The sequence below is a fragment of the Lynx canadensis genome, chromosome D2, assembly GCF_007474595.2.
Source record: "Lynx canadensis isolate LIC74 chromosome D2, mLynCan4.pri.v2, whole genome shotgun sequence".
In the NCBI taxonomy this organism is placed as follows: Eukaryota; Metazoa; Chordata; class Mammalia; order Carnivora; family Felidae; genus Lynx; species Lynx canadensis.
The window spans coordinates 47998023-48139908 of record NC_044313.2 but is presented as its reverse complement, the minus strand read 5'-3'; the positions used below and the strand labels follow the sequence as shown (position 1 = coordinate 48139908).

Sequence of the window (141886 nt, the reverse complement as noted above, 5' to 3'; positions counted from 1 at the left end):
CAAAGCCTTCCTCCAGCCCCTGCTGACTTGGGAACATAACTCTGTCAGTGATTTAATTCAATCCAGATGGAGGGCTCCACTTGGCTCTTCAAGCATGCCTTTCGGGAGTGCTGAGATTTGCAGATAAACCTTGCGATGTCAGAGAAGAACAAGAAAACAGGAGGGTGACAGCATATGATGGTTGGGGGTGGGGGAGTCATTTAGGGATGAGTTTGAACCTGAAGGAGGAGACTCCTGCACAGCTGTCAGGCCTGTGGCCAGGCTTTGGGCCTTGGGCCACCAGCCCAGAATCTTCGAGGCAGAGATTCGTGTGCTCCACCCATTCACAAATTCCCCAAACACTTTTGAATGCCCTGTGGCAGGCACTGGGGTGGGAGCTCAGGGTGCAGCGTTGAATCAGACACAAACCTCTGCCTTGAGGGATCCATGGTCTAGCAAATGAGACGGTAAGATGGGCAGACATATGGGTAACCAAATATTTATGATCCAGTGGGATCAGAAATAAACATTATGGTAGAGTCAGGGACAGTACAGGAAAAGAGAGAGTCATAGTCTCGAAGGAATTGACATGGCGCTGGGTTATGGAATATGAACAGGCACATGCCAAGGCAAGAAGCTGGGAGGCACACCCCAGGCAGAGAAAAGAGCAGGTGCAAAGGCATAGTGGCCTGCATGGATGGTGAATCATAGAGGCAGGGTGAGGAAGAACTCTTGCTTGGAACAGCCCCATATAGCTCAGAGGACCGGGTGTCATGAAATATGGCCTCCATTCCTGGTCCTTCCTAGTGTTATCACCTAAGGAAAGTCACCTCCTCTTCAGAACCTCAGTTTCTTCACCTTTTTAATGACGAGGGTAGTTTTGAATTTAAAAAAAAAAAACAGTATGAAAAGAATATATTACATTGTGTTCTTAAAAAAAAAAAAAAAAAAGAGATGTTACATACATGTGTGTGATAAAAAACAAGTCTCTTGGTCCAGTCCTCCCTCCCTCTGACTTACCTCCCCAAGGCAAACTCTTTTAATCATTTATGTTTTTGTTTATTTAGGTGGTTAGCCTCTAAAAATCTAAATCAAATGTTTATGGATCTGTTTCTTGATTTCCCAACTTTAGGTAGTCTAATGACTTCATGGTGTGATAAAAAAGAATTTGGTTCACAGAAACTCCCTCCTTTGTCCTTCTTCTCTGTTCGTTCTATCTATCTATCTATCTATCTATTCATCTCTCATCTATTTATCTATCATCATCATCTAATTCTGTCTTCTAGTGGTTACATTTGAACATTGAAACATTGTACCTATACTTCTATTTCTTGTTTTCTCAACTTTATTCAGTAGCTCAACAACTCGGAGAATTTGACTATTAACTCCTCTGGTTTTTATTTCGTTGTCCCCCACAACTCCAGTCTTCCATGGACTCTACATGTATTTTTTTATATTGTCAAGATGATTAACACTGGTATCTGTCTTTAATCATCACTAAGTTTCTATGCATCGTCTACAAGTTGTTTTAAAAAATCAAAAATAGCATTTATATTGTTATGACTGTATTAATATCATTTATTATGGAATCAAAAGTATGCTATAATTACATTGCCTCTATTGTTTTTCTTGCCTTTTTTCCCTGGAGTTGATAATTGCCTTTCTTCCTTGCATTGCCTTTTTTTTTTTTTTTTTTTTTTTTAGTGTTTATGTATTTATTTTGAGAGAGAGAGGGAGAGAGCGTGAGTGGGGGAGGAGCAGAGATGGAGAGAGGGAGAGAAAGAATCCCAGGCAGGTGCCACACTGTCCGCGCAGAGCCAGACGTGAGGCGCGATCCCACAAACCACAAGATCATGACCCGAGTTGAAATCAAGAGTCAGATACTTAACCCACTGAGCCACCCAGGTGCCCCCTTCCTTGCATTGTCTTATTTTTTCCTATCCCTAAGTTCTAGTATCACAAGAATAATATAAAATCTATGGAATTTCTAGATTGTAAGCTCCACCAGGCAGGCATTTTTATCTGTTTTGGTCAGTGCTGTGTGTCCTCAATCTGCTATCTTGAACCTGAAATCAGAATGATTTTTATCTACCTCCCAAAACTATTTAAAAGTTCAGTTGTACCGGGGCACCTGGGTGGCTCAGTTGGTTGAGCGTCTGACTTTGGCTCATATCACGATCTCATTGTTTCCAAGTTCGAGCCCCGCATCGGGCTCTGTGCTGACAGCTCAGAGCCTGGAGCCTGTTTCAGATTCTGTGTGTCTCCCTCTTTCTCTGCCCCTCCCCCACTCATTCTCTGTCTCTCTCTCTCTCTCTCTCAAAAATAAACACAACATTGGGGCGCCTGGGTGGCGCAGTCGGTTAAGTGTCCGACATCAGCCAGGTCACGATCTCGCGGTCCGGGAGTTCGAGCCCCGCGTCAGGCTCTGGGCTGATGGTTCAGAGCCTGGAGCCTGTTTCCGATTCTGTGTCTCCCTCTCTCTCTGCCCCTCACCCGTTCATGCTCTGTCTCTCTCTGTCCCAAAAATAAATAAACGTTGAAAAAAAAAATTAAAAAAAAATAAATACAACATTAAAAAAATTTTTTTTAATTCAGTTGTACCAAAACAACTTTTGTTTTTTTTAAACTTGATTTTTTTCTTTAAGTGTAAGCAATCTCTACACCCAACACGCGGCTCAAACTCATGACCCGGAAATCAAGATTCTCACGCTCTTCTGACTGAGCCAGCCAGGCGCCCCAATAAACTTACTATGTTTTAATTTTATTTTTTAAATTTTATTATTTTTTTTTGTAGGCTCCACACCCAACATGGGGCTCAAACTCACACCCCCAAGATCAAGCATTGCACGCTCTTTTGACTGAGCCACCCAGGGGCCCCTTCAAAACAACTTAATAAATGTCAAGTACTATAAACGTAAAATGACTTTCATTATTTCTACTTAATTTCCTTATTTTTACTCAAATGTAGTAATCCTCTCCATCACCTCCCAGGCTAATGGTGATTCAACATCTGTGTGCAGTAATGAGAAGCTCACTTTCTATATTTGGGCATCTCTGATTCCGAGAACATCTTTCCTCTGTCCAGTTTAAAAGGATCTCTCCATAATTTCTTGCCACTCTTCTTTCCACGCGCTCTTCTTTCCAAGGTCTCTGACTGTCAGGCAGCCTGTTGCTTCCTGGGTCAGCTGTTCAGAAATAGGATCGCTGTATCATGACCTTCTTTGGGCTTATCTCTAAGAAAGCATTTTACTACAACTCCTCCCTTCCTTCCACCCACCATGCAGGTTCCCAACCTTCAGCATCTAACCACGCGGCCCAAAGGGCGGTGTCTCCAACTGCCCACAGGCTCAAGGCCCATTTCAACATTTACAGTAAACATGTGACTGAGCCGAAGTCAAACACTTAATGGACTGAGCCACCCAGTTGCCCCCTTAAAATTTGTATTTGATCATTTTATTAAATGATGAGTGATTCCCGGGGCACCTGGATGGCTCAGTTAAGCATCCGACTTAAGCATCAGGTCATGACCTCACAGCTCGTGGGTTCGAGCCCTGCATCGGGCTGTGCTGACACCTGTTTCAGATTCTGTGTCCCCCCCCCCCCCCCCCCCCCCCCACTTCCCTGCTTGTGCTCTGTCTCTCTCTCTCAAAAATAAATAAGCATTAAGAAATGGTTTTTTTTTTTTTTTTTAAATGATGAGTGATTCCCATGTAAAGGCTCCAGGAACATTTTTGAGAAAACCGAAGTGCAGGTCAGATAATATTTTAATGGGTTTCTTGGAAATATTAAGTTAGGAACCTCATATAGTCTTCTAGATTGGGAATGTGGGGGTGGGTTTGCTTATAGGCCCTTGAAATCCAAAAGCCAGGAGCGACCGGGCTAAATAAATGGGTGGAGAATGGGAATCCTGGCGGTCTCCGACTTCCGGGGCAATGCCCTTAGGTCCTCTCCGAGCAGTTACCTTCGCTGTTCTGGAGGCCAGCCCAGGGCAGGGGCGAGTGAGGCAAGGCAGCCTCGATTGTTGAGATGGTGAACTGGGAAGGGACCGGGGGCCAGCATGCTGGGGCTTTGGCTACAGAATGGGCTCGTCTTGTGCAGGACTGGAATGAGCCTGGTCTTTTCCTCTCTTGGAAGATGTCCTCCAGGAGGTCCTGTGCCTGTACTTCTCCCCAAGAATGAAGGGAGGGGATAAGTTTTGTTATACTAAGATAGGCACAGCAGAGCATCTAGGAAGTGACAAAAGAGAAGATATAAAGTGGAGTTATTTGCCAGAGCTCTGAGACGCCCCAGCCCTGGGGGTGGGGGTGGGCAGTGTTAGAGATCTGGGAGGCCTTCCTGGGGAAGGAGGAGTCAGTTGAAGCCTGTGTGTCCAGGTGAGAGTTAAGGGGAGGTATAGAAGTGGCAAAGTGCATGATGTCCACAGGGACTACGGAGGCAAGAGTCGGGTCTGGCCTGAGGGTAGGTTAATTTGGGGAATGCTACGTTTAACAAAGTCACGCAGTCTTCTTTACCACAGAGCTTTTAACATGGTGGTATGACCTGTGAATCTCCAGGTTTCAAATATTCCATGTTCCCCCAGTCGTGGACCCTTTATTTAGAAACTGCTGCGGAAACTAGGGAGAAAACACGAAGAGGCTTGACGGGCTAAGATCACGACAAGCCTGACTGAGGTGCTCGGTCTTTCCTGTGTACGAGGAAGGTGGGCTGAATACTAAACATGCAGATTCCCGGGCCCCATCTCTTGATGAAAGCTGGGGAGCAGGGCCCAGGAGTCTACGTCTAACAAGCTGATGCCCACGTGAGGCTTCTAGTGACCACACTTGGAGAACTGGGAGTACAGATGAGACAGTATCAATGCTCAGAGGGCCTGGAAACTACAGCTCAGACGGCAGTCACGGATTCAAGCCTCTGTCGGGGTAAAGGGCTGAGAGCTGAGAGCCTGCGGTCACTCCACCTCCCCTGCTTTAAGGGATGGGGGTGGGGAGAGCTGAGCTGCCTACCTTCCGTAGAGCAGAGGAGGTCCCAGCAAAGCCACTCGTCTCCCCCCTGGTGTCTGTGATCAGGTACTGCAGGTCAGGGCTCACAGACCCAGAGAGCACCCGCAGCAGCCCCCGGAAAAGTAAGCGGACAAGGCTCCCCTCAAACCTTGCTTCTTCCAGGAAGCCTCTCCTGACTTCCTCCTCCTTTCTACGCTCCTGCAGTGCTCATTTCTGAAACGCACGATCTCCCTTGGCTACACCTCTTCCTGATGTCTCTACAACGGTCGTTTTCAAGCTTATGCAAACACTGATAGCTTTGTCTCATGAAGCGGGGAGCCTTAGGGATACTGTCGACAGCTGAAGGTCTATGGACTGCGGTTAGAGGTACAAAGACAGCAACCGAGGGACAAATACCAGCGATATAGCTGGCCAGGGAGATGGGGGAGGGGAGTCAGAAATCTCCCATCCATTAGGACTCAACTTCAATAAAGTAGATTAATTAAGAGACAGCAGAGGGGCGCCTGGGTGACTCAATCAGTTGAGCCTCAAACTCTTGGTTTCGGCTCAGGTCACGACCTCCCAATTTGTGGGTTTCAGCCCCACAGGGGGCTTGCTCTGACAGCACAGAACCTGCTTGGGATTCTCTCTCCCTCTCTCTCTGCCCCTCCTCCACTCATGTGCACACATTCTCTCTCTCTCTCTCTCTCTCTCTCTCAAAATAAATAAACATGAAAAAAAATTTTTTTAAAGAGACAGCAGAAAGGCTACCTATTGTCAGGCTCATTTATATGACATTGTGGAAAAGGCAAACTCATGGGACATACATTAGCTCAGTGGTTATCAGGGCAGATTGGGGGATGAACTGAAGAGAGTAAATGCTTTGCAGTCAGGCTTGGAGGCAGGAGGAGGGGTGGATTAGAGAAGGCTCCAGAAAGCACCCTACCTCCATAGACCACATGACAGTAGTGGAGAAAGATCAGCCTGCTCAGCCAGCACACAGAACCCTCCCAACCCTGCCCTGGCCACTGACTAATGTCTTAGGGACGTGACAGGCCCAGAAAGTACACTGCCAAAGATTCCTTGAGCAGTGGGTCATAGGATCTCGGGGGGAAAATGAACTTAACAGTAAAAGCAGCTGACTTGATTAGAGCTTCCCATGTGCCAGGTGTGGTGTGCTACAGGCTTTACATATATTATCTCATTTAACCTTCACCACAGTCTATGGAGTTATTATGCCCCCACGTAACAGAGGAGTGGACTGGAGTCCAGAGACGTTAGGTGATCTGCACAAAGTGACACAGTTAGTAAGACAGAACGGGATTTGAAATCAGGAACCTCTGGCTTCAGAGCCCTAGGCCTCAACCACTACTGCTCTTTACTGCCACACAGGCCACCTCCCATCACTGCAGTGACAGGGGAGTCTCTTCCCCCGCCTTCCTGCAGGGCACCTATCCTGCCTTGGTTTGCACACATCTATTGGCGGGTACTCACTATTTTCCCAGGAAGATCATGCCTAAATGAACTTAAAGTTGACTTCTGAGTACATCCACCCACACTCAGTCACCCCTTTGGGGCCTGAGATAGTTGTTGGTGCTGCCCGTCAAACATTTCCACCTGCTCTTGGGCACTGGGTAGGATTGTACTTCCTGGCCTCCTGAAATTAGGTATTCCCACATGACTTCCTCTAACCAAGGAAATGTGAACAGACACTTTAAAAGCCAGTGTAAAGTTCACCACATTCCTATGCTGCAGGGTTTGGGGGGCTCATGTCTGTCTGGAGGAAAACCCACTTGGCTTGGACCCCCCTCCAAGTGACCAGGACGAGCAGAGCCCCCCCCCCCTCAAAACTGCCCTGATCTGTGCTGGGTGCAAGAAATAAGTCTTAGCTGGGTAAGCCTGAGATTTGGGGATTGTTCGTTACAGCAGCAATGCCTCGCCTATCCTGGCTGACTGGGTCCCACAGAGCAAGTCAATCTGCTCGGGGCCAGCAACAACCCAGCCTCCCCCAAGTCTTGGCTAAGTTATGTAGCCCCAGTTTTTTCAGCTGAGCCTCCCATGACTTGGTGAGCGGACTTCTTACCTACCTGCTCTTTTCCTCTGGACACATCACGATGTGAGAACTGGGCACAATAGTCCAGGAGCAATTGGCAAAGCCTGTTGCCTCCTCCCTCGTCCTCAGTGCCCTCCCCTAGTGATGCAGCCAATGGTTCCACTGGGCCTTCATCAGGTAGATAAGGTAGTCCCAGCCGCCGATTCTGTTCCCACCTGCCTGGTCCTAATTCTTTGGGCCCTGGATAAAGAGAAGGCTCAGGATTTAGAATTAGACTGACCTGGCTTTTAATCTGGACTTTTCTACTAACTTAACTGGGTTACTGTGGGCAAGTTACTTAACCTCTCTGAGCCTTTTTCTCAAACGAAGGACAGAAATAACAAGACCGACCTTGACATAGTTTTAAGTATCAGGTAAAGTACCCAGAATCCCCCTGGTGTCCAGTGGGTCTGTGCAGATACTATTTCCCTTCCTTTCCCCCTCACCTCCTTCTCCTTCAGGCTCCCAAGATGGGGAAAGGGGAAAGCATTTCTGGAATGAGGCCCCGGGTGATTCCTATACCACTGCTGTGCCCTAAACCAAGTCTTAGACCAGCCAGGGCCCCCCACCCACCCTCCCTTTTCCAGGTCGCAGCTGTCTGCCCCCCCCCCCAGTCCCCATTCCAGGGGGCTGCCCCATGGGGCTGGGAAAGAAGGAAGTGGACTCTAGGCTGCAGATGTTCAGAGCTCAGAGAAGGCTGCTGAGCTAATCCCGAGGCTGCTGGCAAGGCTGGGCCAGAGCCTCAGAAGTAGGCTTCCAAGAGGCCCTCTCCTGCCTGCCGGCTGCCTGTGGCTCGGCTCAAATTTCCGAGGCCCCCAGCTCAGGAACAGCTGCGTGGCTTCCCCTCCCTGCCTCCGTTTTCTCTTCTCTCTTCCCCCGACATGAGTCAAATGGACAGCGGAGCAGCGCTAGCCAGGGGTCTGGATGGAATCCAGACGTCTCCCAGCCACTCGACCCAGTTCTCTGAAGCCTTAAGGAGCTCAGACCCACGAGGTTTTGGGGGCCTTTCAACTGGGGGACACATTTCCTGCTGCTCTTCGTTTGGCGGAAAACCTCGGGCCCAGCTTTGATGCTCGGATTTTTGTCTGCCCCTCTGCTCCCTGGCTGGGTGGGCTTTTCAAGATAAACTCTAGCCAGTGTGGTGGAGCGGAACTAGGCTTGGAACTGGGGCCTCTTAGTTCAACAGCAACCCCACCTCTAAGCCTCCCCAGCTTCCTCCTCCCCCCAAGTCTCTGCTTGCCTCTTCCAACTGCCTCCTGGGGTGCTGGCCTTTTGACCTCTCTTCCCCATCATCACCCCATCATCACCACCCCCAGCAGAGGGGTGTGCATGTGGGTGCACGTGCTCGTGTGTGTGCTCACTACCATTTTCTGGATGCTTGTTACATGAAAAGCTCGCTTTATTTTATCCTCCGTCATCTCACTTTTTCTCTCTGACAAATACGGAAATGGAGAAGAGAGGGTGAGAATCTTGACTTATTCATGGAAATAGGAAATGACAAAGCCAGGGTTTGATCCCAGTTTTGATGTTCTGATGACCTCTGAGCCCACTATGCCCTTTCTCCAGCCAACCATGGGGCCTGGTAAGGACCAGGTCAGTCACCTGCCCGGGAGCATGCAGGGCAGCTGCGTGATTTATCCCCATCCGGATACTGAGCCCACATCAGCCACAGATGTGTGTATGCCCTTTCAGGGTTGAGTCTGAGGAGATCCTGATTGAGCTAGTGGGGGGGGGGGGGGCCACCATCCCAGTGTGCCAGGATGGAGCGTGTGATGGGGTGGCAGAATCTGTCGTTCTCGGCCAGGTCCCCAGTCCCTGGCACAGGACTGTCCTTTTTTGTGCTGGGAGTGATTCCAAATGAACATAAGGGGACTTTTCATGAGTGACCTCATCCACCGAAGCTGGTGTCCACCAAAGAAACTGGGTTCTGAGCCAGGCGGGGGAACGCCTGCCGTCACGGGTTTGTCAAAGGACTGCGTGGAGGGGTCCACCAGGTGTCTCCTAAGCTGTTTTCAAGGGTAATTTTGACTCTATGCAATCTCTGCCTGTAATTACAAACTAAGCCCAAATATGAAGAGCTGTCCTTTCCTCCCAGGGAACTTGTCTCTAATGGTGGGATCCCAGGACAGGGGAGAAGTCCTAAGAGGGACTGGAGACCTGGGGTCTTTAGAGAACCGGGTCCCCAGAGCTCCCTGTTGCTTCTCCCCATCTAGGTTTTTGGTGTGGGGCAATGCGGGAGCGTTGGACAGAGAATGGGATCTGGGCTCCAACGTGGCTCTGCAGAGGGACCCTGAGCAGGTCACTTATCGTCCATCTGGGCCCCAGCTTCCCCATTGGACAGACAAGGCTGTTGGACGAGTAATCCTGCTGAGATGCTGGGGCCCCTGGGGGCTCCTTCTGGGATGGGCAGGGCCCTGAACCCAGGCCTAGGGGGGCAGCACTGACTCTAAGACCGCTGTGTCTTCCCTGAGGCTCCCAGAAGCCTGTGCCCACTAACTGGTGCTTGCTTCTGGTTCGGGGCCGGCTGCTAGACCTGCTTCCAGCGACGGTGTCATCACTTCATTTTCCAGGTGAGAAAAACACCTGTGTTGCCTCTGGGGCCTTCCCCTTCCCAACACCTCCATCCTCCCTCTGTCCCTCTGTTGTGATGTCTCCATGTCCTGTGTCTCGTGTCCTAGCCAGGACTGCCCTTCTGCAGAGCCTCAGGTCCAGGTGCCTGCAGGACCCCCCATAACCAACTAGGCACCCCCATTTCCTCAAAGAACTGCCCTCTGCCCTCTCCCTCTGTTTCAAAGTCTACATTTTGGCTTGAAATAGTCATGACCCCAATTATCCTTCAATACCAACCGGGTCACCTTGAAAAAGTCACCTCAACTCTGAGCCTCAGCTTTGACGTCTTGAGATAGGGGCTCTAATAATAATAGTAATTCCAGCAGTGACCTCGTGTTGGGTGCTTATCATGAACTAGGCTGAAAATCAAGTCTTTACATACAACTCAACACCAAAAACACAAAACAGTTTGAGGGCACCTTCGGTTAAGCACCCAACTCTTGATTTTGGCTTAGGTCATGATGTGAGATCGAACCCCAATTTGGGCTCTGTGCTGACAGCATGGAGCCTGCTTGGGATTCTCTCTCTCCCTCTCTTTCTGCCCCTTCCCGCCTCACAATAAATACACATTAAGAAAAAATCTGATTAAAAAACGATCAGAGGACCTGCATAGACATTTTTCCAAAGAAGACACAGAGATGACCAGCAGACACATGAAAGGATACTCAACATCACTCATCATCAGGGAAATGTAAATCAATTGACCACAATGAGATGTCACCTCACACCTGTCAGAAGGGCCAGACTCAAAGCAACAAGAAATAACAAGTGTCGGTGAGCATGTGGAGAAAAAGGAACCCTTGTCCACTGCTGGTGGGGTACAGCCAGTATGGAAAACAGTAGGGAGGTTCCTCCAAAAATTAAAAATGAAAAAAAATTAAAAATAGAATTACTATATTATCCACCACTGGGTATTTACCCATTGAATATAAAAATACTAATTTAAAAAGATACATGCACCCCTATGTTTATCACAACATTATTTACAAGAGCCAAGATACGGAAGTAACCCAACTATCCATCCGTAAAAGAATGGATAAAGAAGTTGTGTGTGTTGGGGCGCCTGGGTGGCGCAGTCGGTTAAGCGTCTGACTTCAGCCAGGTCACGATCTCGCGGTCCGGGAGTTCGAGCCCCGCGTCGGGCTCTGGGCTGATGGCTCAGAGCCTGGAGCCTGTTTCCGATTCTGTGTCTCCCTCTCTCTCTGCCCCTCCCCCGTTCATGCTCTGTTTCTCTCTGTCCCAAAAATAAATAAACGTTGAAAAAAAAAATTAAAAAAAAAAAAAAAAAGAAGTTGTGTGTGTATATACACACACACGTGCGCGCGCACACACACACACACACACATACCGTAATATTACTCAGCCGTAAAAAATAATGAGTCCTTGCCACTTGCATCAATGTGGATGGAGCTAGAGGGTATTATGCTAAGTGAAGTAAGTCAGAGTGCAAGCAGCAAAAGCCAAAAGCCCCTCCATCATCAATCAACCCTTGGAGTGAGCAGAGTCCCAACCAGAATCCTCCCCATAAAGTGTTAGTCCTCTCATGGGGACTATGATTGCGAAGGAACACATCACCTGCTTGCCGGGGCAGCGGCTGGGCAGTGCGTCCTGGAGAGTCTGACTTGCTCTGGCCTTTATTCAGATCCCATGGCCCCGGGGCTGAGGGACAAGGATATGGGAAGAGAAGGAAAGTGGGAAGGAGGAAAAGGGTGAGAACAAGCTCCCGTGGGAGCCTCTGAAGCTCCATCACATACTGTGATGTATGAAGCCTATTGTGCCTGAGCCTCCACCAAAGCCCTCCTGAACACCATCAACTGGACAGGGCTTGACCTGTTTAGGTGGGGAAACTGAGTCCCAGGGATCAACAGTGGCTTGCCCAATCTGCAGCCGCACCAGGGATCAAACCCAGATCTTGTGATTCCCAGTTTGGGCTCGCTCTGCCTTCTTGACATCAGCGTGGCGCCTGAGTGCAGGCTTGGAGGGGATGTTCTGCCTCCCCTGTGGGCCCATTCTACAGTTGGGGAAGGAGATGAGTGGGTCGGTCTCCTTCCATCAAATGGGCAGGGGACGGAAGAGCGAGGGCTGGAGCTGGGGCCCTTGTTCCAGCTGCCCCCTACGGCCCCTGTAAGCCTATTCTGCCCTAGCAGCTTCCCTCTCCATCCTTAAAATGGAAACTTTATCTCCCTGGCAGGTGGTTGTGGAACCCAATGAGACCAACCATACCTACGGAAGGGAGTTGCAGGCTGTGACGCCGAGGGGAGACAGGCATGCTGCCTCCTCTGGCTCAACGTGGCCCTAGGGAAGGTGAGGTCAGGCTGTCCTGTGCTGCTGGAGGAAGGACTGACCCAAGTGCGTGTTTACCTCACCCATCTCTGCGGTTGGCTTCAGGCCCCTTTGGCCAGTAACACACTTAAACCAAACCCTGGCTCCTGGCCGCGGCCCCCAGCTTCAGGAAAGAACTACACGCAACGTGCCTTAATCTGCCCACCTCCCTGGACTTGGGCTAAATTAAGTGCATCCCAGGCAGTAGTTCCGTCCCTAGAAACTGAACACGCTCTTCTTCCCTCCCCCCTCCCCCCACGCACAGCTGTCCCTTCCATCAGGCCAGGTGGCTGCCAAGTTGACAGGCCTCCCAGCCCCGGCCCCGGAGGCTGTCCTCTGGCCCCTGGCTGTCCCTGGGTGGTGAGTGGGGGGACAGCAAGAGGAAGGGAGCTACCCCCATACCCTCACCGCAGCCCAAGCCCAGGTGGAATGTTGAGGCTCAGCCCCGCCCACCCGCCTTCCCCTCTTCCTTCCACACATACTTTTCCAGCTCCTTCTGAACACCAGGGCAGGCTCCTCCAGGCACGTGAAAGACAAAACGGATCCCTGCCCTCACGGAGCTTATGTTCCCCTGAGGGGGACCAAGAGGGAGCACACTGGCTATAAAGTAAGCAGCATTAGAAGGTGCGAGTGTTACGCCGACAAAAGAAAAAAAGGAGACATCCGTGAAGGGGCCAGGATTGCGGTGAGGCAGAGGGGGCAAGCACTGCAGGCTGAATGAGGGAGGTCTGGACAGGCTTCCCAGGGAGGAAAACAGCTGAGGAGGCCTCCGGACCCCCCCCCCCCGCCCCAAGCCCCCACAGGCAGGGTTAAGGTTGGAGATGGCCGGCATCTGGTGGTAGTTCTGACTTTTTGCAGGGGTGGGAGGGACATAGAGTTGTTGACATGGCTATTCTGGGTCAAGCTAGGGGAACAGCTTCTCCGTGTCCTGGGCAGGGAGGAGGCTCTCCTGCGGGTGTAAGAGCCCCTGGAGCTCAGGTGGGCCCAGAGGGAGACCCGCGGTCGGGATGAGGCCAGCGTGAAGCCCCCGCCCGTGCCAAGCATTTGGGCCTTATTTAAAACAAAAGAAGCCCCTGTGGACACACGCTGACACAGGTCTTCGCTGGGCACGCCGAGCCACGTGGCGGGGGGGGGCAGGGCAGCCACAACACAGGTGCTGCGAGAGGCATGGTGTTTGTCCCAGACCTGCCCTCCCCTCCTACATGCGCTCCTACACACTGTACCGCACCGGCTCACACACATGGCACAGCACACACCCATCCACACGATGAGAACACGCCCACCACACACATACCCACGCGTACCGCACCACCAGACTCCGAAGGACCCCCTGTGCACACTCACACAGACAAATGCCACACAGCAGAGACCCACAGCACATATACACACGCCGTATACCCACACACAATACGCCACAGACCCATCACACACACACACACACACACGCACACACGCACAGGTCTACACAAACACACGCATAACCGCACATCACAGACCCACCTCGTATATCCACCCACTGCCACAAAGACACAGGCCACCCCCGGCCCCTCAAAACACTTTGTCGTACATAAAGCACAGGCCGAGAGCATCTAGACTAGCTGTCCAAAACTTTCTCTGTCACTTGCGGAGCCGGGCGGGTTCTGACCTCCTGACTGGCCCCGATTAGGTATCCATCGGGCACCCACTGTCTCTCTGTTCCAAGGCAGCACACAGGGAGAAGGTCAGAATTTTCTATGTGTCACTTCATAAAATGCCCACTCATGAGGGACCTTTTCTTTCATCACGTGGGGCTCTCTGGGACAAGGGGAAGGTCCTCCGGCATAAATACCAGAAATCAGGTTTCACTCCTAGCCTGTTGGCTACTGGGTACATGTGTGTGTCACTGGGTAAGATACCGTCCTCCTCTAAACCTTAGTTTCTCCACCTGCAAAATGGGAATGGAATCTGCTTCTGCCAAACTTCTCCGCCGGGGTGAAATTCCGTGTGAAGTTGCTTTGCAACTTGAAGAAATACCAGTACAAAATAGGATTGCCAGTAATTTGGGCAAATTGTACAGGCTTTGTTGCCTAACCAAGGCAGGAGGCTTGGGGGGGGTGGGGGGGGGAACCTATCTTCTTTTCTTCTGTCTCCCCTGCTGCTTCTAGGGGGAGGCTCACTGGAGCCACAGAGAAATTGAGATGGTTTGCAACGCGGGCCATCTCTTCTCATCTCGGCACCCGGCAGGAAGTGATTCTTGCCAGCAGTCATTCTCCCATGGGCTGTGCAGGGCAGAGAGGTTGGGGATGGCGAGGACGCCAAGGCAGGGCAGAGAGCCCAGCTGAGGAGGAGAGACAGAGAGCTACAGCATCACCAAGGCGCGGCCTGCCCACCCTGCTCGGGGCTGACACCAGCACTCTGCAGAAAGCACTGGAAGGACGCCGGCGCTGGAAGAGAGCTTCTTAGTGCAAGGTTGCAGTTGCTCTGAGCGGTCTCGGGGCTGGGGGTCCTAGGCAAGAAGGTGACTAGATCCCTGTGGCACAATGTAAAAACATGCAGGAAGCTCTTAAAGCTTCCTGGAAAATGGGGACTCTGTCCTTGTCAAAAGCCACAAAAGGTTGTAATAGTCTGGGTGGGGGGCCCAGGTTGGCAGCTCTGAGCCAGCACTGCTTTGTTTGGGTCTCTCTCCTGTAACAATCCTAATGGTACCCTCTGGAGAGAGGGCAGCAGTCCTGGGGCTTTGGGGACCAGGCTCACTCATTCTAGTTTCTCTGTCTTGTTGAGGTCCTGCCCTCATCTTCTGATGTGTCTGCATTCTGGTCCAGGAGATTGTGGGGCAGCCCGTAGCCTCTGCCCCAAAGGGTGGGGAAAGGAGCCCTCTCGCTGGCCATTCTGTTTGTCACCCCTCCCCCCACGTCTCTCTTCCCCTTTCTGCTATGAACTTGGGGAGGCTCATCCTTGTAGACTGAGTCTTCCTGGCTCCTCTGCCTCTGGTTTCTGATCAGCTTGACCAAAAGGAGGCCCAGGGGCGGTTTCTGGAGGACAAGAGGAGCAAGTCCCAGGGGTATTCCTCCCTGGCTCCTCTCCTTCCTCACAAACATGTCTCCATTGGCAGATGTGACCTCCATGATGGCAGTTCCCTCAGGAGACCCCTCCTCCATGGCTCCGGCTCTCAAGGGGTCCAGAACACAGTTTCCTCTTCTGATCCCAGCAGCCTGGGGGTAGTAAACGCTTCCCACTGTGGCTAGTCTCTGGAGCCTCTCCATTTCCTGCCTGTTTCCCTCCCCCACCCACATCTCTGTCAGTAATCTATTATAGCATCTTCACGGGTGTCACCCGAGGTGACTCTGTGTCCTATAGAGACCCTACTGGATACAGCCCTTAAGGGAGAGTGATGTATAAACAGCTGGTCCAGATGGAGTGTTACTGACTCTTGGTGTCTAAGCTCTGGATCATCAGCAGCAATCCCTCTCCTTCTTCTCTCCCTATAGATTCTGCTTCTCCTACTGTCTCTCTTTCTAGATGTGCCGTGTGACACCAAGTGTTGGTCTGAACACCTTCTATTAAATCAAAAATGGCTATCTCAGCGCCTGAATGAATTGGCTGAGAACCTGAGGCGACGAGACTGCCTTTCTCAGCCTCGGTCAAAAGTGTAGGGACCCCAGAGTCAGCTGTCAACATCCTTCTTAATGCAAGAGTCATGTCATGATGGCCAGCCGAGTTCTGCTTGTGTACTTCCAGAGACGGGGAGCTCGGTACTTCTCGACGCAGTCCACTCTATGTACAAATGGCGTGCCGTAATAACAAGCTCGAAGCAAAATCTGTCTCCCTCAAATTTCTGCCCACAGGACACAGCCGTGACCTTCCCACAAGTCTGCGCCATCTTCCACACAGCACAGCAGCCTTTCAAAGACTTTAGTAAAAACCGTGTCCTCCTGAACCTTCTTTTCTCCAGGCACTTCGTGTCTAATCCACCCTCCATGCGGATCTTGATTTTGCGCACCAGCACAATTCACAAGGGTTTTGGTCACTAAGCCCCACATCTGACCAGTGAAGGCTACACCTTACCCTGTGACTCCCAGGTGGAGAAAAACATACTCCATGGCCAGCAAAACACAGCAAATTCCCCTCCTTTGAAGGCCCGCTCTGAACATTTCTGTCACCTGACTCTATCCTCAACCTCAACCAGATTCCAAGACACTCTCCCATAATCTTGGACACACAGTAGGTGCTCAAGAAACGTTACTTCCCTTTCACCTTACGTGATCTCAATACCTACGTGTCATCGTTAATTCAAAGAAATAACATGCTTCCAGTACATTCTAGTTATTTTTTTAAAATATATTAAGGCTTCACCAAAAGAAAAAAAATTAAAAAGATATGTTCCCTACCAACGGAGAGCTTAAAATAAGACATAAATAAGCAAATGAACAATAAGATACTATAATAAGTGTTACATAGTCCCTCCTTCCAAATTTTTGAAAATTATTCTACATAATTAATTTCCCACAACATTGTGGAGAGAGGCAGTGTTTCAGTCCTCCGAGAGGTAACCAAAAACGGAACAAGCATTTGTATAAAAAAAAGGATCACTAGGTTGTAGATATAATATATATTATAATATATCTTGAAGTATACCATGATTATTTTTCCTAATTTGTACATATAAAAAATTTCCTTGGAGTCAATAATTTCTTCTTTATTGATTTACCATATTTTATGCATACTTAGAAATTTTCATCCCCAGAAGCCCATGGAATGACACTTTTAAAGTGTTGAAAGTAGGGGCGCCTGGGTGGCTCAGTCGGTTAAGCATCCGACTTCGGCTCAGGTCATGATCTCGCGGTCCGTGGGTTCGAGCCCCGCGTCGGGCTCTGTGCTGACAGCTCAGAGCCTGGAGCCTGTTTCAGATTCTGTGTCTCCCTCTCTCTCTGATCCTCCCCCATTCATGTTCTGTCTCTCTCTGTCTCAAAAATAAATAAACGTTAAAAAAAAAATGTAAAGTGTTGAAAGTAAAAAAAAAAAAAATCTGCCAACACAGAATTATACCCATTGAAATACACTTCAAAAATCAAAGTGTGAGGTTGTAGGAAAATGATGACAATGACATCATTTTTAAATCTCCCCTAATCGTCACAGGTAAACAGAGCAACCAGATAGCAAAACCAAAAACTCACGGACAACACAGCGAAAATAGATGATAAAACTCGAGCAAAGACAAAACCAAAAAATTCTGGCAAGACTGATCAAGAAGAGATCAAAATTACCAATATTGGGAATAAAAAGAAGATAGCAGTTAAACCCTACAGATATTAAAAAGATAATAAAGGGGGCACCTGGGTGGCTCAGTCGGTTGACCTTCCAACTCTCGATTACGGCTCAGGTGGTGATCTCAGGGTCGTGGGATTAAGTCCTGTGTCAGGCTTTGCACTGAGTGTAGGACACAATTAAGATCCTCTCTCTCTCCCTCTGCCCCTCTCCCATACTGACATGCTCACTCTCACTTGCTCTCTCTCTCAAAAAAAAAAGGGGGGGGCGCCTGGGTGGCTCAGTTGGTTGAGCATCCCACTTTGGCTTGGGTCATGATCTCACGGTTCGTGAGTTCGAGCCTTGCATCAGGCTCTGTGCTGTCAGCTGGGAATCTGGAGCCTGCTTCGGAGGCTGTGTCTCCCTCTCTTTGCCCCTCCCCCACTTGCACTCTACCTCTCTCTCTCTCTCAAAATTAAATTAAATAAACATTAAACATTTTTAAAAAGATAATAAAGGAATATTATAAACAACTTGATGTCAACAAACTTGACAACGTAGATGAAATGAATTTCCTTGAAAGACACAAATTACCAAATCCGAATTGTCTTATATCCATTCAAGAAATCAAACCAAAGAGAATCTACAACTGAGTTGTTTGAATGAATAAGAATATTTATCAAGGTTGTGGGCTACAAAATGAGAATATAAAAATGGCTTGCATTTCCATTCACCAGTCACAAACAGAAAAGATGTATTTTTAGAAGATGCCATTCATAGTTGAAATAAGAGATAGAAGGTACCTAGAAACAAATTTTGGGAAAGATGTATAAGTGGAAAAATTGTAAGTCTTTAGGAAAGATAGGAAGGCAAGTAAAGGAGGCATAGACCATAGGCATAGATTGTAACATTCAGTATCTTAAAGATGCCAATCTCTCCTCCAACTGATTTAGAGGTATAATATTATGATTCCGATATAAATCCTAACGGGTTTTCCTATGAAATTTGATAAACCGTCTCAAATCTATTTGCAAGAGCCAAAAGCCAAGACACTCTTGAAGAACAAGATGGGCACATTATTTCACCAGACATCTAGAATTACTAGAAAGCTATAGCAATTAACACAGTGTGGCTCTGTTGCAAAGATAGACAAATTAACAATGACACAAAATAAAGAGGCCAGACACAGACCTTCGTTTGTTCGGAAATCGCCTTCATGACCAGACTGCACTTGCAGATCTATGAGGAAATAATGGACTAGTCAATAAGTAGTCTCAGGACAAATTTTTATCCAAAGTGGGGAATAATGGAGTCCGAGCTCTACTTCACAGCAAGGGGAGAAATCAGTTTTAGGAAGTTGGAATACTTAAATGTGAAAAAGCAAAACTGTAACAATCTTAGAAAAGTATCTTCAGGACCTCGGTGTAGAGAATGATTTTTTTAACTCAGAAAGTGAGATAAATATAGGAAAATGCTGATAAATACAACCACTGTGTTTGTTTTCTATTGCTGCACAATAAATTCAGCAGAGCTTAAAAGCACGCCCATTTGTTGGCTCACAGATGAGTTGCCCAGAAACCCACGCACGGCATGGCTGGGTTCCCTGCTCAGGGTTTCACAGGCCGAAAGCAAGAAATGGACTGGGCTGTGGTCTCTGGGTCCTATGGCACTCTGGGTCCTCTTCCAAGCTCATGGAGTTGTGGCAGATTTAGCTCCTTGAGGTTGTAAGACTGAGGTCCTTGGGTCCTCGGTGGCTGTCCATCAAGATCTATTAGTTTCCTGGAGGCAACCTGCATTGCCATGGAGCCCCTCCATCTTCAAAGCCAGCAAAGGTACATCAAATCTCTCATGCTTTGAATCTCTGACCTTTTCCGTTTCTGATCTCTAGACTCAGGCTTGAAGGGACCATGTGACTTGGTCAGGCCCAACTGGATAACATCCCACTTGGTTAACTCATACTCAGCTGAGTAGTAATCACAGCCATATCTGCAAAATTCCTTTTGCCACAGACTAGAACATGATCCCCAATGATACCTATCATATTCCATAACTCCAGTGGGGGGACATTATACCCGGGTGATGGGCATGGCGGTCATCTTAGAAGTCTGCCTGCTACAACTGCATTACCATTAATAACTTCTCTCCTGCAAAAGACATTTGTAAGAAGGTGGAAAGGCAAGCTACAGAGCGGGATAAACATTTTCCAATATACAGAGGTGATAAAAGAGTTGTATCTCAAATATATTTTTAAACTCCTACAGATTAATAAGACAAAACAGAGAAACAGAAATAAGCATTTCAGAGAAGGAATGCAAAAGAACAAATGTAAGAAAACATGCTCATTATTGATTGGGGAGAAATGAATGAAAAAACCCAGTAATACACCATTTTGCCCCCACCAAATCAGCAAAACTGTAGAAAAGCTGATAGCATCAAGTACTTGCAGTGAATTTGGAGTAATGGGAACTTACACACACTTCCAGTGTGAGTTCCCATCGCTGCGGTCTCTTGGGATAATGAATTGTAACTAACCGTAAAGTTGAAAATGCACATGGTCTACAACCCAACAATTCCACCCCCTGGGTCATACTTGACAGAAATATATGTGCATGGATGTCCAAAGCAGTAAAAGCCTGGGAACAATAGGAAACAATTCAAATGCCATCCACAGCAGAATGTATAAAGAAATGATAATATATTCATATAATGGATGACTTCAGAGGCAACTATATGGTTCCATTTCTTAAAACTGGTGGGGACAATGCAGGAGTTGGTTCCAGTCTTCCTTCAAGAAGTCTTTCCGACTCCACTGTCCCTTCCCCTGAACAGAAGTCAGAGGAGGGCAGGTGCTTAGCGATCTGGAGCCTAGCCCACGGTGTCACAAACACGGGCACCAGGGAAGAGGACATCTGTCAGACTTTCCAAGGGCTTCTCTTGATGCCCTCCTCCTTTCCTTCCCAGTGCCCATCTGTAATAGTCTCTTCATCTTTCAAGATCCTTGGAGACCATCCTAGTCCACGCACCTGATGAGAAACCTGAAGCTCAGAAAGGTCAAAGGGTGTGCTTGAGGCACACAGGCACAGGGAGGCGGCCCTGACTCCCTGCGGTCCGTGTCCTCCTTATTGGCAGCATCCAGGGCTAGGTCATATCTCTGTTCATAGCATCCTTGAAGATAGTCCATTATAACCAGTAGGTGCTCAGCAAATGCCTCCTCCTCCCTCCAGGTCCTTAGCTAACTTTGAACGAGAGCTTTGCAAAACTATTAATTTGATGCTGCTACACAGGAAATGACCAGCAGATGACAGCATTTACCTTTCCCGGCTCCTCACTCTTCCCCCAATTGCAAGCACAAGGGGAGAAAAGTTGGCTTTTCCGTTCTCCAGACTCTGCGTCAGGGCGTCCAGAGTGCCCATTGCTCCCATTTGAGGCTCTCTTCTACTCCTTTGCTGAAATCAACATATATCTGCAGAAGCTCCAGTTTTAGCTGCAGAAGGAGAGCACAAGGGGTATGCAACCACAACACGAACGCTTTTACTCTCTACGGAGCCTTATGAAATGCTGCGATACAGTGGGCGGGGAAGGCGGCTTACTCAAGGTTCCCATTTTCATTCGGGGAAACTGAGGCTCAGAGAGGCAAGCCAATGGGCTCAAACTCACACAGCAAGGTCAAATTTCCTGATTCCTACTCCAGCGCACCATGTTCATTTTACCACATCCGTTCTCAAAGGCAAAACCTTCCCTGAAGGCATTTTTCAGCTCATATATACAGACAGGAGATCTGAAAGTTAAAAAAATCATCCAAAACGCTATAACAGAAAAGGTGTGGGGGCTCAGAGGAGCAAACCTTACCCTTTTCAGGGTGGGGGCGTGTGAAGAACTGTGAGGTCAGGGAAGAGCTCCTGGAAAGAGAGGAGCTCTTACTCTTGAAAGCAGTCAAGACGAACAAAAGGAAAGGAGCTGTGGTGCAAGTTGTAGATCAGGATGGCAAATGTGTGGCCTGGGTCTGCTACTCTCCTTGTTCTTCCACACCCTCCAGCACCCATGCCCATGGCAGACATCATTAATCAATTGCGGGACTCCCCCCTGAGCTCAGTGCCTGCCCAGAATCCATTTTAGCACAGGGCTCCAGGCATCCGCTACCAACCCACAGCAGACGGAAGGCAGATGAAGCCTCTTTGTGCCTCCCCATCCTGCTCTGTGGCCTCCCTGCTTGCCCACTGTCCTTTACTGCGCACTTAACTGGGTGCCTGGAGCTGTGCGGAGTCCTTTACACAAGCCTTCCATTTAATCCACTTGACCACAAAGTCCCAGTTTTACAAATAGGCAAAACTGAGGTATAGAGGTGCTAAAAACCTCCAGGTGGCAGCACCAGGATGCAACCCCGAGCCTGTGTGTCTCCAAAGCTCATGTTCTGAAAGTGACAGAGAGTTGTGATAAGCCACTGGGGGGTGGGGGGAGGGGGTTGCAGGGGGCTGTAATTGAGGCCCTTGATGGGAAGGTAGTGACAAGACTAACTGGTCTGGAGTGGACACTGAGTCCCACAAAACACAGGGCATCGGAGATGCTTTGTTTGTTCATGCATTCCTGGGACATGTATTTATTAAGCACCTACTATATGCCAGATACCTTCTATGCTGGGAGCAGAGCGGTTAACAAATGTAACAAGACACCTCACCCTCAGTTGGGGAAGTCCAACAAATGAGTGAATCGGCCTTACTATTTGTCAGGTGCTGTGGGGAAAAATAAAGGGTGGAGAGGGCCATAAAGAGCTATAAGGGCTTTCCAGTCTGGGAGATAAGGGATGGCCTGGGGGCCTGAACTGTTTGGAGCCACTGAGGCAAATCAAAATAAAGCCTTAAAGATAAGATGGGTCCTGATGCTCTCTAGGCAAATAATGGTGGTGAAGAGTAAGCGTGGGGAGGAGAGATGAGGGCCTTCCAGCAACATGTGGAGCTCCTAAGGCCTTCTTCACTCTACCAAAGGTGATGTGGCTGGGGGAAGGGCAGTCTTATTCAGAACACACAGGCTCCTGGGCCCCCTTCTGGCTCTGGTAGATGTGGGATGGAGACAGGGTTCCATTCATGCGTCATACATTTGAGCACCTAATGGAATCGATTTCATTCTTCGGACATCTCTGACCACTGCCAACATCCGGCCCTTTCGATGAGGTTGGAGCAGGGCGAGAGATGAATTTTCAGCCTCTGGGCCCTTACTCTCAGCAGGGCCATGAGTGGGAACTTAGTGTGCCATGAACAGTAGAAAGTATGGAAACTGGCGTCTGTCACTCCCAACAAGTAGCTTGGTGTTTAGTTGGTGGAGGAAAATGACTGGCCTTGAGTCTGTGTAGTAACCCAGGAAGCCTGATGTTCAGAGCACAATGCCCCCTGTGTGCCCAAGCTGACAGATTAGCTAGGGGTTGGGGGAAATGACTATGCAAATAAAAAAAAAGAAGGCCTTGCCCTTCTGGAGTCTTCAGGTCTCCCTTGGGTGCATGACCAATACAGAAGGGAATGGAGAAGGAGGAAGAAATGTCACCCTCCATAACTAGGACAGGGTTTTGGAAGTCTCTTGGTTGATTCTTGCATGCCACCTTGCCCCACCTCCCCAGGAGAGTTAGTTCAGTGCTTTATGGAGGCTTTCTTGTGGCTGTGCGGAACCATGAGTGGTGTTCTTCACTTAGGGTCTGTGAACGTTCTAGAAGTATCCGCCCCCCACCCCCACCCCACCAAGCAGGGTGGATTAGTACACATATATGCACACGCATGAACATATGTATCCACACGTATGTGTTTCCAACTTTCTTCAAATGCCGCTGGTTATCAACTTACTACTTTTCAGCTCCAAATTCACCCAAGAATATGTGCTGTGTGATAACGGGCAGAATCCCCATAAGCATCTTTCCTTTACAGTGAGCCTTCTCTGTAGAGGGTACTGGGAGAACTCTGCAGGAGAAGGGGCTTCTGCTGCTGGTTTTGGCAAGTGTAGGACATCCTATGGTGCCCTTCCCCGGCTACGTGCCCAGGAGGTCCCCCAGAGACCTTAGAGTCCTGTCCAGCCTGGTGATCACCTTCCCATGACCCTCCCGACACTGACACTGTGTGTTCAGTGCTGCCCATCTAACACTGCTGCCTGACTCCTTCTACATGTCCGCAGCCCCACCTTCCAGGTTGTGACTCACCTGTGCTCCCTCAGATTGCTTCATCCTTATCTGGCAACCAAAGAGCAGTTGCGGCCAATGCACCGGGAAATTTCTCCGCCGTCCCAGGGGCTGCCATGAATCTTTCTCCAATAAGGCCTGATCCACAGTTTGGAGAGGTGGACCCCTTCCGAGGTTGTCCTTCCTTGGGAAGCCTTCCTCAACTGTAGGGAGAGTAGCCCTGTAAGGCTCTCTTTACATCCTATAATTACTCTTTCACCATCCCGTAATATTCTTTATATTACACGTCCATTGCTTAAACCCCTATGTGGTTTCTGTCTCCTGACTGGACCCAGACTGATACAGCACTGGTGGCTCCCAAAAGATCCACCACACCTAGTCCCAGGTAAAACAAAAATATAGAACTCTTAGCTCATTGTTGAGCACAGAGAAAATAATAAATCTAAGTGGTTATGTTACCAAAGTACGTTAGAGATGGACATCAGTTCCCCTGTTACCAAAGTGCTGGCAGCTCTGGGGACTCTCAGGCATTTCCTCCTGCCTGCTTGACTTGAGCAACATTCTCTCCCGGGGTGGCAGTAAAGTAAGAAATTAGAGCAATCATTTATAGACCACACACTTCATATTAAATGGTGTGTTAAGAGTTTGATATGTACAGCGGTGCACCTGGGTGGCTCAGTTGGTTAAGCATCCAACTTCGCCTCAGGTCATGGTCTCACGGTTGGTGAGTTCGAGCCTCTGTGCTGATAGCTCAGAGCATAGAGCCTGCTTTGGATTCTGTGTCTCCCTCTCTCTCTGCCCCTCCCCTGCTTGCTCTCTCTCTCTCTCTCAAAAATAAATAAATATTAAAAAATTAAAAAAAAGAGTTTTATATGTATTATTTGTCCCATTTGGAGACAGAAAAAGATTAAGGACTAAAGAAGTTAGAAAGTTGCCCAAGGTTTCATAGCTGGCTCAGGAAGAGCTGGAATTTGAACCCCAGTATATCCTATTCCAAAGCCCAAACTCTTAACCACCATGATGCATTTCTTCATAGCAAACATCTACTGCTGTGTCAAGCTCTGTGGCAGATGATTCACAGTAGTTACATAATGTGTCTCCGTAACAACCGTGTTTGGCAAGCAGTGTTTTCGTTCCTACCTTACAGATGACGAGACATTTCTTACCCACGGCCACTCAGCTATTGAGCATGGAGGCAGAATTTGAAATTGGCCCTCTGACTCCAGAGCTACACTTTCAACATCTACGGTTCCCTGGCTCCCATAACAGAAGTGAACACTGGAATCTAGATCTGGAGACCGAGGTGGGTGAAGCATTGGAAAGCAATTGGCCCCTAACTTCCCATATGGTGCCCATTTGTTTCCAACCATGCCGTGTGTGATAAAAGATAGAAAGCTGGTGAGGGAAGAGGGTAGAGAGCTAGATGGGCCTCTCTCCCCATGTCATCGCCCCACTATACCTGATCCTAACCCCAACCCTACATGAGAGGGATAATCTGCAGGCACTTCTATAAGATGGTTTGGAGAGACCTATGTTGGTCTCCAACCCTTGTCCAGGGGGGGGATTCCCTGACACTCAACATGGCAGGCACATCCCCCAGAGAACCTTGCCAACACCCGTGCTCTGATTCCATTTCACCAACTATGCCAATGTGAATAATTAGTCCCCTTTGTACAGTCTCACGCTTGTTTATCAACCTAGCTCTAAGACCTAGCAGCAGAGGGAGATGTGACCTATTATAAGGGGACGGAAATATGACCTATTATAAGATCCAGAGTATTTGCAAGTTGCTAAAAAAAAAAATGCAACTATTCCATAATTCCAGATACATGAGACCAATTAGCGCATCCACTTCTACAAATGGTCCTCATGGAGAGGCCACTGTGGGCATGAGAAGCAATGTGCTCAACAGCATCCCTACAACAGACAACGGATCAATGTTCAAAGCCATATTTTGCATAATGTCCCTCAGTAGAGGTTGAGGGCCATTGACCCAAACACAATCCACTAAAAGTCGGTCGTCAAGAAGCCAAGAGAGGCAGTCAACCACACAAGTCTGATGCTCTGGCTGAATTGGTGATATATTTAAGAACATGTGTCTAGAGACTGAATAAAATACATATTTTGTAGGCACTCATCCACAAACAGCATTTCTTTTAACCAAGCTTTTTAAAAAAGTACATTGTGGCCATGAGGTTGAGATTCTACTTGGAATGTTGGTACTTTCCATTGCCATTTAAGACATGAGCCACATGCCTTCATAATAAATGGAGCTGGAACTTCGATTCAAACCTCTTATGAAAACTCAAGTGCCAGCAAGAACGTGTTCCTCGAGCAAAGGCCAACACACATCCCCTCCAAAGTGTGTTGTCAAGGGAGTCCCTGCTGGCAGAGCCACGAGCTGCTTTAGGAGAAACTGAGAGTTCCCTAACAATGCAACAAGTGAGTAACTGAGGCCCCGCAGTTCCACATCATAACGTGTGTTGGCAATAAAACTCAGCCTGGAGAAACTGTACAGGAGATGGGTAACCATACACCCTATTTGGCGACACATATAAAAACCTGCAGCACATTTCGTTTTGAACAACAGACCCTGCTAGTTAAACTGGTTGTGAAATGCACTCCCAAGGTAACTAAACAAGGTAATTTACTATTAATAATTCTTTTCTATAAATCCCCTAAGGTTGGAGGGTATCTATTCAAATGATTGTTTCAGATCCAAAATCAGTAGCCCTTGTATTTGGAGGTAATAAGATAGCAGTATCGATTGCCTATTAAGACCATTCTGAGTTCATGATGTCAAAAGCAGATAATTTGCATCCCAGAGAACTCCTGGCTTTCTGTTGTCAAGTACAGAGCAGGATGGCACAGTACTACCACATTTAACAACCTGTATGGCATGGATGCTGACCCTTCGGAACCCACACTGGCAGGCGGGCTGCACCGAGCTAGGTAGGAAAACATACCTCTAACCCATCCAAAAGTGGTATCAGGTGGTTAACGGTAAAGTTAAAAGTTAAAGAAGCCATCTTTGATCCAGCTTTGTTTTACCCACCTGGCAATTACAAATAGCATAGTCTGTATTTTCCCCTATATATCATGTCAAAGGCTGGAAAAGGATCAGCAAAAGTCGCGAACCATTTAATATAACTTTTGGCAGATTTTGCCACCACACCCTACAAATTATAGCAGATGACTGTGCTCACAGGCTGTGAGCTGGGCAAGTGGGCCAGGCTTGAAGATTATTAAGCAAAAGCCAAGCATATGGATCTTACTTACACATGTGGAGTAGGGCGACCAGCTCATCCTGGCTTGCCAGACACCTTCCAGTTTTAGTAAGGAATGTCCCATGTCCTGGGAAACCCCTTGGTCCCTGGCAAACCAGGACGGTTGCTCACCCTCTTCAGAGGCCTTCCTCCCAGGATGGTGATCCTAGGCTGGACATTCGCATTTAGGGATGAGGCACACAATGGTAAATGGAATCTACATGGCTGTAGGGCTTGTTGACCAATGGTGTTCACTGGAGGGTGTTTAAGCATCAATCAGCTTTTGCATTGAGGGAATCAGCAAATATCAGCCACTGGAGGACATTTGTCTGGGTGGCTCATTTTCTCCCCAGGGGAATCCTTCAGTTCCCTGTTTGCGGATTGCCTCCTTCTTGGAGACTAGGGTCCCAGCATTCAATATGCAGATTTTTGTTGGATCCTTGTTTAGCCCCATACTCTACTTCCTCCTCACAAATTCATTGTGCCTTACATGTCCCATTCTGCAGTCCCCACAGTTCAATTTATATGACAAATGAGTCCCCTTTCTCCATAGGTGGGGGGAACCTCTGCTGAAGGGGGCAGGGAAAATGAGTAGGGTTTCTGCCTATGTCCCTGTTCCCATACTCATTGCAGCCTCATACTCTAGCTTACATCTGTAAGGCTAAGCCTGGCTGAGATTCTGGGGGTGGGTGGGGAGAATCAGCTGACTTCTTGATTTCTCCCTCTAGTGCACCCAAGTTAAAGCATCCTCCATTCTATCGAATCAGTTACCACTCCTCCATATAATTTCTGTCTTCAAAAAGTGTGTTGAAATTTTGTCTACCATTTTCTTCTCTCTTGTTCCTTTTGTTTTTGCAGGTTTCCTCTATTGCCGTGGTGTTGGGATTTGGGGAGGGAGAGGAAATAAACTTGTGTTGCCAATCAACCACATTTCACTGGACATCCATTGCCCTAGTCTCTTTCTGCAACACCTAATGGATGGATCATGACCCTTCTGGAACTATCTTCCATGTCTGTTATCTTTTCTCCATTCTATTTATTAATCCCTTTCTGTTTTCAGGGAAAATTGCTTTGTCCAATCTGCTAGTTCATTCGTTCTTCAGCTGCATATGTTCTACTACTTAGCTCATCCACTTGGCGTGGTTTTCTTTGTTTAATTATAAATATATTTTTGGAGATGCCTGGGTGGTTCAGTCAGTTAAACGTCCAACTTTGGCTCAGGTCATGATCTCACAGTTCATGGGTTCGAGCCCCATGTTGGACTCTGTGCCGAAAGCTCAGAGCCTGGAGCCTGCTTCAGATCCTGTGTCTCCCTCTCTCTCTCTGCCCCTCCCCCACTCACGTTGTCTCTCTCTCTCTCTCTCCTTCTCAAAAATAAATAAACATTAAAAAAATTTTTTTAAATAAATATATTTTTCATTTCCAACATCTCTAATTGGTTCTTTTTCATCTTCTCTTATTTGAGAAAATTAGTTATACTTACTTCAAAGCTCAGTACCAGTTGTCCTATTTGCTTTTTTTAATCTTTGACTCTGGAGGCAGGAAGAATTGTATGGCTGTATGGCTGTAAAGCTGTATGGCTTTGCAGGGAGTTACTTAATCACTTACACCTTAGCTTACCCCTTTGTAAAATGGGATAAAAATAGTCTTACCCTAAAAGATTTCTGGTAGGGTTAAAGTTTTTACATTTTTTTCAATGTTTATTTATTTTTGAGAGAGAGAGAGAGACAGAGCGCGAGAGGGGAAGGGCCAGGGAGAGAGGGAGACCCAGAATCCGAAGCAGGCTCCAGGCTCTGAGCTGTCACCAAAGAGCCCTAGGCGGGCTCGAACTCACCGACTGTGAGATCATGACCTGAGCCGAAGTCAGACGCTTCACTGACTGAACCATCCAGGTGTCCCTAAAGTTTAAATACATGTAATACGGGGCACTGTGGCTGGCTTAGTCGGTTAAGCATCTGACTCTTGATTTCGGCTCAGGTCATGATCTCACGGTTCATGAGTTTGAGCCCCACGTCAGGCTCTGTCCTGATGGTGCAGAGCCTGCTTGGGATTCTCTCTCTCCCTCTCTCTCTCTGTTCCCCCCTCCCAAAACAAGTAAGCTTAAAATTTTTTTAAAATAAATATATTCAGTATGTTTAGAATAGTGCCTGGCATATAAATGCTCAGTAAACATTAGCAATGATTATGTTTCTTCAGTTATAAATCTTCCTTTCATGGTGTTGGTGCTTCTCAAAGGGTATTTAATTTTTTGGTAGTGAACTCATGTTTGGCCATGAGATTTCCTGCAAAAAAGATCTGTTTGCGTAACTTACTGTGATGAAGGGGTGAAAGCCACTTTGCAAATGTGTGCACCACACATTCAGAATGTGCAGGATGGGCAGGATGGATCCTTGGGTGGATGCTCTCATACTTGGTCTTTGGAGCTTAGCTGCTACCCTTTCTTCCTTGGCTTTGCCATCCATCTGGGCCTTGTCTTATCTTCACTCCTTCATACCTAGAGACAGATACTCCTGTCATGGCCATCTTGTCTCCAAGGTTGGATTTAAGGAGATGTTGAGGAGTCCACTCATCTAGCTGCTCCCGAGGGGGTGCTTATCTCACCTGCCAATCAATAGCCCGTTAGCTCCTTCTTGTCCCAGGCCTCCCCCACCTCAGGCATGGAGTGTCCTTGTCGCTGCTCCTGCTTCTGTAATATATAGTACAGTATACACATTCCAGAATATGAGGTGTAATGTACAGTACAGGATACACACTCCAGAATATAAGCACCGTTTGCTCATGTGCTCGGCTGAAATGTTATATCTCATCCTGTCTACTTTCAGTCTCTCAGAAATTCCTCAGTGCTTCTGCTCCTCTGAACATTCCTTGTCCTCTTTTTTAAAAATACCAATTTTTGTCCTTTCCTCTCATTTTTGGAGTTTGGGGCTGCGGAGAGAGACGAGAGCAGGTGTTCAGTCCACTAGGGTGAAAGAGGAGGTCAGAGAGCTTCTAGAAAAGATGACAGTTAAGCAGAGTCTTGGAGGATGAGTAGGAGCAACCAAGGTGAAAAGTGGAGAGAAGGCTCCTGCAGGCTGAGGGGACAGCATGAGCAAAGGTATGGGGACATGACAGGGTAGGACGGGGAGGATGGATTGTAAGCAAGTTGACATTTTGAGAGAGGCAAGACTTGCATGCATTGCAAAAGGAGAGGCGGGGCATGGGCTGATGGGGCAGGGTAAGAGCTTAACCTCATCCTGGAGAGCTCACGATGGGCCTAAAAGAGTGACACAGTCACATGTGCATCTTATACCGCCCTGGAGGACAGATCTGAGGAGAATGAGACTGGGGCCAGTAAGAGCAGTTAGAAAGGCCCTGCAAGAGTCCAGGTGAGAAACCACAAGGGCCTGGAAACTTACAACAGCGGTGCTTAAGGGGCGGAGAGTATGGGTCAGACGCAAAAAAATGCAGAGAAATCTATCTATAGGGAGGCTTTTCTGATAGTGTGTTTTCTTCCGTAGAATAGAAAGGGATGCCAATCTTCTTCTAGTATGGTCATATGGTTGTGTAGAATTTGCACAAGTAAGCTACTTGAGTTGCAAACAATTAATACTGCTGGTAGAGCAATGTTGTAGGGGTGAGGGGCAGGCTGCCCAAAAGGTACCCCAATGGAATATAGATTATTTTGAGCTGAAGCTACTTGGGAAGCAGCAGGTGCAAGACACTTAGACCCTCCTCCGTCCCCCGGAGAGCAGGAAACAAATCTCCCATACAAAAGGTACCCTCCCTGTGCTAAGAAGTAAAAAGACATCCTTATCACCAGATAGGAACTTTAAAGCCAAGAAGGCTATAGAAACAAACCTTGTTACTTCTTTATTTTTATTTTATTTTTTTTAGTAGGCTCCACGCCCAATGTGGTGCTTGAACTCACAACACTGTGATCAAGAGTCATATGCTCTACTGACTGAGCCAGCCAGGTGTCCTGGGCCAGGAGATTTCTAGGCATTTTAAGTTTTCTTGTGCAATGTCTAATCTTAAATATTTCTTGAATCGATACCGTATTTTCCAGCTTGTCATGGATGTTCTTACTGTAGTGGTAAATTGAGTTTTGTATCATCTGATGTAGTTCATATAAAAGTCATCCTAGGGGCACTTGGGTGGCTCAGTTGGTTGAGCGTCTGACTTCGGCTCAGGTCATGATCTCTTGGTTTGTGGATTGAAGCCCCACATCGGGCTCTGTGCTGTCAGTGAAGAGCCTGCTTTGGATCCTCTGTCTCCCTCTCTCTCTGCCCCTCCCCCACTTGCGCTCTTTCTTTCAAAAATGAATAAACATTAAGAAAAAAAAAGTCATGCTAAAATTTTGTCTTTCTTGGTGCACGCATCTAGAATTTACAGACTCCATCAGTATAAAACACATGGCATAAGTTGAGATGTGACACAGTGAGGTGCAGAAAGCATTTAATTCACACACTGCACTCCTACAGTTTGTGCCTTATTACACAGAATTCTAGTAAAATATATATTTTTTTAAATTTTTTTTTCAACGTTTTTTATTTATTTTGGGACAGAGAGAGACAGAGCATGAACGGGGGAGGGGCAGAGAGAGAGGGAGACACAGAATCGGAAACAGGCTCCAGGCTCCGAGCCATCAGCCCAGAGCCTGACGCGGGGCTCGAACTCACGGACCGCGAGATCGTGACCTGGCTGAAGTCGGACGCTTAACCGACTGCGCCACCCAGGCGCCCCTAAAATATATTTCTTGAAACCGTTTTTAAAAAAGATGTATTTATATCTGTTTGTATATTACAATTTTCTATGTTGCCTTATTGAGTATATTCCCTATAAGAGAGAGCTTCCATTTTAAACAGGCGTGGAGTAGAATAGACTTACAGGCTTAAAACTCCATACGTACAATGGTTGGAAGAGTTTTCCATAGACTAGTTTCTGGTTCCGAAGATGTCAAATCTTGTTTCTGCATATTTCTGAAAACAGGTGTTACAGGACATGTTTGTTATTGAGCCACCTCTGGTTCTGCTGGCTGAATCAGAGCCACGTCCATAGAAACCATTTTCTACATGGGAAGATTAGCAATAATGTTGAGTACACACAGAAGTGATTGCACACGGCATAAACATTTCCTACTAAGCCCTAACTAAGTGTATCTCCAGCTCACTTTATTTTTTTATTTTTTTATTTTTATTTTTTTTAGCTAAATCCCAAAAATGCCTATGGCCCCTCCAACACGAGAGGGTTTTGGAGAACTCAGGGTAGAACGAGCCAGATGTCTTAACTGTTTGTACTTAAAATAGCTTACTTTTGCAAACTCTACAAGAACATTGGACCACAGAAAAGTTTGCTAAGCCTCTCCCATGAGGAGCCCACAGACGTGAGGGACACTACTGTGGTATCTCACCAGAGATACAGAACCCAAGAAGAAAAGCAGGTTGAGGGGAGAAGATGGTTCATTTTTTGACATTATAGATTTGAATTTTTTGAGGGATATCCTGGGAAGGGTGTCTTGTAAGTAGTTGTTTATTCATACATTTTTAATTCTAGTATCACCTCTCTGTTTAACCAAAGAAAATTCAAACAATTCAAAGAGAAGTAGGAAAGGAGAAAGTGTAATTCACATGATATTCAAAATATTAAGCCACCTGCATGGCCCGTTTGCTGACCAATTAGAGAGTTGGAAAAGGTGCTGTAGGCCCCCTCTGATAAGCATTGCCCCTTTAGTTGCTAGGTCAGGGGAATGTCAGGGGTGGGAGCCCTGTGAGGTCTCAAGGCAACAGCTATTTACCAAGCAGGATGGAAGAATTTCAATTTTTTTACAATTTACAGCATTTTATTAATGTGTTTTAGGTGAATATCAGCCCTGAGTGTGTGTGTGTGTGTGTGTGTGTGTGTGTGTGTGTGTGTAACCAAAACAAGGGGCAGAAATAAGTCCAAATATTTCTGTAATCATTATTCATATAAACTAAACTCGCCAATTAAAAGCAGATACTCAGAGGGCACCTGGGTAGCTCAGTCAGTTAAGCATCTGACTCCTGATTTCAGCTTAGGTCATGATCTCGCTGTTAGTGAGTTGAACCCTGGGTTAGGCTCTGCACTGACAATGTGGGGCCTGCTTGGGATTCTCTGTCTCCCTCTCTCTCTCCTCCCCTCCCTCTCTCTCTCCCCAAAACAAATAAACTTAAACAAGAGCAGATACTCAGATGGATTTTTTTTTAAGATTGGTACAAAAAATTGTATGTCATTTCCAGGAGACGAACCTAAAGAAGAGTAAAGCCTGAAAAAAGAGAGGAAAAACATACGAGACAAATACTATCTTAGATAGCAATACTGATATCAGGCATCATAATTTTTCAAGGAGAAAAGCAATAAAAGAAGATAAGTCATCAAAAGATAAAGCGATTATGAACTTACGTGAACCTAATAATTTGTTCTCAAAATTATAGTGCAAAATGAGACCAAATTATAGAGAACATTGGTAAAGTACAATAAAAGTAGAAAACATTAAATCGACTCTCTCAGAAATCAGCAGATTGAATGGAAAAAAGCCTGGGGTATAAACAAGCTAAATAAATAACTAGATTAGCAAACTGGATGGAGAAATACTAGAATCTTGTGCCTTTACAAAAACTGGGACATTAAAAAAAAAAAAAAGTCTGTCTATCAGGTCACAAAGAAGTCTCAACAAATTCTAAAAAGAGCACATTTTCTCATCTCCAAGCATTAAAATTAGAAACCTACGACAAAATGTTTTCTTAAAAAGCCATGACTGTGAAACAAAAATGGAAACACACTTTTAAATAATCCGTGAATTAGGGATAAAATCCTAATGGAAAAAAAAAAACCCACCAAAATATTTATAACTGAGAGATAACAAAAGCATGGCATATTAAAAACTTGCGATATGTAGTTAAAGCAGGATGTAGAGGGAGATTTATAGTCTTATATATATTTATTACAAAGCAACAACAGAAAGATTTGGAAAATAAACGGCCCTAAAGTTCAACTCTAGAAACCAGAGAAAGAGCACTAGGGCAAATCCAAAGAAAGAAGGAACAAACCCACAAAGATAAAAGCAGAAATGAAAGCAATAGATACTGGGGGGGGGGGGAGAATAAACATGATTTTGAAAATTAAAAGTCGATTGAAAAGTCTGGCTAGACAGATCAGAAGAAGCCGTTCTGCATCCCATCCTCTACACTGGCTGCTCATCCACCCAGAACGATGCTTTTTACAAGCCTGTATTTTGTGAGGTATTTACGATTTGTTTCCCCACATGAGAAGAGATGGGAGTCTAGAGCAAGAGAATTTCCTTTTGTCCCTCTCTGTGGCACCCAGCATAGGGCTGTCACATTGGCCATACTCAATCATTGTCGAATGACTCAATGTAAGAACGATCCGAAGAGTCTCCTACTATTATTCGGGGCTGTGCAGCCCCGGACTTATCATAAGGCACTTACTCTCCCTTACCTCATTTGATGCTTGTTAGCAGCTCCTTTCAGCGATGAAGCAGTGATTACAAGTTTTCATAGATCATTTTGAAGATTTTCTAGGCGAGAAAACCAAGGCTCAAAGAACATGTAACTTCAAGTGACAGAACCCAGGTGCTTGCACACCAAACCTAGAGTCGTTTCCCCCACCCGAGTGTTCCCACCGAGTCGGAGCTCCACACACGTTTGTTGAAAATAAACGGTTGAGTCACAGTAAGGGGAGCACAGTGGTAGCTATTCACCATCCTGGCTTTGAAGAGCTCAGTTCCGATGCCAGAAAGTGTGTGCTACGTGCAGAAGGAATTCCAACCCTGATTTGTTTATTTTTTTTTTTTTAAGGTAGTATTTAAAGAGGCAGTCGCTCATCTATGAAAAAAGTGAGCCATTCGAAGAAGCTTGCCTTTGAGGCCGCCGGGACGCGCGGCGCCGGGGCAGGGTGCCCAGGCAGAGGCCTGGTGGGCGCCAGGTGACTTTCCCCGACAAAACCCCCGTCCCAGAGCGCGCCGGGCGACGGAAGCTTCCTCGGAACCCCGCGGGCTCGGTGGGAGCTTCACCCCGACGCCCGTTCCTGTGTCGCCGCGGGCGCCCCCACCGCAGTAATTCCCAACCTTGGCAGAGTCTCCAGGTGCCACTGACCTCGGCCTCTCTTCTGCTGGGGGTGGGGGCGGGGCATTTCCTCCGTGTCGCACTGGAGCCTTTGGCCAGGGTTTCAGGCTCACCCGGCCACTCATCTCTAAAAAATGCAGTCCAGCTCCGAAAAAGGGCCGCGCCTTGCTGGGAGGGGTGTTGCAGAGGCCGTGGAAAATGACTGGGTCCCCGGGGTTCGGAGTCTGGAGGCAGCAGGCTGCCGGAGGGCGCGGCTGCCGCAAGGCACCCGCACCCCTGCCCCCTGCAGAGCCGAGGCCAGAGTCTCCCCTTTGGCCTACTGCGCCCAGTCTTTCCCACTCCGTGCGCTCTGAAAAATGGAAACAGGACCAGCAGCGCTGTTTGCAATAGCCCCAAACCTGCAGCAACCTAAATGTCCTTCCCTAAGGAGCTAGGTGACACGCACGATGGCGCGCACCATGCAATCCTTAGGACGAATCAAGTAGATCAAGGTACGCTTGCGGGGAAAGACCCTGCAAGATGCAATGAGTAAAACACATTGAAAAAAAAATTACTGCAATTATCATTTTAAACAGTACATCTAGGTGAATATATTCACCTGGAGTAGAAGTAGAGTGTTGCAGAGAGAAGGATCTGGAAGGGCACGCCTAAAAGTCTTGGGAGCGTAAAGAATTTCAGTTTCTAAAAACTGCTTTTAAATGACCATTTGTTCATTTATTACCTGTGTAACATTTTTTTCAAAAATAAACTTTAAAAAAATTTTTTAAGAATTTTAACTATTCTTTTTAAGAATGGTTTTTACATTGGGGCACCTGGGTGGCCCAATCGGTTAAACGTCTGACGTGGGCTCAGGTCATGTTCTCACAGTTGGTGAGCTCGAGCTCTCCCCCAACCCCCAAGCATACTTCGGATTCTGAGTCCCCCTCTTTCTCTCTGTCTGTCCCCTGCTCGTGCTCTGTCTCAAAAATAAACATTAAAAAAAAATAGTTTTCTATTTACAGAAAAAAATGAGAAGTTAATACTTGGTTTCTTCTATTATTAGCATCTTCTATTAGTATGGTGCTTTTGCTACAATGAATGAGCCAATACTGATGCCTTATTAACTGACGTCCATACTTTATTCAGATTTCCTTAGTTCTTACCTAATGTCCTTTTACCAGGATCCCATCCAGGATACCACACTACATTATTTTCCTATCTCCGTAGGCTTTCTTGGCTGTAACAACGTGTTTGCAGACTTTCCTTGGTTTTGATGACCTTGACAATTTAGAGGAGTATTGGCCAAGTAGTTTGTAGAACATCCCTCAACCAGGGTTTGGCTGGTGTTTTTCCCATACACTGGGAATATGTATTCTTGGGAGGAAGACCACAATCGGCACCTACTCTCACCGCTGATTTCTCTCTCTTGACGTTGACCTTGATCACCTGGCTAAGGTAGTTTGCTGGATTTCTCCACTGTACAGCCACTCGCCCTACCCCCACCATTTCCATACGGTTGCGTGGCCATTTTAGCGTGCAAAGTGTTCTTTACCTTAAGGAGAGTCGCTAACAACGGTACACAGGCTAGAGGGGGCTTGGGGAACGCCCGCCCCGAGATCGCGGCGCAGGGCGTGCCCGGCGGAGAGCGAGACCGTCGGAGAAGGAGGGCGGAGTTGCTACTTCTCGCCGACCTCCGAGAGCCCGCGGGATCCCCTGCCGGTTAAAGAGAGCCGGCAAGCCGGAGTGTTTCTTCCCCGGCCTCAGGAGGCAGCTCTCAGCTCTTCAGCCCTCTGGGCTAGGACCTAGGGGCGGGGCCGCACATCGGCCCCGCCCCCAGCCCCGCCCCGCCCCCAGTGCGAGCGGCTCCGCTCCGGGGCGCGCTGGGGCCCAGCCGAGTTTTCCGCCCGCCGGGCTCCTCCTCCCGCCCCGCCCTGGGTGTTGCGGAGCCCAAGTGCCTGAAGTGCCCCGAGTGCCCAGAAAGCCAGAGTGGGACAGAGCGCCAGGCCGACCAAGGCGCCGCGGCCGGACGCCCGCGGAGAGAGACGCCGCTCCCTGCGGCCCCCTTTGTCCCTCGAGGCCCCCACCCCTGTGGTCAGTGGCCAGGTAAGTGAGGGCTGCCCGACCCGCGGCGGGGCGGCGGCAGAGACCGGGCGGCTGCAGTGCGTGGTGGCCCGCCCGGTGAGGCCCGGGACTACCCCGCGCTCGCTCTCGCCCCCGCCCTGCGGCTTCCTGGTTGCAAGGCATGGTGGTGGGGGGATGATGGTGTCGGGCTGTCGGTTCCGGACGGGCTGCGTCGGCCTGGCTGTCAGTAGATGGCTGCCCTCCCTGTGGGGTGGGAGGTGCCTAGGCCGGGCCCCCGTAGCCAGGACCACGTGATTGTGTTGCTCGGCGGGGGTCTGGGGCTCTGCAGGTTCGGGGTCGGCGTGAGAAGACTGGGTGAACTTGCGACCGGGTGAATCTGTGACCAGAGGGCGACTGGCTGGTATGGGGATGGCCTATGGCCCGGGCCCCTCTGACCTAGCTGAGTTCTCGAGAGTGTATGTGCCCTTCCCGGAAAGGCTTGTGCTAAGGAGAGCTAGTAGGGGAGGCTGGCTTCAGGAACTTTCCTTCTGAACCCGGGAGGACGCAAATCCTGGGAGCTGCCGCTGTTGGAGAGTGTTTGTAAGGCACTTTGAGAGAATGCGGAACCGTCCGGGGTACTGTGTTCACCAGTGTGTTTACCTTCTCTGCCTTTCCCCTCGAGCACAGTTTCAGGGAGGGGTTCTTGAACTTTTCTCTCCCCCTGGGCCCTACCCAACCCTTTGAAGGCTTAAATAGGCAGGAACCAAGTCTATTGGCTTAAAGGACAGTTGTGAAGTTCCCCTTCCGAGGAGGGGAGTTAAGCTAGCCAATTCTAGCCCAAGACGGTTACAGTTGGCCCCGGGAGCATTTATGTCCCCCCCTCCCCTCTCCCCATCAGTGACCTTGCTATGGAGATTGGGTGTTTTAAGACACTCTGGGTATCCTAGGTAGCCAGACCCTCTGCTCTCTCTCCTGAGCCCCTGCTTTGCTCCTGGCTGCCCTGACCTAGGCATGGACTGGCACTGTGGGGGTGAGCCTCTTCCCTGCTCGCGCAACAAGGAACAAAACTTGCAGGGGAGGGCAGGGCTGAGTCCAGGAGCTGGACCGGCAGGGTGTGTTCTCTTGCTCACTCCTAAATGGCTCTCATTATGTTCCTTCATTCCTTCCTTGCTAAAGTCAATTGTTGGGGATTCCAGGAGGATTGACAGTGCTCCTTCCCTCAAAGGCACTCTCTGTGCTTCTAGGTGGTCCCTGACAAGACCGGCCAAGTGAGGTGCCAGGGAAATTTGTTGCTTTGGCATTGGGTGCTCAGTCCCTGGGGTCCCGCATCCCTCCCGAATCTCGTCTCTTACTAGTCTCCGTGCCTTGGTTTCCTCATCGTTTAAGTGAAGGTAATAATAGTACCTACCTTACAGGGTCACTGAGAATTCAGTGAGTTATTATGTTACAACCATACTACCCAGGCGTTGACCTGAACTGGTGACTGGTCACCATACTCCTGTGCTCCAGGTGGATAGCACCCACAGTAGATAAAGCTTACAGCAGGGCCTGGTTCATAAGTCATAATCTGTGTCAGCCATAATAATAATACAATAATAATAGCTGTTGTTTCGTTCGTGCAGCTGAAGGTTCAGATTGAACTGCCCTTCTGCCAGTTCCTTTGTTTCAGTTCATGTCGTTCTGTCCTCCTGGAATGCTCTCCTTCCCCATTTCTGCCCATTATTCACCACCCTCCCGAGAGCCATCCGGGTGCCTCCTCCTAGCAGAAAGGGACACGACATCCCCTGAGCCCACAAAGCCCTCCTCCTCCACTCGTTTGGCACCACTGTTCAGTACTCACCTTGCTTGGTATTTGTATGACCACGTGTCTTGTTTCTGCCCTGTCCTCCCTCTTTGGAGGGTAGGGTCTGTTTCTTATTCATCTCTGGTCTCACAATACCCAGGATGGGCCTTGCCTAATGTATGTGCTCAGCAGATGTTAGCTGCTTGAAAGAGGCAGGCCAGAGAAGCAAGGTTTTCTTTGATATTAGACCTTGAAGGCTGGGTTTGGATCGGTTTAAAAAAAAAAAAAAAAAAAAAAAAGGAGAATGAAATAGAAATTAGAGGTGAGAGTAGGAGATGGCTGAGAGTCCTCTTTGATTCCCTTATGTAGCCAGGGCAAGGGTGACAGAGCCCATCCTGGATTGCTGTACCTAGAAGGCCAAGATCGATTAGTGATGCCTTGGTCTTGTGATTCAGGGGAGGATGGGTACTTCCTGGTGACAGCAGTAAGAATCTAGCCAGAATAGGTTAGTGTGGGTTCTTGGCAATTTGCTGTTCACTGCAGAACAGGGGGGGTGGGGTGGGGGGGGTAAGGGGGAGGCGGGTGGGCGGGGAAGCCAGTGTAGGCAGGAGGTAAATGTAGAAACAAAATCTGTGCTGAGTGCTGGATGTTCAGAGGACCCAGAGCCTTTCTGGAACTCCCCCTCCTTCCTCTTGCATTCACCTCCTTCTCTCTCTCCTTAGCTTCTGTCTTTCCCCCTTAAGCCTGAGCAGCTCCGGGCACTTGGTCCCATGGGGAGCACTCAGGGAGGAGTCTGTGTGCGGGTGTGCTACACAATCACAACCAGGCAAGCCGACAGGTTTCCCCGGATTTTTCTCTACAGCACCTTCTTGATGCTATTGTCTCCTGGAGCATTGGGAGTTTGAATGATCCTAGATAGGAAAGTCCTTACGGGAAATGAAAAAACTGAAGTTTCTTTGTTGGAAATTTGCATTGTTAAAGGGAGTTGTTGAAACTCAGTGGAACTTTCTAATAACTACCGGAACCGTACCACCGTAGGCCTACTGACTCTGGCCCCTTTGCCCCACAAAATAACCGTCTGATGTCACCCGGTGGCTCGTATTTGGGAGGATCCTAACAGTACAGCCTGAACAGTGACTCAGATACACTGATGGGAGAAAGTAACGGGGTGAGGGCAAAAAAGGAGTCGACAGACAGAGTTCTCATCCGTTGTGGGTCACTTAGGACAAGCCATGGAGCCACACAGGGTCCCAGTGTTCTGAATGGTAAAAATGCCTACCTCAGATGGTTGATTGCAGGAACTGTTTGCAAAGGGAGTTTAAGATCAGTTAGGATGTAGTGATGACAATGTTGATACCCCTGAGGGTGTTACTGCAAGGAAACTTGAAACGAGATTGGAGTGTACAGGTGGTTGAGTCCTGCTTCTGTGATCCCTTAGTGTCTGGTCTTCCATGGGCTTGTGCTCCTGAAAGTGCCACGCCTTAGCAGAAAAGAAGGGAAGAATTGCTCCTGAAATTGAGAGGAAAGTCCCGTGGAGCCAGCCTTTGACACCTACAGCCTGGGGAGAGGCTGGCCAGGAGGACAGTGAGATGAGAGGAATCTGAGTGAAGGTGGAGAGGAGAAACCCAGAGGAGGGTAGCAGGGTGGAGGGAGCATGTGGCAGGTTAAGCCCTCGAGTGGCATCTCTGGTGGGGTGGGGGGGGGGGCGGGAGAGGTTGTTTTTGTGGGGGGGCTGGTGATAGCAGATGTGAGCGTGCTGTGTCCACCTAAAAGGTCATGGCTATTTTTAGGAAGTGGGTGACAAGGCGTGTTTCTGTTGAACTCAACATTAGTGAGCACCCACTGTCTGCCTAGCCTTGTGCTGTGTGCATAAAAGCAAAGGCCACCCCGCCCACCCTAGGTTGTCCCCCTGGATTCCCCTGAGACCTGGAACACTGGGTGAGAACCAGGTCTGGAGAGTGGGCATGATCATGAGTTCAGTCTTGGACATGTAGCGTTTGAGGTGCCTCTGAGGTACCAAGTAGGCAGGTGTGTGGGGGGCTTTGGAGGGGTCTGGGCTAGAGGGACATTTTTTTGTCCGGATGGTGTCTGATTTAAGGCATGATGAGATTGAGGAACTCACCTTGAAAGCTGAGTAAAGGAAGATGAGCCTATAAAGGAGCCAGAAAAAGAGCAGTCCATGAGGGGGAAGGAAAAGCAGGACAGTGTCAGATCACAGAGGCCAGGGTGAATCCACTTCAGTAGGAGGAATGGCCAGCGGTGTCCATTGTTGCTGTGGGAAGTGACAAGGAGGATATTCGGCACTTTATTTAGCCAGGGCAGTTTTGGTGGGATGTTGGAGCAGAAGCCAGACTGGAATGAATGGGTGCACGAGCTGTAGGAGGTGGGGATCTGGGGATACTGAGTGTAGACAGGCTTTGAAAATGTTGGCTTTGAAAGGAAGAAGAGGGATTGGGTGGTGCTGCAGGAGGCCTGCACTGAGGGGATATTTGTTTCTGTTTCTCAATTCATTCTTTTATTCCCATTCCACCCAGGAAGTTAGCACAGTGGGTGGCCTGCAGCCAAGGGTCTCTCCCTGTGTCCCTCTGTGTCGTGTAGACAAAGACACCTGTAAATGTTTGCTTCTTTCACAGAATGGATTCGTACTGCACACCTTACTCTGTAGCTTGTGTTTTTGATTAGTTTATCACAGGCAGTAACTCTGGGTTTGCATTCCTCCAGGTCAGTAGCAGCTGTGGAATGTTCTATAGTGCAGATGGACCATAATTTATATAACTTTTCCCTTATCGATGGGCACTGAGACTGTTGACTGTTTTTGTAATTTGAAATTGGAATTGGAATGTCATTGAATGTATTTATTTATAAGGAAGAGTTGACATTTTTATGACATTAAGTTTTCCAAATCAGGGACAGATCACAGGCCTTGTAATACATCTTTGCGAGATATTATGAATGGGAATCCAACTGGATATGCTAACTGGAAAATAATTTTTGTGTGTCCTTTCCACTTTTTTCTGTTTGATGGTCCTTAATTTCGGCCTTTATCATTATTCATTCCTTCTTTTGGTTATTTTGTTGCTCTACTTTTAATATCTAAATTGGTTCATTTATTTTTAGTCTTTTAATTAATTTTTTTAATGTCTTTTTTTTTTTGATGTTTTATTATTTATCTTTGAGAGAGAGAGAGACAGAGCATGAGTGAGGGAGGGACAGAGAAAGAGGGAGACGCCGAAACCAAAGCAGGCTCCAGGCTCCCAGCTCTCAGCACAGAGCTCAACATGGGTCTTGAACCCATGAACCCTGAGATCATGACCGGAGCTGAAGTCAGACACTCAACCAACTGAGCCACGCGGACGCCCTTACAATCCGCAAAGATAAGCGTGATGAACCTGTATACACCAAACATGGATGCCAGATTAATACATCTAGAATAAATATAGATACAGCTTGACTTAAATAAAGATCATAATGAGAAATTTTTGGAGCACCTCTCATAATTAATAGATACTCAAAGAAATGCAGATAAGCTCAAATTAACAGATACATCTAGAGTATGTGTCCCACAGAGAACACACAGCCTTCCCTGTCCATGAAACCTTCTGGTATGGGTCATGTAGTTGCCACAAAGAAAATCTTAATACAGCCCAATGAGAAGAAATTTTGCTGATCACATTTAGTAATTATAACCCAATAAAAGCCCCAGTCAACATTAAAATATGATCATACTGCTCCACAAAAATACTCAGAAATCCAGGATGCTGTCTTCTAAAACATCCTTGGATCAAAACTGATCTACATGGTGGGGGCGTCTGGCTGGCTCACCTGGAAGAGCATGTGACTCTTGATCTCAGGGTTGTGAGTTCGAGCCCCATGTTGGGTGTAGAGCCACCCAGGTGCCCCAATATGTGCATTTTTTAAGACAGTAAGTGAAAGGCTCAGAAATGTAGAGGGAGGCATCAGCTAGGGGTTTTCCAATGTTTTGCACGTTTTACAACGTGGTCTGTTTAGTTTTCTTTCAGGTTTGTGTGGAGTAGGTGGTGCTCAGGTCTCCCCCACCTGCTTCTCAGCTCCCTGATAATCATGAAATAATCCAGTCCCAACTTCTTAGGAGGGATGGGTAAAGTAAGATTTGCCTGCAAGCCCCAAGGACAGGCCCAGGTGCCGCATCTCTCCATATCTGCCCCTTCCTTTAGGTCCAAAGTCACAGTCAGCTCTGACTGGCAATTACACTGTTCCTTCCTCGTTTGGGACAGCACGTGACCCTTCTCGATTCCGCAAGGTATGTGACAAAATAGTCAGTACACAAAAATGTCCGAGGGCCCAATGTCAGATACAAAGACGTGGGCCCCCAAATCTTACACCCTTTTGTATCTTTGTGTTTTAAGTCACATCAGCGATTTCAGGGGAAATCCTAGTGAGTAGTTTTCCAAGTCCTGTATTTGCAGGTAAAGGCAAAAGGCTGAAAAACGGGCTGGAAAAAACCCTCAGCCTGCTGAGGCAGGGTTATTGAAACAGTCTTCAACATATTTTTAATATAAGTATTTCCACTAATAGTTTTTCTTTCTGTTTACCTAATACTGTTCGCATACTATACCTATTTATCTATCTATCTGTCTATATAGAGAGAGAGAGACACGTATATATTTTTTTATTTTATTTTGGTTTTTTTGTTTTTAGATTTTATTTTTCTAAGGGGCTCCTGGGTGGCTCAGCAGTTAAGTGTCTGACTTTGGCTCAGGTCATGATCTGACAGTTCATGAATTTGAGCCCAATGTGGGCTGCTGTCGGCGTAGAGCCTACTTGGGATCCTCTGTCCCCTGCTCTCTGCCCTTCCCCCTCATGTGCATGCACTCTCCCTCTCTCTTTCAAAAATAAACATAAAATTTTATTTTTGTTTTTATTTTTTTAAGTAATTTCCACACCCAATATGGGACTGGAACTCATAATCCCGAGATCAGGCATTACCCGCTCTACCAACTGAGCCAGCCAGGCCCCCCCACCCCCACCCCACATACCAGATATTCTTGATTTTATTCCTTGCATCTTGTTTGCTGTTCATTATTTATTATACTTGGATGTTATCACTTTTCTGATTTCTGCTGACTTGGTTCAGTTTCTCATCATCCTGCTTCCCTAACCTACCTGCATTAGGATTTGGGTGTGGTCATGGATTGAGAGAGGAGCTCCTCCCTTCAGAAATTGGAGGCCCGAGTCAATGTCCACTCCATGAGATGGTGCAGGCACCAGGCTCCTTCTGTAAAGTTGCTTCCAGCATTCTGCGGGGCTGTGGTTTTCAAATGTGAGCATATATAAGAATAATCTGGAAAGTTTGTTAAAACACAGGTTTCTGGGCCCCACCCTAGTTGCGACTTAGGAAGTCTAGGGTGAGGACTGGGAATTGTCATTTGTGACAGCCACCCGGGCTGTGTTGATGCGTCGGTCTGGGGGCCACCCTGGGTAGCCCTGCTCCAGGAGCTTCCCCTGCGTGCATGGCCCGGGACAGCAGACTTTCATGGCAGGGCCCTGCTTAAGTTGCCAAGGGAGGCTTGGAAACCCAGTTCTTGTTTGAAGCCACCGTGTGCCAGGCAACAGTTTGTGCTCTGTTACGGAAGTAAGAGAGGGCAGATGGTTGAGGGGGACAACCAGAAGTTCCTGGGACACCACCCACTGCTGTCTATAATTTGAACTCCTGCTGTGCTCATCAGTCTTGCCATTGGCTAAGCCCCTATCCCTCAGGTTAGGAAGTAGGAATGGTCTGTCGCTACAGTGGCAGGCCAGCTCTCGGTGCTGGGCGTGACGGCCTCCCACCCGAGGGCTCGAGAATGAACAGGCAAGCAGCTGCTGCCGCCACTTTGCTGATGCTCTGAGAATCATCGCTCCTTCTGGGCTGCCCCCAGGAGTCAGGTCTGGCAGCCGCACATCCTGTCGCTTGGAGCCACCTCCTGACCTTACAGGCCGCGCAGGGATTTGGATGGCCCCTCCAAGACCCAGCTTTGGATGCAGAGTATCTTGCTGTGCTTCCTCCTCCTGGCTCACCTTTCTCAACTCCAGGTATTAGGCGTAGGTGACTATTTCCAGGAGAGCTTGGGGGAAGAGGCCATTTAAACTCCGAACGGACCCCAGAGAGGTCAGAACGGGCCCCAGTGGGCCAACCCCCACTCTCTGCTGTTGTTAATTCATAGGGAGGGAAACAATGTCCCAGAGGCTTCCGTGGAGCAAAGGTTGTCTTCTGTGCTGCTCGATTTTACGGGAATTTATTTGGGAGGCCGCAGAGTCACTTCCTTATTGACAGCCTGTACATTTCCCCAGCCCATTCTCCAGCCTGGGAAAGTGGGTTGGAGCCCAGAAGTGTGCTGAGTGGAGGGGAGCCCCCGTGGGCCATTAATGCATCAGCCTGGAAGTCAAAAGACATGGTTCTAGTCTGTGTCCTGCCCCTAGTCAATTCTGAGACGTCAGGCAGACCTCTTCTGCTCTCTGGGTCTTGGTTCCCCACTGTAGTAAAATAGGCCGGTTGAAGCAAATGATTTCATGAAGCCCGCTTCCACTTTCAGTATTCTAGGATTCCTGCATCATCCAATGCTAGCACCCCGGGAATTGACTTTTTATTTCTTTTTTTTTTTTTTTTTTTTTTTAACGTTTATTTATTTTTGGGACAGAGAGAGACAGAGCATGAACGGGGGAGGGGCAGAGAGAGAGGGAGACACAGAATCAGAAACAGGCTCCAGGCTCTGAGCCATCAGCCCAGAGCCCGACGCGGGGCTCGAACTCACGGACCGCGAGATCGTGACCTGGCTGAAGTCGGACGCTTAACCGACTGCGCCACCCAGGCGCCCCTGACTTTTTATTTCTAAGAGGTGTCTTTCAGAACTGGCTTGCTCAAGTTCAGCCCCGTGGTAAGGCTTGTACACCGTCCCATTGCCACTCTCCCAGCCTGCTTTGCCCAGAACCTCTCCAGGCTGGTCAGCCCCGGATGCCAGGCCTCAGAGGACAGCCTGAGGCACTGCCTGGATAATGATTGACATAGGCTCCATCTAGTCTTAATTCATGGCCTGTGGGTGGGGAGTTGAATGTTTAACCGCACCTCTTGGAGGCTTTTTTGTTCAGTGCCTGGGAAAATGTGGTCAGGATCTGTGGAGTGCTGCCCGGTGGCTTTCTGGCTTGTTTCTGTGACTTAATGGCACTGTGCTCACACCTGAGAGGAGAGGCAGCTTCCCCATGAGGGCAGGGCACTGAGGCTCTGCGGTCCCTGCAGAGGGTAAGGCCACTTACCCCCTTTCTCCAGCAGAGTTAGGGATGTTCATACACCCTTTCAAAACGCTTGAGGTCCTGCGTTGGTGTGGGAGGGAGAGAAGGGAATGTCCTTGATGAGTCCTCTCTGCCCCCGAAATTCCTGAAGCCCGTGCACCAGAAGCTTTGACCAAAGAGGCCATCAGAACAGGTGCCACCCAGGATGTGGAAGCGATGAATCAGGGTCCACTCGTATCCTGTCAATGTGTGAGGCCCTCGCTGTGCCCAGCCCTATGCTAGCCAGTGGCAGGAGGAGGAGGGGCCTATCCTACAGCCTGGGCAGTCGCTCTTCCCCTAGGAAAAAGTAATTCTGGCCCTGGCACTACTTGGGTGTGTGACCCTTGCCTGTCAGTCGTCTCTAAGCCTTAGCTCCCTTAAGGTGACACTACCGATCTTGTGGGAGCATTGTGACGATTAATGAGGTGATCTATTTTGAGCTAATATGTGTGCCTATCATAGGTACTGGAAAAGGGGGAGTATTGTTAGAGCACTGGAGAACATAGAAAACGTTTTAGGCCAAGTGCTGATAAGTTCCAGGAAGAGCAGTCATTATGCGTGGAGAGATTCAGGTGGGCTTCCTGAAGGGGGGGGGGGGCTCTATCTTGGCTAAAGGAAGGCTAAGACTGACCCAGCCTTAAGGAAGGGATAAAGGAGACAAGGAGGACAGACCAGGTAGAAGGAACTGTCTGAACAGAAGTCCTGAAGATGAGAAGTGCCAAGAAAATGCCCTGGCTGAGCCACAGACATGCCATTTCCTGTGAGTCTTTCCATCGCCCATAGACCTCCAGGAGCCTGCCATTTTCCTGCCATGGCACAGTGTATCCCTTGGCCCAGGGCCCTTTGGCAAACCTTAGGATCCCAGCTACACAGGGGTCAGCCCATACTTGAGCTCTAAAAGAGAATCTTCACGGATCTTTATAGATCTCTGATCTATAGGCTCTGGTGGGGATTTTTTTCCACTTCAGCAGTAAGAAGGTTGGCCGGGACTTTGTCGCCGTTAAGCCGCTGGTAAGTATAATTTGAAGGAGAGGTTTCCTGGGGCTTGTAGGTGAGTGGGGAGTGCCTCAGCCGTTTGGACCTGGGATAGATACTGTCTCCTGTCCCCTAGGCTTGAAGGGACTGAGCCTCTCCAAAGCCATTTGAACAGCCACCGCCTTCAGTCTTGTCCGCTACCCCTCTTCCCCTACTTCACTGTGAGAGAGGATCTGTGATAGGCCTTGGGCTTTCATATGGCTCGTTGTATCTTAACTGGCAGGGCCCTGGGTGACACCTGTCCCTTTGACTATGTGTGCAGGTGCCTGGGACAGTGCAAGTGGGGAAGAGTGAGCAGCTGAAGCAGGCACACCTGGCCGAAGGGGTACCTGCTGCCTCCCTAGCCGTGTGCTCCCATCAGGAAGTTTAGGACCCGTGTTACCAGATCTGCTATTTTTCCATTAAAACAAAACAAAACAAAAAAACAGGGATGGCTGGGTGGCTCAGTCGGTTAAGCATTTGACTCTTGGTTTTGGCTCAGGTCATGGTTTGTGAGTTTGAGCCCCGTGTGGGGCTCTGCGGTGACAGCATGGAGCCTCCTTGGGATTCTCTCTCTCTCTCTCTCTCTCTCTCTCTGCCTCTCCCCCGCTTGTGCTGTCTCTGTCTCAACATAAATAAACATTAAAAAAACCTTTAAGTAAGGCCCAGAGTCTCTTTTATGCTCTTCCCCCTCCCCACCAGGAAATAAGTGTGAGCTACAAAACCTTCATGGAGCCCCAGGTTCTGGGCAGCACACGTCCACGACCATGGATCCCTCACAGGCTCACCCATTTAATAGGTGAGGGAGGGAGAGGCCCAGGAGAGCCTTAGGTTGACCAAGACCCTTCAGAGGGAAGCTGGTTGTCTAGACTCTTCTCCCACCTTCCTCTCCCAAAGAATGCATTTCCTGATTCTCAGCCAGAATCTCCATTCTTACTAGGAATGGCTCCTAAAGTGCTTGTGGGTAACTTCCTGCAACTGCTTTATTGTGTGTGTCCGCAGCCAGAAGGAACCCCGGCACAGGCCAGGACTTTGTGTTCTCCTCTTCTTTCCCCCCGATGGTCTAGCCCAGCCCCGGCACCTCTCCGAGCCCAGGAATGGCATTACCTTGAAGCTAATGGAATTTAAGCTTTGGCTTCGGGGGACACCCCTACCCCCACCTCACTTTCCTTGGCCCTTCGACAAGAGGGGCCCTGGCAGTGGATTCACAAAGTCCTATCATTTTGTAAAATTTGCAAAACATTTTATCATTTTTTTTTAATGTTTATTTTTGAGAGAGAGAGAGAGAGAGAGAGACAGGATGCGAGCAGGGGAGGGGCAGAGAGTGAGACACACAGAATCCGAAGCAGGCGCCAGGCTCTGAGCCGCCAGCACAGAGCCTGACTCTGGGCTTGAACTCACGAGCTGTGAGATCATGACCTGAGCTGAAGTCAGATGCTTAACCCAGACACCCTGACATTGTGTCATTGCTTAAAGAAGGCCCCTAAAATTGTATAAGTTCCAGACCTCCCCAAACCAGGACGAACTCCTGTAGATGCAGCGGCTGACTGGTGTCCTACCTTTTGGACAGTGAGCTCTTGTTTTGGAGGCAGGAGGTGGGGGTCCTGGGTCAGCCCTCTTGAGATCTTGTTATGTCACCTAGGCATGTCCCTTCTTCCCTTCTGGTTGTCAGTGTCCCCATTTGTGAAATGAGGGCTGAGGTGGGGTGGGTAGGAATGAACTGAGTCATCGCTAGCGGGGAGTGAGCTCTGGTGCCCTAGTTAGTGGGGTCCTGGCCAGTTGGAGTGTGATTGCCTGCCTGTGCAGAGCTTTTCCCTCCCCAGAGCATTTGCATTCCTGGCTGGGTGTGTCTGGCCTGGCCATACAGAACCCGCTCGGAGCCCCAAGTCTCACCATGGTGATTCATGTTGACTGATAATACAAGGGAGCAAAGCTTTATTGAGCTCTTATTCCCAGACACACAGGAGAGGCAAGCCCCTGCTCCTCCCTTTCTCAGTTGGAATGGTTTTTCTCTGGTCTTGGTGGTTTATTGCTTCCCATGTCAAAGAAAGCTTGCCAAGTTACATAGACTTGTTCACAAATCTTTTACACAAGGAGGGCAGGGACCTTTTCAGAGAGAACACGATGGGAGGATCTGGAAAGAAGGAGATCGTTGTATGCATTAGTTTTCTATTGTTGCCATAACAAATTGCCACAAACTTGGTGGCTTAAAACCACACACAGTTTTTTGGTTGTAAAATATATAAAAGATAAAATTTACTGGGGTGCCTGTATGACTCAAGTCAGTTACGTGTCCGACTTCGGCTCAGGTCATGATCTCACAGTTCATGGCTTTGACCCCTGCATTGGGCTCTGTGCTGATGGCTCAGAGCCTGGAGCCTGCTTCAGATTCTGTGTCTCCCTCTCTGTCTGCCCCTCCCCTGCTTGCACTCTGTCTCTCTCTCTCTCTCAAAAATAAATAAGCATTTAAAATATATATATATACGTTTTGTAAAAAACATAAAATTCACCACTTTAAGCACTTTTAAAAGGTGTGTGGCTCCACCGCATTATGTACATTCACATTGTTGTGCGACCATCGCTACCACCCATCTGCAGAACTTTTTCATCTTCCCAAACTGAAACTCTGTCCATTAAACAGAAACTCCCCAGTCCCCGCTCCTCCCAGCCCCTGGCACCCACAGTTCTTGAATTTGGCCACTCCAGCACCTCTTTCCTGGAAGTGGGATCACACAGTATCGGTCTTTTTGTGATGGGCATATTTCACTGAGCATCACGTCCTCAGCGTTCATCCCTGTTGTAGCACACATCCGAATCTCCAAATCTCCTTCCCTTTTAAGGCCGAGTAATATTCTGTCATGTGTTGTGCACAGCATTTTGTTCATTCATTCCTTCTCATGGGCATTTGGGTTGTTTCCACCTTTTGGCGCTTGTAAAGTGCTGTGGACAGTAGTGTGCTCGTGTGTTTGGGTCCCTGCTTTCTGGTCTCCGGGGTCTGTGACCCCAAAGTGGAATTACCCTACTGTCTGCCACAGCGGCTGCACCATTTACCGCTCAACCTTTCTGTCTTACGCTTTTGTCTCACAGGCCTCGTGGTGTTTGTTGGGCAGGATTGTGTCTTTTCTGGAGGCTCTAGAGGAGAACGCACCCCTGTCTTGTGAGGTTCTAGAGGCCGTCTGCATTCCTTGGCTCATGGCCCCTTCCTCCACGGTGCTTCAAATCCGTCCTCTGTGTTCTTCCTTTTCATCCTTAACCCAGCCAGGAAGGGGCCTCTGCTCAGGAAAGGACTCATATAATTAGATCAGGCCCACCTGGATGATCTAGGCCAACCTCCCCTCTCATAATTGGTAACCTTGATCATATCTACAAAGCCCCTTTTGCCATGTAAGGTAACATGTTCACACGTTCTGGGGGATCAGGGTGTGGACTGTCTGGGATATTTTTGAAGGACCTAATTAAGGAACGTGATGGTGCCCTGATCTCGGGCTTGGAAAAGCCCTCCTCCTTACCAACATTGTCCTGGGACACCCCATGGTTGTATAGTTGGTTAGGCACGCCCCTCCTGTGTGGGCTGGACACATGGTAGGTGAGTACCAGACACTGACCAAGTTGGGGTGTATGTTCAGGATCTTCGATGACCCTTTTCCCCCTTTCCGAACATCGCAGCCTGTCCTCTTGGCCTCTTGGGAGAGACCAGCACTGTGTGAGTTGGTCACAGAGTTAAGAGAGCTGTCCCATACTTGACAAAGTTTTTTTTTTTCTTTTATTGCTTCCTTCAGTACTCACGGCAACTCCAAGGTAGGTGGGCAGGTCATATCTTTGCAGACAGCATCGAAATTGAGAGAGGTAGAGCTGCTCCAAGAAGGTCACACAGCAAGTGGTGGAGCCAGGACCCAGATCCTAGCTTCCAGGCTAATGCTTTTTAGGGAGAAAGTTGAAATTACCTGAGTGCCTACTATATGCTAATAAGCTGCATGGTGGGTAGCTTTGTATATGGGTATCAGTGTATCGAATCCTTCCAGCCACATAGTTGGATAGATGTTTCTTCCCCAATTTTCCCGGTAAAGAAAAAGTCTCAAAGGTGTCAAGCAAGATGCCCAAGGTCACCCAGCCAGCAAGTGGTAGAGCTAGACTTGGAATCATTGTCGTCGGGCTCGAAACCCCGTGTATCACCCTGGTTCCTCCGCAGCAGTGTTAGAAGATGATATCAGATCTGTGTGGGCTGTGGGCAAAACTCATACGGCAGAGCCGAGATGTTTCTTGTGACTGTCCTGTGATATTTGTGGCTCTTGATGGGGGAGCGTGGGTTGTGTGAAGATGGGGAACTGGTTTAGGGTCCGGGAGGGAGAGCAGTTGGTGGTAGCAGGACCTACAGAGTATCTGGGGATGGACGCTGGTGATGCTTAGGCTACAAGACGTGGGATGAGCCACTCGGCTTCCTCTTTCCCCACTCAGAGGCAGGGTCCAGGGAAGGAACTCCCCAAGTTGCCTTCCTGCGAGCCACTGACAAGGCTGTGTTGCACAGATGGTAACCGCTCTGGGGTGTGGATGCGCTGCACCCCTGGGGGCCCAGGTGATCCTGGGGAAATGGCCTTGGGTTGGACTTTGCAGGAAAGGGCGAGGGACTTGAGAGCGAAGGGGGCAGCCAGGAGGGCCCAGGCATCCCTGGCACTCGTGCCTGATTAACGTGTGCGGGCCCCTCCTCCTCGTTTCTCAGGTGGTTCCAGGAGCAGCCCCTCTTGCTCAGGTGGCGTAACCAGGAGGCGCCTCCCCAGGCGGAAGTGGTGAGGCAGACACAGACCTGGCTCTCAGCCTGAACTGCACTTGGAAACACAGCCCACAGTTTCCCTTTTTTGGGGTGGGTTTCCTCAGGTCCTGACCATGACTTGGACTTTTCACTGCCACTGCGTCTGTCACAAGACCCTTGGCATCGGCAAGGACCGAGGCCTGAGCCCTTGTCACGTTCTGGGCTTTGGGTGTGAGCCAGACGGTGACACCATATCTGGGTTCACCTTCATTTTCCATCGCTCAGAAATCCCGAATCGGGGATCGGCCTTTGACTAAGCGTCGGCTCTTCCCGAAGCCCGTTCGGTGCGGTGTCAGAGGCAACCGTCCCGTGAACGGGAGCGAGCCAGGTTTGTCGGAGAGCTGTGCTGTGCTCTCTCTCATCCCAGCTGAGATGAGAGAAAATGGTTTCCGTCAGTGCGGGGCCCAGGTGGAAGTGTCAACGCCAGTTCCTGGGTGCCTGCAGGGCTGGAGCTTTGTGCAGGGGCGCGGGGGCTCTTCCCCAGCGCCCTCCTCCTGAGCAGGTTTCATCTCCAAGAGGCCTTTTCAGAGATGCTCTTCTCCACCCCCCACCCCCCATCAGCTTCTTGCCTCTGTTTCCCCAGCCCCTGCCATTCCTGGGGCTTGCACCAGGCCCCCCAGGGCGCCCAGGTGTGCAGAGGGAAAGGAAAGAAAACTTTGCCAGTCTCGTGTTCGTGATTTTTCCTTGGGGAGATGAGAACATCCAACACAGCCGTTCCCAGGACCTGCTGCTCCCAGGGCTGGGCTTGGTGTGAGAGAAGGGACTGGTGGACTGGATTCTACTCTTCACGTCCTCTGCCCCCACCTCTAGTTTTACTCCACAACTCTACACCCTGTCCCCTCTGCCCGCACACTTCTCATCATGAGTGTTATCAAATGGTCTGGGGGTCTCTGGGACCCTCTAACTCTGTTTGCTGTTTTATACCGGGGAAACAGATATAATGAAAGGTTAAGTGATACAAGGAGAACATATTTGATATTAAACTGTTAACTGTCCCCAGTTTACAGATGTGGAAAAGTGAGGCTCAGAAAGGTTAGGTAACCTGCCCAAGGCCACACACCTAGTAGAGATCAGGACTGGAATTTGAACCCGTGTAGTCTGGCATCAGAGTTCATTTCTTCCCACCACCCTATCCTGCCTTTGATGGAGCACCTGGGATCACAGTGAGGCTTGATGGTCCCAATTCCTAATCCCATACTCTTCCATCAACTGGTGTGTTTTAGTTTTTGAGATACTAGTTTCTGGGGCTGGAGGAAGTATAGTATAGCCGGGGGCGGGGAGGGCAGTAAAAGGCCTGGGCTTTGAAGTCTGATTGCTTGGGTGTGAATCTTGGCTCAGTCATTTGCTAGCTGTAACATTGGGCAAGTTTCCTAATCTCTCCATACCTCAGTTTCCTTATCTCTAATAGGGCATCATTATTTTAGTGTTTTGTAGAATTGTTGTAAAGTTGAATTCCATATAAAGCACTTAACACAGTGCCTAGCACATAATTATTCAATAAATGGTAACTGTTGTCATGATTGCCTAATAAGTTTGGGAAATTTGGGGATAAAGTTAAGTAGGCTCCTTTGTTACAGGATTTCTCAGAGCCTTTATTATGCTATTATGAATTGGCACTTTGGGGAGGGGATGTGGTAGGCAGCATTTTCCAAAGTTTTTGGACAACTGATCTCTCTCTCTTTGCATCCGTCTAAATTCTCAACTTGCAAGATATTAAGCTGGTGTCCAAGAACACAGTTCAGGAAACACTGAACTGTACATCAAGCTGCCTGTTTCTGCTTGCTAAGGCTGACCTGGGGGTGGGGGTTCCAGGTCAGTGCTGAGCCAGCTCTGAATGACTGTATGTGGCATAGCTCTAGCCTGTACCTGGCTTCCCTCCTACCCTGTAGGTGTGGGGAGAGGGAAGTGGTGTGAGCCTAGGCACCTGAGGATCTCTGGAGCCTTCTGGCCATGAGGAATGGCCTTGGCAAACCCTGATTCAGAGCATATTTACTGCATTTCCTTCTGCCCTGGGAAGAGGGGCCTGGAAGTAGGTCTCCAGTGGCGGGACCGACTGGGACCACCAAACAAGCCAGCCTAGCTCAGGATGAAGTGGCCACAGGTTTTGCAGCGTGGCTGTGTTAGGAGAGAGCAGGCAGCAAGCAGAGTTCTACCACGGACCCTCCCCCTAGTGTGTTAGTGGCTTGAGTAAACAGTGCCCCTGGTGTATTTTAGCTGCAAAACCAAAGGGGTTGGAAATTAGATATTCTTCAAGGTCGCTTCCAGTGTGAACATTTGGGAGTCTATAGACCCAGGACTGGAGTAAAAACCTAAAGACCCCTTTAGGAGTCCTAGAATGCAAAAGTAAGGACGAGCCCTGAGAGGTAAAGCCCTCCCCCCAACCCCCCTCCCAATCCCACTTCACGCCCATGGGTTAGTGAGGTCTGCGGAGATCTGGATGGACCTGGTTCCTGGTCACATTTGGGATCCTTTTCCATGTAAGATTCTTCGAAGTGGATTACTTTGGGTAGGTGTTTCTGCTTGCTTTGGGCCTCATTCGCATCCTGTCTGGGTCATTGTCTCCTGTTGTCCTGCCCACTGACCCAGGGAGAATGGCCCACCACTCCTGGGGCAGTGTATGGAGGCCAGAAGTTGCTCAGACTGGCTGGGGGCGAACTAACTTTATCTCCGCAAACAGTGCCAGGTAAGAATGTGCACCATTAATTACACCCGAGTCTGCCCAAACCTAGCCTTGCACTGGAGCGAGGAGAGTTTACAGATAAGCAAATAAATCTCTTGCTTTAAAACAATTGTATACACATAGGAACATACATAAACCACACGCGCGCGCGCATACACATGCATTTATGTGTATGTTTTGGGGGAGGGGGTCTTGAATTATACATGAGAAACTGCTCAGCGGCAACCTTGGGTAGAGAGACCTTTTGTTTTCACTTTGTGTCTTTCTGGCTGTGTTTGAATTTCCCTATAATATGTTCTAATCTTTTTATTTTATTCTTTTATTTTAGTTTTATTTATTTATTTATTTATTTATTTTTAATGTTTATTTATTTTGAGAGAGAGAGCACGCGAGCATGAGCAGGGGAGGGGCAGAGAAAGAGGGAGACACAGAATCTGAAGCAGGCTCCAGGCTCCGAGCTGTCAGCACAGGGCCTGATGTGGGGCTCGAACTCAACAAACCTTGAGATTATGACCTGAGCCGAAACCAAGAGTCGGACACTCAACTAACAGAACCACCCAGGCACCCCTGTTCTTTTTTAATTCTATTTTCTATTTTTTTAAGTGTAATTTATATTTCAGAGCAGTTTTAGATTCACAGCAAAATTGAGTGGAAAGTACATTACTATCAGCACCTGTTATCAACACCCCTACCAGACAAGTACATTTGTTACAATTGATGAACCTACGAGGACACATCGTAATTGTCCAGAGTCCATAGTTTACCTTAGGGTTCACTTCTAGTGTTGGACATTCCCTGAATTTTAACGAATATACCCACCGTTTTAGTATCATACAGAATACTTTCACCGGCCTAAAAAGTCCTCTGTGCTTTGCCTGTTCATCCCTCCCTACTCCCTAATTCCTGGAAACCACTGATTTTTTTTTTTTTTTTTTTTTTTTTTTTTTTTTTTTTTACCCCTGATGAGTTTTGCCTTTTCCAGTCTGTCAAGAGTTGGAATCCTGCAATATGTAGCCTTTTCTCATATGCACTGCATGTCTTTTCGTGGATTGACAGCTCATTTCTTTCTAGCACTGAATAATATTCCATCATCTGGGTATTCATCCATTCACCTACTTAAGGACTTCTTGGTTGCTTTCAAATGTTGACCATTTTGAATAGAGGTGCTGTAAACATCTGTGTGCAGGTTTCTACGTGGACGGGTTTGCAACTCACTGGGGTTAGTACCAAGAATTGCTGGATTATAGGGTAAGATAAGAAGCTGCCAGACTCTTCCAAGGGGTCTGTCCCCTGTTGCACTCCCACCAGCAGTGAGCAAGAGCTCTGGTTGCTCCCCGGCCTCACCAGCATTTGGTGTTGTCACTGTGTGGGATTTGGGGCATTCTGATAAGTGTGTAATGGTATATCGTTGTTTAATTTGCAATTCCCTAATGTCTGATGGGGAGCATCTTTTCATCTGCTCAAATGCCATCTGCGGGTCTTCTTTGGTGAGGTGTCCAGGCCTTTGGCCCATTTTAAAAAATCAGGTTGTTTTCTTACTGTTGAGTTTTTAAGGGTTCTTTTCTATATTTTGGATACAGCCCTTTATCAGATGTGTCTTGCATAAACTTTTTCTCCCAGTTGGTGGCTTGTCTTCTCTTCTTTTTGTTTTTAAAAATATATCAGCCGAGAATCATCTGAGCTGCATGACTTAAACTCTATATTTAAATTCTTGCATACAACCAGATTGAGGATTTAATATTAAAAGATGAATACACAAATGAATACTCCAGCCCCCAGGCTGGGGAAGGCCAACAGAGAGGTCATCCCCCAAAAGCTTCCACTCTGGTCCAGGCCTGCCTGGCTTGCTGCAGGGCACAGAGGGGCAGGAGGTCTCAGGGATGATGCTTTCAGGCCTCCCCTTCTGTTCAGCATTAGCCTGCTGCAAGCTCTGTCCCCTCCTGAGTCCCGTGCTGGCCTTCTGGGGAAGATACTTCCGTGTCCTTGTGCCCGGCATGGCACTGCCACCACCCAACCCTCCCTTTCTCTTCCATGTCCCGGAAAGTCAGCCTGGACACCAGGAGGTGTGCATAGCCCAGCCTTGCTGGAGGCTCCTGTCTCCCTCTCCCCTTGATGAGGTGGGGAAACGACGAGGCTCTCTATTATGGGAGGGGGGGCGAGTGAGCGGGAGGAGTAAGGTTCTCGTTCTGGATGATTTTGCCTCTTCTGCCAACACAGCATTTCTAGATTCCTGCGTTTGAGGACTCTGGCTCCTGCCCTTGTGGAGCCCTTGAAATGTAACCATATGCTTGCATACGTATACACAGCTTTAGGAAACAGGCCCTTTTACAGTCCGTGAGACTGTAGAGTATATAGTGTGTGCCTGCTGTATACTTTCAGCATTCGCTTTGATGGAATTATGAAGTGGGGTTCGTGAGCAAACAGCTAAGGAAGAATTCTTGAGACGTTGTTGGTGCAAAAAGGTGATTTTTATTATAGCACAGGGACAGGACCCGTGGGCAGGAAGAGCTGCACTGGGGTTGTGGGGAGTGACTGATGATATACTTTTAAGTTTGTGGAGGGAGGGAGATAGAGATAAAGTGTGTTTTAAAGGAATTTGGAAGCAAGGCTTTCAGGGTTTTGAGGGGCTAGCTGCTGTTGAGATAAGGTTACTTGTGGTTTGTAATAAAAAGCATGAAGGCACGAAGGCAGCCATGAGCTCCTTGAGCAAGGTCACGCTCTGCGTATATCAGATGTGTGTCAGTGGGCTTCAGGTTGTAAGGAGATGTAATTTAAGCTACATTTCTCTTGCTTTTGTTTCCTCATCAGCCTGGCACTATGAGGCTCAGTTCTGATGTGATCCTGGGATGCCCAGGTCTAGGTGCTCGTCTTCAGGGCTTGCTATTGGGAAGAAAGGCTAGGCAGTATAAGCCAGAAGGTGTCCCAGTACCTGAAAGGAAAGAGTGTTTCCTGGAGTGTGGAGCGCGGAATCAGTTACATCAGAATCACTGGGGATGGGGATGGGGTGATTGTTTAAATTGCAGATTCCTCGGTCCTTCCCAGGTTGAAGGGCCCAGAATGACTGGGGCCACGGCACAGGCATTTTCAGCGAGCAGTCCAGACGATTCTCGTGCGTGATGAAGCAGTGCTACCCAAAGTGTGGTCCACAGTCAAGCAGCATCGGCACCACCTGGAAGCTTCCATGTGGAAAATACAGAGCTGGAGGCCTGTCCTAGACCTACCGATTCAGAGACTGTGGGGAAGGGACCCAGCAGTCTGGGTTTTAACAAGTCCGATGGGGGATTGTGTTGCAGACTGAAGTTGGAGAAGCACAATTTAGCCAGAGACAGGCCACAGCTGGATGAAATCAAGTGTCCAGTGGCAGGTGGATGGCCCCAGTGAGGAAGCAGGGGTGGTGTTTGTTTCACATGGGCCCAAAAGTGGCAGGACTGGAGGCTGGACGTTCCCCAGAGACTGGTGTCTGAGAATTGGAGCAATCCTGAAAGAGGCCAGCTGCCTGCCTTGTGGAATAAGCTCTCTCCAGTGAGTCCCCGGGTCAGCGTCCTGACCAGAGCCACCGTAGAATGGGGGATATGCCCCAGTCTGTGAGACTTGCATCAGCAATGTGAAGCATTCCTCCCCAGGCACCTTTCTCCTTTGCTGAAGGACGGAAGTAGGAGAAGGGCCTGGTCAGTGCGGAAGATGCCATACTTGTGGACGCCAAAGAGAAAGCAGATCTGCTAGGTTGTAGCTCACTGTGTTCTCCTCTGCGGTGGAGAACGAGGCTAGTCAGGCACTGGGAGAGGACGGTGAGGAGCCCCTAGCAGCCCTGCCTGAGCTCACCTCCGAGCGGGGATATGGCAGCCCCGGGGTGCCGGGAACACCTCCACCGAGTACAGCAGGCCCTGGTGGTGGCCTCTTTTAAAAAAAAAAAAAAAAAAAAAAAATGTTTATTTATTTTTGAGAGAGAGAGTGAGACAAAGGATCCGAAGCAGGCTCTGCACTGACAGCAGACAGCCCAATGCGGGGCTCGAACTACAAACTGAGATCATGTCCCGAGCCGAAGCTGGACGCTTAACCGACTGAGCCACAAGCCACCCAGGCACCCCCCCCCCCCCGAGAGGCAGGGAAGAGGGAGGCGGTGGTCCTGTCCTGCCCTGTACTCTTGGGGGACCACAACTGGGGCCTTTGCTTCTGAAGAGGGCTCCGCGACCGAGAAGGGAGTGAGTTGCAGACCGGAAGTGGTGGGGAAATGAGGCTGCTTGCAGGAGAGGGCGTGGACTGGAGGCGGACTCACAAGGGGAGGGGAAGACCCAGGGATGAAAGCCTGCTCCCCGGTCATGGGTTTAGACCCGGCTTACTGACAGGGGACAAATTTAGACTCTTGCTGGGAAGTCTGCAAAGCCCTCCTGGGAATGAGCACCATCACGCTGGGAGCAGCCTGAGGCTGCCCTGTGGTCCTGCCCTGGGCAGGGACACACTAGTGGATCTTCTGGGTCTGGGTCCCCTGGTACATTTATGTAATAATGCTAACCCCAGGCTCTGAGCCAGGCTGCCTGGGGCTGAATAGACCCTGTGTGAGTTATTTAAATCTTGGAAGGACAGCCATGGCCTCAAGTGAGCTCAGAAATCCGCACCTGAATCAGGCCTTTTTTAAAGCTGTTTTTTTAATAGGCAATACATGTATGTGGCAAAAAAAGTGTAAATATAAACCGTAAGCTTCATTTCTATTCCCAGTTTTCCCTTCCAAAGGCAACCGGGGTTACCAAGTTTCTTGTTTATCATTCCATGGATGGTGTGTGTGTGTGTGTGTGTGTGTGTGTGTGTGTGTATACATATACACCACTGAGTTTGTATGTTTACATTTTTTTTAAAGATGTTAGCTTACAATAGCCAAATTATGGAACGAGCCTAAATGTCCATCAACTGATGAATGGATAAGATGTGGTTTATATATACAATGGAATACTACTTGGCAATGAGAAAGAATGAAATCTGGCCATTTGCAACAACGTGGATGGAACTGGGGAGTATTATGCTAAGTGAAATAAGTCAGGCAGAGAAAGACAGATACCGTATGGTTTCACTCTTCTGTGGATCCTGAGAAACTTCACAGGAGACCATGGTGGAGGGGAAGGGGGGAAAAAGTTACAGAGAGGGAAGGAGGCAAACCATAGGAGACTCTTAAATACTGAGAATAAACTGAGGGTTGATGGGGGTGGGAGGGAGGGGAAAGTGGGTGATGGGCATTGAGGAGGGCACCTGTTGGGATGAGCACTGGGTGTTGTATGGAAACCAGTTTGACAATAAATTATATATATATATAAAAGATGTTAGCTTAGTGTATACACCATTTTCACCTTGATTAGTAACGGTGACCATTACCTATCCCCACACGTAGGACTGGCTAATTCTAAAAATAGCTACAGTGTATTTACTGTATGGATCTGTTCTGATGAACTTAACCAGCCCGTTGCAGATGGTCATTTAGGGGTTTGTTGTTGCAACAGAATGCCCCAGTGAGATCCACGTCTGTGTTATTTCACACAGGTGTCGGTGTGCCTGGGAAATCGATTTCTAGAAGGTGAGTTTCTGGGTCAGAACTTGGCGTGTTACGTTCTGACATCTCTGTGTTTGTAATTGGCAGCTCTCCTAGCGTATTAGCATGGGTGAGCACCTTCAGTTGCTTTTCTAGAATGGCCTGTTCACATCATTTGAGTTCCTCTAGTGGTTGTTGGGTTTGTTTGTTTTTTTTAAATCACAAAACAATTTTCTTAAATTTTTCATTTCTCTTGTCTTTTTGCTGTTTTCCTTATTTGTTTCTTATTGTGCAGAACTTATTTTTATGTCTTTGGGGCTTGGGGCCACCTCTCATATTGAAATCTCTAGCTGAAATTAATTTTGATGTGTGGAAACAGGGTAGTATCCAGCTTTTGGTTGTTCGTGGTTTTGTTTTGTTTGTTTGTTTGTTTGTTTGTTTGTTTTTCCCTTCCTGGCTATGGATGGGCCTTTTGGCCTCAGTCTTCCGGGAGGAGACGAGAAGGGCATGAAAGGGTCTTTGGTGCCCAAAGCTTCTGCTTAATGGTGGTCTCCAGAGAGAAGGGCGTCTGGAACACAACTGCAGCTCACGCTGACCTCGTGCAGGGTGCTTCCTCTTCCTCCCATCAGAAGGTTCCTGGTTCATCCATCATTCAGATTTCCAGGCTGTCCTCATCAGCAGGGTCTGGGGATTCTGTCAGAAGGGTCAGGCCTAGGGCAGGACCTGGGAGGACTTTATGCTGACGGCTCAGCCCGCCACGGGGGGGATGAGACAGACCGAGGGCAGCGCCACTGGGACCCTCAACCACCTACCTCACCACAGTGTGCAAGGGGAAGGGTCTTTGGCCCATTCTGCTCGTGGCCAATTCTAGCTCTCTCCAAGGTCACCAGGCCGTCATCTGGCCTCCTGCTGCCTTGCCTACAGTCGCCCCTGCTGACACATCCCACGTCCATCATTCCTGTGGGCCCTGTGGGGACCAGTGAGTGGCACCGTCAGCCTCCTTGACAACAACATGCACAGATCTCCAAAGGAGCTATGAAGGGCAACTAGAATCTTGTGGGTGGACGATGGCATCTAGAGCAGTGGTTCTCAGAGTGGGCTCCCCGCACCAGCAGTGTCACCTGGGAATTAGTTAGAAATGCAGATTCTGGTTCTGCTGACCCAAACTGCGGCGGGGCCCCGCAACGTGTTTAAAAAGCCCCTCGGGGGTTCACACGCTGCAGTTTGAGAACTAGGCTGGGGCCCAATGTACAGGGAGAAGGCGGTCACCGGGGGTCAGCAAGTATGACTGTTGAGGGGGCCTACGGGTTTCCTGCCACTCCCACCTGTCATTGAGTGCCTCTGCAAACCATGGCAGCCGCCAGTGAGCAAGAGGAAGGAGGCTGCATGACAGTCTGAGTGGTCTGGGTCACAGCAGGTCTGTGTCCCTCCTGGGCAGTTCAAGTGGCGTGGCCCAGGCAGAGGGATCTGTATATAGAGGGACTTAGTGAGAGCAGGTATCCTACCGGCCACCAACAGGCAAGCGTCCTGGGTCCCCGGCCTTTCCCCTCCCCTACTCCTGATCTGCAAGACACTTACCCTTTCTGGGCTCCCAACTGCCTCGCTCGCCCTCACTCCAGATCCTGGGTCACATGAGCTGTCCTGAGGTGTCTGGTTGCTAGAAATGATGATTCCGTGCCACAGTACTATGCCTGAGGAACCAGAGGTTGGAGAATGAAAAATGCAGCTTGGGGCAGATGCACTTTGGAGGCCACCGTGGATTGCTTGGGGTCTGTCGGTCGGGCTCAGGGGACAGGGCCTCTGGCTGAATGGTGATGAAGACACTGGAAAACAAAGACAAATGGACCCAGACCCCTGAGAACGAGGCAGTGCGCGCTCGCCCCTGAGGTCAGAGAACAGCTCCCCACGTGTAGCATCCTATGTCGGCCGAGGTGGGAGCGAAGCGTGGGAGAAAGGGGTTTGCCAGGAAATGCAGCCACTGGTGCGTGGTGAAGCCTGTCGTGGGTGTGGGCGCAGGCATGGGTCTACCCTTGCTTCCCTGTTCTAGCTGGGGGCCCACCCAGGAAGTAGAAGGTGAACTGGGCTGGCCCAGGTCACGCCCGAGGCGGCCCCTCCTCCCTGCAGGGGCCTGGCTTGTGGGTGTCCCCGTTGTCGGGAAGGCTGGTGGCAGCTCCCGGCAGAGCCTGAGCATGGTTTCTTCCTCTTCCCCTTCAGATCGAACCATGAGCTACCCAGGTTATCCCCCGCCCGGAGGCGGCTACCCGCCGGCCGCACCAGGTAAGAGGGTCGGGGCCGGCAGGGAAGGGAATGAATGCCCTGTCTGCCCAACGTCCAGGAGTGGAGAGGGAGAGAGGAATGGTGCTTTCCAGTCATTTCCTCACTACCCCAAGGGCTCAGCCAGGTGGGGAGGGGCTGGAGAAAATCCTGGACCCAGGGGCCACGAAAGGCCTGGATTGGAAGCACTTCTGGAAAGCCGGGACAAGGCCGAGACCCAGTTTCTTGCGTTATTAGCTGATAACAGCAGGCAAATGCCTTCTTTTCTCAGAGACTCCATTTTCTCAGTCTTCTCCTTTGCAAGTGGTTTCAAGTATCTCTCCTCACTGGGCTATCCCAGATACTAATGAGGTAGCCAGGTAAAGAAAGCCTCTGGCACCGTGTCCTCCAAAGCACTGTTAGGTGACCATTGCCCCTTGTCACTTCTCCTACCCTGGGCTCCAACACGTGGTTGTGTAGCGGCAGGGTCCCTCCTGCCAAGGGAGGAAGAGGAGGCAGTCACTAAGGGTCAGATGGGCCTCCTGCAGCTGCCAGATGCTGTGGCCTGATAGCAATGGGGCTGCACCAGTGGTCAGGCCGTCAGAACCCGGCCCCAGCTCCAACACCTCTCTTCACACTTAGAAGTTGGCTCCTCTGGCCCCAGCCCCTCCTAGGTTCCTGACATGAGACTGGGCCCCATGGTAGGGGAGGAAACGAGGTCTTCTGAGATGAAGGGGAGAGGGGATCATTCCAGGCTGGTCATCCTGCGGTTGCCTGAGCTGCACTGCCCCTCGCCCCCACAAGACCACCAGGCACATTCATTTCCTCAGAGCCGAGGTCCTTGAGTCTGAGCACCTATGGCTCCTGAAGGCCTCCTGAGCCCACCCTGCCATCCGACAGGTGGAGAACGTGCCTGGAGCAGGGAGGTGGCTTGGCCACTGTTGTGTGGCGTATCGAGTTGAGCGGGGCCATTTCCCTCTGAACGAGACACGGCCTGGGTCTGCCGGCACTGGCCTCATGGTCCTCTCCCCAGTAGGGATCCTGCCCTTGTGTCTTACCCCTGCCACACTGAGCAGCACTGAGAGGAGGTGATTCCCAGCAGGGTCTGTCCTCAGTGTGCTGGAGCCCTGGTCAGGAAGGCATATAACAGGCCAGCAGCCCGCACCGTGATGCTAGCTGCCACGCCCCTTGTCCCGGCACCTGCTGCAGCATGGGAGCCCTGCATGGGCATTAGGTCTTAGTCCTGCTCACAGCAGTGTGACACAAATGAATTGTCAGCTGAGGAAGCTGAACTAGAGGGGCTGAGTCCCTCGCCCCAGGGCACACACCCCGTCCCTCTGGGTTCAGAGCTGGGCCTTTTTACGGCTCTCCCCCAATGGCCCCCCTTGTAGGGATGGGTGTCTGTGTTTTCTGTGACCCAGCCCTGTCTCCCTCCACCCTCCCATCCTGCTCTCCCTGCCCTTCACGGACTTATGATCGCAAACAACCCGGTCAGCAGGACGCCCACCCCTCCCTGCCATGCTGTTGCTTCATTGTGGATTCTCGGTGCTCTCTGAGCTCACCGCTGTCATGGGCTCAGCACAGCATCCCCAAAGACCTGTTGTTGTTTTTTTTTTTATGTCTGTATTCCTGTCCCATGATGGTGAGCCCAGGAGGGCAGGTCTGCCCTTAGCCCTCCTACCTCCTTAATAATATCCCACAGAGGTCCTGGGAGTGTTTGCTGAACCCCACCTTCCTCGGAAGGAGGTGAGGGTCCCTCTCTTCTTTTCTTCTGGCAGTGGGATTGGGTTCAACTCTCTCGCCTGAGTGTTTTCCGTGGGGTCTGTTGTGCTGTCCCCAAGGCCCTGCTTTGGTCTCCCCCCACCCCTGAGAGCTTGATGCTTTGCCTTTCCCTGTTGGGGGTGCCAGCAGGGTGCTAAAGGGCTCAGTGTTGCTTTCAGGTGGCGGTGCCTGGGGAGGTGCTGGCTACCCCCCGCCCAACATGCCCCCCATCGGGCTGGATAACATGGCCAACTACGCAGGGCAGTTCAACCAGGACTACCTCTCGGGAATGGTGAGTCCAGCCCTCCTGCTGGGGCTGCCCCTGGGGGCCACACCTGCATGGCCAGAGGGACAAAGACTGCTGGCTTTGGTGGCTTCAGAGGTGTCTGTGTGTGTGCGTACCTATGGGCAGGCACCGAGTACGGAACTGCATCTGAGAACGAAGGGTTTCCGTGAGGCCTCCCTCCAGTTCACCGTCCCTGTGCATCTTGATTTACCATCCGTAAAATGAGGGGAAGGGGAATGTGTTGGGCCGCATGGTCTCTCAAGTCCCTTTCCGCTCTGAACTGGGTGGGGGTGGTGCCTTCATAGAATATGTATTGCGCACCTCTTTTTTTTTCTTTAAAGTTTATTTATTTTGAGAGAGAGTGGGGGAGGGGCAGAGAGAGAACCCCAAGCGGGCTGCACACACTGTCAGTGTGTGGGCCTTCAACCATGAGATCATGATCTGAGCCAAAATCCAAGAGTCTGATGCTTAACCGGTTGAGCCTCCCAGGCGCCCCCGGACATGCTCCTTTTATTGTTACTTGGCTTGTAAAATAATACATTTTATAATCTAAAAACAACTGCTGGCACAGTGTAAACAGTGCAGTCGGCACGCAGTCTCACCTGTGCCGGGCTTGTTCTAGACGCTGGGGATACGTGAATACAACAAACAGAAACCTCAACCCTGAAGTACGAACCTACTGGGAAGACAGTCGCCATAAGTAAACTGTGTGTTTTTAGAGCAAATATGGGTGCCTTGGGCATGACGGCAGATGAGGGGTCAGGAGTGCAGATAGGGGGCCGGGGGACAGTAGTTGCAAGCCGGGCGGTCGGGTTGGGCCTCGCTAAGAAATCGCTGGTGCTCGGACTCTGAGCTCAGGGCAGGGAAGGACAGATGCACGGGTGTGGCCGTGCTCATCAGGGACGGCCATTGATCTTAGGCTTGCTTTGTGGACTTCCAGGCATCCAACATGTCCGGGACATTTGGAGGAGCCAACGTGCCAAATCTGTACCCTGGGGCCCCCGGGGGTGGTTACCCTCCCATCCCCCCTGGGGGTTTCGGGCAGCCCCCGTCTGCCCAGCAGCCTGTTCCTCCATATGGAATGTATCCGCCCCCTGGAGGAAACGCGCCCTCCGGGATGCCTTCATATCCGCCCTACCCAGGGGCCCCTGTGCCAGGCCAGCCCATGCCGCCCCCTGGACAGCAGCCCCCAGGGCCCTACCCTGGACAGCCGCCAATGACCTACCCCGGGCAGCCGCCGATGCCGCCTCCTGGGCAGCAGCAGCAGCCGGTGCCAAGCTACCCAGGATACCTGGGGTCTGGGACCGTCACCCCTGCCGTGCCTCCAGCCCAGGTGAGTGCCCGCCCTGCACTGCCCTTTGCCCAGGCCTGGGCCCCAAAGGCCCGCGACATGTGGCATAGTGTCTTCCACCGGCAAGGCCAGGGAGGGCGCAGGGGCCAGATAAGGGCTCGGTCCTCCACCCATAACATCTTGTTTTAACAGGGTGTTGCGTTCTCTCAAACCCCCCACCCCTGGTTTGTGCTCTGAAAAGACCTGAGGGAGCCGGCCTGTTTCTCCCAGTTCGGTTAGATGTTCCATGTGCGAGTTGGATCTGAATGTCCTGGGGTTCTCGTCACTCCTTTGTCATTTACTGCCCGGGCTCTGTGTTTTGTCCGAGCTGCCGGGCCGCTGGCCTCAAGGCTTTGTGCCCAACAGCGCTTAGCCTTTAGTCCCCTGAGGTGCCTCTCAGGCTGGGTTTAGAGGATTCTTAAAACCTCCCTTGGCGAGGGAAGGGTGTTGGCGGTTCCTTCGGGACTGCTCTGGGCTCATTTTGGAGAGCATTTCATGTTTGCAGGGCCTAGAATTCATTGTCATGGTTACGTGGCCAAACCAACCAAGCATAGTGCTGGACTACTATTTTTAGACTGAGGGTCTCTGTCTTCCCTGCCCCCACAATCCCCTACTCCCGCCCTACTCTCTGTCCTCCCTGTGCCTTCCCCCTCGTCCCTTCTCGGAGCTTCTCTCCTTAATTCTGTTAAAACCGGCGTTGTACTGGCCACAGGAGGTAGTCCACCAACAGACCATTTAGGCAGGAAAATTTGCTTGCCGGGAGTACGGCTGTTAGCATGAGGAAGAAGTCTGGCAGGCGGGTCACAGAGCCTGGAAATCAGCACTAGCCCAGGAGGTGGCGGGGCTGGGTGTACCATCGCGAAGGCTGGGCACCTGCATTTCTGGGGGGGAAAACCTTTTTCTCATTTGCACAGAGGTGCTGTGCTGCACGGACCACCCAGACCCTGTCAGGAAGACCCGAATATACGCTCACGTGCGCTGTGGCAGTGAGTTATCAAGAAGAGGCCAGTGGCCCCTGCTCCCGGGGCCTCCCCCTTCATCAGGAACCCAGGCCCAGTCCTGCAGAACCTGGGCAGAGGGCAGATTTTCAGCATCAGGACTCAGCTAGAGTGGGGCTCCTAGCCGCAGGAGCCAGGCAGAAAGCTCAGTACCGGAACACGAGGACACGAAATGATCGCCGTAGGCCCACTCAATAATTGGTCGCAGGCTCCTTCGGGTACCCCAACTTGTGGTGGTCAGGGCACTTCCAGAGTCTGGGCTGGGGAAGTCTTGCGTTTCGGAGATACGCCATCTTACCTAAGATGTTTGTCCGAGCAGTTTGGAAACCGAGGCACCATCACAGATGCTCCCGGCTTTGACCCCTTGCGTGATGCTGAGGTTCTGCGGAAGGCTATGAAAGGCTTCGGTGAGAAACCCCCGGTGGGCGACATCCTCACGGCCCCTGGCTCGCCGGGCCCCCTGCGGGGTTGCCTGGAAGAGGGAACCCGGTCCCAGTGGTGGCGGGAGAGGAGGAGGACACGGGGGTGCGGTTGGGACGTCCAGGAGAATTGGAGGGCCCAGGCCAGGGTGGCCCCACGACCGCAGCCCTGCCCACACCTACCTCTTCTTTCCCTAGGGACTGACGAGCAGGCCATCATCGACTGCCTGGGGAGTCGCTCCAACAAGCAGCGGCAGCAGATCCTCCTGTCCTTCAAGACCGCTTACGGGAAGGTGAGGGGGACTGCGGGGCAGAGGGAGGCCTGCTCCCCGCCGGACTGAGGCGTGTCCTCCAGCACAGCCCTACTCACCCTTGCTTTTCCTTGGTGCCAAGCGAGTCTAGATCTCCGGGATGGGCAGTAAGGCCCATTAGGGCGCTTCCTGCTGCCCGCCCAGTGGTGGCCTCTCGGCTCATGGCATTTTCTAGAGCGGAAGGATACTCTGAGGGGGAAATCTCAAAGGCCAAGGGGGTGAGGTTTGATGAGAGGCGCCTGGAGATCCGGCTTCTAGCCCTGGCTCTGCCATGACTCACAGAGACTGCGGACAAGTCATTGCCCTTCCGCTCCCACCTGGCCTGTTTTCCCTCCTGGAGACCCAGGCTGCTAGGCCCTGCCCTCATCACGACCGCCCCAGGAGGTGTAGCTGACAGAGCTTTGAAGGAAAAGGCTTTCAGCTCTGAACAAATGCAGTGGGACGTGCTTTGAACTTCTGGGCTTTCGAATCTTAGGTAAACACTGGCTGAATTGAACAGGCTGGTGTCCTAGCCCTGTGCTTCTGCAACTTGACTGTGCCTGGGTCCCCTGGGAAGCTGGCTCACGTGGAGGCCCCGGCTCCGCAGGTCTGGGCTGGCTGAGATTTGGCTTCTCTGACGCAGATGCCGCTGGTCCCCAGACCTGTGGATTCTCAAGATCGGTCTGTTTGTTTGTTTGAATATTCGACCAGGATTTGATCAAAGATCTGAAATCTGAACTGTCAGGAAACTTCGAGAGGACAGTCTTGGCTCTAATGAAGACCCCGGTCCTCTTTGACGTTTATGAGATCAAGGATGCCATCAAGGTATGTACGTGTGCATGTTCACGTGTGTGTCCGCTTGCACGCATGGGCGTGCAAAGGCCAGGCCTTTCCCTGGCCTGCATGGTGTGGCTTAACCCGTTCGTTAGCCGCTGTTGTGAGTGTGGCTCCTGGACCCTCTCAGGTGGAGCCCAAGTTCTCATGACTTCTCCGGGAGGCAGCACAGGTATCATTCATCATCGGGGAGCATCCGGGTCTCTCCATCTGAAAAGCATGGTGGCAGCTAGGTTGTAGAGGAAGCTGGTGACATCGTGATAGGAAGAGGGATATGAGGCCCTGGGTGGTGCCGTCCTTATTCATTTAGGACTCTGTTATTAGCAGAGGGCAGGGACCCAGGCAGGATTTCTCCGGTCTTTGCTGCTTCCTGAGTGTCCCCTTCTTTCTTCATCTGCTGGGGCAGAGGACCCCTGTTGACCCCACTCCATTTACCTATGAGGTTCAGCCACAGAAGAGACAAGCTGTCCCTCGGTCCAAATTTCACATAGAGTCAGATTCTGACTGACCTAGTTAGGGTTAATATCTGCCCCCAGTCCAGTGGATGGGGAGGAGGCGGCTCCCACAGAAGGAGGACACCCTTGTGAATTGAACAGGGGCTCCAGAAGGAATCCATCATTTTTCAGAGGGCCTGATAGGCAGAAAGACTTTTCCTGCCCCCAAGAGGAGAGGCAGAGAATTCAGGACGGAGCCCGGAGGGAGAGAGGACCCTGCCGAAATCCTCAGACATGCCCGCTTCTAGAGACGTGTCGGGAGGCAGTTGGGGATGGCAGCCCAGACCTCAGCCCAGCCCCTGCCCCCCAGCCAGCCGCGTGAGGTGGAGGCAATTGTTGAGTATAGGAAACAACACAGATTTGGGGTCGTCTGTCCTTGACAAGCTATGTGTCTTTGAGCATCTGTAAAACGGGAATGTGGATGTTCTTTCTTGTGGCGTGTGGTGAGGGCCGGGCATGGTAGCTAACCGAAGCTCTTTGTAAGCTCAAAGTAATCTAACAGCAGTGGTAATCGTGAAAGTAGCTAACCCTGTGGTGTACTTCCTGTGACTGGCACGTTCTAAGTGCTTTACACGCGTAGCTCATTTAATCCCCATGACTTCCCAGGAGTTAGGTGTTAGCGTTGTTCCCATTTGATGCGCGAGGAACCTGAGGCACAGAGAGGTTAAGGAAGGTGCCCATGGTCACACAGCTAATAAGCAGCAGACCAAGATTCAAGCCAGCCTAGCAGCCAGGATGCTGACCGTGTCCTCGGCTCTCTCCCTGTCCCTGGCGTGGTTGGTCATCTCTCTCGCCCTTGTTGCTGCCTCTTCTAGATGTCTTTAGATTCTCCACAGTCCAGTCTGGGACTCACATTTGTCCACACGTCTGCTCTTGCTTTATACCCGTTTTTCAGTTGTTTTCTCGTCTCGTTCATTGGCCGAACTTGGAATAAAAACAGATCTGGGTCCGCATCTCAACCCCCCCCCCCCCATTCACCGTGTGGCCTTGGAGAAGTCACTACACCTCTCTGCTCAGTTTCCTGGTGGTGCAGTGGGGTGGCCCTTCATGTGATCTGTGCTCCATCACCATGTCGCTGTCACTATGTGGTACTTTTCTGGGCCTGGGGCCTCAGCAGCCAAGCAGGGGCGTGTGGCTGTGTTGGCGGCCGCTGCTTCTGGGATTCATGCCGTGGGGCATAGGGCACCGGCTCCTTCCCTGGATGCTGGTGAGGGAGCGGTGACAAGCCTGTGGTTTGTGTTGTCTGCCACCTCAGGGGGCTGGCACGGACGAAGCCTGTCTGATCGAGATCTTTGCTTCCCGCAACAACGAGCACATCCGGGAATTAAGCAGAGCCTACAAAACAGGTTAGGCTGGCACCCGCCCTCCGCACACTCCTGTGCTCTCTGGGCCCCGGCCACACCCTTTCCCATGGCCTCTTAAACTTTCCTGGCCTTCTTATCACCTCATCTTCTGCCTCCCCCAACACATGGGGCTTTCATCCAAGACCCGCCCCTGCCTGCTGTTCACGGGGCAGGTGACTGAGGTAAGGGAGGGATGAGGGGGAGAACTTCTTGGGTGTGGCCTGGGCCAGGCCAGGCGGGCCTGGAGGTCACAGCCCCTGTGTCCCTGAAGGGCCGTGTAGACACCTCTCTCCTCGCACCCGCGCCCTTCTCCTGCCAGTGCCGGCTGGCGACTGCGGCTGCAGGGGGGGCCTTCTCTGTGTCTCCCTTTCAGAATTCAAAAAGACCCTGGAGGAGGCCATCCGAAGCGACACATCAGGGCACTTCCAGCGGCTCCTCATCTCTCTGTCTCAGGTACCTTTCCCGCGACAGAGCTCGGGGCTCAGAGCGGAGCGGGGTGGACCTGTGAGCAGCAAGGAGAGGGCTCGGGGACGGAGCAGGTACACAACCGCAGGGTGGAGACTTGACCACACGTCCTGCTTCCTTTCAGGGAAACCGGGATGAAAGCACCAGTGTGGACATGTCGCTCGTCCAGAGAGACGCCCAGGTGGGTGTGCTGGCCAGGGCCCCTCCTGGGCTTCCTGCGTCGGGGTGTGCCCCCCCCCCACTTTATTTCTTTTTGTTTTTGAGTTTATTTATTTTGAGAGAGAGAGAACACACAGGAGGGGCAGGCGGGGAGGGGGGGCGGGGGAGATAGGGAATCCCAAGCAGGTCCACACTCAGCACAGAGACCGAAGCGGGGCTTGTACTCACGAACCGTGAGATCATGACTGAGCAGAAACCAAGAGCCAGGTGCTTAACCGACTGAGCCACACAGGCGCCCTCCCCTTCCCCCCACTTTTTTGCTGCTGGAGGGAGGAGCTCTGGGATGGGCAGATGGGCTCTGCTGCTTATCAGCCGTGTGACCTTGAGCGACTCCGGGCTTGGGCTCCAGCCGCCTCTCTATCTTTATCCCGCCCCCTCTACCCGCCCCCCCTTCCTGATCCCTTCTCAGAGCCAACCCGAGAGATAGTAAGTATTGCAAGAGTTGGTAGGTTAGTTATGGGTGCAGGATGTCATGTGACCTGGTCCTCTTCCTGTGTTTGGTTGCATATAGCATTATGTTTGCAAACAGGCAGACTTTACACTTGCCTCATAATGCTTTTGAAGGTCTGAGCCTAGGAGCCAGCTGTCACATTCGTTGTGCAGCCTGAGAATTCTGCCCTTTTCCCCAGCCTGGTATGATTGCGGACAAAAGGCGAAGGTCTCTCGCTGCGCCTCTTTGTCCAGGCGTTGAGTGCCTCTCTAGGGCAGTTTGGGTTTCCCCCTAATGAGCTCAGACCACAGCAGTGCTGGCTGGAGAGACAGAGCTGGCTTCGCCTCTCCCCTTTCATCACTCCTGCCACCCCCAGCCCGGCACCCACCAGAAGCTGCCAGTGGTCACCTCACCTCTGCTGTCTGCCAGATTGAAGGCGACCTCTGTGGAGGGCCCGCTTTTTAGGGCTAGACGGCAGCTGCTCGTCTGCTCTGGCCCATTTCCTTCCACACAGGGAAACTGAACCTCAAAAAGGTTGAGCCTTGTGCCCAGAGAAACCTGGAGGCAGAGACCGGATAAGGGCCCAAACTCCTGGCTTGTTCCCTGTGCCCAGACAGCATCCCAGATGCCCTCCTGCAGGGCCTATCCTAACATTTCCTTGGCTTGCGACATCCGTTCCCGTTTCTGGACATAGGGCTGGGCACCCCCAAGCTCCCAGGCTCTGGCTCTTATCCCAGTGGGAATTTTCCTATTCCTGTTTTCTTGTTTCCTAGATAGTCCATTCCCTAGCTGAGGCAGAAGTTGCCTCCGTTTCTTGGTTTTGTGCCTGCTTTTCTGTCTTCTTAGTTGTAGACCTGCTCCTGCCTCACCTTGACCCATGGGATCTCCAGGCCCCTGGTGGCTGCCCTCCTCTCCTGGCTCTCGGTGCCTTTAGGTCCAAGAGCCACTACCTGGGGCCTAGAGGGCACCTTCGGGCCATCTGGTACTGGGGTTGCAAGTTGGCAAATATTTTGGGCTCAAACTTTCAAGGATTTAACAGGCAAGTGCAAATTCTGCCCGTTTGCAAACATCATGGTACCCGCAGTGAAACGCAGGGAAAGCACCTGTCACATGAAATCCCACATCTACGGTTGGAGTCTATCAGTTGTCATAATATTTATTGTTTCGTGTGTTCCCCCTTATAGATAGGGAAACTGCTTATAAAGACTGGGAAATTTTACATAGAAATCTGGATTTCTGGCGGCTCTGAGCCTAGCTTCTCTATTAAAGTGCACGGCAGGTGCTGAGAAGCGTTCGCCGCTCCCCGTGGTTGGCCTCAGTCCCCGCCACCCCCTGGCCTGACAACTGGCCCGTTTCTCTCATTTCAATTACCCAGCTGACCCCTTTGGGCTTTCAAGTTTGTGACCCTGGATCTAATCTGACCTTCACATTTTAAAGATGAGGAAGTGAGGCTCTGAGCGGGCCGGTGGCCTGCCTAGAGTCCCGCGGCAAGTTGGTAGCCCGGCCCTCATTCTGTTTTGCCCCTGTGCTGCTACTCCCTTGCTTGGGTTAAAGCTGTTCCTTGCCTGTCCTGGCCCCAGTCGGCCTCGGTTCTCCTGGTCCAGGGTGTCCCATCCCTGTGCCCTGCCCCTCCCACTACCCTGCCTCCGAATCCTCTGTGTTGCCAGCGAGAGGATGTGTGAATGCTGGCTAGTTCCACGCGGTGAAGGGAGCACGGCCAGGGTGTGCTCCCATTTCTTTCCCCTCTGGGCCTGCAGGGCCGTCCTAGGTGGCCTGGGCCTGGTCTCTGGGGTGAGGCCTGCGTTGCCTGGCCATTTTCCCATCTGTCTAGGAGCTGTATGCAGCTGGGGAGAACCGCTTGGGGACAGATGAATCCAAGTTCAACGCAATTCTGTGCTCCCGGAGCCGGGCCCACCTGGTGGCAGGTAAGGCAGTCCCAGGCCTCCCTGGGGCCAGATAGATAAGAGCAGACAAGATATGATGGGGAGACAGCTTGCAGGAACACTGGGCAATCCTACTCTGCGTGGAGCTTTACTCCACCTTAAAGGAGCCCCCTGGTGGTGATTTAAAAGATCTTATTGGTGGGTTTCCCGAGTTTCTGCGTGCATCTGGTTCGGGAGGAAAGCAAAGGAAGAGGTGAGAGGAATGGCAGCCTCCTGTGTGCTGGTGTCTTTCTACACCAGAACGTGGAAATTAGAATTCAGGCAGCCCTCAAGGGCACCTGTTCCAAGTTATCCAGCGCCTGCATAAAAACATAAGCAGAAAAATCGTACATTGTACAAAAGTAGCATTTATTTACTCCTTCACTCAGCACTTATAAGCCAAGCTCCTGCCATGTGCCAGGTCAAGGAGGAGGTGTGGGGAAGCGGTAGGGAACAGCACCATGGAATCTCTGCTGTCCTGAGGCTCGCATTCTGGCAGTAAACAAAAACGAAATAAAGTCTGTGCCAGATGGCAAATCCTTTAGAAATGAACAATAAAGTTGGAAACGGGGATAGAAAATGGTACACGGGTCAGGGATGGTGCTTGGGGTGGTCCTTGCTGAGGTAATGACATTTGAGTTAAAAGCATGACAGAGTAAGGGCGCCTGGGTGGCTCAGTCAGTTGAGCGAATGACTCTTGGTTTCGGCTCAGGTCATGATCTCACGGTTCAGTTGATGGGTTCAAGCCCCACATCAGGCTCTGCGCTGACATTGTGAAGCCTACTTGAAATCCTTTCTGTCTCTCTGCCTCTTCCCCACTTGTGCCGTCTCTCTCTCTCTCTCTCTCTCTCCCTCTCTCTCTCAAAATAAATAAAGCTTGTTTAAAAAATGAAAACATGATAGAGTTGCAGGTGCAAAGGCCCTGAGCAGGGGGGCTCCCAGCAAAGGGGGTCATTGAGGCTGGGGCGGGTGGCATGAGTGAGAGCCAGAGGAGACGAGATCAGAGTGGTGGGCAGCCCTGGGGACAACTGCACGGACTTAGGTTTTCATCCAGAATAAAGCCAGAGGGCCTGGAGGGCTCAGAGTGGAGGAGGGAGGTGATTTAACTTAGATTTTGCGTGTTCACTGGCTGTTGTGTCGTCAAGGGTGGAGGGTTCAGTGGCAGAGCAGCCAGGAGGCTGGTGGCCCGGACCGGGTGGCAGGGGCGGGGCGGGGAGGGGCAGATTCTGGCCCTGTTTGCTGACCCTTGGACGTGGGGTGTGAGAGAAGCAAAGCGTGGAGGGTGGCTGGAGGAGGAGCAGAGTGGCTGCCTCTCCCCCGAGATCGGGAAGCTGTGGGCGGAGCAGGCTTTAGGAGGGAAAGAAGTCGGGAGCCTCTGTCCAGAGATTCCAGGTGGACCACTGGGTTTAGGATTCTGGAGGTCAGGAGACGCCTACACTCCAGATGGAAGCTTGGGAGTTCTGAGTGGGTCATCGGTGCTTGAGGCTTTGGGACCGCAAGAGGTTCCCTCTGGAGGGGATCTGCAGAGAAACCAGCGGAGGACAGGGCCATGGCCATCACAGCTGGCTGTGAAGGAACACCCAGGGGAGGGGAGTCCTGGAGGCCAGCTGTGTGGGAAAGGCTAGTATGTGAGGCGGTGAGGACCGGGAATGACAGCCACACTCAGCGGCACGGTGGGAGCCCGAGTGAAAACGCAGGCACCCGTTCCGTACGTGCCCCAGGCTGTACTGCATTCAGCAGGTGCTGATGTTCTCCCCTTGGTACAGATTGGGGAGAAGCCACGGGGCGGTGCGGGGCCGGTGGGAAGTTAGGCCACCACCCAGCCGGTCACGTGGCAGAGCTCAGGTCTGAACTTGGGCCCTGGCTCCAGAGCACTTCTTAATCCCTCCACTACGCTGTCACGGAGCATGAGGGAACAGATTTCCATCTTGGTCTTTATTTATTTCAATGCGTATAGAATACATAAGTAGTACCTCGAACGTGTGGTTTCAAAAATATTATTACTTAGGGGAACAAGAGGAGCTGATCTGAAGAAAATAGGAAGTAACGAAGACCAATACAGGTACAGCAGAATTCACAACACAGAGGGGCAAATGCCCCAAGGTTAGGGAGCAGTGATAGAAAGGGAGACCCGGGCAGGAGAAGGGAGGATTAATCTCCGGGGGCAGAGCCAGAGTTAGGACTTAAGTCGCTACTGTGCCATCTGCCTCTCTAGGAACCTCGGGTCCTGTTCCCGTGGGTTCTTGGCCTGTCCTAGCGCAGGCTGTGTGGGCCGGATAGGAGTTAGCACATATAGTCCGCCTGGAGACGGGAAAGGATTTGGGAAGAGAGCAAACATTCTGCTGGTGTGTGTAGAGGGGTCCTGGGTGGGGTAGTAAGGTGTGATTGGGAAAGCAGTCTGGTGAGGGGATCACACGAGCAGGCGGGAGTTGGGGGCACACGTCACGTGGGGTGAAGACCCTGGCCAACTCGAGAGCTGGGTGGGCACGGTCAGTGGGGCCACGTGGGGTGCTGCAGGCAGAGGGGAGAAGGGGGGCTCTGGCGAGTCGGGGTGGCCTCCTTACCGTGTGTCCTGTGTCAGTTTGATCCAGATGCCACAACAAACTACCACAGACCGAGTGACTTAAACAACAGGTAGTTACTTTCCCACCGTTCTGGAGGCTGGAAGTCCAAGATCAAGGTGTCAGCCTCGGAGGCCTCTCCTTGGCTTGCAGATGGCCAGCTTCTTGGAGTGTTCTAAAACGATCTTTTCTCTGTGGACGTCCCTGGTGTTTCCTCGTGTGTCCAAATCTCTTCTTATAAGGACACCAGTCAGATCGGATTAGGGCCCACACTGAGGGCCTCAATTTTTTTTTTTTTAATTCTGTTTTAATGTTTATTTATTTTTGAGAGAGAGAGAGTGCACTCTTGACAGAGTGCAAGCTGGGGAGGGGCAGAAAGAGAGGGAGACACAGAATCCGAAGCAGGCGCCAGGCTCCGAGCTTCAGCACAGAGCCCGATGTAGGGTTCGAACTCATGAACCAGGAGATCATGACCTGAGCCGAAGTCGGACGCTTAACCAACTGAGCCACCCAGGCGCCCTGGTAAGGGCCTCATTTAACTCAATCACCTCTCTAAAGTCTGCATTGCAAATACAGTTACGTTCTGAGGCGCACCGGCGGTTAGGACTCCACCATGTGGATTTCGGGGGACAGAATTCAGTCCGTAACTTGTTCCCTCTCTTTCCGCTAGTTTTCAACGAGTACCAGCGGATGACGGGTCGAGACATTGAGAAGAGCATCTGCCGGGAGATGTCCGGGGACCTGGAGCAGGGCATGCTGGCCGTGGGTCGGTGTCTTGGGGTCGCCGGCGCTGTCGGTTTCAGGGTGCTCACCGCTCTCTGCTTGAGGGGTAGCTAGCGAACCACGTGATCCAAGATGCTGAATCCTGGGCCTCCTTGGTGGGAAACGAGACCGCTCCCCGCTCACTGCCGCACCGCCCCTCCTGCTGCCCCCGAGGTGTCTTGTTTGTGTCTCGGGCGCAGCTCCGGGGAAGGGAGCCGTGGTGCGCGGGCACTCGCGGGGGGGCAGCCAGCTCCTCTCCCGGAGGAAGATGACTCACATCCTGCCAAGTTCCCTCTAAAAATACATCCCTGCAGGCAGTTGTCAGATGTCGGTGATGGAAACACGTGGAAAGATTTTTACTTGCAACAGCAAAACAGGCCCTTGCTAAGGAAAGCTGGCTTAGCTCCCAGAACAGTGCGGGGCCGTCCCCTTCAGGACAGGGCCGGGTGGGCTCACTTCTGCCCACCGTCAGGGCTTGGGCCCCAGCTGCATAGCCCTCGTGACCTCCCTGTACCCTGTGGGGACGTAGCAGTCTGCCCATCTTTGGCTCCTCGTTTCCTGGCGTGTCCTCTCTGAGGTAAGGATCGTGGCCTGAGGTCTCTAAGGAGACAGTCATTCCACTCAGCCGTCCTTTCTCCGTGAGGGTCCCAGTCCCAAGGCTGCCCCTCGCGCTGGAGCAGGAACGCGGTTCCCCGTCACCAGCCATGCTTCTTCCCTACATGGCTCCTTTCACCACATGGGTTGCCGGGAAGGAGGCTGAGGTTGGTTTCTAGGCCCTGCGTGATTCTATCCCAAAGAGCCGGAGCCAAGATCACAGATAATTGAGCCTGGAGGAGAAATGGGGAGAGGAAGGTGGATGCAGTGACGGGCATCACGTGCGGCCTCCTGGAAGGACACTCGCTCTCTCTGAGGCCCCTCGGACTGAGAGTTTTCTGCAGATTGAGTTATGCTGTTTCTCTCTTCTAGTGAAATGTCTCAAGAATACCCCAGCCTTCTTTGCTGAAAGGCTCAACAAGGCCATGAGGGTATGTGCCTCCCACAAGCAGGGGTCTGGGTGGGGGAGTTTCAGCCCCTCCCATGACTGGGGCCCGAGGAGAGCCACCCCTCAGCTAAGAGGACAGAGGGCCCACAGCGGGAGCGTGGGACAGTAAGGATGCCCACTGCTCACGCCCTTGGTGGACTCTTTCCAGGGAGCGGGGACGAAGGACCGGACCCTGATTCGCATCATGGTGTCTCGCAGCGAGATCGACCTCCTGGACATCAGAATGGAGTATAAGCGGCTGTACGGCAAGTCGCTGTACCACGACATTGCGGTAAGGGCCCTCTGGGGGATGGATGCTTGTGGACCTCCCTGGTCACCCGCATCGTTCCTATACCTCCCTGCTCAGAACTCTGGCCTCTGCCCTGCACGGGCATCTTGCCTGTGGGCTGCGTACTTGGCCCTCTTCAGCTTCTGCTTCTTTGTCCGGTTGCCCCCAGACTGTTGTAAGCTCCCGAGGCAGGCTGGGCCTTGACCTTGCGTGGCGCCCCGTCCCTATCTCCCCAGCCTCCAGCACACCTGCTGCTCAGTAAGTGGAAAGAGGGGGAGCGCAAACACCGGTGTGTGAGAAAACGCAGGGCCTCCCCACCTGGGTACTTGGTCACCCTGTGACCCTGACCCGTCAGTGAGGACTCCCATCCCGAGGCTCCCTGGAGCTCAGCCCACTGACAAGTACTTCCTTCACCCAGCCTCATGGCAGGGGCAGCATAAGAAGGCACTTGAGAACAGGGCCCCGGGGTCACAGTCATTCCACTCAGCCGTCCTTTATCCATGAGGTCCCGAGGGTGCCCCTTGCCCTGGGGCAGGAACGCGGTTCCTCATCAGACTGGAGTCCAGCCCAGCTCTTCCACTTGCTAACTGTGTGACCTCAAGCAGGTTCCTCACCCTCCTTGAACCCCAGTTCCATCATCCCCAAGATGGGGATAATTATAGTTCCCCCCAGGAGTTCGGGGAGCCTTGATTGAGACAGCCCCTATAAAGCACGTCATGACATGTGACATGTCTAAGAAACGCTAGCTACTCTTATCACCGTGTTCCAGGGCTGGTCTGACAAAATGCATTCCTGTTGGTGGCGGGGGGGTGGGGCGGGGTGGGGTGGTGGGGGGAGTCTCTGACCATTAAATTCTGAACTCACATGAGCCTTGAAAGCAAAGTCACCACAACCAGGTTCTGATTTCAGACTCCCTCAAATTTGATGTTGGGCCTGTCGCGGAGAACAGCTAATCTCCATTTCCTGGCTATAAAAATGATGATGTTGATAGCAGAGGATTAGTAATTATTCACAGAGTGGGTCTTGTGTGCCCGTGGGCTACTGGAAGACGCCATAGGCCTCACCCCTGAGGAAAGAAACGGTAGAAGGAAATGATGAGAAGTTAGCTAAGTGAAGGGCACCTGGCTGGCTCAGTCAGTAGAGCATGCGACTCTTGATCTTAGGGTCGTGAGTTCAAGCCCCATCTGGGGCATAGAACTTACTTAAAAAATAAATTAGTTTAAAATAAATAAAATTATTTAAAATAAATCAATAAAACTCTTTTTTTTAAAAAAAAGGAAGTTAGCTAACTGTGTTCTGCATATTAATTTCTTTCTTTAATATTTATTTTTGAGAGAGAGAGAGAGAGAGAGTGCACACATGCGAGTGAAGGAGGGTAGATAGAGGGGGGGACAGAGGATCCAGAGTGGGTTCTGAGCTGACAGCAGAGAACCTGATGTGGGGCTCGAGCTCACGAACCGTGAGATCATAACCTGAGTTGTTGGGCGCTTAATGGACTAAGCCACCCAGGCGCCCCTGAGCTGGGATACCCGAATAATAGCAGCGGACGCTCCTGCCACAGGAGATTACTCTTCCAGAGCACAGTTAGTGCCGCATCAGGGGCAGTCTCAATTTAGCACGATGACACTGCACTGGGGAGAGACCACCACGAGTTAGCTCAGAGTTAGGGGCTTGGGGGGAGCTTTTTATAATTTTTGTGTATTTATTTTTCAAATTACGACTTTGATCACTGGGGTGAGTGCAGCTCTGTTTTTTTCAGCGGGGGTTTGGGGAAGCCGAACCGCACCACACTGGGTTTGGGTCGCCAGTGACGCAGAGTACGAGTGAGCCGCTCTTGCCGCGGGACCCACGTGATGGGGAATTTCCCCCGTGGGGCCTGCCTCTCTGTAAAAGCGCTCAGGGCAGAAGAAAATCAGAAGATAGGAGGCCGAAACTGGGCCACAGCTCCCTCAGCTGATGTTTTCCTTGTTTCTGCGATCAGGGAGACACTTCAGGGGATTACCAGAAGATTCTGCTGAAGATCTGTGGCGGCAACGACTGAGCTGTGACTGGTGGCTCCCTTCTGTCCGCCTGCGGGCAACAGCGATGCCAGGAAAAGGTCAAGAGAATGTCCATCTGTTTCTAACAAATCCACAGAGTAGCCCCCCAGGTGCCCCAGTGCCGCCCGTCCGTCCGTAGAGCCTTGGCCCATCCTCCGCCACCTCTCCTGCTCCGTATATCATGCTCGAGCTGAAGGACCTGGGTCCCTCCCTCCCTCAGGGTGCCTTCCCCTCCCCAGCCCTCACGGCCGCTTGCTGCTGAAGTACGTGTTTTATTTCTCGACTCATGCAGTCATCCCCTTTTGCTTGTGGCTGAGACTCTTGGCTTCATATTAGTCCTGTAATTTTTCATTTTTATTTGGAGGCATCTTTTTTTATAATAGTCCCTGCCAGACAGATGCATACAGGTCTGTGCTGCGTGCACGTTTCAGGTCAGAGAGGCTGGCTGGGGAGCACCGTGTCCTCGGTAAGGAGTAAAAGGGAAGACCTTTGGCAGTAATCTTTGCATCTGGTGAGAATGTGTCATCAGCTTTGTCATTGCCAAACCCACTCCTTAGAGTTTTCTTAGAAAAGGAAAAAAAAAAAAAAAAAAAAAAAAAAGAAGAAGAAGAAGAAGAAAAAGGCCAGAAACTCATCTGTTCCTTCTTCTGTGCGAAGCCATGAGGACACGGCCAGCTCCCTGCCAGTGACAGGGCTTCGTGTAAATTACGTGAATGTGCCTTAAACCTGGATGTCAATAGCCAAAAACTTTCTAAATTAAAGTCAGCCAGCTCTGGAACATTTTGGAAATGTTTTCCCTGGTGCCAGCTTGTTTTCTCCTGCCTCCCGATTCTGCCTGCAGCTCTGGGTTTCGGCCTTAATAGCCAGTGCAAGTGTATATGACTTTAAGTAGAAACATGCTCAGGAAATCCTGAGCGTGGGTGATTTATGGAGCCCCGGCTTGTAAGGAATGAGAAGGGAGGTTCCCGACATCCGTGCCCAGGGCCCAGCTGCTGAAGTGATGTGTGGAGTTTGGTCAGATACGGGTGTGGTGTAGTCCACTGAGGACAAGGTAGAAGAGTGTGGTCCTTCATCCGGGTCCTGAGGAAGAAGCACGGGCAAGAGGGTGTGTGTGGGACTCCTGGGGCAGTCCTCCCGGCCAGGCGCCGGAGAGGAGGGTGGGGACAACCCAGAGAGGCACAAGACTGGCGCCTCCCTTTAGGGACCCTTCGGTCTGAGAGGTGCTCGTGGCTGTGGTCCTGGTGGGCCTTTGGCCCCTTGGTCAGTAGTGTTAGAGGGTGAGTCTAGAAGGGTCACAGTTTCTAGACATCGTTGTTCTCTCCAGAAGCCTGGAGCTTGCCTTGCCAGGGGTCTCCGCTCACTCCCTTTCTGACCTCTGTTGGAATTTAGAAAGGAGAGAATTCAGGGACTGAGGTGGGAGATCAAGCTAGCTGGGCCCTGGCAGGGTCCAGGGAGGCCTTGTCCCTGGAGTAGACGTCTGCCTGGGAATACCACCCGACCCCTCAGACTCCCCTGGACATAGAAGAGAGGAGAGGATGGCCCAAGGGGCATGGGGCAGCCGTGAGCTAGATCCCAGCCTGTTCCCCCTAGACCCACTCCCCAGCCGGAGAAGTCACTGTCGGCCCTGGAATATCGATTTTAGGCCCTGCTCTTCACTCCTTTCCCCCTGTTTCCATGCCCGTGGCCTCTTGAACAAGGCCCAGCATGCCCGGTGCAGGTGCTGCCCCCCTAGGGCAGGCCCCTTGCCCTCGGGTGCCAGGGGGGCCCGGCCTGGTGGGATGGACTGATTGGCCCGACACGACTGTGAACTCAGGCTGACCCCGGCGGCCTCCTGAGCCCTGCCAGGGCCTGCATTCAGCCCCCTCCAAGGTGACGGTAAGTGTCCCGTGACATTACTTTGCCCTGTTGTCTGCACCAAAGGTTGTAGCCTGGTGCCCAGCAGGCAGTACCTGACTGTACACGCATTTACTTTGGTCCCCAAAGTGTCTTTTCAGATGTTCGAATTTATTGCCAACATTGAGGTATTGAGAGGTTTTACGTTTTGTAAAAATACACAATGCTGGCTTCCCTCGAAAAACCCAGCTCTGGCAACCCTGCAGACCAGGAGCTGCTGGAGCCAGGTCGCAGCTGCCCCCTTGGAGCACAGCGCTCTCTGTTTTGCCACCAGCCCCACCACACCCCACTGCACGTTACCTGTTTGGCCCCTGTAGGTGTCGGAGTTTGAGACCCCTGGTCCACACACTTGGGGACCACCTGCCTTCATCCTGGTCTTGGTTTCTCTCTACCTTCCTGTCCCTCAGGCTGCCCTCTTGGTCACGCCCGTGGAACCCAACCCATAATAAGTGTGGGCTGGAGGGCTGCATGACCTCCTCGGTGAGCTCGCTTCAGGGGCAAAGGCATTTACTGCCTTCCAAGGTCGACAGGAGGTTATTAACTGCGTTGATTACACCCAGGACAAAGAAGATGGGGAGGGAGACATTCAACCTTACAGGCCATCTTTCTGGGAGAGGGCTACCCTGGGTCTTTTTCTGCCCCCTGGAAATGGTGGTCGAGGCCAGTTCATTGCCACGCATCTAATGTCACTTCCAGAAGAGCTACCAGAGGGTGAGATACCTGGTGAATTTCAGCCCTGAGTGAATTCTCTGCAGCTGTGGGGCATCGGAAGGAACACGGTTGGGGGCAGGAGCACGGCGAGGGCGAGGCAAGGGGGTCACTTGTGTTGGGTGCACAATTGGAGAAATCCTCCCTGCTGTATATTAGGCTGAATAAAGGAGCTTACTTTGCGGGTGGAGAAATGGTCCTAAAGTGGTGGTTCCCAAACCCCAGCGTGTATCAGGATTATCTGAGGCGCTTGTCAAAACGCAGGTCCCTGGGCCCCAACCTCACAGATCGGAGCAGGCCTGGGGGCCAAGAAACCGCTCCTGCCTCCTGCTTGCCTTGTCATTCTGACGCTGATCTAAATGCTCCTGAGCTGAGACAGAACTTCTGAGCCTGGAGGTGTTGGGTCACACACAGGACAGGTGAGCTCGAGGAAGGCTGTGTTTGGAGTTCAGTCAGGTGATGGAAGATGGGGCAAGAGGGATCTGCAGGTTGGCCCTCTACAGATGCCCACGGGCGGTGACCGCTGGGTGACCGTGCTGTGTCCTTCCTCTTGCTTTGGCAAAGGGTTACAGCTCTAGCTTAGGACTCGGCCCCTTATTTCTGCTGCCGGTTCCTCCCTGCCCTGGCTGATGGAAGTGGAGTCAGACCTGGAAACAAGAAACCAAGCTAAATCATCACCAAGGTCTTCACCGGGAAGATAACAGCTTAAATTTTCACCCCATCAAACCTGAAAGCTCTCTCTGGCCATGTTGCTCAGTCTTCTGCCTGGCGCCTTACAGGGACCCTCGCCATAAAAGGTTCAATCACTGAAGCCCCCAGCTTTACAAGGGGCTCTTACCCTCAGCCCCCATTCCCTGGAAAGCTAGCCTTGGCTCAACACGGGTGTCCACTCTGAACCTCGTTCCTTCTAACAGTAAGAGTTGGACATCCTGAAGCAGAAAGAGTACCACTCTGGGAGTCAAGTATCTTGTCCCGATCTCAGATCAGCTGCTGATTTGCTCTATGATCCTAGAAAAGTCATGTGTCCCTGCTTTGGGCCTTTGTTGTGCCTTTGTAAAACGAAAGACTAGATCAGAGTTTCTTAAACTTCAATGTAGTCAGCAAAAATGGTGGAGTAGGGGCCTCTAGGAGTGTCCCTCCCCCACAAAAGCAACAAATAAGGTGATGAGAACAGTCAGAATCAACTTTATTCAAACTGGAAACTAAATGAAAGTCTGCAGCAACCAAATGCTTGAGAAAAAAAGGCTCCGTTAAGAGGGTTTTGTTGCGTGTTCACTTACCCCGGCCCTATCCCCCACACCCCCCTAGCTCAGCAGCAGCCTCAGAAACAATATCCCACGGTCCTTGTAAGTTCTTAGCACTGGAGGGAACAGAATGGATCTTGTTGTCCTCAAGAACTATGGATATTTTGATCTGTCTGGTTGCTCCCTGAAAGCAACCGGCTCAAATGACTTGCTTTTATCTCACCTAATTTGGTGGAGGTGGGTGGGTGAGGGGGGGAGGCGGCAACCCTGGGGGACATTTGAAGGCAAATGTATTAGCCACTGATGCCTGGAGGAAGGGGTAACAGTAGGGGCAAATAGGAGACAAATTGAAGAGTTTGGGGAAGAAAGGCTGGGCATGAAATACTTTGGGGGATAACGGTTTCCAAGAGCACCACGAGTCCCTGGCAATCTGGAAGGGCACGCACATGCCCAGGGCTGAACGCGTGCCTAGCAAAGACTCGAGAAGGCTCTCAGCGCTCACCTCTGGCTGATCTTAAGGCTCTGCACAAGCAGGAAATAAAGGCTTAGGTCGAGTCCTAGACCACTTGGCCGAGCGTCAGAAGCCCCAACACCCACAGAACACATCTGCAAAGACTGGGAGATTTGGGGATGGAGGTTGGGGAGTTGGTTCCAGGAGTTTAAGGAAATGTGTCGAATCACGAGTGACCACTAAGCTCACTGAATTCAGAGACTTCAATGGTGACACCTAACAATACAAACGTCAAAAAATCAGTTCAGAAAACTCGCTAAACAACTAATACAGCAGGCGGCAACGATAAATCTTGGGGAAGGGGAAGACTCTGATTTCCAGAGTTGTGACATTATAATGTTCAAAATGCCCAATTTTCAACAAAAATTATGAGGCATGCAAAACAAGAAAGCATGAGCCGTACGCAGGAAACCCAGAAAATCTGTGAATAGAAACTGAGGAAAACCCAGAAATTGGACTTCCCAAACAAAGACTTTAAATCGACTGTCTTTAAAAATGTCAACTTCTATTTGGTTCCCTTTTGTAATTTCCTAATAGAAATAAAATCTATATTAGAATAGAAGAGAGAGAAAATATCTGTTACTACAAAAAAAGAACCAAGTAGAAAGTCTAGAGTTGAAAAGTACAGTAAAAGTGAAAAACTCACTTAGAGGGGTTTAAGAAGAAATTTGAGAAGGCAGAAAGCATCAACAAACTTCAAGATAAGCCAGTTGAGCTTTCCCAGTCTGAGGAGCAAAATGAAAAGAGAATGAAGAAAAGTTAACAGAACCTAAGAGACCTGTGAGACACCATCAAGTGTAGCAACATGCATGTAATGGGAGTCAGCGAAGAGAGAAAGCAGAAATATCTGCAGAAACAGTGGCTGAAAACTGACCAAATTTGATGGAACAAGTTAGTCTACACATCTCGGAAGCTCGACGTACTATAAGCAAGATACACAAAATGATCCACATCGAGACACGTAACTAGACACAAGAGACAAGGAATCCTGAGAGCAACAGAGAACCCAACTTGTCACATACAAGAGATCACCAGTACGATTAACATCTGACTTCTTGTCAGAAGCTGTGCAGGACAGAAGGTTGTGGGATGACCTATTCAGTGTGCTGAAAGAAAAAATAATGTCAGCCCAGAATCCTATATCTGGCAAAATATTCTTTAAAGATGAAGGAGACGTTAAGACGTTCCTGGATAAAGAAAAACGGAGATGGTTTGCTTCTAGTAGACCTGCCCTATAAGAAACACTAAAGGTCCTTCAAGCTGAGATGAAAGACAGCAGGCAGTAACCCAAATCCACTTGAGGAAAACAAAAGACCTTGGCAAAGGCGACTACTTAGGTAAACATAAACATTACTATTAATATGTTTTTTGGTTTGTAGCTCTTTTTTTTATTCTACATGATTTAAAGACAGTGACACCAATCAAGAAATATAACTCTGTTGATGGGCACAAAATGTATAAAGATGTAATTTGTGACAACAACAACACAAAGGAAGGTGGTGGAGCTATGTAGGAGCAGTTTTTATATACTGTTGAAACTTGGTGTTAATTCAAAATGGTTGTTACAAATTAAGATGTTAACTTAATCCCTGGAAATAACTAAAACATAGTAAAAGAACTGAGAGGGGAATCAAAATGGTACACTTGAAACTGTCTCAGACAAAATATGGCAATAATCGAGGAATTAAGGAGCCAAAATATACATAACATAGGAAACAAATAGCAAAATGGTACAAGCCTTTACTTAGTAGTAATTGCTTTAAATATAAATGGCATAAACTCTCAAAAAAGCATATTGGCAGACAAACGACATTATATCCTGATAAACGGGTTAAATCCATCAAGATAGAACAATTATAAACATGTATGCACCTAACTGTACAGTCCCAGAAAATTTGAAACAAAACCCGACAGAATTGAAGGGAGAAATAGTTAATAATAGTCGGAAACTTCAACACCCCACTTTCCTCGTGGATAGAACAAGTAGACAAGAGATAACAAGGAAACAGAAAACTTGAACGACACTGTAGACCAACTAGACATAACAGACATATATAGAACAGTAGACCCAACAACAGAATACACATTCTTAAGTGCAAATGGAAAACTCTCCACATAGACCACAAAACAATCTAAACGAATTTAAAAATTTTTTTTTTGTTTATTTTTGAGAGAGCGAGAGACAGAGCATGAGTGGGAAGGGGTAGAAAGAGGGAGAGGCACAGAATCCAAAGCAGGCTCCAGGCTCTCAGCTGTCAGCACAGAGTGGGACACTGGACTCGAACCCACGAGCCATGAGATCAGGACCTGAGCTGAAGTCAGATGCTCAACCGACAGCCCCCCAGGTGCCCCTAAACAAATTTTAAAAGATTGAAACTACACAGAATATCTTCTATGACCACAGTGGAATGAAATTAGAAATAAATAACAGGAAGGAATCTGGAAAATTTACAAAATGTGTGGAAATTAAACAACATCCTTAAAAAAAAAAAAAAGTGCTCAGAGGAAATATATAGTTGCAAATGCCTATGTTAAAAAAGAAAAAAGGGATCTCCGGTCAATAACTTTTCACTTTAAGGAATTAGTAACAGAAGAACAAGCTAAATGCAAAGCAACCAGAAGGAAGGAAATAAAGATTAGAACACAGATAAACAGAATAGATAAACAATAGGATCAGTGAAACAAAAAAATAATTCTTTGGAAAGATCAACAAAATTGACAAACTTTTAGACTGATTGACAGAGGAGACTCAGTTACTGAAATCAGAAATGAAAGTGGGACATTACTGATAACTTATAGAAATAAAATGTTATTTATTTTTAATGGATTATAAAGTTATACAAAAATACTGTTAATAATTTCATGTCAACATATGAGATAACCTACATAAAATGGGATAATTCCTAGAAATATACAAATTCCCAAATGAGACTCAAGAATAGAAAATCTGAATAGACCTATAAGAAGAGATTAAATCGATAATAAAAACCTCTCAACAAAGAAAAAGCCAGGACCAGGAGACTTCATTGGTGAATTCAATCAAACATTTAAAGAAGTAACACCAATCCTGCTCAAACTCTTCAAAACATAGAACATTTCCTGACTCATATGAGACCAATGTTACCCTGATACCAAAGCCAGACAAAGAGATCACAAGGGAAGTGCAAAAATCCTCAATGAAATAGCAGCAAGCTGAATCTAGCAGGGTATTTAAAGGATTAGCCACCATGGCCAGGTGAGATTTATCAAAGAATACAAGAACCATTCAATATACAAAAATCAGTCCATGTCATACACATTGTTAGTAGGATAAAGGGGGATGAAAACCGATCACCCCAACTGATGCAGAAAAAGCATTTGAAAAAACCCAATGCTTTTGGATGGTTAAAAACGAAATTGTAAGAAAAGGAGTATTTATCAACCTGAGATAGAGAGTATCTATGAAAAGCCACAGCTGACATACTTAATGGTGAAAGAAGAAAATCTTTCCCCTAAGATCAGAAACGAGACAAAGATGTTTGCTCTTGCCACCACTAGTCCACATTGTACCGGAAGCTCTAGTCGGGGCAATTAGGCAAGAAAAAGCATCCAAATTGGAAGTAAGAAGTAAAAGTTTCTGTTCACAGATGACACGATCTTATATAGGAAATTATAAATCCTACCCACACAAAAACTATTAGAGCTAATAAACGAATTCAGCAAAGCTGCAGGATATAGGATACATGATCAAAATACAAAAATCAGTTGTGTTTCTATATACTAGCAGTGAGCCATCTGAAAATAAGATTCCGTTTATAATAATAACAAAAAATACGTAAGGGTAAATTTGTTGGTGTAAGACTTGTACACTGAAAACACAAAAATACAAAACACCCTGTGCTCACAGTTTGGAAGACTCAGTATTGACAAGGCAAATACTCTGCAAACTGATCTACAGATTCAATCTAATCCCCATAAAAATTCCAGCAGCCTTTTTGCAGACATGGACAAGCTGATCCTAAAATGTATGTGAAATTGCAAAGGACCAGTCCCCAAATAACCAAAACAGTCTTGGAAAAGAACAACAAAGTCAGGGATCTCACACTTCTTAATTTCAAATCTTACTTCAAAGCTACAGTAATTCAAACAGTGTGATACCAGCATAAAGATAGACCTATAGATGGGATAGAATTCAGAAACCTAAACATCTACGTTTAATTGATTTTTGGCAAGCGTGCCAGAACCATTTGATAGGGAAGGAATATTCTCTTTAACAAATAATGCAGGGGCAACCAAATATCCACAAGCAAAAGAATTAAGTTGGATCCCAACCTCACACCATATTCAAAAAGTAATTCAAAACAGATCAAAGAACTAAATGTAATGGCAAACACTAAAAATCTTAGAAGAAAACAGGAATAAATATCCATGACCTTGGATTTGGCAATGGATTCTTGCTGATACCAAAAGCAAAAACAACAAAAAAATAGATAAATTGGACTTCATCAAAATTAAAACTTTTGTATTTCAAGGGGCACCCAAGAAGGTAAAAACCCACAGAATGGGAGAAAATAGTTGTAAGTCATATATCTGAAAAAGCCTAGGATCCACAATACATAAAGAACTCTTACCACTCAATAACAAAAAGCCAAAAATTTTTAAATGAGCAAAGGACGTGAATAGATATTTCCCCAAAAAGATGAATGGCCAAGAAACACACACAAAAAAGATGGTCATCACCATTAGGCAAATGCAACCTGAAACCACAATGAGTTACCACTTCATACCTAATACAATGGCTATAATTAAAAAGATACACAGTGAAGATGTGGAAAAATCGAAACCCTTCTATACACATTGTTGGGGAGAATGTAAAATGGTATAGTATCATTCAGCTATACGAGAATAAAGTACTGAGACATGCTACAATACGGATGAAACTTGAAAGCATTATGGTCAATGGTAAAAAGGTTTGACACAAAGGCCACATATTGTATGATTCCGTTTATATAAAATGTCCATGGAGACAGAAATATTAGTGGTTTCTGAAGGATGGCAGGAAGGGGAATAGAAAATGACTGCTTGGGAGCGCCTGGGTGGCTCAGTCGGTTAAGCGACCGACTGCGGCTCAGGTCACGATCTGGAGGTTCGAGCCCGGCATCGGGCTCTGTGCTGACAGCTCGGAGCCTCCATCCCGCTTCAGATTCTGTGTCTCCCTCTTTCTCTCTGCCCCTCCCCCACTCGCACTCTCTCTCTCTCTCTTTCAAAAATAATAATAAAAAGAAAAATTTTTTTAAAGTGACTGCTTGTAGGTACAGGGTTTCTTTTGGGGGTGATGAAAATGTTCGGCAATGAGTATACAACAGTGTGAAACCGCTGAATTTGAACAGTTTAACAAGGTTAAAAATCTGAAACTTACGTTGCGCGAATTTTACCTCAATAGAAAAGGTTTTAAGTCGCACACAAATTTGCACACCTGTCCCCCGGGGATCCCACTGAAATGCAGGTTCTGATTCAGGAGGTCTGGGTTGTGACGGGCTCCCACTGCCGCTCATCTATGGCCACATTCTGAGTAGTGAGGCTACTCAAGGGCCCTTCCGCTGTGTCCCCTTGCCGGTCTGGGCCTCAGGTGCCTCACCTCCGCACCAGCTCCTGCCCTGTCTGCCCCTATAACGAAGACGGGCGGAAGCAGCCCGCCGAAGTCCCCAGGTCTGAGCCTGCAGGAGGATGTGGGCCTCAGGGCGTGGGAGTGGACAGAGAAGGGGCTGTGGCTATAGGGGTCACGGTCAGCAGACACAGAGGACCAAGGGAGTAGCTTTTATTGTGCACAAAGCTGAGGAAGGCAGGCCACCATGTGCCACTCTGTGCCCAGAGAAGCTGCACCACGGGCGTGTCATTTCCAGTTGCCGGGCAGCTCTGGCTCCGGTGCTCCAAAGCCATCTGAAAAAGAAGGGACGGCTCGGGAGCGCTGAAGGCCCCCCGCGGCCCCGCTCCCAGGCCCTGCCCCCCCCCCAACTCTTGTGACAGGGAACTCGGGGCTCGGGGAGGGGCAGGGGGCAGCCCCTCCGCCGCGCCCTCGGAGGGTTCTGTGGTGGCGCAGGAGTGGTTCCCTGCAAGGGACCTGAAAGGAGACCAGGAGCTTTGAGGCTGGAAGATGGCCAGCGGAGGAGGCAGCAGCGCTGTGCCCCCGGCGGCGCGGGGCGGGACCCCGGTGAACTGTGCCAGCTCTTCCCGAAGCCCCGTCCGGATGCCAGGCTGCAGCGCCCTCCAGAGGGGGGCGAGGGCAGAGAACATTGGGGGTGGGCCGGGGAGGGGGTGATGCCCTCCCAACTCTGACCCGAGGCCTCTCCCTGCCTGTCCAGGCCACACCTGTGCGGTGGGCAACCCATCCCTTCTCCCACCCCCACCCCCACCCCAGCCCGAGGCAGCCGCTCACCCTCTCCGAGGAGGTCGGGGGTCGTGGGGCTGAAAGACCCCGGGGGCAGGTTCCAGGCCAGCTCCTCCAGCTGACCCAGCAAGCCTTTCACTTCTGCCTCCAGGTGTTCCACCGTCTTCTCCACCGTCTAGAGCGAGAGAGATGGGAGCGGGGCGGGGGCAGGGGGGCAGGAGTGGGGCACTAGAGCGGAGCCAAGTCCATCAGCCACATCCTAAGGGGCACGGGGCGGCCCAGTGGGGCGCGAGAGAACTGAGCGCCGGGGGACTTGGGCCCTTCTTGTTCAGGCTCAGCGCCTGCCGGCCTCGCCATTCCCCCCGATGACAGGATCCTAGGGCTTCGTTCTCTAAGGCCGCCGCTGGCTCGGGCCCTAAGCGCTTCACCCAGTCACAACAGGTTTGACAAGGAGCCACCCTTTTTTCCTGTTTTCCTTTCCGTTCTTCACCACTAGGAGCTCACATTCCTTTTGTCGCCCCGCCCCCTGGTGGCAATTCTGCCAAATGACAGGTGGGGGATTTTGAAATGTTCTTTAGTCAGGGTTCCTAGCCTTTTCATGAATGAAAAGCAGTCTGGTGAAACCTACAGACCCCCTTCTCAGAAAAATACCTTAATTGAAAACAAAATAAAGCATACAGGATCTCCAAGGATTCCCACTGCATTAAAATATTGTCCAAGTGCTAAAAATTAAATCTTTGATGTAAAAATGTATGTATTTATTAACTTAGGAAATAACACGATCTAACATCAGGTGTAACGACGACTGTAATTACGTCATGCTGACAAGGATGAATGATGTGTCGATATATTCACAACTATGATGGAGTGAAATTATCTTGTGATTTCTATTGAGAACAAAGTCACAGTACTGTCAATACTACTATGGTGTGTTGCCTGTATTTATAGTGAATTGGAATGCTAAATTCCAGTTAAAGGTTTGTGAAAATAAGGTGTAATTTTTTCCCACACAAGTTTATAGACCCCCGGTTACAAACCGTGGCTGTGTAACAAAACACAGTGACCGAATTTCCACCATCTCATTGTGTAATTACGTGGCGATCTCTAGCTGGGTTTAAGCAAGCCCCTCTCCCCACCCCACCCCCCACCAGGGGCAGGGTCTGTTGAGGGCTGGTCAGCCTAAGAGCCCAGACAGGGCAGGGAGATGTTTCACATGGTGGCCAGGGAGCAGAATTGGCATGGGTTTTCCCGATTTTCCAAAGCAAGGTTGTCCTGAGCCCTATAAATCTACCAGCCTGGGGACGCCTGGGTGGCTCAGTCGGTTAAGCATCCAACTTCGGCTCGGGTCGTGGTCTCACGGTTCGTGAGTCTGAGCCCCGCATCGGGCTCTGTGCTGACGGCTCAGAGCCTAGAGCCTGCTTCAGATTCTGTGTGTGTCTCTCTCTCTGCCACTCCCCCGCTTGCACTCTGTCTCTCTCCCTCTCAAAAATAGACAAACATTAAAAAAATTAAAGAAAAAAAAAAAGCTGCCAGCCTGCCAGGTGGTCCTGAAGCTGTACGTCCTCCCAAGTCACCCTGATTACCTCCTCTATGACGTCTAAACGGCCGTGGATAGCCATGTGTCTGTCACACCCTGTGTTCCAAGCTGGGTCTCCATGGGAGGGCATGAAGGGTTCAGCAGCTGTGGAAAAACAAGCCTTGTCACCATTCCCTGTGACACTAGAGACTCCTGTAAAGCGCTGGGCTCTGTGAGGTGGGTCCTGAAAACAGTCACAGAGAAGCAAAGGAAGGTTCAGTGTGTGGGTCAGGGTGTGAGGGGCCGGGGGGCTGGCCCAATCACTCGCTTGTCTCTATGGCCATGGTCACCTCCATACCCAGGCGGGCTTCTTCAAGAAGCTGCTGCCTGAACTGGGTGAGGTAAGGAAGGGAGGCAAGGTTGCAGACAGAGAGAACGGCGTGTGCAAAGAGAGAGGCACACGCCGGCACGGTCCCGTGTGCAAACCCTCAGGGAGTTGGCGTGGCTGGAAAGTACAGGGTGGATGGGAGGACACTGGGTCATGGAAACAAAACCAGAGGCCCTAATAAGCCAACCGCAGTGCTTATCTTGGGGTTTATTTCAACACAAGAGTCACACGGTCCTATGTGAATTTTTTAAATACAGAGAATGGATCGGAGGGATTTGGCTTTGAAGGCAGGAAGTTATTGCAGGAATCCGTGTGAGAAGTGATGAGGGGAGGCAGTAGGTATAGAGAGGATGAAGGGAAGATATTTTAGTCGTCACACTGACATTGATGACCAGTTATTAATATCAGACATTTGATGAGCACTTACTATGTACCACATGGCCCGCTAAACAAGTGTGCGAACTCATTCAATCCTTACAATAACCTGTTTATTATCACCAGTTGATGCAGAGGGGTGAAATGCTATATCCTACGTCACGCAGCTAGTTAAATGGAAGATCTGAGGTCTGACCCGTCCAGATTTTGGTTCATCATTTTTCTCCCCAATGCTGGTTCCCCCTTGGTTCCTCCTGGCACCACCAGCCATCACACCAGAAGGTTCTGAGCTCAGGTTTTGTGTCAGTGACCCCCAGGTACCTGTGAGGCAGCAGAGTTGGCTGGATCGTTGGAGAATGCAGATATTCAGGAAGAAGGCCACTGTCCCAGAAACGAAGAGAAGCAAGGAGCTTCCCTGAGGATGAAGTGGTCAGCATGGCCTAAAGCAGCAGGGAAGTCTAGCAAGATAAGGATTGAAAGACAGAGCAACAGGAAAGTCCTGCTAAATTCCACCCCGACCCTGTTCACGGAGTCGTGGAGGCAAAGCCAAGCCGAGATGCTGTGGGATGGGAATGGAAAGAGAGGTTGGAAGGTGGAAATTTGGACCCTGGGAAACATTCTTCAAGAAGTTTGGCTGTGAAGGAAGGGAGATCAGATCACATGGTCTACAGAATGTTTCTTGTTGTCATTTCTGTTCTTTTAAGTCGAAGAAACAACCACACTTACAGCCTGAAGGAAAGAACTTAACAAAGGACTGGGAATACAAGCTGGTGCAGCCACTCTGGAAAACAGTATGGAGGTTCCTCAAAAAACTAAAAGTAGAACTACCCTACGACCCAGCAATTGCACTACTAGGCATTTATCCAAGGGATACAGGTGTGCTGTTTCGAAGGGACACGTGCACCCCCATGTTTATAGCAGTACTATCAACAACAGCCAAAGTATGGAAAGAGCCCAAATGTCCATCGGTGGATGAATGGATAAAGAAGTGGTATATATATACAATGGAGTATTACTCAGCAATCAACAAGAATGAAATCTTGCCATTTGCAACTAAGTGGATGGAACTGGAGGGTACTATGCTAAGTGAAATTAGCCAGAGAAAGACAAAAATCATATGACTTCACTCATACGAGGACTGTAAGAGACAAAACAGATGAACCTAAGGGAAGGGAAACAAAAATAATATAAAAACAGGGAGGGGGACAAAACAGAAGAGACTCATAAATATGGACAACAAACTGAGGCTTGCTGGAGGGGTTGTGGGAGGGGGGATGGGCTAAATGGTTAAGGGGCCCTAAGGAATCTACTCCTGAAATCATGGTTGCACTATATGCTAATTGGGGTGTAAATTTTAAAAAATAAAAAATAAAATTTAAAAAAAGGGTTTCAGTGCAGATTAGACTGAATGAATGAAGAACTTTTTTTTTTGAATCAGGATTATTGCAGATTGGTGATATATGTATATTATTCAGAAGTTTTAAATACATAAGTGATCAGATTTGGCAAAAATAAGCTAGGCAAGATGTATGAGAGTGGCTGCAGCAAACTCTTCTAGGCTACCCAAGGAAGGCTGAAAATGAGCACCTGAGGAAACGCCAGGGCCCAAGTGTCATCGGAAAGAAAGAAACATCGTGAGACAGGAGGGGCCCATCTGTGAAGGGCTGGATATGGAACTCACGGTTCAAAATAAAGAGTCACTCAGGCTTTCACGTCTGGGATTCTCACAGAAAGGTGAAAGGCATATACTAATTTATATTAATGATCTAAATTGAATGATGGCAGCATCCAGAAATGACAAAGTTAAAGTCTCAGGAACATATTAAGTCAAAATAATTCAAGTGAGGGGTTTGATTCTCTCACGTCAACTTAGTTTCCAGAAGGAGACATAGCAGTCTCAGTTCTGGGCGTGCTCGCCCACCACGCCGGGCTGAGAGGGAGCACGGCAGAAAGTGCAGGTCCCTTGGAAGCTGTCCCACAGAGCTTCTCAAGCCCAGAACTTCAATGAGAAACATCATCCACCCAAGGGTTCACAGTCAAGGTTCCTCTCGCGGTTCTGGGCTTATTTGCTTCCATATTTGTGTTTGTGTTTGTTTCCGCTCGGGTCATGATCTCACAGTTTGTGAGTTCGAGCCCTTCTTCAGTCTCCTGGCTGTGAGCTGCTTGGGATTCTCTCTCTCCCTTTCTCTCTGCCCCTCCCACGCTCACTCGTGTGCTCTCTTTCAAAAATAAATCACTAAATTTAAAAAAAGATTTAGGGGTGCCTGGGTGGCTCAGTCGGTTAAGTGTCCAACTTCAGCTCAGGTCATGAGTTCATCGTTCATGAGTTCGAGCCCCATGTTGAGCTCTGTGCTGACAGCTCAGAGCCTGGAGCCTGCTTTGGATTCTGTATCCACCCCCTCTTCTGCTCCTACCCCATTTGTGCTCTCTCTCTCTCTCTCTCTCTCAAAAAATAAAAATTAAAATGAATAAAAAAAAAAACAGGGAGGGGGCCAAAACATAAGAGACTCTTAAATACAGAGAACAAACTGAGGGCTGTTGGAGGGGTTGTGGGAGGGAGGATGGGCTAAATGGGTAAGGGGCACTAAGGAATCTACTCCTGAAATCATTGTTGCACTATATGCTAACTAACTTGGGTGTAAATTGTAAAAATAAATAAATAAATTAGTAAAAAAAAAAAAAAAGAAAAAGAAAAAAAAAAAGAACTGAGCAGAGGACAAGGGGCACAGTAGACCTCTACTCAAAGGGCCAAGAAGTTGAGTGAGTTCTCACCTGCTGGCCTCTGTTCATTCTGTAAAGCAAGAGGGGAGTCATCTGCTGGTAATACGCGTTGGCTTGTGAAAGAGGAAGCTAGTTGTGACGTTTTCAGGAATTCTGTAAGGGGGGTTGTTGAACACAGCCACTAAAATGGGAGGCACAGTGAGAGCACTTACATCTTGGAAACAAGCAAATGTCCTGTTTCGGTTTGTGTCTGTTTTTGCGAGCCACGTTATCAGCAGACCACTGGGGAGGGGGCTCAAATATACAGAGGACTTCAAAAGGAGATGAGGAGAATGAGGAGGGCCATGGAGAAGGACGCGACTCAGGGAAGAACTCTGGAAACCCCAGACCCACAGTGTGCCACCTGACAGGCTGGGAGTGGCCAGGATATGTGGCTGGATGGAGCGGAAGCTGGGAGTCTGCAGAGAGAGTATGGGGGAGAGCAAGCGAGCAAAGGACTGAGGATTTGACCAGCAAGCATTTAAGAGGATGAGCTCTGGAGTCTAGCTTGAATAAGGAAGGAGAGAGGCCAAGAAGAGGGCCAATAAATTGGGAGAAACGGAGGGGCTGAAGGGTGATGGCAGTAACGGAAGGAATGAGTGGCAAAAGACATTGTAGCTTCAGCTCTAAGAGGTGAAGCAGCTTCCTCGTGGCAATATCAAGGTTGCGGCCATAGACGTGGGCATCTGAGGCACAGTGGGGACAAAGAGTTATTGGACTTGATCTGTCTAGGTGCAAAAGTGTTGTAACCGTAAGACCCAGGTGTTGGCTGGATGGCCCAAGGGGACATACAGAGTCGCCCAGAAGGTTGACAGTTCTCGAGGTGAGGACAGAGATGGTGAGCCATTTTGCTGGTGATGAATGTGTAACTCTGAGAGGTTGAGTGACCTGCCCATGGTCACATGGTTAGCAAATGACTGGACCCCTAGCACCCTTCTCCTGATCTCACCACAGCAAGCTGGCCTTCTGGATCTCTTCCAGAGGCTTCCCGTCCTGAGACTTTCCTGTCCCAACTCTCTCTGGATCCCAGCTCTTCCACTTACGGGTAAGAACTAACAGCAGAGACAAAACTCCCTTCCACCCTGAGCATCTTTCACGGAGAACAATTTGTTTCTGTATTTTCCATTAGTTCCCTCCACTGAACTTAGAAAAGCCTCTTCAAAAGACAACGGTCTTGGGGCGCCAGGGGAGTCGGCTGGTTCAGCGTCTGACGTCGGCTCAGGTCATGATCTCGTACTTTGTGGGTTGGAGCCCCGCGTTGGGCTCTGTGCTGACAGCTCAGAGCCTGGAGCCTGCTTCAGAATCTGTGTCTCCGTCTCTCTCTTCCCCTGCCCTGCTCGCGCTCTCTCTGTCTCTCAAAAATAAATAAACATTAAAAAAAATTTTTTTTTAAAGACAATGGTCTTGTTGACTTTTGGGAGGGGGGTTGACATTACAATGGTACTTCGGTTATTTTTTTCTAGTATATGTGCGGCTCAAGTGAGGACTGGTTATGTTCTTAAAAAGGAGGCTTTTAGAGATCCATACTGAAACCTTTAGAGATGAAATGTTATGATATCTTGGATTCACTTCAAAGTAATCCAGGCCTGGGAGTGAGTGGGGGCATGGGTGGCCAAACCAGATTGGCCAAAATTGATAATTGTTGAAACTGTGTGACGGGGACATTGGAGTTCTTCCCACTACCCTCTCTGCTCTTGTATATATGGTTTGAAATTTTCCATAATAAAGGCCAGTTGTCTGATAGGGTTGTTAGCTAAAAGCAGAAGCCGTTGCGGGCCGCATACGCGGACGGGAAAGGCTCAGGAAGAGGGAGAGGGTGGTCTGAGGGACCCCACCTGGATGGTTGTGCTCTGTTCTGGGCCTTTGATAGGCAGAAGCAGATCTAGAAGTGGCCATGGTGAAGGGACTAGAAAGTTTGACTCATCTGTCTCAGCTGAAAGAACTCAGCTCTCCAGAGCCCAGTCTAGAGAGGAAGCGTTTCCTGGGGGGCAAGAAGAGTCGCTTTCACCCCCAGGGAGGACTGTCCGTGCAAAGGGGGTCTGTCCAGTGTGGATCTGTGTCCACACACAGCCACTGTGGGCTCCGCCCATGAGCCTCTGGCCAAGCCTCTCCCCGGAGCCCGGCCTGCCCTCTCCCAGCCCCAGCTTGGGCCAGGAGGAAACAGTCTGACCTGGCTGGCCAAGTGTGAGGGTCCGCCAGCCCTGTAAGTCCTGAACAACATGAATCTACTCCCCTCCGCCGGCCTAAAACATCCTGTTTTGTAGGAGTCTGCAATGAGGTCTAATTTGGCTCCAAAAGCCCTCCAGGGGAAAGGATTGGCTGAGGTTGCTTTCCACATCACACAGCACTAATCCCTCACATCTGGACAGAGCTGTGCCCTGGGCTCCGCTGCACCACTGTCCGTGAGCTCATCCAGGCCTCCCTACGAGCTCATCTGAGAGAGAAAGCTGCCTCGGGGCCTGTGCTGCTGCTGCCTCCCCCATGTGGGTCCCTAACTTGGCACTGACCTCACTGCACAAGGGCCCCAAACACACCGGAGAGGCCCGTTCTCACCCCCCTCCGCCACGAGTTGGTGCGGGCCTGTGGGAAGCTTTCCTCTCCTCCCTGAGTCTCTGCTGCCTCCTTGCTAACTCGGGGTGGGGAGGCCTGACGCACCGCCACCCCCATCTGGCTCATGGAGGATGCCGCTTTGTCTCTCACAGCCTGCTGAGAGGCCTCAAAAATTAGCTACCAGGACAAAACCGGCGTGAGTCAAGGACAAGTTGCTTCTTAGATCAGAAGCTCCAGCGAGACAAGAGCTGGGCGTCTGCCATGTCTTTGAGCTTCCCCGTCAGTAGAAAGGGGCTCAGGATAATGCCTGCCCCACGGGGTTGTTGGGACAGTCAGGAGTGGGGAAGGCTGAAGCGTTACCATGAGCATGCTGGAGGAGCCAAGGCTGTGGGTCTCCATGTTCCCTTCCTTCCTCTGCTCCCGCCCTCCCTGCCCGGCCAGTTGGGAAATGGACCTTCTTGGACGCCGGGCTGTTTTCCCTGGCCTGGCTCCCACTCAGGGCCTATGCGCACCCTGGATGGCGGCCATGGGTGGAACACAGTGGGCTGGTGAGAGCAGGCTGTCGGGGAGGCCAGAGGCCCAGCGGAGGTGCTGGGCTAACTTCTTCAGTTAAAGAGACATGGCCACCGGGTCCCCATCCTCTGAGGCAGGAAGTATGGCCCCTCCTACTCACAGGCATAGGGGACCTCTTGTATCTGGGACTCAAACACCAAGAAAGCGTGCACAGCTCCAATGATTTCTGGGATGACGCATAATTTCCCAGAGGAGACCCTGAAGATTGCTGTGCCTTCTGAATCATCAAAGACACACTCTGCTTTGACCAGCAACATCCATCAGTTAGGGGTTAATTGTGTTCGACCGCACTCACTATAATAGAATAAAATTTACCACATTTAATATTCGTATTAAAATTGGTGCTTCATTTAAAACCACCAGCAGTCAGGGGTGCCTGGGTGGCGCAGTCGGTTAAGCGTCCGACTTCAGCCAGGTCACGATCTCGCGGTCCGTGAGTTCGAGCCCCGCGTCGGGCTCTGGGCTGATGGCTCGGAGCCTGGAGCCTGTTTCCGATTCTGTGTCTCCCTCTCTCTCTGCCCCTCCCCCGTTCATGCTCTGTCTCTCTCTGTCCGAAAAATAAATAAAAAACGTTGAAAAAATTAAAAAAAAAAATAAAACCACCAGCAGTTTAAAAAAAAATTTTTTAAGCAGAAGAATACTATTTTCAAACAAGTATATGAAGAATTCCAGTATGAGGAACTGCTCTGGCTGAGCCAGGAGACAGACCCTTGAGCCCCCCAAGAAAGAGCTCAGATTCTGAGGCACATTCTTGGGAGAGACATGCCCTCCCATCTCCCCTGGTCTCTGGTCATTTTCCAAATGGGGGTCTGAGTCTTGTTGATCACTCTCAGAACACTTCAATGTCATTTCCAGTACATTCAGTATCTGGTTGCAGTAAGTAAGCTAGGCTACCATAAAAAAGCCCCCTCCCCCCCTCGGCTTCACACGTATTTATTCGTTTTCTCGTATGTGAGTTCAGAGGTAGATTGGCTGGTGGTCAGGGCTGGCAGAGAGCTCTGCTCCCCGAGCCATATGGGAACCCTGATTCCTTCTATCTTGGAATACCATGCTCTTTTAGTCCGCGGGGTCATAATGTACTAGAACACTCCAAAAGCCCCACAAGACGGAGAAGGTGTAAGAAGCCATCCAGAATAAACCTCTCTCCGTGCACCGTGAAAAGCACACATGGCTGGGAGTCGTCAGAGACGCAGCCCCACCTCCGAGACTTACTGAGGACACTCTTTGCCTCTCTTTCAGACGGTGAGGGAGCTGTCCTGCCAGGTCTACTTGGCAGGACTGCTGTGTTGATTAAAGGGACTCCTGCCCTTGAAGATGCCTTGGAACTGCCAAGTGCTGTGCCAATGGCGTGTAGGGCATCTATCAGGGGAGCTGAAGATGGAAGAAGGCAGAGGAAGCTGCCAGGGCTCTGCCTCTCTGCTGGGTCACACAGACCAGTTCTCAGGATGGAGAGGCATCTGCTCTAGGGATAAACCTATGCAGGGGTCCAAGGGATGCTGGGGAGGGGCTTCTCCAACAAGGACACAGAGGGCTCGGTGCTGACTCGGCTCTCTGGCTCTCTTACAAGCCAGTCCCACTCACTGGATTCCTGGGTCCTTCGCCTTTTCAATAGGCATAGCCACACTCTACACGGGAAGCTCCCATCAATTAGAGATCACTCATTGTGCGCCAAGCTCTCTGTTGAGCGCTTACGTACATTATCCCATTTGACGCTTACGTCACGTTTTTACAAATTAGAAAACTAAAGATCAAAGAGATTGCGTAACATGACCAAGATTACATAGCTAGTAGGTGGTAGGGAGAGGATTTGAATCCTACCTGCCCGACACAGTCTAGACTGTGCACTGGCAGTCATGTGACCTTGTGTAAGTTAAGGGCCTCCCCTCTCGGGGCCTCAGCTGTCTCCTCTGTAAAAGGTAACAGGGAGAAACTTAGCATGCCTGACTCCATATTGCTTTTATTTCCCTTGCCACTGTAACCTGTAGCTTAGAAACGTTGCTTAGCCCCACACACAGGCACGGTAATCACAGAAGGAATTCTGCTTACAACTGAGATTTGCAAAAACCGCCTTCTTACCTGAAACCTGCCTCATTGGAGGAGATACAGAAGTACATACAGAAATGACTATGCTATGTTTAAGATTTACAGGGACGACACCACCAGATTCCTACACACAAAGATCAACTGACCAAGGGCAAAGAAGTTACACGACTGTTTTCAATGTCTACAGATATCAGTCATCTTTTGACTCCCTTGTCCCTCTAACATAGAACAAGCCCGACTCACATGCTCTGAGAGATGGTTCTTTGGGACAATAGTTCACCATCTCCTCAGTTGGCTGGCTTTCCAAATAAAGTCGCTTTCCTACACCAACGTCTTGCTTCTCAACTCGCCTATCATTTGGCAAGCAAATACACTTGAACACAGTTACAAAATGAGGGGTTGGACAGGTATGGGGCAAAGAGGACCTGTTCTCATGACCTTTACAGCTGTCTGGGGCCCCATAAGAGCCCGAATGTGTGCTTGGGATCGAAATGTCTTTGAGTGGTTCACTCCCACAATATCCACCTTTGTAGGAAGAAATGCTGTGACCCTCACGACAGCCCTTCAGCATCTTCTTCCTTCACTTGAGGCAGAAAGCAGAATTCCAGTGGAAGACAGATGTCCAGTCCACGGGGATCTGGAGCAGGGACGGACAATGAGAGAATGCCCAAAGGGCCCCAAGGCATGGGTGACAATTGGTAAAAGAACCAGGCTCTAGGAGTTTAGATGTCTCTGATAGGAAAACAGGAAAGGAACTCAACAGAAAACTTAATTTTGAAAAAGGGCTCTTATCAGTATTCCAAGCAGTTTGCTTCATATATAAAGAGCTTTTGTAGGTCGATATGAAAAATCCCAGTACCGCAACTGAAAAGCGCGAGACAATTCGCATGAATTAGTAGAAATGACCAATATGCACTTAAAGAAAAAGTTCAACCTCAGTAGTAATCAAAGAAATACAAATTAAAGCAACAAACCATCTTAACATATTCTTGCAGAACAGCAAAAGTTTCCAGATCTGCCAGTTTATAGACAATACAGGGGAAGGAAGAACATTTAAATGACTCGCGGCAGATGCAATCAGCTAAAATCTAAATGTGGAAAAACTTTATAGGACAAAACAACCCAGCTGCGTCCACAAATACATCTTAAGGAAAAGGGGGGAAGAGACCTCATGTGTTAAAGGAAACATAACTGACATGTCCGCCAAAAGCAACATGTGTACTTTATTTGGACAAAACAAAACCAAATGTAAACATGACACAATGGGGGATGTGGACATTTGATGATATTAAGAAATTTTCATCCCTTTTTAGGGTGTGATAATGGTATTGCAGTTATGTTTATTAAAATATTACTTATCTTTGGGGTGCCTGGCTGGCTCAGCTGAGAGTGCATATGAATTTAAACAATTTTTTAATGTGTATTTATTTATTTTTGAAGGAGAGAGAGACAGAGCATGAGCAGGCGAGGGGCAGAGAGAGAGGGAGGCACAGAATCTGAAGCAGGTTCCACGCTCTGAGCCCGATTCGGGACTTGAATTCACAAACTGTGAGATCATGGCCTGAGCCAAAGTCAGACGCTTAACCGGCTGAGCTACCCAGGTGCCCCATATTGACATTGATCTTGGAGTCATGAGTTCAAGCCCCACACTGGGTATACAGATTAGTTAAATAAATGAAACTTAAAAAGAACAAGATTACTTATCTTTTAGAGATACTGAAGGAAATATTTACGGATGAAAATATATGGTGCCCGGAATTTCCTTTAAAACTATTGGAAGGAGGGGACAGAATGTGGGGTGATAGAGGAAACAAGACAGGCCAATACTCGCCGAAGCAGGATGGCAGGAACACCGGGGTTTGCCACACTGCTCTGCCATTGCATCCAAGATATTTCATAGTCAAACGTTAAGAAACACAATGGTAAATTGTCTGAAGTCTGAAAGATTATACACAACACTGTGCGAACACGGTGTGGGATTACACTCATACATTTATACTTTCCCCCTTTTTAAAACATCCGTAGCAATAAGCAAGCATAATCAGAAAGAATGTTTAAGAACGGTTTTAAATTAAAGCGCATATACTGGTCATGACTGCAGGGGCCACAATAAAGTCGGCCAGTTGTGGGCGGCAGCCAGATCCTCCCTCTGGGGGAGCACAGACTCGGCTTTGTGCCCTCGGCTCCTGGAGGGGAGGGGGGGGGCTCCAGGAGCAGCGGGGGAGGAGGGGGGAAAGAAGGCCTGGCTCTATGGGCTCTGTGCCGAGCACAGTCCCAGCCACTCGTCATACAGCCCTTGAGGAGGCAGTTGTTGGTCCTCCTTCATTAATAGGTGGGGAAACTGAGGCTCAGAGAGATCAGTGGAGCTGAGGGGATGAGGGAGGGAGCCCGTGTGTGTTGAATTCCGTGCTGGGGACTTCATTCAGTCTCCGCAGGGTGGGTGTCATTCTCCCCACCTTACAGAGGAGGAAACAGGCTAACAGAGATAAGGCAGCCGACCCAACTTACTCGGGGGGGGGGGGGGGGGGGGGGGGGGGGGGGGGCTGCCCAGGATCAGCACAGGCCTCCACCCTGCCCCTGGGTGCTCACACCCACAGCCGGCTGTGCCCTGAAAGGCACTGGCGTGGGAGGCTCCCATCTTAGCTCAGGGTACTTCACTTAGGCGATTCACCTGCACTGGCTCCAGGCTGACAGGCAAGCCACCTGGTGGGGGCACGGGTCTGCCTGAGGGGGCAGGAGGCCTGGGTACTTGGTGAGGCCTCTGCCATGGCACCGCTGTGAGAGCCGAGCCTTCCCCTCACCTGCCCCGCTGGGAGCGGCAGCCTGTGGAGCTCCCGGAGGGCCTCTCCCTCCCGCACCCCAACACCCCCACCCAAGGCAGCTCGGGGCCACTGGCCTCCTCTCCCACGCCGCAGAGCCCTCGGCCGGCCAGATGGCAGGTGAAGTCGCGGCCTTTCTCCTGGGGCCGCCTGTCCGCCCGCTGGCTCTGCTGGGCCAAGCCTGGGTCGTCGTCTGCCGGAACTCAGCTTCCAAGGGAGTGCCCTGCCCGGGCGCCTCCACAGGCCCTCGGGATGCAGCTGGCCCGGAAGGCGGCGGGGGGGCGCTGGGGGGATGTGTGCCCTCCCTGCAGACTTGACCTCCCCGCCCTGCGATGCCTGTCTCCTCTCTCTCCTGCGGGGCGTCGGGTCTCTCCAGCCTTCCTCTTTCGGGCGCTCTCTCTCACGTCTCTTTTCACACTCCCCCCCCCCCCTTCCCGGGAGGTCCCCCCCTTTCTCCATCTCTCCGCTCTCCGTCCCCTCGGTCCCACCCGGCCCGACCCCACTCACCGGCGGCGCGGAGCAGGGCGAGCCCGGCCAGCGCGCAGAGCAGGGGCCGCATGCTGCCGGCCGGCCGAGCGCAGCGCGGAGTCTGCCCGCCGCCGCGCCCCCGGGCCCGCGTCGGCCCGCCCGCAGGAAATGCTCGCAGCCCGAGCCAAGATTCCTGGGCGGCTCCGGGCTCTCCAGCTCGCGCGACCCGCCCCCTCCAGAGACCCCGCGGGCGGAGGGGCCGGCGTGCCAGCCCGGGCGCCTCCCCAGCCGGGGGCCGCCGCCCCCCTTCCCTGCGGCTCCCGGGGGCCCGGGCGCAGGAGGGCGGGAGGGGCGAGGGCTGCCCCCACCCCCACCCCGGGGCCACCGCTCCCCGGCCCGGGTATTCGCGGGAGCCCATCTCAGACCCGCAGACCGAGGCTTCCCCGGTGTCACCCCCGGTTCCCGAACCCCGAACGCACCGAGTGTGGAGGCTTTCATCCGCCCACCTACGCATTTTAATTCGTAATTAACTACAAGGGGACAGGGACCCTGAGAGTCTCAGTGGTGGGGTCTGCCTTTCATGGAAACTTCCTGTTCTGCTAACAGGTAATAGCAAGTGTTAAAAGATACTTTTCAGAAAAAGGTAAAATCGTGACTTTCATACAGATGTAAAGTGAGCATGTGCTGAAGATTTTATTTCACTCACGATTAAGGAGGGAACCAGTAAGAGGTGACACCCAGTCCAAAGAACAGACATGGGTCTGGAATATCGGCAAGAATGCACAGGTGGAGGTGAGACCGGCTTCTTCCACACGGAGACGGAGAATTGAACCTATAACAGGAATAGTTTGCCTGTCTGTAGGCAACAATTATTTTGCACTGCTCTCTGTAACACACGGACTTGTGAAATGGCTTCATCGCAAGGAGAGACCCAGAGCCCTAATAGGATCAAAATCAGAATCAGTGTTCAGCAAATACTTAAGGTCTGTACTAGATTAGTGTTAGGTAAGCTCTGGAGAAGGGAGGAGAGAAAAAATTCTCGGCATCACGTATGTCTGCCTCCAGGAGTTCATGGTCTACGAACTGCCGTAATATTAATAAGCCGCAGCTCAGCTTTGATTGATTCGCTTCTACACACACAGCCTCTCCAATCTTCACTGCAACTCCAGGAGGAGCACATCATTACATCCATTCTGCAGATCAAGATATTGAGGCTCAGAGAGGTTAAGAACCTTGCGACAGTCACGTGGCTGATAAATGCGGAGTCAGGATTTGAATCCACTTCCACCGCCTCTGCAGGCCGGAGTTTATTTATTTATCCTTAAATAAGGATATACTTACACATTGTCCCCAAGAGCCGGGTTTTCTTTCTCCATCTAAGCAAACCCAGGTGAGTTTTTGGGTGAACTTCAACTCTCCACCTTCCCTCCAGTTTAGAACACAATAGCACCCACCCAAAAAGTGCAAGAAAAGCTAACTTTTAGCGAAAACAAGAAATGAAGGCTGCAGTCCTACCGTGTGTTCTGCACAGCTTTGAGGGCCTGGCCTGGCTACACTGGCCCAAGAGCACACCTTCATCCATCAGGTGTCTCCACTGGGGGTCACTGGAGCCCTCGCAGATCCAGGCTGCCTCCCTGCCTTCTCCTTCCCACCTGTGGCTGTCCCCACACTACCCAGGGACCCTCACCCGTCACTTCCTCCTCCAGATAATAGCCACAGCACAGAAATTCCTGTTCTGAATCAGCAGATCTTGCACAGAGACTTGGATCTAAATTTTTAGAAAGCTGTCGTGGGGATTAGGATGCCCGGATGAGCCGGCTCAGAAAGATCTATTTCAGAATGCCAACAACAATGTCTCCCGCTTCCGTAGGACATTCCTCAGTAGTTCAGCCAGGTGGGAAGGTGTCAAAGAACAGCCGAACCCACAGGGATTCTCGAAGCTCAGACCAAGTGGGGGTACTTAAGGTTTTGAAGTCGCAGAGAAAAACAGCACATGTACTATACTTTCTGGTTGTGGTAGAGTCACGCAGAGAGCAGGTAGAGTGAAAGCTGATAGTCCTCCCTGTCACCACCCTCCCTGGCGCAGCCATTCCAGTCCACTTCTGTCAGCCTGGTGGACTCTTCCAGCTCCTTGCCTATGCATTTTCAGATGCAAACGTACGTACATGGGAATGAATAATAGATATCTGGGGGATTTGCTTTCACATTCATGTTCACCTCAGTCAGTCAGAACGTTAAACCTTGAAGATCATTCTGTTAGTACACAGAAATCCACTTCATTCCTTTGAAGAGTTGCAAAATATGTCACGAACGGATGCCCCCTTATTTGTGCAGACAGCCCTCTGTCGATGGACATGTACTTTCTTTCCTGTTTTTCCCCAATATAAAGCAAGCTTCAATGAGCATCCTTTTGCGTGTATCTTTACGCCCACGTTACATACTCATATATTTCTGAAAGGCTAGATTCCTGGAAAAGGAATCATTGAGTTAGAGGGCCTGTCACATTTTACTGGTTATGCAAAAACTGACACTCAGCCGGAGGGAGGAGGCAGGCACTCAGAGCCTGACTCCAAGGGGCACCCAATTCCATTGTAGTTAATGGAACTAACGTTCCATGTAGTTAAGGCAGTTGGGCTGCAGGGGGCGCCATTTACATAAAATACTTGACCTAAAATACCACTGAAGTCCTAGATCTAGCTAGCCATGCACATTTCGCAACGCTGGAAACAACTTTTAAAACGTGGACAGTGTGACGATGAAAAATATTACCTTACTATTTTCGTTTACATGCTATTTAGTATTTGTTTGCCTAGTCAAATACTTTTTTCTATTTTCCTCTTTTGACATATTCTGATTATTAATCCAATGCCTGTTACGTATGTTGGCAATGTTTCTTTCCATTCCTCCCAAGTCTTTAACTTTCTCTGTGGTGTCTTTCATCATACAGAAGTTTTAGATAGTTAGGTGACCAAATCTCTCAGGATTTTCTTTTATGACTTCTAGATTTTACAACTTGTTTGTGATTCCTCATATCAAGACTATAAAAAATATTCTCCAATATTTTTTTTGCCAACTAGTCTAAAACTTTTTTAAAGGTATAATCTCTGATCCATCTAGAATTTTAATGTGGTTGCAAAGAAAGATTCAAACTTAAATATTTTCCTGAATGGGCATCTAAACAGCCTAATGCTCCTTCTTGTGTACCCCATCCTTTAGCCACTAATTGGAACACAAAATAAATAGCTATTCATTCCCAAGTGGAGTTCCAGAAAAATCTCTAGCCATCGTGTCTGTCATAAGGTCAAAGAAACAAAAATCAAATAACCGTATCATTTCAACGAACACTGAAACTGTTATTTGGTGAAATTGAACAGCCTTCCCAGACTAAACAACAACAACAAACTCTAAGAGGTAGAAATAAAGAAAATAAAGCGATATTGCCTTAACAAGATAGCTACTTTTACCTCACACAAATAGTTGACGCGTACGTACAGGAGAGAGGAGAGAGGCATTCCTTGTTAAGCCAGGAATGAGGTAAAGAGGCAACGTGAGTCACTATTAGTTATCCTTAGTGTGATCCATGCAACGAAACACAAATGAAGAGGCATTGTGAAGGGGACAAAATATTGCTAATAGTAGAAGAGTCCATTGCTTTCTTAGAAAATCCTTAGAAGGACAACTCAAATGATTCCATGAACTGGCTGGATTGACTTAAGTGTCTGGAAATCAGTTTATTTCCACATACCGACGGAAATCAGCCTACAACACGCAAAGGAAAACTTCCGGGCCAGATGATATTAAGGTCATCGTTTGTTAATATCCTCCTTCTGACCTTCTCCAGAAATGGGCAATAAAACAAAAAATAGAAGAAACTGGCAGGAACTAGGGAAAGTGCCAGGAACTAGGGAAATATGTCAACCATATGCCAGGTCTCAAAGCAAGTTGGTGGCCAGCTGGACTAATGACAATAAGTATCATTATGTGTTGTTACTCTGTTATCTGCTAAGCTTCTCGGAACCTGGTATTGGGCAAAGGCCGTCCGTGGGTTATCTCATTTAATCCTAGTACCAATAAACCTATAAGGTGAGTATCCTTATCCCCATTTTTCAAATAAGATGTATTTGGTTAAAGTCAGAGAGGGGGCGGATCTCAGCTCGAAAGCCAGGTAGATCTGATGTTACAATCCATGCTCTTGTGTGATATTAGGCCTCTTGACTCTCAGGCCCCAGGTGAGCAGGGAGTTAGGAAGTCTGGAGGGAGGTGGGCGAGTAGAGGGCAAACAGGGCATTTGAGGGCTCCGAGCGGCAAGTTCTTGGCCATTAGGGGGACACGCATAGCATCCTGTGTCAATGGAGTGCTGTAACTTGCAGAGTTTTTCATTTAATGCTACTGTCACTCTGGCAGACAGCGTCAAGATTCGCAATATGAGGCTTAGGGAGGTTAAGAAGTGGTCCAAGGTTAGTCACACACCATGTAGAAATGTGGGGATTTGCTCCCAGGGACCCCACGCCTCCACAGGCAACCGGGCACGGGCCTCCCACCCGGCTTCGCTCCGGGACGAAGGGAGGGGAGTCAGGCAGAGGCTTGCTCTCCCAGCCCGCAACCAAAGCAAAGGGCCATCATCTCTGGGGGGCTGGGGGGAGGGGGGGAGGGGGAGGCACAGCCCAATGGAAAGGGTCTCAGGGGCTAGAAGTGTCAGAGCTGGGCCTCACAAAGCCTCCTCGTCTTCTTGTCTGGGCACAAGCAAGACCCATTCGAGGAGAGCCCTCAGTGCTGGTGGGCCAGGCCGCCTCCTCTCAGCATAGATGGAGCAGGCTACTAGCCCAGGGCCAAGCAAGCCGTGGTCAGAGGAAGCGACCCAGTGGGGCGGTGGGGCGTGGCCATGGATGTCTCTGGCGAGGTTGGGGGTTAGATAGCAGTGGGGGGGGGTAGGATCGACAAGCTGAAATTTCAGAACTTTTTTTGACTGTCAAGTTGGCTAACATACAGTGTAATCTTGGCTTCAGGAGTAGAATCCCGTGACTCCTCACTCACGTACAACCCCCGTTGCTCATCGCAACAAGCGTCCCCCTCAATGTCCGTCACCCATTTCCCCCACCCTAGAACTTTTTGTTTTTGACTCTGCTTCCTTTCTGGTATGCGGTCCTGAATCTCCCCAGATGGGAAAAGATGTAAGAAGATCTTTCTGTAAGAAGGGAAGATCTGCTGAGTCCAAGGGGCCAAGCAGTGGGGGAGGGTAGAGGTTTAACGTTGATAATATCAAGGGGCGCTGGGTGGCTCAGTCGGTTAAGCGTCCTACCTCGGCCTGGGTCATGATCTCGTCATTCCGAGTTTGAGCCCCACTGACATCTCAGAGCCTGGAGCCTGTGTCAGATTCTGTGTCTCCCTCTCTCTCTTTGCCCCTCCCCCACTCACGCTCTGTCTCTCTCTCTCTCTCTCTCTCTCTCTCTCAAAAATAAGCATTAGAAAATAAAAATAATGATAATGTCAATAATCACAGCCCTGAGAGCTGACGTTCACGGATCCCGACCGCGTTGGAAGTACCGTGTGCTCCGTTTCTCAGTGACTGCGGCTGCCACTCTGGGAGATGGGTTCTGTGGCCATCCCAGAGCTTGGCAAGAACACTTTCCCAGCCGGCGTTTTCTGAAGTGATGAATCCACATTTAAAAGTGGAGGAGACCCACCGAGTGGGGTCTAGCAAGGAATCCCGCCTGCCCAGAGGTATTTTGCACAGATTCACATTGCTCAGTGTCCGTTCAGGTCATCATAAGAGGCAGTGACATTTGCCAAGAATGTGTTGATGCTCGATTCCAGCATCCTCCGCGGCTTGGTGGGTGGGGAGTCGGCTGGCATCACCCTGGCTCTTTAAGAATCTTGTCTGCACTGCTTTCTAGGGAGATCTCATTTTGCTGCTCAAGGCTGGAGTTGGGGTAAACTGTAGACTGTCTCAGGACCCTGCCTGGCTAACTATTCAAAGCATTTCAGTTCGAATCCGTCAGTAAGCAAGGGAAGGCATCGGGTTTAAGCCCTGACTCTGTCCTCACTGGCTATGTAGCCTTAGGCAGATGCCCTCCTTTCTCTAAGCTTCAGTTTGCTCACCAGCAAAGAGGGGATCACAGCAACACCTACCTCACTGCAGAAAGTGTGAATTCCCCTGCCAGTCTCTGACCTGCTTTCCGAGTGTCCCTGAGCCTGTCACTGTTGTTGCCTGGCCTTATTTGCATGTCGTGAGTTTCTTGGGGATAGAAAGGGTGTGTGAGCAATGCCTAAAAGGCCTGCAGAGGCCCTCGGAAGGAGTTCAAAGTTCCCAGCGAGTCAGGAAAGTCAACTGCTGACCAAGTGAGAGCCAATAGCAGATGCTGCTTCCTGAGGTCAGTTCTGAGTCACAGTCCCATGAAGGTGATCTTTAAACATAAGGCTTCTCCCAAGCACCTCATGCTTTCGAGATTGGTGGGGAATGTTTGGCTTGATTACTGAGGGCCTTGAATGCCACTCTCAGGAGAGTCTGCTTTCGTGCTATGGGCGGAGGTGCTGGAAGGGATTTTGGCTGAAGGATGACACAGTCATGCCCAATCCCTTTCTTCTTCCTTTAAAAATATTTTTCTTTTGAAATTATTTTATTTTATTTTAAGTTTATTTATTTTGAGAGAGAAAGTGCAAGCTGGGGCGGGGGGGTGGGGGTGGGTGGCGGTAAAGAGAGAATCCCAAGCAGGCTCTGTGCTGTCAGTGCTGAGCCCGACACGGGGTCTCAGTTCCACGAACCACAAGATCATGACCCAAGCCAAAATCAAGAGTCCGATATTTAACCCACTGAGGCACTCAGGCGCCACAGAATAATTTTAGACTTAGAAAAATAATACAGTAAGTTCTTGTATAGGCTTTACCAGCTTCCCCAAATACTAACATTTTGTATGACTACAGAAGAATTAGCAAATCCAGGAAATTAGCAGCAATACAATAGGATTAAAGAATCTATAAACTTTATTCAGATGTTGCCAATTGTCCCCCTACTGTTCTCTTTCTGGTCCAGGATGCCGTCCGGGATTCCACAGATCTAGAACAGCTGCTCTTTTTCCGTGTGTCTCAGAACTTTGATGGTTCTTATGAGTCCAGGTCAGTTATGTTTTGTTTCATAACCTTGACGTTTTTGAAGAGTATTGGCCAATTGTTTTACAGACTGTCCCTCAACTGGAGTTAGTCTGATGTTTTCTCATGATGAGGTTGAAGTTATGCATTTAAAAAAAAATGTTTTTTAATGTCTATTATTTTTTTGAGGGAGAGAGAGAGAGACAGAGTGTGAATGGGGGAGAGGCAGAGAGAAAGAGAGACACAGAATCTGAAGCGGGCTCCAGGCTCCGAGCTGTCAGCACGGAGCCCGATGAGGGGCTCGAACTCATGGACAGAGAGATCATGACCTGAGCCGGAGTCGGACGCCCAACAGACGGAGCCACCCAGGCGCCCCTGAAATTGTGCATTTTTGGTGAGAGCCCCACAGAAGTGCTATTGCATCCTTCCCAGTGCATCAGACCAGAAGGCACATGTGATATTGCTGTCTCATTACTTGTACTGTTAACGTTGAAGGATGCTATGGTAAAGGTGCTGTGTGCCAGGTTTCTCCACTCTAAAATTATTGCATTTCCTTTTGTAATTAGTAAGTACCTTATGTGGAGATGCTCTGAGGCTATATAAATCTATTTCTCATCATACTTTCAACCCAGTAATTTTAGCGTTCATTGCTGATTCTTATCTGCAATATTTATTACCGTTGGTTTTCCAAAGGTGATTTTCCACCTCCATAATTCCTTCTACATTTATGAGTTGAAATCCAAGTGTATAGAAGGGCTCTCCCTTCTCTCCCATTTAGTGACTTATTCAGTTGTTTATTTAAGTATGGACTCGCGGATATTTCTTTTATTCTGTGGCTTCTAATCCATTACAAACATTATTTGTTTTGTTTCTCACATTGTCCCAGATATGGCGATTAGGAGCATCTTCAGGATTCTATTCTGAGCACTTCCATACTTCCTGAGACCACAGGATGTTTCAGGCTCATCTTGTATTCCCATGGCCCGCCCCCCCGCCCCCGGACTCGGTCATTTCTCCAAGGAACCCTGGTTCCTTTTTTTGGAGAATGGTATTTAGAAACTAACATCTGAGTGCTGGGTGTGCTCGTTGCTACTGGGGTGTCACTGCTTCTAGGCCCTCTCGGCAGACAGGACTAAGGACTATGGGTTAGCAATTCTGAAGCTATGTTATGGGTATCCTAAGATTGAGCGAATAAGTAAATATATTGTATTTAATGGGAGCTAGATTTCTCAAAGAAAAGAATTACAAATAAGGAAAGGGGGAAGGATAACATGGGCCCTGTTCTGTTCGATCAGAATTGGAGAGATCAGCATGAATTCAAGTTTTTTTTTTTTTTTAAATACATATGCAGATCGAAAGATGCAGAAATAAATGTGATCTAGCACCTCCACTCACAGGTATATACCTAATGGAAATGCGTGGTCACGAAAAGACGTGGACAGCAATATCAAGAGAGCTGCACTATCACAATAGCCCTGGAATGGAAACTACCCAAATTCCCATCGACAGCTGACTACATCAGGGACAGATCTACCCCCATTTGTAACAACAGGGATGAATCTTTTTTTCTTCCTTTTTAAAAATTTATTTATTTATTTATTTTAACTTACATCCAAGTTAGTTAGCATATAGTGCAACGATGATTTCAGGAGTAGATTCCTTAGTGCCCCTTACCCATTTAGCCCATCCCCCCTCCCACACCCCCCCTGTAACCCTCAGTTTGTTGTCCATATTTAAGAGTCTCTTCTGTTTTGGCCCGCTCCCTGTTTTTATATTCTTTTTGCTTCCCTTCCCTTATGTTCATCTGTTTTGTGTCTTTTTTTTTTTTTACATTTATTTATTTTTGAGAAACAGGGTGAGACAAAGCGTGAGCGCAGGAGGGGCAGAGAGAGAAGGAGACATAGAATCTGAAGCAGGCTCCAGGCTCCGAGCTGTCAGCACAGAGCCTGACGCGGGGCTCGTACTCACAAACTGTGAGATCATGACCTGAGCCGAAGTCAGTCGCTCAATCGACTGAGCCACCCAGGCACCACCTCCCCCGCCATCTGTTTTGATTCTTAAAGTCCTTATATGAGTGAAGTCATATGATATTGGTTTTTCTCTAGTTTCACTTAGCATAATTCCCTCTAGTTCCATCCATGTTGTTGCAAATGGCAAGATTTCATTCTTTTTGATTGCCGAGTAATACTCCATTGTGTGTGTGTGTATGTGTGTGTGTGTGTGTGTATATATATATATATACCACATCTTCTTTATCCATTCATCCATCGATGGACATTTGGGCTCTTTCCATACTTAGCCTCTTGTCAATAGTGCTGCTATAAATATTGGGGTGTAATTGTCCCTTTGAAACAGCACACCCGTATCCAGCAGCAAGGCTGAATCTTACAGAAGTATAATTAATGAAAAGAAATATTCACCAAAAAATCTGTATGATTCACTTTATACGAAGTACAAAAACAGGCAAAATTAACCCATGCTGTGAGAACTGGGTATTGAGTTACTCTCATGTGGGCTGGGGTTGGCCAGTGGCTGTAAAAATGAGGGACGCCTGGGGCACCTGGGTGGCTCAGTCGGTTAAGCGGCCGACTTCGGCTCAGGTCATGATCTCGCGGTCCGTGAGTTCGAGCCCCGCATCGGGCTCTGTGCTGACAGCTCAGAGCCTGGAGCCTGTTTCAGATTCTGTGTCTCCCTCTCTCTGACCCTCCCCCGTTCATGCTCTGTCTCTCTCTGTCTCAAAAATAAATAAACGTTAAAAAAAATTAAAAAAAAAAATGAGGGACTCCTCAGGTGCCGGTACTGTTCTGCAGTTCAGTCTGGGTGCTGGTCACTTGGGTGTGTTCCAGTCTTAAGATGAACATACTTCAGTAAAAAGTTTTTAAAAATCTTCATGTTGCCTTCATTCAGCTCAGCTGCTGGAGCAACCCCTTTAACTGAATAGAATAGGACCAATCTCTAAACTTTAGGCACTTGAGCGTTTAATTCTTTCACTTAATCCCAGTTGAAAAAACCTGAGGGCAATAATTGAAAGTTCATGTAAATTGGTATTAACGTTTATCGCCTCTAATCTGGCCCCCACCTGCATACTGACATCTAAACTACACACGTTCTTTTTAATGTTTATTTATTTACTTAGAGAAAGAAAGGGGGGGGAGGGCAAAGAGACAGGGAGAGAAAGAATCCCAAGTAGGCTCTGTGCTCTCAACACAGAGCCCAACACGGGGTTCGATCCCACGAACCATGAGATCACTACCTGAGCGGAATCAAGTTAGATGCTTAACTAACTGGGCCACCTGGGCATCCCTAAACTGTACGTGTTTGATGCTAACCTTCCAGGGCTAAGACACTTGATCCAGTCCTGGCTGGTGCTGTAGGGTGGGAAGGGATTATTTTAGACCCACCCAACTAGAAGGGTGGGGAGGTGTAGGGAAAGGAAGTGACTTGCCCAAGGCAACCCCATGCTGGGGAGGGGCCAGATTACATGGTGAAGGTCAATGTCAGCTACTGATCTTTCACTTTCCACCATCCAGGTTTTCTCAACTAGCATTAGGGAAAGAATCAAACTCAAATGCCTAAAGCTTTCATTTTTGTAATGAATTGTGATGAGTAGGGCTTCTGTTCAATGCATTATTAAAAGATACATTTTTGGGGCACCTGGGTGGCTCAGTCGGTTAAGTGTCCGACTTTGGCTCAGGTCATGATCTCATGGTTCGTGACTTTGAGCCCCACACCAGGCTCTGTGCTGACAGCTCAGAGCCTGGAGCCTGCTTCAGATTCTGTGTTTGCCTCTCTCTTTGGCCTTCTCCTACTCGTGCTCTCTCTTTCTCTCAAAAATAAATAAACATTTTAAAAATTAATAAAGAGGGGCGCCTGGGTGGCGCAGTCGGTTAAGCGTCCGACTTCAGCCAGGTCACGATCTCGTGGTCCGGGAGTTCAAGCCCCGCGTCAGGCTCTGGGCTGATGGCTCGGAGCCTGGAGCCTGTTTCCGATTCTGTGTCTCCCTCTCTCTCTGCCCCTCCCCCGTTCATGCTCTGTCTCTCTCTGTCCCAAAAATAAATAAAAAGCGTTGAAAAAAAATTTTTTTAATTAATAAAGAGATACATTTAAAAAAAAAAAGGTAAAATAGTGACTCTCAAACAGATATAATGCAAACATGTGTTACGGATTTTATTTCACTGACTCAATAAGGGAACAAAGCAAATTATAATTGGTCCAAAGAAGTCCAAAAGCACAAAGGTGTAGAAGTAAAGGAATATTACAACAAATGCATGAATGAAGGCCAAACCAGCTTCTTCCAGGGCGGAAACCTGTTTTGGTCATGTGCATGTCTAAAAACAAGAATTATTTTTCTGTTGCTGTCAGTTACCTACATTTTACAGAATTGCAAAACAACCCCCATGAAATCAAATCCAGAATGCAGAAGGGGATACTATAGCCAATGCATAGTTTTCCACTGAAAGAAAATTTCCTATAGTTTCCTCCTCTTTCGATCAAAAATAATTCCATCCCTTCCCATGCAACTTCATCAATAGTAATGTATCAAATAGATCTAATTATTTCTGGCACCTCCCTTTTTATAAGGCGAAGTAACAAATCTCTTGTGATTTTCCTTGGGCTCTCTGGGAAATCTCAGATATCATTATAATTTTATTTTGTTTTATGTTTAGCATTGATCTGAGGAAGGCAAAAATCCAAAGTTGTCAGGAGATTTGAACACTTAAGGTAGGATCACGGGTACGTGGGAAATACTCGTGTATCTACCTGAAAGTGACAATAAAACATTTAAGAATAAATACAGAAAGTGACATGACTGTAAAGCACACTTAGCACCCTCCTAAGTAAGAAACCTTGTTTTCTTAAATAATTAAAGGCGTAATAACATCAACATAAAAATCAGATCATTATTCTGATAAAACTGAGAGTCTTTACTCTCTAGGCAGATCACATGGGAAAAAGAATAACCCTTCATATAATGGGTAACAATAGAACAGGAAACCAAGGAAACGGGGCCATCAAAATTAAGAAACATTTTCTAATATCTTTTTTTTAAGTTTATTTTTATTTATTTTGAGAGAAAGCAAAGCCTGAGTCAGGGAGGGGCAGAGAGAGAGGAAGGGAGAAAATCCCAAGCAGGCTCCCTGCTGTCAGCGCAGAGCCAGATGTGGGGCTTGAAACCACAAACCATGAGATCATGACCTGAGCCAAGGTCGGATGCTTAACCGACTGAGCCACCCCAGGTGCCCCTAAAATTTCTAATATTTTAAACACATTTCACAGTGTCTCAGACTCAGGTGTTATAAAGCAAGGCAAATGAATTTCACTGTTAAGTCTTTCATTACGCTCTTTCATATTCTGCAACAAACTGACTCTTTAGGAATGCTCTCAGAGGACCCATGAGGTAAGAACCAATCTCCTAAGGTTGCTAAGACGCTACTAACTTGCGATGCATTCATTATTGCTTTTTTCAACTGAATTACTAAATAAGTGTTAAAATCTTTTTCGATTTCAATGTCCAAGGCAGTAAATATCACTAGTTATAACACAAGAAAAGCTGTTTGGTGTCCTCAAAATGCTTGAAGAATGTATAGGGAGTTTCACCAAACAAACAAAAACAAGACCCCAAAAAACCAATGTGAATACTGCTGCCTTAGGGAAACACTACTCTTTTTCTGGGAAAACAGAAGCACACACAGTTGTCTTTCTTTGAAACTATTACTGTTAAGTATAGTGTCAATCATGCTCATCGGTGATAACTTTTAAGCAAAGTGACTTCCATTTCACAGAGAGATACTCGTAACTACCCACTGTCACCCATTAGCATTTCAGCAGATGAGCAGAACTCATGAGTACTCAAACACAATTTTCTGCGGTCATGGGTATCCCAATAGTACAGCTTCTCCAAGTGGCGAAAAGGAACACGTGCATTAAGAGACCCAAAGATAGAGGCTACCTGTAGCATATAAAAGAAGAAGCAAAAGTATATAAACTTAAATTATGCTTAGTTTGCATGCCTCCGTATTCCATTTTGCTTAGAAATAATCTATGTGCCCAGTGAATATCCACCAATCAAATCAATCAGTCCAAGGCTTCAAGTTACCTAAAGATCCCAGAAATTATTTTCAAGCTGGTCAACTATAAAACATAACTTGAAAAATAAAATTCTTCAGTATAACAATGTAACTTCTGTTAAACACGGATTTGCATTTGCAAATGTAACCATTAGTAAAAGGAGTGCTAGCTTATTTGAGGAGTAAATGCGAAAGTTGAGGAAAAAAAAAACACAAGCAGAACAAAAATGTATGCTCCGGTACACATTTCGAGAGTTATTTCATTCATATAACAGCCGAGAAACATGCATACATTCTGTTTCGTTACAAATGTGAGCCACAAACTTAACATGAAATGAAATTCATTTGCCTCGCTTTATAACACCTGAGTCTGAGACACTGTGAAATGTGTTTAAAATATTAGAAATTTTAGGGGCACCTGGGGTGGCTCAGTCGGTTAAGCATCCGACCTTGGCTCAGGTCATGATCTCACGGTTTGTATTACACTTTATTTTTCTCCACTTATTTTTTAGAGATCTTTCCATATCAGCACATAAAAGTACTTCCTCCTTCTCTTCATTTGACAGCTGCATAATATTTTATGATATGCCGTCACAGATAATGCTGCAGTGAAAAACTTTGTCTGTATATTACTTGCGTGCATCAGAATATATCTGTATTTCTGAGTCAGAGGCTATACGCATTTGCAATTTGATTGATAATGCCCAAATTGAGTTATAGAGGTGACTCCATGTTCACTCTCAACAGCAGTATGTAAAAATGCCTTTCCCCTCACACGAGTTCCAGATTGTGTTATAAAACTCTTAGGTGGTTTCCTCAACACAACAGGTGGGAAATTGTTTTTCTGAGTATAATTTTAATTTTAATGTATTTTTATAATGAGTGAGATTTAGTATCTTTTAAATTATCCGGAACTACTTGTATTTCCTTTTCTGTGACCTAGATATTGATATCATCTACTCCTTTTTCTGTTGTGTTGTAAAGCTTTTCCTTATTGAATTGTGGGAGTTCTTTACATATTAAGGACATTCCCCTTTGTCTATGTTATGAATTCCATATATTTATCCCAGTTTCATTATTGTCTTTTAGTCTGCTTATAGTAATTTCAACATTGAATTTAAAATTTTTAGGGGCGCTTGGGTGGTGCAGTCGGTTGAGCGTCCGACTTCAGCCAGGTCACGATCTCGCGGTCCGTGAGTTCGAGCCCCGCGTCAGGCTCTGGGCCGATGGCTCGGAGCCTGGAGCCTGTTTCCGATCCTGTGTCTCCCTCTCTCTCTGCCCCCACCCCCGTTCATGCTCTGTCTCTCTCTGTCCCAAAAATAAATAAAAAAACGTTGAAAAAAAAAATTTAAAAAAAATAAAATAAATTTTTATATAATACAGTTTACCCGTATTCTTTTAATGTCCTTTTATGACTTTTGTGTTTTATATCATAGTTAGACAACCCTTTCCCACCATAAGGCTTTAAAAAAATGACACAGTATTGTGTGTGGTCTTTGTCAGCTTTCACCATGGTGCACCATGGCCCGGGGTCACAAAATGTACAGGGTAATGGTAGAGCCCATCAACCTCATCTTCAGATACTTGCAAAATATATCTTGGATTCAGGTGTGGCCTTATGAGCAAGTAAATTCGGAGAGAGGGCCGTATCATTGGTTTTGATGAGTGTATGAACTTTGTGTTAAATAATGCAGACTCATTCTAAAACAAAGTCGAGAAACCAACTGGGTCGGATCATGCTAAAAAGAGATACTATTACCCTGTTCCAAAGTATCTCCAACTAGAAATGATCGGTGAAGTGAGAAATTCTTGAGAAGGCAAATATACTTTGTGTTTTTAAAAAAAAATTTTTTTTTTAACATTTATTTATTTTTGAGACAGAGAGAGACAGAGCATGAACGGGGGAGGGTCAGAGAGAGAGAGAGACACAGAATCGGAAGCAGGCTCCAGGCTCTGAGCCATCAGCCCAGAGCCCGACATGGGGCTTGAACCCATGGACCGCGAGATCATGGCCTGAGCTGAAGTCGGACGCTCAACCGACTGAGCCACCCAGGCACCCCAATATACTTTGTTTTTTTAGGTGTCCTTCGCTGTAGTTCTGAAACACTTGTTCATAATTGTTTTGACTACCTTTACGTTGTTATCAGATGACAGCAAATGTTGTGGGATTGTTTTTATTAAAAAAAATAGATTCTTGTTTCTAATATGACTTCTTTTTTTTTTTTAATTTGAATCTCGAAGTAAATGTGCCTACCTAATTTTATATGTTTTCAGATGGCTATCTACTTTCCCCAGCGACATTAGTTGCACAATACTTGTTTGTTTCCTTTACTGATTTAAAAAGTTGCCTTCAGCATATACCAAACTCCTATATACTTAGATCTGTTTCTGGGCTTCCTATTCTGCTTATCTAATATTGTGCTGTATTCATGAGCCCGCTTTCATTACTGAAGCTTTGTAATGTGTTGTGCTGTCTGAGAGGGATAGGTCCTCTCCGTCTTCTTTTCCAGATTTTCCCCCCGACTCTTCTTGACCCTTTCTTTTTTTTATGGGAACTTTAGGATCAGCTCTTCTGATTATAAAAAGATCCCGTTTGTGTTTCCTTTGCAGCTTATTTAATTTATAGAATAATTTAGGGCAAATCGACATCTCCATGAACGTGATTCTTCCCGCTCAAGAACATAGAACATCTTCCCACTTGTTCTACTCCTCTTTTGAGGCTCCCAATAGCATTCCCAAGTGTTCTTCATGGAGATCGTATCCGTTAGCTTTTGCCGTATAACAACCCATCCCCGAACTTGATGGTTTAAACATCAGTCATTCTTTAGCTCATGATTCTGCAGGTTACCAATTTGGACTGGGCTCTGCTACGTGGTCCTTCTGCTGGTCTCCACTGATCTCAGATGGGCTCACTGATGGGCCTGTGATCAGCGGCGGGACAGCTGGCACTAGCAGGTTACGATGGCCTTGTTTGAGAGGATTGGAATAGCTTGGGACTCTGCATCGTATCTTACCTTCCAGAAGGCCAATTTGGGCTTTCTGTGTGATGTCTCGTGTACATTGAGATTTGGGATTAGCTCCTGGAAACTATATGCAAAGTTGCATGTGCACATTTGTCTGAGTATGTGTGCGTACTCAGGGCACAGGTCCCATGCTTTTGTCAAATCCTGAAAGGGGTCCATGATCCAAAAGAGATGGAGAACCAAAGGCTGTGATCCCTCTGCCACAGAATTGAGATAAAGGTTTTTGTTCTCCCTTCTCAACGGCATGAAGCATCTTCCAGCCTTGGGTTCTGAAGCAATCAATCCTAAGTCACTGGGAGCCGCCCTGAGGATGCTACTATCCTGCCCATCCTCAGTCCGATGGAAGTAACCTTTCTCCCGATCCTCTGGGCTGAAGCCTCATTCTTTCAAGCTCAGATGGGCCTCATACTGACCCATCACCTCAGATTTGGTTCTCCCGATGGCTCCCACTTTCTCTGATGTTAGCCTCATATTCTGCTGGTGGGAACATAAATTTGTACAGCCTTTGTGGAGGGCCATCTGCCCACATCTACAACAACGTTACATGTACATGCCCTTGGTTCTGCAATTCCACTTTCAAGAATCTAGTCCATAGGTAATGAATCGAATGTACAAAAATGGCAGACAGTATACTGAGGAGATGTTACAATGAAGGAACTCCATCTACGTATGCCAGAATGGAATTACCTCCAAGACTTAGTGTTGAAAAGAGAAAGCAAGTTTCAGAAGAGCATTCATGATACAGTCCCATTCCTGAACAAAGTGTGTGAATGAGTGCGTGTGCGTATGTATCATACTCTCTTTCACGCATGCCTATTCATACACCCATTGCTGATACCTAGAAAACGAACCTGACATTCAACTGGTGAGAGTGGAATCTCTTCAACGCAGAAACTGGGATGAAAGTGAGGTCCTCGCATGCCTGGGAGCTCTATGTGGCCGACGGCACGTTGTTGATCGATCCCACGTTTCACTACAAGCATGCGATACATTTGTAATAGCAGTAGAAACAACCCCTGCTGCAGTCAAGCTCATCTTTCTCCAGAAAAGGAAACTGAGGCCCCGAGAAAGGGCCTTGCTCAAAGGCCAGCCAGTGGGTTAGCAGCAATGTGTGGGGGCAGGGAGCAGTTGAGGAAGCAGGGCGGGAAGGAGAAGAGGGGAGCAGAGGAGGCCCAGCCCGGGAGACTGTAGAAAATGCACTGAGCCTTATGGGAGGGCACAGGAGGGGCTGGGCCCTGCCTCCCTAAACTCTGAGAGTTCCCTTGTCCAGTCAGCAATGGAAAACAGGGCTTTGGGCCCTAGTTCTGTGGCATTGGGCACAGTTCCTGAGTGTGATGGGCTGGTGAAGGCGGCCATGACGCCTCCTGGGGCTGATGCTGACAACAGTCTCTGCATCTGAGGGTGAAGTAGGACCTGTAGCAGGTGACAGAGACCAGGGTGCAGAGGCCCAGACCCACTAATTCCCCCTTCAGCAAACATGTCCTGTGAGGGAGTCCTGTCATCACCCCCATTTTAGAAATGGATTGAGAATGGATAAGAAGCCTGCCCAAGGTCACACTGGACTCCAAAGCCTGCTCCTGACTGTAAACAGTGCTCCAGGCTGTGGAAGTGGTGAGGAAACAAAGGTGAGAGAAATGTAGCTTAAATTAAATCTCCTTAAAGCCTGCAGCCCACTGATTGACACCTAAAACCTGCAGAGCGTGACCTTGCTCAAGGAACTCAGGGCTGCCTTACTTCCTTAAGGTTTTTGTTTCATTAAAGACTAAAAGTAATCTTATCTATGTAGACAGTAGCTACCCCTCAAGGGCCTGAAAACCTGCTTTCAAATTCCTTAGGACTTAACGCTGTCCCTAACCCCCACTAACTTAAGAGTATATGTCAATCACTGAGGGCCCCAGGACAACCCCAGTGCAGCTCTTTCTTGCCCGCGGGTCCCTGTCCCTGTGCTTTACTAAATCACCTTATTTGCACCAAAGATGTCTCCAAGAATTCTTTCTTAGGGCCGTTTGGCCACAAGAACCCCATCAGAAGGACCCCTTGCTAAGGGGCTGGTCCTCACGCCAGCATGGACCTAAAGTTATAACAGTCCTCGGCCACCCTTTAAATCATACTGAATATGTAAGAATTTGCCACCGAAAATGTGGAAACCACGGAACGAAGGAAGAGAACAGGGAAGGAAAGGAAGGAAGGAAGGAAAGAAGGAAGGAAGGAAGGAAGGAAGGGAGGAGGGAGGAAGGGAAGGAGGGAGGGAGGAAGGGAGGGAGGGAGGAAGGAAGGGAGGAGGGAGGAAGGAAGGGAGAAGGGAGGAAGGAAGGGAGGAAGGGAGGGAGAAAGGAAGGAGGAAGGAAGGAAGGAGGAAGGGGGGAGGAAGGAAGGGGGGAGGAAGGAAGGGGGAAGAAGGAAAAGAAGGAGGAGGAGGGAGGAAGGAGAGGAAGGGAGGCGGGAGGAAGGGAGGAGGGAGGAGGGGCGGAGGGAGGGGGCGGAGGGAGGGCCGGGAGGGGGGGAGGGAGGAAGGGAGGAGGAAGGAGAAGGAGGAGGGGGAGGGAGGGGAGGAAGGAAGGGGGAGGAAGGGAGGAAGGAGGGAGGAAGGAAGGGGAGGAAGGGAGGGGGAGGGAGGAGGGGGAAGGAAGGAGAAGGGAGGGGGAGAGAAAGGAAGGGAGGAAGGAAGGAAGGGAGGAAGGGACGGGCAGGAAGGAAGGGAGGAGGAGGGAGGGAGGGAGGAAGGAAGGGAGGAAGGGGAAGGGAGGAAGGAAGGGAGGAAGGGAGGGAAGAAAGGACGGGAGGAAGGAAGGGAGGAGGGAGGAAGGGAGGAAGGGAGGGAGGAAGGGAGGGAGGGAGGGAGAAAGAAAGGAAGGGAGGAAGGAAGAAGGAGGAAGGGAGGGAGGAAGGAAGGGAGAAGGGAGGAAGGAAGGGAGGAAGGAAGGGAGGAAGGAAGGGAGGAAGGGAGGGAGAAAGGAAGGGAGGGAAGGAAGGGGGAGGAGGAAGGGAGGGAGGAGAGGGAGGGGGAGGAAGGGAGGAAGGAAGGAAGGAAGGGAGGAAGGGAGGAGGAAGGAAGGGAGGAGAAAGGGAGGGAGGGAGGAAGGGAGGAAGGAAGGAAGGAAGGGAGGAAGGAGGAGGAGGAAGGGAGGAGGAAGGAGGGAGGGAGGAAGGAAGGGAGGAAGGGAGGAAGGGAGGAAGGAGGGAGAAAGGAAGGGAGGAAGGGAGGGGAGAAAGGAAGGGAGGAAGGAAGGGAGGAAGGGAGGAAGGGAGGGAGGAAGGGAGGGAGGGAGGGAGGGAGGGAGGAAGGGAGGAAGGAAGGAAGGAAGGGAGGAAGGGAGGGGGAAGGGAGGAGGGAGGGAGAAAGGAAGGGAGGAAGGAAGGGAGGAAGGGAGGCAGGAAGGAGGGGAGGAAGGGAGGGAGGGAGGGAGGGAGGGGAGGAGGGAGGGAGGAAAGGAGGGAGGAAGGGAGGGAGGGAGAAAGGAAGGGAGGAAGGAAGAGAGGAAGGGAGGAAGGGAGGGAGGAAGGGAGGGAGGGAGGAAGGGAGGGAGAAAGGAAGGGAGGGAGGAAAGGGAGGGGAGGGGACGAGGAGGGGGAGGAGGAGGGGGAGGGAGGGGGGCGGGAGGGAGGAACAGGAGGGGGAGGAGGGAGGGGGCGGCGGGGGAGGAAAGGAAGGGAGGCAGGGAGGGAGAAAGGAAGGGAGGAAGGAAGGGAGGAAGGGAGGGAGAAAGAAGGGAGGAAGGAAGGGAGGAAGGGAGGAAGGGAGGGAGGAAGGGAGGGAGGGAGGAAGGGAGGAAGGAAGGAAGGAAGGGAGGAAGGGAGGGAGGAAGGAAGGGAGGAAGGGAGGGAGGGAGGAAGGAAGGGAGGAAGGGAGGAAAGGGAGGAGGAAGGGAGAAAGGAAGGGAGAGGGAAAGGGAGGGAGAAAGGAAGGGAGGAAGGAAGGGAGGAAGGAGGAAGGGAGGGAGGAGGAAGGGAGGCGGGGGAGGAAGGGAGGAAGGAAGGAAGGAAGGGAGGAAGGGAGGGAGGGAGGAGGAAGGGAGGAGGGAGGGGAAAGGAAGGGAGGAAGGAAGGGAGGAAGGGAGGAAGGGAGGAAGGGAGGCAGGGAGGGAGGAAGGGAGGGGGGAGGGAGAAAGGAAGGGAGGAAGGAAGGAAGGGAGGAAGGGAGGGAGGAAGGAAGGGCGGGAGGAAGGAGGGAGGGAGGAAGGAAGGGAGGAAGGGGAGGAAGGGAGGAAGGAAGGGAGGAAGGAAGGGAGGAAGGGAGGGAGAAAGGAAGGGAGGAAGGAAGGGAGGAAGGGAGGGAGGAAGGGGGAGGGGGGGAGGAAGGAAGGAGGAAGGGGAGGAAGGGAGGGGAGGGAGGAAGGGAGGGAGAAGGAGGAAGGGAGGAAAGGAAGGGAAGGCGGGAAGGAGGGAAGGAGGGGAGGGAGGAAGGGAGGAAGGGAGGGAGGGGGAGAAGGAAGGGAGGGAGGAAGGGAGGAGGAAGGAAGGGAGGGAGGAAGGGAGGAAGGGAGGAAGGAAGAGAGGAAGGAGGAAGAGAGGGAGAAAGGGAGGAAGGGAGGAAGAGAGGGGAGAAAGGGAGGGAGGGAGGGAGGGAGGAAAGGAGGGAGGAAGGGAGGGAGGAGAGAAAGGAAGGGGGAAGGAAGAGAGGAAGGGAGGAAGGGAGGAAGGAAGGGAGGGAGGGAGGGAGGGAGGAAAGGAGGAGGAAGGGAGGAAGGGAGGAGGAAGGGAGGGAGAAAGGAAGGGAGGAAGGAAGGAAGGAAGGAAGGGAAGGAGGGGGAAGGAAGGGAGGGAGGGAGGGAGGGGAGGAAAGGAGGGAGGAAGGGAGGGAGGGAGGGAGGGAGGAAGGAAGGAAGGAAGGAAGGAAGGAAGGAAAGAAGGGAAGGAGGGAAGGAGGGAGGGAAGGAGGGAGGAAAGGAGGGAGGAAGGGAGGGAGGGAAGGAAAAAGAAGGTACAGGCAAATATCTTTGCCCTGGAACAATTCTGCTTTTACCTCAGTTCCCTAGGACTGAAAGGGTAGAAGAGTGGGGGATTCTAACGCAGAGTGGGGTCACATGTCTCTGACTGAGGCATAAATTTAGTTTGTAAACTAAGTGTTCCAGGGACTGCAGTTCCCTCGGGGGTGCACGTGAGCAGGAACTCACAGCCCTGGCAGATAAGCCGAGGGCGTTTTGGGGGGGGGGGGCAATTCTAGCGGGCTGAGGACTTGGGCAAAATACAGTAGGCAGGAATATGTAATTCGGGGTCAATGTTAGTGAAGACGTGTGCTTAAAAGCAGAAATGCTGATTCAGGATCAGTACGAGGTAAATTTGGTCGTATGGGGGTGAGATTAGATTCGGATTTTTAGAACAGACAGGACTTTAAATAATTACCAGCCTTGTGAATCTCCAATCAGTTGTGTTTGATCCATGTGCCTTCATGCGAAAATGCGTCTAGTCAGAAATCAAAACCGGGGGACTGTCAGGGACGGACGGACGTGAGCTACCACAATAACAGGGCTGAGCTAAAAACAAAACAACACAACGTCAAGCGCCGACCTGGAAGTCGGGACGCAAGGGGGTTTGTTTTCCAACTCTGACACTTAATGTGCTGTGTGAGTGTGGGTAGTTAGCTCACCCCTTCTGGGCCAGTAGTCTTCCCTCTGTAAAGGGAGGTGGAGGGTGAAAGGGGCCCAGAGCACTGGGGTTCTCAGCACGGATGACCACACCTTCCTGCTCTTGGCAGCATGCCTTGGGAAAGCATCCTTGTTGGCAAGGATGTCTGCATTCTGCTAGCTCAAGTGGGAGCAGTCGTATCGCCTTGCACTTGGAACCCAGGCCGGGCAAGGCATGCCTATCCCGGTGGTGACAGAGGCTGAAGGTGGAATGAAGGGTGGCGGTTAGGACGTGGGGGAGTCAGAGCAACATGTTGTCAGCCTCAGCTCTGAATGTCCTCTGCAAAACGGGAATGTTAATCATACCTTAGATGAGATGTGTGTAAATGCTTAGAACAGTACTGGGCACGTGTTACCTACTTAATCAATGATAGTTAATATTATTATTATCGTTATTATTGTTTTTATTATTCAAAGTCAAATCTTAACTTCCTACCTAATGTAGGAATTCTCTCTCGGGCCATGTTAGACAAGTGGCTATTCTCCTTCTTGAATACTGCCAGTGACGGGGGAACTCATGCTTATCCCAGTAAATCCTTGCACTAGTGATTAGTGCTTCTGGGATTTTAAAGGAATTTTAAAGCTGGAAACATATAAACCATCAAATTTAAACTGCCTCATGAGGAAACCCAAGTGCAGGAGGTGAAATGCTTTGTCCAACATTGCCGGGCTAATTACATGGCAGCTGTACCCTCCTCTGCCCCCCTATCTTATTAAGTCCATTTTCCTGAATGCATCTGAGAGCCTTGGTGCTGCGCCCACCAGTGCCCCCCACCCTCTCAAAGAACAATTCCTGGAGGCCCCAGGCTGTGTTCGCTGGGCCTCTTCAGATCCCAGACTATATTAAAGGTTCGCTGATCCATCCGTGGGCCCCAGGACGAGAATTATTTTGGAACATTTGAATGATGAACTGAGTTCTCCTTGCTACATTCTGCAAGGCAGTCCCCTCACCCTGCCCCAATATCACATGAATGGTTCCTCTTCGCCCCATTTCTGGGCATACGCTTTCAGTTGCCCAGCCCTCTCTAGTCCCAGTGGCCTCTTTTATTTTTTTAATTTTTTTTTTCAACGTTTATTTATTTTTGAGACAGGGAGAGACAGAGCATGAACAGGGGAGGGGCAGAGAGAGAGGGAGACACAATCTGAAACAGGCTGCAGGCTCTGAGCGGTCAGCACAGAGCCCGACGCGGGGCTCGAACTCACGGGCCGCGAGATCGTGACCTGAGCCGAAGTCGGACGCTCAACCGACCGCGCCACCCAGGCGCCCCCCTCAGTGGCCTCTTAATCTCCACCTTGATCCTGCTGAATGAAGATGCCTGGTCTCTGGCTCACAGGCCCTGAAGGCCAAGGTCCATTTACCTACCTGTTTCCACCTAGTGTGGATTGTAACGGTTATAGCTGACCTGCTTCGGGCTATCTCCCAAGCTAGCTGGCCCTTGCTCAGACTCATGCTCAGATGGAAATGTCTCTCCTACTAGATGCCATTTCAAAGAGACATTTCAAATGGATCCCTTGCTTGAAATATACTTGGAAGAATTTCTTTAAAAAAATTTTTTTAATGTTGATTTATTCTTGAGAGGGAGAGAGAGAGACAGAGTGTGAGCAGGGGAGAGGCAAAGAGAGAGGGAGACACAGAATCCAAGACAGGTTCCAGGCTCTGAACTGTCAGCACAGAGCCTGACGTGGGGCTCGAACTCATGAACTGTGAGATCAGGACCTGAGCCGAAGTTGGACGCTCAACTGACTGAGCCACCCAGGCACCCCTAGAAGGAATAATATCTATATAAGAAGTTAGGTGGTGGAGTCCATTTTGAATATGTATTTCATGGAGCAGTGTATTTCACTGTGAATATATTAATCCCAGGGAATGATTTTATTCGGTTTACGTCTGTCATCCAGAACCAATGGGCCATGAATGCCCATTACAAACGTAGGCTTGGGACTCACAGGGATCCGGACTTGATTCCTGGTTCTACCACTCACTGGCTCTGACTGTTAAAGAACTACTCAATTGCATCAGACCTCAGTTTTCTAACCTGGAAAATGGGAGCAGCGCCTACTTCCCAAAGGTTAGTGAGGATTCAAGGAAAGAATGCAAGCAAGGCTCTAAGCATAATGCCTGGGTCACAGGGAGAGTTCAATTAATGTTTGCTCTCATTATTATCAACAGAGAAGCCATTCTGTGAGATTCCTGCAGTTTCAAAGGATATCATGGGATTACTTAAGGAATTCGGGTCTCTGGCCAACCGTGTGTTTTGTAATAGGCACGACAGGACACCAGGACAACGCTAGTGACATGTGGAACACTGAAATTTCATAATGTATTTATTTTCGGTTTCCTAGGAAATATTCTGTAATACCAGAACATAAGCCCGGCCAACTTGCCAACATCGCAGATGTTAAAGTTTCGCAAAGGCTATAAATACCCCTATTCTGTATACATGTGCAACATATTATTGCCGCATCTTTAACCAATAGCAAGAAAATCCCTAGGTCTGTGGAGTGTTTACAATATTTGTACATTGCTATGGAGACGGCATCAAAGGCAGGCACCCATAACATGCACGGGATGTAGGGGTTCAGGGCAGCTAACAACGACGGAGATAATTCTCACTCTTCGTGCATCATTCTTGGATAACATTTGTAAAATAGTTGGGAGGTGAGGCGTGCTGTTGGGAACAGTACTTTGGATGTCTCGTCCAACACCGCTGACCTACGGCTTGGTGACATATGGAGGAGTCAGGGACCTAGGTCTGCCGTCAAACTGGTTGTGTGACCTTGGTGGTGACATGACTGGCACTCAGTTTCTCCAAAGCTAAAATGAAGGGGGCGTCTATCTGAGCATTTCTGCAGTCCCTTCCAGCTTTCTGATTACAAGAGGGCCACAAACATGATTTCATCCCATATCCTCTGTAGTTTAATGCCATTCTCTCTAAGTTGAGCAAAACTAAGATAGATTTTTTAGTTGACCAACCTGGACTTTCTTTTTCTACTGTTACCTGTCTTGTTCACAGACAGACAGGTTCCAGCTGGCTCTCATGTTGTATTGGAGACAGATTTTTCCCCCGCTCCAAAGGAGCATACAGATTTTCTTCCCTCCAATGGAATGTGGGCAACCCAGCTCTTGTTGGCAAATTGTCAAAAGTTAAACAAGAATCAGATTAAGTTCCCAAACTCACACTGTCCTGGAAGTCCTTCTGGAGACCAAAGTCTAGTAGCAATTGGCATATTGCAACATGATCTGGTCTTTAAGTCTTAATATATCAGAATACCACTCATTTACGTTAAAGATACTTGCTCACAAAACAACGTACATTTTGCAAGAATGCATGCCCAGCAAACACATTGGAATTGTTGCCTGGGAGTCGGGGCAGGCAGGAAATGGGGATAAAAGGAAACAAAACAAGGGGCGAGTAGACATGGAGACTCAAAGACATGATGAAACTCACCCAGGGTGACATAGGTAATAAGTACGGGGTAACGATGTGAACAGAGCTGTGGCTCAAAAGCCAAGGACCCTACTCCATTACACCGGCCGCCTTTCATTCTTCAGGGGAAACAACAGTAACAAAGGGGTGCAGTGTGACTTATTATTTATCAGTTGTCTCAGAGGGTTGCTATGTTGTTATTTTTCCCTTGGAAAGTAAAGTATCTGCAGGATTCCCCCTTCTGGAGCTTTCTCCTGATTAGATCTTGTCTTTTTTGGGTGGCTTCATTTCCCAGTAGCCGGAAAGGTAAGGTAAGGTAGTTCAACTTGGGTCTTCTGAGGTTATATCAGGGGCACAGCTCTGGCTCATGGAGATTCTAGAGGACTCTGGAGGGTTAGAAAGTGGAAAATTTTACAAAATCTGGTGCTTCGCTCGATATACCACTCTCCCGGGGATGGGTTCCCCCAATCTTTGGCCAGGTGTTTTGTGAAAGGGCCTCAGCCCATTTTTGTCTGGAAAATCTACGCCATGGTGGGCATCTATCTACCACAGGAACTGGTACCTAAGGAAAAGGTGAAGTAAGAACATTTATTTGTTTGCATTTGCAAAATTACACACAGGAGGGATAAATCAAAATTAATGATACCTGTTATGGGTAAGGGTAGATAGAAAGGTTGGGGCACCCGGGTGGCTCAGTCGCTTAAGCATCCAATTCTTGGTTTTGACTCAGGTCACGATCTCACAGTTTGTGGGTTCAAGCCCCGCATCCGGCTCTGTACTGACAGTGTGGAGCCTGCTTGGGATTCTCTCTCTCTCTATCTCTCTCTCTGCCCCTCCTCCTGCTTGCACTTGCTCTCAAAATAAAATAAACTTTGAAATAAGCTAACTGTGCCACTCAACAACATTAGTACCCAGCAAAGTTTTTCTTGAAGGCCCTGAGCTGGCTCTTCAAAATGTAAACATTATGGAGGCCAGTGCCCCACACTGGGTTTATAATACATAAAATTTAAAAGAAATCATAAGTTCATTGTGATACCCCCAATATTAAACGAACAAAAAATGAAAACGGGTAGAGCAACGAGAAAGGAAGTCTTTTCTTTTTAATTTTTAAAAAGATTTATTTTTGAGAGAGAGTGTGTGTGAGTGGGGACAGGCAGAGAGAGAAGGAGACACAGAATCCAAAGCAGGCTCCAGGCTCCGAGCTGTCAGCACAGAGCCCAAAGCGGGGCTCAAACCTACAAACCGCGAGATCGTGACGTCAGCCAAAGTCGGTCACTTAACCAACTGATCCACCCAGATGTCCCAAGGAAATCTCTTCTTTACAGAATGTCAACTAATAAATGTAGAAGAAATGATGGAAATAGGAAAATCACCAGTTCATAAACATCATGGTAAAAATTGGTTGAGGCAAGAATCACCAATGGATAATCATAATGGATAATCATCAATGGGTAGGGAATATGTGGTCATGTGGTATTGAAGTGTCGGTCCACACATCTCTTATTAACTCAAAGGGAGGGGAAATACCTTTCACTGTGATGCACTGGAAAGGACCTGGCAGTGTTCCTCCCAGCACGTTTAATTTCAGTCTGATCGTGAGAAGGCGGGCAAAATTGGGGGCCATTCTGCAACATTGCCTGGGCCTGGGCACTTCAAAAATGTCGGTCGTTAAAGGCAAAAACCAAAACCAAACAAGGCAGAGAACCTTCTAGGTTAAAGAGACTAAGGAAAGCTGACAACTAAACAGTATGTGTGATTCTGGATGGGATCCGGGACCCTCCCACCCCCATCATCCCTAAGGCTCTGAATGATGTTATCAGCACAAGGGGGGAGATTCCAATCTGAACTGTGTAGAAGATAACATTACATTTCCTGGGTGTAATAATTATGTAACACAACGCTTCCGCTCTTGGGAGATGCGCACTGAAGGTGAAGGGCAGTCGTGTCTACAAAGACTCTCAGATGATTCAGGGGGGAAAAAAAGAAACAATTATATATGGAGGGACAAAAAGAGAGGGATAAGGCAAACACAGCAAAATGTTAAAAACTGGTGAACCTGGGAGGTGAAGGGTATATGGATGTTCTCTATACTCATCTTGTAACTTTTCTGAAGGCTTACAACTTTTCAAATAAAAGCAATGATATATATCCTATTTCTGCTCTTCTGGGAGTTGTACCTAGTTCCTCAGCTCACGTTTTATTACCCCAATCATTTTCCTAAACTGATCAGTATATTTCCCCTTAAAAAGGGAACTATTTCAATTTAACATCAAGACCAGTTAACTTACCGAGTGCCCGCCCTCCCGGCTACACACGCGTAACCCACACAGAACCTGCATTTCTGCAAGGTTTCACGTGACCCATCTGCATGGATACATTTAACAAGCACAGGAGGCATCACTGGTGATTACCAGCCTTCCAGTAAAACTATTGTTCCGTACGATACAGTGTATGAAGTTGCTTTATCTAGATTATTTCACTTACGTTTAGCATTCTACTTTCATCCCAGCCGCGATGTAAAATTGATGGAACTGAGGTCCAGGAAGGTGACAAACTGGCCTAAAATCTCGTGCCTGGAGCCAGGTGAAATGCCACACTTCAGTATCACTGCGTAGTGTAATACCCTTAAATTGTTAACAGTTTGCTGAATGCATCATTAATGTGCATGGTGAGTTAGGTAACAACTGTGCTTTATTCTCATACGTATCAGAGGAAAAAAAATATAACGAACAAACCAAGCAGGGCATTTCATAGTTATTCTTCCCTAGGAAGATTTCTTAAAATGAATTCCTGTGTAGCATAGGCATGACCAGCCTTGCGGGGGTGGTCCCCACATGCCTGAGGGTTAGGGAACACTCCCTATCTTATCATTACTCTCCTTTATAGCAACATCAAAGCTTTGGTGGCAGTTTTTATCAACTAAGTTCTGTTTAGTAAGAACGGCTTGTGCAACCTGTTGGTACAAAGAAAAAGTGAATGTAACTCCCAGAGACAGTCCCCAGCCCCTGAAGGGGAACAATAGAGACATGAGCTGGAGGCAAGGATGGTGATTTAAAAAAGAAAGAAAGAAAGAAAAAGCTACACAAAGCCTGGGAGCTTGAGGCTGACCTTGAGGCTTCTAAGACCTTGGGCCTGACAGATCAAGAGCCACAGGTAAGGGACAAGTGCTCTCCTCTCCCACCTGGGCCCCAGGGTAACCCCCACACTCAATATATGCACTGGCATTGGGTCCAGCCCTGCCCGTGGAGAAGGGCCGGATCAGGCTACAAACCAGACAGTGATCGCCCTACTGTGGAAGGAGTTTCCCATCCTGTTGGCAGCAACCTCCTTTAGAGGCTTCCCCACTGTGTGTCCCAGCTCCCGGCCCAGAGAGACCCAATAATATCCAAACCCAAAACGACCTAGGGGCTGGTTCCACCTTGGGGAAGCTGCCGGCTCTCTCTCCCATTTTGAGAGCATACCTTCGTTTTAGGAAACTGCTTGGTGCTCGCTGTTTCCCTTTGGCTGGCTGTCCTTATTGCAGCGCGGTTCCCCCATGTGAATCTTCTCGTGGGAAATCCAAGGACTGAGACCTCCATTCCCACAATGCACTCTCTCACCCCTGACACTTACATGAACATTTCCCTGACAGTACTAGGGTGTCAAAGGCTTTTTCCCTAAGCCACCTTTATGCCTCACTACAAACAAAAAGGAGGCAATCGGTAAACTCAATCCTATCAAGAAAGCCTAGTAGCCATCTTAAAATGGTCATAGAAATGACAAATACAGTATTTTGAATAGGATTTTCAAATATCCGCTGTGGAATCAGAGGATAGCGTTCTTCCTCATAAAGAGAAATGTGAAATGACAATTAGTCTCTCACTTGTCTAACCTTGATGAAGAGAGAACCATAATTCCCAATTTGAGGCAGACAAGGAGCCTTGCGGACAGGTGTCTCCTATGCTTACACAGACATTACTCAGCTGCCCTACCAGCATCTTTTTGCCTGGGCCAATAAAGGGCAGATCAATGATATTTATGCCAAACTAAGAGCTTTAATTAACAAGGTTCCAGGAAGGGTCCAGGCAAAGATAAAAACGTGATTGCAGGGTTCTCTAATCTCAACGGCAGGTGCTCAGACTGTCCTTGTGTGTCTTCAGACCCTCCGTGTAAATACGTACAGCCCGCAGATGGCAAGCTGTTTTGCCAAAGACCCTCCATCTGGAATAGGACCTCTTAAGCCCAAGACTTGTTTTAAAACCATGGCTTGAAAACATGTTTAGACGTAGACTGCATGGAGTCCTAAATAAGTTGAATGTTTATAAGGAGAAACTATAAACAGGTCTGTTACTATTTAAGTGGTGAGGTCATTAGTTTTTTCCATTAGTCCTTTCTTTTTTGTTCTTCCAAACTACACATGCTCCCAACATCTTCGGGGTAGGGGCAGGAGAAAACAGGTTAGTTTGTCTGCCTCCCACGGTTGCTTCCATTAAGGTGCTTCTGGTCCTTTCTCATCCAAACTCAACAAGGATGTTTCTCCCCTATCACCTTTACAGCTGCAACACAAAGCCAACAGGTCTCTGTATTTGTTTATTTTTTGCTTCACAGGCTTAATTTCTATGCTCCTGGGCTGCAGAGGAGGGGAGACACAAGATCCAGCTGAGGTCTGGCCTCTCCATGTGATGTTAAGTTACTTCACCTCGATGGGATGCAGTTTATGGGTCCACAAAATGACCTACACTGTGTGCTCATTAAGATCCTTTTTTTGCAGTAAGCCATGATAATATCGCAAGTGAGATTATAGTTTATACTTTTGGCACTTAAAAGAGCACAAATATTCCTCTTGCCTACTGCATAGACTGTATCAGATGCTGAATGAAATATAAATGAAAACAAAAGGGGAACACTCCTACAGTGAAAGGAGACACTCACGTCCACCGACGACTCTGTGTGCATGGAGGTAAACGGGCAGCTCTGTAAATGTAACGAGGAGCATATGCCCTGCAACTAGGGCATTCTACGTTTTCTTTTTTTTTAAAACGTTTATTATTGAGAGACACAGACAACATGAGCATGGGAGGGGCAGAGAGAGAAGACAGAATCTGAAGCAGGCTCCAGGCTCTGGGCTGTCAGCACAGAGCCCCACGCCGGGCTTGAACTCGCAAACCGTGAGATCATGACCTGAGCGGAAGTCGGACGCTTAACCCACTGAGCCACCCAGGCGCCCCTCTACGTTTCTTTATCCATGGAAAAAAAGCCTCAATATCTGAACTGTACGAACAGTTCCATAATAGAGTCTACCTAGAAAAGAGTAAAATCAAATGTGCAACAATAACAAAACTGACATACAAAAAAGTACTTGAATAGAAAAGGCAATTCACAGCATTTATTCAAGTTAATCCATTTTATTCAATAATCTGCCATATCGTTGCTGTCACCATTACTGTAATATTGTCATTACTATTTCTCTTTTGACAGGGCCATGCGTTTAAAAAATCTGGGTTGGATTTCCATGATGTTTAACTCTATGATTAAAAATCTGTCTCTTCACCAAAAGGCAACCCCTTCACCACCAGAGAAACTGGAAAGACTGAGATTTAGTTGTAGAAAGTGATCGCCACCAGAAACAATTCACAGTCCATCATCTCTCAGGGTTGTACTTTTACTTGGGGCCTCTTTAGGGGTGAGCGGGCTGCCTCTCATAAACGTTTGCTTAAAACAGGTAACATGCCCTCCTGCATCATAGAAGGAAAATAAGGTCTAGTCCCTGGGGAACAGATCCTCCTGGGAAGGAATCTGAATGGCTCCTAGGTGACTGAGCCATTCTGGCCAAGGTCAGGGGACAGAGTCAGTGACCCTTCTGCCCTGACCAGTCAGTAGTAAAAAGGTCTAATCAGGTGAATGGGAGAGGTAGTCGCTAGCTTCCAGTTAGAATCTCTAGCTCAGGAACATCTGTGTTAGAGTAAGCCAGAGCAGGAGGGAGATGTTAGACTCTGGAGAAAATGACTAAGAAAAAGATACAGGTTTCCTAATGGGGAACCCACAGAAAGGTGGCGCTACCGGCCAAGGGCAGTCCTGTGCTTCTCTCTGAGAAGAGAATACACTGAGTGGGTTCTGCAGTTTTCATAGAACAACTGGAATGACACTGAACACGTGGAAAGTTACATCGGTTTCTGTCCTTTGTTCGGAAAACACTGGTAGGACACCTGTGTGCAAAGCAACGGGCCAGGTGCTGAAACAAAATAAATCTGAGATGTGATCCTGCCCGGAAGGAGCAATACAGCAGTGGCCTTCAGACCCTTGCATACCACAGAGTGCTATGTCCTAGAGGCTGCGTGGAGGGAAGGACGGCTTCGGGCTGGCAGGATCAGGGAAGGCGTCCCCCAATCCTCTCCTCTCGGTACTCAGCGTGTCCTCTGTGCCTCTATTTTACTGCTCAGCCTGGCCCATTCCATGCACCTGCTCATCTTTCTGATCTTTTCTTGGTGGTGTGAGAAAAGGAAGTTCAAGATGAGATCCTGCCTCACAGATGCCTACCGTGTGTGGAATTGAGGTGTCGTGGAAATGTCACTCTGTCTTGGTTCAGAAAGGTGGAAAAAACTGGCGGAAAAGAGAGCTGAGATGGGGTTTACTCAGAAGGTGGGAGCAAAATTATACCACCAGACAATTCTGGTGCACAGCTTAAACCAGACAATAGAATGAGCACCAGCACTGCCAACGACCTCAAGAAGGTAGCTGGAAACCCTCTGCCTAATAGTCTGTCTACAGAACTGGGAAGCTTAAATCCTTTCTTGTCATCCAGTCAAGCTCAACCAGAGCATATGAAAGAATAATGAATAACTAGACGGTCTCCAACTTCTGGAAAGTAGAAAGATCAAGTAAAGTCAGCATCTTCCTTGCCCCCAAAACAGTGAAGTGGAAGGCCAAAAGTGTAGAGAAAGCATTTGAATATCTTCCTTAAGTTTGTTTTTGGCGTTTTGGTCTGTAAGCAATTAAGATGGAGAGAGATGCCACCCCAAAGAGGAAAGTTTGTAGGAACCACAGCACTTGAGCCCGACCGTCCGTGATGCCTTTAGACCTAAAAAAAAAAAAATAAAAAATAAAAAAGAGAAACTTAACCACCAGAATTTTTATGTTAAGGTTTCATAAGAGTTAGTCTTCCATTTTTTATTTTTTTAATTATTTATTAAAAAATTTTTTAAGGTTTATTTATTTTTGAGAGAAAGAGATACAGAGCACAAGCAGGGGAGGGGCAGAGAGGGAGGGAGACACAGAATCCAAAGCAGGCTCCAGGCTCCGAGCTGGCAGCACAGAACCCGACGTGGGGCTCAAACCCACAAACCATGAGATCATGACCTGAGTCGAAGTCGGACGCTTAATCAACTGGGCCACCCAGGCGCCCCTAGCCTTCCATTTTCTTAAAAAATGTATTCCTTCTAGGGCGCCTGGGTGGCTCAGTCAGTTGGGTGTCCAACTCTTGATCTCGGCTCAGGTAATGAGTTCAAGCCCCACATCAGGCTTTGTGCTGACAGCATGGAGCCTGCCTGGGATTCTCTCTCCCTCTCTATCTGTTCCTCCTACTCTCTCTCTCTCAAAATAAGTAAATAAACTTTAAAAATATATATATATTCCTTCTATCTACTTTCATTAGGTTTATTTTTGCCATTTTCCTCTAGTTTCTTAACTCGCACGGTTAGTTCATTTATTTTCATTTTTCTTGTGCATTCAGGATGGTACACTCTTCCCTCAGACGCAGTCTGGCTACTGCCTAGGGCATGGAATTCTGAAACTGTTTCTCAGGGCACCTGGCTGGCTCAGTCGGTTAAGCGTCGGACTTCCGCTCAGGTCATGATCTTGTGGTTTGTGAGTTTGAGCCCCGTGTCGGGATCTGTGCTGACAGCTCAGAGCCTGGAACCTGCTTCAGATTCTGTGTCTCCCTCTCTCTCTGCCCCTCACCTGTCTCTCAATAATAAATAAATGTTTAAAAACATTAAAAAAAAAAAGTTTCTCCTGTGACTTTGATGAGCAGAGGGTTAAAAAGCACTGGGATGCCTTCAGAGGAAGAGTTTTGAAGGTAGACCAGATGTAAATCCTAGCTTGGCCAACTACCAGCTGTGATGGCTGGGCAAGCCACTCCTCTCTTAGACTCCGTGTCCTCCTCTGAAAAACAGAAGTCTCAGTATTTATCCCAGCAAGTTTGGGGATGATTTAGGAGATAACATACACACAGTGCTTACTCAAAAGCCTGGCTCACAGAAATAATAAACACCCGGCTGCAAACTAAATTGCTTGAAACAGAGCTCAAACGAAAATGGCCTAATGGGAGTGAATGGCTTGCTGGTTTCATCTGTATATAAATAAGTCTTATGTGGATGACTTCTAACTTAGAACAGAATACGTAGAAATGATATCGTTTTCCACACTAACAGATTAAAGGAGAAAAATCCTACGATCATCTGGATACATGCAGAAGCATCTGAGAAATGACAACATCCATTCTGAATACAAGTTCTCAGCTAACTTAGAAACAGGATGGAACTTCCTTACTCTAATAGAGGAGGTCTACGTGACTCTAGAAAAAACGGTGCAAAATTTGAAAGCTTTCCCTTTAACCAGCAACAACACAAGGGCCAGGATATATGAGGAATTCATGTTCATGCAGTATTATTTATAATAATAAAAAACTAGAGACTTCAAAGTCCATCAGAGGGGGGATTTGTGAAATACAGTGAGGCACAGCCATGTAACAGAATACTATGCACTAATAAAATGAATGAGGTAAATTTATAGGTGTAGACATGAAAATAGGCATATGCGACAATGGAAAGTTACAGAAGAGTTGATATCTACATTTATATATATTATGGTGGCTACGAAGTCAAACACATAGACCTATCTTTTCTCTGGTTAAAAAGGATTCACCAATTCCTTTTTATGGCTTGACAGTGTGATTTGGGAGGTTACAAAAATACATTCACTTAAATTCATTCATTCATTCATTCACAATTCAAATGGAGTATTTATTCTGATGTACAGTGACTAATGATATACCGCAACATGTGAGACCATAAAGAAATAACTTCAAGAACATAATAAGAGTGACCTCACCTCTCTATGCCTGCTCTTCCTCTACCCTTCAAAGACTTGGATAGCAGGATGTTAAATTTGAGTCTTTTAGTTTTCACTAGAGGCTCCAAATGCCCATAACAGAACAGGCGTCAAATACTCCAACACTGTAAATTCGAGGGGTTAGACCACACGCCTCCAAGCTAAGATTTCTTTTTTTTTTTTTTTAATTTTTTTTTTTAACGTTTATTTATTTTTGAGACAGAGAGAGACAGAGCATGAACGGGGGAGGGTCAGAGAGAGGGAGACACAGAATCTGAAACAGGCTCCAGGATCTGAGCTGTCAGCACAGAGCCCGATGCGGGGCTCGAACTCACGGACCGCGAGATCATGACCTGAGCTGAAGTCGGCCGCCCAACCGACTGAGCCACCCAGGCGCCCCTCCAAGCTAAGATTTCAATGCAAGGCTGAAGGGGCCAAGTGCTGCGGCATTTCCTGTCACAAGTCAGACTCAAAGAACAGCTTCAACAGACCCACTTGAAGAGCCTGACCCGAGTCCCCTGGAATTTAGGGGAAGAGATTAGTATCTGACTCTAAAGTTAAGACTCAGGTAAAGCTTGCCTGATGGGAGACCAAACATACATGACAGCAGTGGGAAGTGCATGTATCTGCAGATTATCCCACTGGGAGGACAAGGAAGCTGTTACTGTGAGCCATCCAGATCTGGTGGAAGGCCACAGGCGTGGGTGGGCTGAAAAGGGACCCTGGCCCAGAGGCCCTAATTGAAGGGTAGAAGAGATCTCAGTAAAAGAAAACTTCCCCTCGACCACAGATCCTGACGGGAAACTGCAGGTGGCAGGCTGGAGGAGGCAGCGGAAGGAACCATCAAGGGGAATGCAGAAGGGAGACTGATCCCCAGTGATGGCTGCTTTCTCAAAAACCCACTGGGCCTCCGCCGGAGAAAACGAACCAACACCGGGCATGCAACATCCACAGCCCCCAGCTGCCTGACCACAAGGAGGACCGTGCCCTGTTTCCCCAAACTTACTCCCACCCTGGTGGGCCACAAGCAGCTGTCGCTAACAAATAGGAAAAAGAGGTGGCCCGAGAGAGAAGACACTAACTACACTCTCTTCCCCAGGGCAGCCTCCTGAGCCCCAGCTGGATGAGAACAGACACTTTTGACTTTGGTTAACAGTTTCATCGTTTTAATAAATAGCCTGGACTAGACTGGATTACATCAGAGAGTGACTGGAAAACCTATGGAAGCACTTCAGATTTCATCCACAGTCCAGTGGGAGGCAGACAATAACCCATAGGGTGAGTGTAACTGGAGAGGGGTGAGAAAGAATAAAGCAGCTTTCTGCTCCTCTCCTAGAGCGCCCAGCTTGTTTCATAAATCAGAAGACAGAGTGACATCATCTATTTGAAGCACTTAACAGGGGTCTGGCAGAGTGTGCACCCAATAAATATTAATTACTTTTATTATTAAAAGATAGTTGTTATAAAGTATCTTAGTTCTCACCTTTAGAATACAATAGAGGTGATAGTTCATCTCGACCAGAAAAAAATTAATTGCAAAGTGAATTTGGCATGATGGTAACCATTGCTTCATGACAGCATGCTGTCTCTACACGCTTACATAAAGTACTAACGGAAAGAGAATCTTTCCAAATACGCTCACATAGTATTAACTTAGGCTGGCATCTGCTGAGTGGGATCTAGTCCAGAAGCTTCTTTTTTTTTTTTTTTTTTTTTTTTTTTTTTAACTTGCCGAATTAACCCAGAATTATTTGTGGAGCTTGAAAACAAAGAACATATTCCCATTTCTTTTTTTTTTAATTTTTTTTTTTTTCAACGTTTATTTATTTTTTGGGGGGACAGAGAGAGACAGAGCATGAACGGGGGAGGGGCAGAGAGAGAGGGAGACACAGAATCGGAAACAGGCTCCAGGCTCTGAGCTATCAGCCCAGAGCCCGACGCGGGGCTCGAACTCACGGACCGCGAGATCGTGACCTGGCTGAAGTCGGACGCTTAACCGACTGCGCCACCCAGGCGCCCCCATATTCCCATTTCTGAAGCAAGGCCTACCAAATCAGGATCTCTGGGTCTGGAAACCAGACATGTGTATTCCGAGAAAGCACCTCAGGTGATTCAGTCATGAAACTAGGACTGAGAATCTGAGAATCGATGGCCTATGTCCAAAACTTGGCTCTTTTTCTTTTTTTATTAAAAAAAATTTTTTTTTTTAGTGTTTATTTATTTTTGAGAGAGAGAGAGAAAGACAAGAGCACAAATAGGGGAAGGGGCAGAGAGAGAGGGAGACACAGAACCTATAGCAGCCTCCAGGCTCTGAGCTGTCAGCACAGAGCCCGACGCAGGGCTTGAACCCACGAACTGTGAGATCATGACCTGAGCCAAAGTCAGATGCGCAACCAACTGGGCCACCCAGGCTCCCCTAACTTGGCTCTTTTTCAAACTAGAACGCAAACTCCAAATCTTCTGTTCTAGTTGGGACTATTTAGAGAATTTTTTTTTTTTTTTAATGAGAAAACCATCTAAATTAAGTAGCTCATTAATTGACTAGCCAACACAAATGAAATGAATCCATTTGTTAAATATTTACTGAGTACTCCCTCTGGGCCAGGCTCAGTATTAGGCATGGTGATTCAACCCTACACTGAGAATGCTCTCGGCCTACAAAGGCATGAATTATTTAAATGTGGCTACTCTTAACTTACATTAGATACCAAGAGAAAAATGATAAAGACCTATTAAAAACAGTTACTTGCAAAAAACAAACAAACAAAAAAACCCCAACACTTACTTGCACAAAACCATGGCATATAAGGCCTCTCCCACGTGAATCAGCCAGGCAAGCCAATACCTGAAACAAAAGTCAGCCTTGCTTAAGGTGATGGTTATCTGCTGATGAAATCTAACACAGAAACCTCAAAAAGAAAGGTGCCTTAATGTGAACCAGCAACACTCTTAGATATCTAAAGGCAAGTGCAGGCCTTCCAGGTCTTCGGTAGGGCTGGAGCTGGCCACACTCCACTTCCGGAGCTCTCCTTACCCACTGCGCAGGAGGGTGTGATGATGGTCCACCAAGTACTGAGTGAAGAGGCCCAGCGGCCCTAGGCTCTGGTAAGGAATACTCTGAGGCCAGAAGACAACCCACTGAAAGAGAATCAGAGGCACAGAATACCTATTAGGGTGCTGAAATCAGCACAGGTTTATTTTTCAAAGAAACTATGAAATAACCCAGATTCTACAAAAACAACTAAAGACCAAAGAAACTCTGAATTAAGTCATTTGGGTTTCCATTCCCCACTTCTGTTTTCTTTCTTTCTTTTTTTTTTTTTTTTGAAGTTTTATTTATTTAAGAGAAAGAGAAAACAGTGCGAGTGGGGGAGGGGCAGAGAGTGAGGGAGAATCCCAAGCAGGCTCCACACTGTCAGCACAGAGCCCGATGTGGGGCTTGAACTCACAAAACTGTGAGATCAGGAGCTGAGCCTACATCAACAGTCAGACACTTAACTGACTGAGCCACCCAGGTGCCCCTCCACTTAATATTTCCTAAAAGTTATCTGGTTGGGAGATTTATGACAAGGAAGCTGTGTGATTATCAGACTCAGTGTCCAGGCTGGATGACTTCTATTCTTAATGAATTCCACCCAAAACATTATTTTTATACAGGTTACTAATAAATGTTTAAGTTTCCGCGTCCTTGGTAGCTTCTTTACGACAGAAGCTACAGCTTGAACCAAACCCCCATTTAACTTAGAATTCCTTCACTTCTTTCACTCTTCCTACCTCTAAAACTGGGAATGATCCACCTCAGAGCTG

At 48.9% G+C, this 141886-nt stretch overlaps 3 protein-coding genes and 1 pseudogene across 7 annotated transcripts in view; 2 read left to right on the top strand and 2 right to left on the bottom strand.

The window, feature by feature from the left end:
* Positions 1-36632: 36632 nt before the first annotated feature.
* Positions 36633-80341, top strand: ANXA11 (annexin A11). Of its 3 annotated transcripts, XM_030335254.1 has the most exons (17): positions 36633-36788; positions 42723-42808; positions 59844-59877; positions 62047-62109; positions 64026-64138; positions 65073-65465; positions 66780-66867; positions 67078-67172; positions 67881-67994; positions 69753-69843; positions 70214-70293; positions 70430-70486; positions 72786-72879; positions 76108-76203; positions 77166-77224; positions 77390-77512; positions 79491-80341. In XM_030335254.1, the coding sequence occupies exons 4-17, from the start codon at positions 62055-62057 to the stop codon at positions 79548-79550; spliced, it is 1518 nt and encodes a 505-aa protein (XP_030191114.1). In that variant the 5' UTR covers positions 36633-36788; positions 42723-42808; positions 59844-59877; positions 62047-62054; the 3' UTR covers positions 79551-80341. The 3 variants fall into 3 exon arrangements, with proteins under 3 accessions (XP_030191114.1, XP_030191113.1, XP_030191112.1); XM_030335253.1 differs by lacking the exon at positions 42723-42808; XM_030335252.1 differs by lacking the exons at positions 42723-42808; positions 59844-59877.
* A 9343-nt stretch (positions 80342-89684) lies between these two features.
* On the bottom strand, positions 89685-103854 carry PLAC9 (placenta associated 9). Its single transcript, XM_030334224.1, has 4 exons — positions 103803-103854; positions 91855-91952; positions 90320-90446; positions 89685-89823 (listed from the first exon to the last, which is right to left on the bottom strand). Exons 1-4 carry the CDS (start codon positions 103852-103854, stop codon positions 89777-89779), a joined length of 324 nt encoding a protein of 107 aa, XP_030190084.1. The 3' UTR covers positions 89685-89776.
* Positions 103855-118438: 14584 nt separating this feature from the next.
* LOC115526916 lies at positions 118439-118701 on the top strand (annotated as a pseudogene).
* Positions 118702-134356: 15655 nt separating this feature from the next.
* TMEM254 (transmembrane protein 254) overlaps positions 134357-141886 on the bottom strand; it is a 9135-nt gene continuing 1605 nt past the window's right edge. For all 3 annotated transcript variants that reach the window (XR_004344244.1, XR_004344243.1, XM_030335031.2), the window contains exons 2-4: positions 141114-141217; positions 140865-140924; positions 134357-136049 (exon numbers count right to left, since the gene is read on the bottom strand). Coding sequence is in view for 1 of the 3 variants with exons in the window: in XM_030335031.2 (XP_030190891.1) it covers positions 135929-136049; positions 140865-140924; positions 141114-141217 (285 nt within the window). In the remaining 2 variants the exon portion in view is untranslated. The remainder of the gene's footprint in view (positions 136050-140864; positions 140925-141113; positions 141218-141886) is intronic.

Coding starts and splice junctions, on each gene's coding strand:
- ANXA11 (XM_030335252.1), top strand. CDS start 62,055: ATGAGCTACCCAGGTTATCCCCCGCCCGGAGGCGGCTACCCGCCGGCC. Junction 66,868..67,077: donor GAAGGCTATGAAAGGCTTCG/GTGAGAAACCCC, acceptor TTCTTTCCCTAG/GGACTGACGAGCAGGCCATC. Junction 69,844..70,213: donor AAGCAGAGCCTACAAAACAG/GTTAGGCTGGCA, acceptor TCTCCCTTTCAG/AATTCAAAAAGACCCTGGAG.
- PLAC9 (XM_030334224.1), bottom strand. CDS start 103,854: ATGCGGCCCCTGCTCTGCGCGCTGGCCGGGCTCGCCCTGCTCCGCGCC. Junction 90,447..91,854: donor GTTTAGACGTCATAGAGGAG/GTAATCAGGGTG, acceptor CTCTCGCTCTAG/ACGGTGGAGAAGACGGTGGA. Junction 89,824..90,319: donor CCCCGACCTCCTCGGAGAGG/GTGAGCGGCTGC, acceptor CTTCTTTTTCAG/ATGGCTTTGGAGCACCGGAG.